The 127,507-nt window shown below is 44.6% G+C and overlaps 1 protein-coding gene and 1 long non-coding RNA gene across 2 annotated transcripts; one reads left to right on the plus strand and one right to left on the minus strand.

The window, feature by feature from the left end:
* Positions 1-32,292: 32,292 nt before the first annotated feature.
* On the plus strand, positions 32,293-35,254 carry FZD2 (frizzled class receptor 2). Its single transcript, XM_069953837.1, has one exon. It carries the CDS (start codon positions 32,663-32,665, stop codon positions 34,316-34,318), a length of 1,656 nt encoding a protein of 551 aa, XP_069809938.1. The 5' UTR covers positions 32,293-32,662; the 3' UTR covers positions 34,319-35,254.
* A 23,628-nt stretch (positions 35,255-58,882) lies between these two features.
* LOC138773068 (uncharacterized) lies at positions 58,883-121,114 on the minus strand. The gene is made up of 4 exons (XR_011359873.1): positions 120,918-121,114; positions 73,212-73,292; positions 70,586-70,643; positions 58,883-58,963 (listed from the first exon to the last, which is right to left on the minus strand). It is a non-coding gene; the product is annotated as an uncharacterized lncRNA (long non-coding RNA).
* Between the last annotated feature and the right edge of the window lie 6,393 nt (positions 121,115-127,507).

Below are 127,507 nucleotides of genomic sequence, written 5' to 3' on the forward strand. Positions count from 1 at the left end.
AGTTCTCTGTCACAGTTGTGGCCCTCTGTCAGTCTCTGCCTTCTCCTCACGGTTCTCTGTCACAGTTGTGTCCCTCTGTCAGTCTCTGCCTTCTCCTCACAGTTCTCTGTCACAGCTGTGGCCCTCTGTCAGTCTCTGCCTACCCCTCACTGCACCCTGGCACAGCTACAGCATTTAGACTTTCATTCCATTTTACATTTTTGGCACTTGACCAACAATAACCCCGTTAGACAGGAGCTCAGTCTTTAACCAAGTCCTATGTCTCACATCACCACAAGCTTCCTAGTCAGATGCCTTTGTCACCAAGCCCCAACAGCATGGAGTCCAGGGACACACTCCCCACCGCCATGTTGTAGAGTGGTAACTCGTAAACATATAGAAATCAACAAATAGAATAACAAATAGGGGCGTAGCTAAAGGCTGATGGGCCCTGGTGCAAAATTTTTTTATATCCAATTACTCTAAGGTGACACCCCCTAAAGTGCCACCGTGTCCAAATGAACTGTCACTACCCCCTTCAAGTACTGCCACTGCCTCCCCTCCTGTATTGTGCCACTGCCTTCACCTCTTGTACTGTGCCGCTGTGTCCCCTCATGTACTATGGTTCTGTGTCCCCTCATAAACTGTGCCGCTGTGTCCCCTCATGTATTATGCCGCTGTGTCCCCTTATGTACTGTGCTGCTGTGTCCCCTCATGTACTGTGCCACTGTGTCCCCTATAATTAATGTACTGTACTGTGTCATTCTGTAATAACTTTCCCAATCTTTGACTCTCCAGCTGAAAAACTACAACTTCCATCAAGAAATGTCAGCAGTACATGATGGGTGTTGTAGTTCAGCAACCTGGAGCTCCACATGCTGCAGACCTACAACTCCCATCATGAACTGTCAAGAGAACAGGAAACGTCTGCGACCCCTATTGCTATGCCACCGATTAGCCATACACAGATCGACCCATCCATAAATGGATCATCCCATTCATACACAGATCACCCATACACAGATCACCCATACACAAATCACCCACACACAGATCAGTCACAATACACTCACCTGTATCCCCTCATGGATGGTGCGGCCCGGGGCACATGGAAGGTAACAGTACTGCACTGTGACCCAGCCTGGGGGAGGGACCTTGGTCCTGCAGACGGCGGCTGGAGTGTCCCGGCATTGAAGTGAGCAGTACAATGTGGCCCCTCCTGGCTCCCTCATTTACAGTTAATCCGCAGCCTACATCCACAGGTCCTGTGTGACCCATGGATGCAAGCAGTTAGGCAACACAAAATAGGGACACAGTTAAGTGGCAAGGGGGGCCAGGTCGGGCTGGCTGTGACCGCTGTAGCTACGCCACTAATAACAGATTAAGCCACTAAATATATACAGTATATACATAATGGACATATTATTAACTATTATTATGCCAGGTTTACACTATGTATGACACCGGCTGTTTTGCAGTACCGGCCAGATGAACTTATTTTCTTTTTAATTGGGATGCGGACACATTTTGGGCGCACTTTACATTGTCTGCTCTGAGTTTTTTGTGGCCGCTATTCAATGAATAGCGGCTGCACAAAACTGACATGTCAGTTTTTGGTGCAGCTGTAAGGAATCCCAACCGGAGTGTATACACTCCGGCCAGGATTCCATAGTAATGAATGTGATAGGTAAATTCATTACATAACGGCCGTGGCTGCAAACCTACAGCTACGGCCGTTGTTTAATTAATTTATACGTAGTGTGAACTTAGCCTTAGGGATGAGGTTAATATTTTGCAGATCAAGACCATGCTTACACACCATTTTTTCAGCTGTTTTTGTAAAAATCCATTTTAATCTAATTGGTTTACAAAATCTACAAATTTTCTAACATTTCTTAAAGGATTTTTTTCTACTTTTTTACAGCTGATTCTTGTACTTAGTTTTTTTTTTTTTTTTATGGGTGTTTTACAGCTACAGAATAGACATTGCTATCATTCCTGGTTACACTTGGCTCCAGAAGGACATGTGATCTCATATAACGCATTTTATTGGCAAAGGAATCGTCAAGGTCAGTCAATACTGTCCATAAGATAGAGCAATGGCTAATCAATAGTATCCAACTAATCAGAAAATGAGGTCAAGGTGAAGGTCAAATTCTGAAAGATTGAGGGCTGCTGTACTCCTAGTATGAAACCACATAGCCGGTGTATTCTGTCTTTCAGACTATATACTGTACCTCTGCCACATATCATATGAAGATAGAAAGATGGAAAATAGACGATGAAAAAATTGCAATTTGATTTATCATCTAGCCGTAAAGTATTAGGTTTTTTTTAATACACTCAAAAAAGTTGTTCTTAATAGATCAGATTTTGAATCTTGTAGAGATGTCTTTTACATAATTAGGAGTGCCATTTTTTATTTGGGATATTTTCCTTTAATTCATTTATTTATTTATTTGTTGTTTATTCTGGTTTTGTTTTTTATATCTTTAGGTCCATCATTTTTTGTTTGTTTTTGTAATGGTTATTTGTTCTTTTCTCAGTTTTTGAACATTTTGCTTTCTCTGGGGTGGACAAATCCTTGTTGGTAGTCAGAAGTTCAGTTTATGAACCTCGCACTATCAATATATTGCCTCCCCTTGTATCTCTCGATTGCACTAATGAAGATCTCACTACTAGGGTCTTTAGTTGCCAGACCTCCACTATCCTTTTATAATGCCATAAATGTCAATGGTAGGAGACCCCTTGAATTAGCCATAAAGGGGATTTTCCCAATTTACCAACTTAAAGGGGTACTCCATAGAATAAAAATATTTTCAAATCAACTGGTGTCAGAAATTTATACAGATTTGTAAATTATTATTTCTATATAAACATCTTGAGCCTTTCAGGTTTTCTATGGGGATTTGCTAACGCTATAAACAGTTCTTGACATGAAAGAGGTGGCAGCAGAGAGCACTGTGTCAGACTGGAAAGAATGCACCTCTACCTGCAGGACATACAGCAGCTGATAAGTCCTGGAAGTTTTTTTTTTTTGTTTTTTTTTAAATAGAAGTAATTTACAAATCTCTATTTACATTTCTGACATCAGTTGATTTGAAAACAAAGGTGGACATTTACTATTGTTGCGTCCCTGGCGTACACCGGGGAGAAAGTGCAGATTCGCCCCTTCTCCCTTGCATACACCTGCCATATTCCCCGCTCACTCGATGGTCACGCCACATCGGATACACCATGATTATGATTTATGGCAGAAATCTATGCCTGCTGAGGAGCAGCAGTATAATTCTATGCCCACTGTACAACAGGCACAGGTCAGGCCGGATTCACACTTGAAGTGTGCGCCTTTTAGTGAATCCGCTGGTCTTCATAAATGTCTCCCAATGATTTTCTCCAGAGTCCCCCTTCAACACCTATCCAAAAAGAGTATTCCTGCTCCGGAGGACCCAGCATATTTCTGGATTACACAAACAGAATAACCCTATCTGTAGGTACATGTAATACCTAATTACTCCTGTGGAGGTGCTACAGGGATATAAAACACTTCAGGTTCATCCATAGATTACACACATATAATGTGCTTTGATCTGCTATGGTTATGTGATCATTCTAACAAAAGGGTAGCCTAACCAGACAAAACTTTTAAAGGGAACCAATCGCGAAAAAAAACATCCATAAAGCTAAGGAAACGTGCTGGTACATCAGCCAGCACGCTTCCTAAACATCCCCCTGTACCCCCCGTGATCCCCTCTATTAGTCAGTATTCGTAATTTGATTAAGTCCCGCGCTGTATGTAAAACTCCATCAAGTAGTCACGGTGGGCAGATTTAGTCATTGTCCTGGGCGGCAGGAAGCGCTTTAATCACGCCCACAATGCTACAGTGTAATATAGCTTCCATATCTTAAGCAATTTCTTATAGTGAAATTTGGTAAATTACAAATAATTTTTCATATTTGCCTCTATCCCTATGAGGACCAGGAATCTGGCCAGTAGTAGGCCAGTAGGTCTATGGCCAGTAGTAGGCCAGTAGGTCTATGAGGACCAGGAATCTGGCCAGTAGTAGGCCAGTAGGTCTATGGCCAGTAGTAGGCCAGTAGGTCTATGGCCAGTAGTAGGCCAGTAGGTCTATGGCCAGTAGTAGAATGTGTCTTTGTATGTAGGAACATATCTGAGTCCATTCATGAGAGACTTTGCTTGCATTTGCCTAGGATGTCATGATGAAATCTCTTTTTTTTATTTAAGTTGCTGTACATGGTAGGTGTGTAAACTGCGTGACAACATGTGATGAGAAATGCTGCTGGCATGTATCCTTTAGTTCTAACTTTATCTGTAAATCAATTGTAAGGGGGTATTCCATTTTTATTTTTTTTTTTTATACAGTGAATTGCAGCGGTAAGGGGTGACATGGCCCTTCTGCTGCTATCTGTGGGTGTGTTGGGAACTATAGGGCTGCTTAAGCCATAGTCTCAGCACAGGTACATATTGCTAGCACTGCTGAATATAATGCTAACAATAATGTGTCTCCCTTGTGTGTGTTCTAATGTACGTTAGCATTAGAATAGACATTACATTAGGGAAAGCTGTGTCAGGAGCACTGCAGCCATGGCACAATGTAGCAGAGTCAGCAGTGATTGACAGTTATTTCTAATTGATCCGTTACAGGATGCTGTCAGACAGCTTCCCCAAGTGTAATGTCTATTCTAATGATAACATGTTAGATAGATAGATAGGAGAGGCTATGTATTGTATAGAGCTGCACGCAGCAGCGATATGTAACTGTGCTGGGATCAGGGCTTGAGCAGCCCTGCAGTTCCTGACAAAGCCATTGGTGTCAGCAGAAGGGCCGTGTAACAGCTTACTGCTGCTGCTCAATGTAAAAAAAAAAATTGTTCTTCAATAACATTATATTGCAAATCCACCCCTTTGAATTGATTTCACAGCATTTCTGTTTTCGGCATGGAATCAACACTGCAGATTTTCAAGGCAAAATAGACAAAACAATAAAATTTTACTAAAGATTTGTTGCAGAATTTGCCTTCACAATTGAGGTCTGACGTAAATTGACATGTTGCAAATCGACACCACATTCTTTTGCAGAGTATTAAAAAGATATATTAAATCTCATTCACATGGCTGGCACTGTAATGCACTGCAGATTCTTCCCACTACAAATTTCTAGCATATCTGATCATCTAATTCTATAATGGAGCAACCAACCAATACACGTTTGAAAAATTGAAAGGCGAGACTTATGCAAAAGAACTTCTGTAAAGAAAACTATAAAAAACAAAGGTTCTTTAGTTTAGATGTTTATTGTAGAAGCCTGGATGGGCTTTTTAGCCTATCGCGGGCTTCACGTTTCAGTGTGGACCTTTGTCAAAATAACATCATGGTCCCTATCAGGGGTTGTGGAAAAAAATGGGGATTTGGGATTTTTGTGTGTTTATACTTGGAAGCTGTGATTTAGGTTCTTGCATAAATACATTCAATAGGAAATCTCTCTTTGAAGTTTAGTTTAATGAATAATCCAATAACACTAACTTATCATATATCATCTCCTATAGAAAAGTTTACTTCAAAGTTGTTGTTTTTTTTTCTTCCTTCCCCAATACTACTTGGTGATAAAAGCTTTTTCTTACTGTGAGGGCACCTTGGCTAATCCCCCTTGTCCCCACCATTCTGCCCCCCTGACAGATGTCTAAGGATCTAAGCGGAGAGGAACAATCACACTTCTTTCAAGTCTAAGTGTCCCCATCTCTGGTTGACAGAGGCCGCGGCAGAGTCGAAATGATTCCCTGTGCTGGCAGCTGAGATCTGCATGCTGTGCCCGGCTCTGGTAAAAGAACCTCATTAACTTGCAATTACCGATTCACTATACGTAATAGGGGGCCCAGTACTCCCACTGCCAAGCAATTCTAAAAAATAAAAACCAGGTCGCCTGCCCTCATCTTTCAGGATAAAAAAAAACCCTTCCCCCCTTTTTCTACCATGGAGGATTTGGGATTAACCTCTTAGCAACTTGAGAATAATATCATTATTGTTGCACGAGTTGAAGCAACATGTTTTGTGGGGACATTTGAAGGGGGTAACGGAGATGGGAAATGTTATAGGGGAAAGTTTTATGGAGTTAGGACACATTTTTAATTTATAGCAGCTTTATATGGGGAGGCCCTAATTACAATTTGGCATCTGCTACCTAAGAAGTGGGCAAATTATTGCTGAAATGCCTTGTATTAATTAGTGCTTTTTTAGTGATATTTTAGTGTGTAGGGCCAGAGGACAACATGTGCGCACCATCCTGCAACATTGAGTCATGCCCATAGCTGAGGCACTGCATGTGTGACCGTATGGGACTGTAGCCTGTAACTCCACACGGTAAGGCTGCATTCACACGTTCCGTGTTCCTCACAGAACACAGACGTGGAATGCATGTAACAGACTCCCCCCCTCTGCCCACCCAGAATCTGTGATCAGATGCTGGGAGTGGGGGAACTGTACAGATATGCGCCGTGCTGTAATGAATCAGCCGCTCAGCGCTTTCATTACAGCACGGCGCATATCTGTACAGTTCCCCCGCTCCCAGCTTCTTATTACAGATGCTGCCCGGGCAGGGAGGAGTCCGTTACAGGCATTCCCTGTCCGTGTTCTGTGCGGAACACGGAACGTGTGAATGTAGCCTAAGAGTTGTTCACACTGAGGAATAGGTGAGGAATTGAAGAGGAATCCACTCTTATTTCAGCTTGAAATTCCTCCCGTAAAATATGTACAGAGGAATGTCCCATTGTGTTCAATGGGATTTCCACTCTGCTGTTCACACTGCAGAATTCCAAAGCAGAATTTTCTGCCACAGATCTGCTTTCCGCACTTGCCAATTCTTTGGGCCGATTCTGCTGGAGAAATCTGCTAATTCTGCTATAGAAATCAATGGGGCTTAAATTCTGCTTGCATTTTGCTTAAATTCCACTTGAATTCTGCTTGCAATCTGCTCAAATTCTGCTCCTATTCTGCCAGAGCTGAACAGACGAGGAATTTCAAGCAGAAAACTTTCCTATTCAATTTGCCTATTCCTCAGTGTGAACCCACCCTATGGCCCCGTTCACACTCCGCCGCGGAATTCCATTGTTCTTGCTCAGCGTGAACGGGGCCTAAGGATGTATTCAGCCCCACACCATGCAACCTCCAAAGCTGTCTCTGCTGTTTACCCCATAGACATGAAAATTTCAGGAAAAAATTAGGAAGCCTTATTTCTATATTTGGTGAAGTAGGTGAACTACAACAATATTTGATGGCTAAGGGCCCTTTTACACAGAAAGATTATCTGACAGATTATTTGCCAGAGATTTGAAGCCAAAACCAGAAACAGACTATAAACATAGATCATGTCATAAAGGAAAGCCTGAGATTTCTCCTCTTTTCAAATCCAGTCCTGGCTTTGGCTTCAAATCTTTGGCAGATAATCTTTCTGTCTAAAAAGGGCCCTAAGGGTCCATTTACACACACATATTATTTGACACATATCTGGCAGATTTTTGCAACCAAAACCAGGAATGGATTTGAAAAGAATGGAAATCTCAGTCTTTCCCTTACAACCTGTTTATAGTCTGTTCCTGGCCTTGGTTGCAAAAATCTGCCAGATAATCTTTGTGTGTAAATAAACCCTAATGGTGCATTTACACAGACAGATTTATCTGACAGATTTTTTAAGCCAAAGCCAGGAATGGATTTGACAAGAGGAGAAATCTCAGTCTCTCCTTTATGACCTGTTGCCTGTTTATAGTCTGGCTTTGGCTTCAAAGATGCGTCAGATAAATCTGTCTGTGTAAACGCACCATTAGTCACTGGGATTGATGGAATTCATTTAACTAATCGATTGCTTGATGTCATATATAGAAGGTCTTGTGGATTACTGGAAAGCCATGGATTGCCTCAACTCCTGGATGTTATAGGGCCATTCCTGTGGATTGGTGGAACTTGTGGATCATATCAGCTGTTCCCTTTTTTATGACATTTCAATACCAAATGAAATGGGAGCCTGGTAGCTGGGTGGTTTGTTCTCCTACCTTGCCACACTGGGGCATAGGTTTGTAGGCATACACACCACCTACTTCCATGTTTACAAGGGTTTCTGTGTAATGTGGTTTCCTCCCCCTGGTTTGAGCTTCATCTGCCACTGGATTTCTATGGATTTTTTGTCACCACTTGCTGCAGTATTTTCTCAATCAGTTGGTGCGGTGTCCTCTGTAAATACTGCTGCCACCCACCTGCTTCTAAGCCACAGCTGAATGCACAGACCTCTCCAATCTCCTTCTCTGATTACCCGACCATCCTAACCCTATCACAACTGACTCCTGCAATGGCTTATTTCTGTATTTCTCTATATTTGTTTATCAGCTTTCCTCTAGCAAAAGTCTTTTTTTTTTCTTTCTCTTTAACAGAGAAAATGAAGAATTGTCAGTTTGCGCTTTTCTTTCTTCATCCCCTTTTTTAATCGCATCCCTCCTCTTCTCATTCCCCAGGCTTTAATCCATCTCTCTCAGTGGGAAGAATTAGCACAGCCATTCTCTGAACTTCCTTAGCATGCTGAACCGCGCAGTGTTCAATGGCCGAGCTTGGCAGGGGTCTTGTCCGACATGCAGACCAACCCTTCTCCCCTGCAGAGAAGGTCAAGGTGCATTGAGAAGCAGAACTCACCCTCTCGGAGGAATAAACCACTTTACAGTGCATAGAAATCCTTCTGTTTCTCCGCAAGGCCTTTGTGTATCTTTATATTGCTCTGAGGAGTATGTCCTTATGATAAATGAGTAGCCATGACATCTTTTACAATATAGACAGTAGCTGCTATTGTGCTGTGATGTGAATGCTTACAGTCTACACCTTCTGCTGTAATTCTTTGTCGGAAGATGTAGAAACCCCTTCCCCCTATGGTCAAATATTTCTGCATAGTATAATATTAGTGCAGAATAGGAGCTGCCTATAGAATGAGATTACTTGTCTCACCAGACTTGCCTATAAACAGGCTCAGATCAGCAAGAGAGCATCTTACTTTTAATATGAAAAGAGGGATAAGCTTGTGATTAAAACATGGCGATTAAAGTAGAAGAAATCAGATCATGTCCTGGATCGGTCTTGTTTTGTTATGTGAGGCTGCCCTTCTATCTGGGAAAAAGCTCCTGCTGGAAATCAGGATGCAGCAAATACAAGATTCCATAAGGTGGGAGAATTTTAGTGTGTGATTTATAAACCACATTGGCATAGCTTTTATAGTGAGGACCGCAAGATTTGCTCTTTATATTATCAGGAGACTGAGCTAATGTTTCCAACATGTTCATGATCACTGGAAGTGTTCATTATACCCCACCCCCTACACCGCCAGAATCTCAGACCTACTATTATATTAGCCGTGTAATGAATAAAGTTAAACTGGTTACCCCAAGATGCAAAGTTATCCCTCTATTTATACTGATTAGTGGGAACTGACACCGATCTCAAGAGTTGGGGAGCTGTGCAATGTTCAGAAGACCCTAAAGAGTAAATTGAGTGCTGGGTGCTCATGAGCGCTGTTGCTGCATTCATTCAGGAACAATTGTCCTCCATTCTTGACATGAGTGGGGGTTCAAGTGGTCGGACCTCCACCTATCAGATAGTTATCCGCATCCTGTGGAAAGTAAATAATTTTGTATCTTGGGATATCACCTTTAATCTTTAAAGCAGGCATAGATTTTAACTACAATTTAGGCTTGTATGCTCCCTTCGAGCAATGGTGCGCCCCCTTCCTGCCAGCAGGGAGCAGACCAGCAGTCACAACATTTTTGCTCTGATCATCTCATTGTTTATGTGATACATTCATGGCCTCCAGTCCTGAAGGCAGAACAGCAGCCCCACAATATTATAGATCCCCCCACCATGTGTCATTCAAGGTAGGGTGCACTTTTCTTTATAGGCTTCATTTCATTGTCTATAAACATAATGTTGGTATACATTTCCAGAGAACTCTAGTTTAGTTTCATATATACATAGAACTTTAACAGTTGTTTCAAACTATTTTTGTAAATCACCTAATTTACCAAAAATGACTCCTTACCCCAGAAGAACAGCTCTAAAGACTTGGTCACTAGATGGGTCACTTCCCTACATTCTGCTGTTCACTGTTGTTAGGAAAAATCTTCCTCTAGTAACAGCTTGATCAGGACAGAACACAGGAAGTAGAAGCAGGGCTAAGGATGTGCTCTGGCTATGTACCTGCCAGCTGAGCCAGGCTGCCTGATAAAGATGATATAATCCACACTGTTCCTTAAAGTGTCACTGTTGTTATAACTTTCCAAATCTAAATCCTTTTCTGTGAGCGTTCAGATGGCCTGGGAAACACGGGGCTTCCTGTTTTATGACTCTGAGGGGAAAAAAAGAGTCAGAAAACAAGAAGTGCCATGTTTTCCATAATAACTTTAAAAAAATGTAAATTGCAAACTTGCTTTATATCACATCTACTGTTGATTTAGAGTTTGAAATTTATAACGACAGTGACACTTTAAAGGTAAATTAAGGCTTCCCCCTCATCTCCCTCCACCAATAAATCTCAGGGCGACTGTCCTCTGTCTAAATACTATTTTATCTACTGCTGTATGTCTACAGCACCTCATTGCAATCTCCCCTTCACTTTAGCTTAACACAGTGCTTTCTACCCATGCTATGTAGAGCTATACTATGTAAATCATAATCTCAAACCTGTTCAGTCCAGTCCACTTTCTCCAGCACTATGTCACAGCATAGCAGAGAGGAGTATGTTCTTTGAACAGAGAAGTGAAAAGAACTTTATGTTTGTGTACAACTAGCAAAAAATCCAGCTTTTTTCCTGCTCGCTCCAACTGAGAGAATGAAAAATAGCTCGATAACCGCAGTGAGCATACGAATATCACCTTGTCACCACTCTAAAGGGTTAATGTAACAAAACCATACAGATTTTTGGAAATCTTTTGAAATGACAGGTACTCTAAAAGAGATCCAGAGTCTCCTCCTGTGTAAACACTGACAAGACTCGAAAACAAGACTTTATTTCTTGTCGGTTTTGACGGTAGGCTAGAGAGGAATCTCGGCAAGAAAAAAAAGCTGCTTTTGCACTATGTTAAATGTATTGTCCCACTATTGTCCCTCTATTTTCAAAACTTTAAAGACTAAAAAGCATGGTGGACAATGTATACCCCTGACATATACCGAAAACATAATGTAAATGGGTAAGTGGACTACACATTAATTTAAGTACACTACCAAAAAAAACCCTAGGAATTCAATGTTTTGTTAGATGTGTGGCAACACAGACAAGTCCAATATCCTGGAGGAATGGTGGCGTGAGAGACACTATCACCCTGACATTTGGGTGACTGGCTGTAAGCCTGGAAACAGCTGCCTGCCTCCACTTGATAAATGCGGCCAAGGGTTGATCTGAGCATCCCCTTCTCCCTATGGGGGTCACTGAAGGTCAAAATACATCAGTGACTTTAACCTTTGCTTTTAACTCTGTCCCAGCTATATGAGTCAGGGACAGCGTGAATTTAATAACACACAGCAGGGGCCAATTCATCATCAGCAGTACAGGTGACAGTCATGTGATGGGACAGAGACTTAACATGGGCTTCACGTGTCTGTAACCTTAACCGGTCGAGGGACGACCAAATGTTAATCACTTTCCCAGAATGGCTGCCTATCTGTATCCTACATAATGATTTCTAAGTCAGTAGTGTTTGTTACTGTTTCTATGGCCACCTTCATCTGTGCTGCCGAGCTGCCACATTCTCTATGAAGTCCTGTTTGTTTTATCACATATAAAGGTGCATACCCAAATCCCAGGCTGTAAGATCGGTCTGCAGCGTTTGCCAGAGAGCTGGATAATATGGATGCTGGATATAAGGAAAATGTCACATCAAAGGCCGATATGATGACTTCTGGGCCACCTCCTGCATTATCAGCCAGAGCCAGCACCACACACTGGAGGCTGATAAGGGGGCCGCAGCGACACGACTACCCGCACTGGATTGGACTGCCTCAAAAGCATTTATAAAGATGACACCCCTGTCTGACAATCCTGCATATCATAAGTCTAGAATTAAAGAATTTAATAATCTACTACTGCCAGTATATATGATCAGGATACATTAACCCATTAGTGACCACCCACATGTATTTTTATATGGCAGTCACTAAGGGGCCTTTATTCGAGGCTGCCACTTTGAACACTAGTGCAGATCTCCAGTGGTGGGGAGAGTGCACGGGGGCTCACACACTCGGGCCCCGTACTTACTGCCAGGACTGGTGAAACCTTTAATCCTAGCTGTTTAACTCATCACATTCTGTGTATAGTGATGATTATCTGCAAAATAATCCACATGTAATTCATGAGCTTTTTGTTGAGTATTTGTGACAGATCTGTATAAAACAAATTGTGATGCGAGTGTCTAGGGCGGCACGAGCTGTAAATACGGCCCTGGCTGAAGGTACACTCAGCCCATATCGCCTTTGCAGGGTCCTCACTGACCAGTGTCACTAAGGGCTGTATTACACAGCCCAACATTTAAAGGAGAAGTCTGGCCTCCGGCGTGGGAAGGGGGGGGGGATAAAAAAAAAAAAAAGGCAGGGACACGGGGAAAAGTAATAAAAAGAGTATTAACTAGCCTCTCCCTGTGCCTCTTCAGTCCCAGATCGCCATTCCTGGACCCCCGCTGGACTCCGGGATCTCCGATGCTGCACAAGTCATGACTCTGCTGATGGACTGGCCACTCAGCCAGTCAGTGACTGGAGCGGGATGCTGCTCCAGTTACTGATTGGCTGAGCAGGCTGTCCATCAGCCGGGACAGGCATTTTCCCTATTACAACTTAGGGGAAAATGACTTCCAGAGGGTGGTCCTCCACTCATCGCGAGGTAAGTTAGGACTGGTTATTACATTTCCTCCTGCCCATTGTTGAAAATGGCTGGACTACTCCTTTAATGTAAGCAAGCGCCGATCTGTTAGATCAGCTCTCGCTTACCAAGCCTATTTGACGACTCGATAATTGTGAAGCAAGGGCTGTATATATATTTTTAGTGATGTCCGTCCAGCCCTTGCTGTATATAGTAAATAATAAAGTATATATTTTACATCTGTACACTCCCTGGTGTACTTTTACCTTCTCCCTGCTGGCACTTCCGAAGCAGTCTCTGAAGTGACAGGCTGCTGAGCAAAACACTGGCCATGACAAGACAACTCCATGGCCAGTGATTGGCTGAGCGGCCTGTCATTGTGCAGATGGCTTCAGATGTGCCAGTGGCAGCTGCGGTGAGCAGGAAGAAGCTGTATAGGTAAGTATAAAGGTTTTTAAAGCAGAAGCTGCAGGGAGCGTGGAGAGGTAAGTATAAAATTTATTATTTTACTTTAACAATTCCTCAGCCAATAAAAGACAACCTTTAAACGATGATCGTTTCTTTGGCTGACAATTGTCTTTATTACACAGAGCAACATCTATCCGAATTGGCCTAATATGGCGGATTATCACTCTGTGTAATATGGTCCCTATTCCACAATCTGCCCTTCAATAAAAAACACACCAGGCCCTATTACACAATGCGATTATAGGCTGTGTTCGGCTGATATCTGCTGCTGCGGCCAATAATCGTTTCGTGTAATAGAAGACAATGATCCGCCGAGATGCACAATGTCGGCTGATCGTTATCATACAACAGGCTGAAATGGCAACGATCAGCCTGGCAACTATCTGCTGCCATAGCTCTGTGTTATAGGAGCAGTGGCAGCAGACCGCCGCTGTCTCCTATGGGCTGCCCGGACGATCAGACAATTCCCGCGATACACCCCCCCCCCCCCCCCCCCACACACACACACGCACACGGCTCCTACCCACTCCTCGTATAATATCCCCGGCAGTGGGCAGGGGAACAGGTGAGTGCTCGCTTGCTCTCCACATCACCCTGTGTAATTGGGGCTTCACACACTCCAGCCCACAGACACCCTCACCATGGAAAAGCCTGGGTTTAGGCACCTAATGTAGTGAGGCTATACATTTGTCTTTATAACACCACCTTTTCCAGACTGTACCACAGCACTCCAGAACCACAATGTACAAACCTTCTTATTTTACTGGCTCTTCCTTATACTAACCTTTGATACATCCTCAGATGTCAAAAGGTTCTGGTCATAGCAGGGATCGCTGCTGAGACCTGCTGTGATCCTGACAAACAGCCAGGGGGAGTGTGTGTCAGTCCTCAGCTGTCAATCAAATCCGAATCTTTCGCTTCATTACAGTCTAAGGCCGGGTTCACGCTATGTAAAAAAACACGTCCGTATTTCATAACAACGGCCATATTTGCGCAAACAACGGACTTTATTTGCAAAATAACGGGCGTTGTTTGCGCAAACACGGCCGTTGTTATGAAATACGGACGTGTTTTTTTATGTAGTGTGAACATAGCTTAAGGCTGCATTCACACGTCCCCTAAAATTGGAAGATTTTAGGAACCATTAAAGTGAATGCAGCCATTTACACTATCCATGCCGCAACCCCCACTTCGATCCACTGACCTCATGCACTCTTGTCATCGCATCTGACTACTTCTTCTCCCAGCAGTGTAGTCCAAGCCACTTCCGGTGAGTGCGTGAAGCCGGCCAGCGCAGGGGAGTAGGTAAGTAGTCAGATGCGATGACAGGAGAGCATATTATGCACTCCTGTCATCTCTGCTGCCGGGCGGCGGGGGGATCCGTGCTGGTCAGCAGAGGGGGCTGCACTGCTAGGGGATGTGTGCTGCGATCCTCCTTCGAATTGCAGCACGGATCATGTGAATGAGGCCTAAGAAGCAAAAGAGTTACATCTTCAGCTGGCCGGGGAGTTCAGCACACTGCTCTACACTCCCCCCAGGATTGCAGCAAGTCTCAGCTATGACACCCAGTGTGATCAGTGACATTGGACATGTCTGATGTTAGTACAAATGACAGCAACTCTTTAAGGAGCCAAAAGTACAATATAACACACACGCATCAACATTAGGCTGGATTCACACTACGTAAGTTTCCGGCCGTAGCGCGTTCCGTGAATAAGCGGCCGGAGACTTACGTAGTTTGCGTACTATGTAAAGTATACGATCTACGGCCGCACAGTTCACACTACGTACGAACTTACGCCTGGATCGTATGCGGCGCCGTAAAAAATTAACCAGACCATTATTTCGGGACGGAAATGCCGTAACTTACGCCCGTAGCGTTACATGCGGTCCCGTACGTAGTGGTGATTTCTTCATTTTGAAAGCTTTTTGTGCCGATCCAAAAGGTTCTGTGGGGTGTCCGGGGCTAGGCGAAGATTTCCAAGTAAAAGACCGCTGTCAGATTGCTACGAAGAGCGCTCAGGAAGTGTAAGTACACTACGGGCGTAAGTTTGTGTTCCGTACGTATCCGGCCGCAACTTGCGTAAAGTCCCGGCCGGAGTTTCATACGTATATGTCCAGCCGCGGAAAATATGCGGCCGGACATATACGTAGTGTGAACATAGCCTTATAGTGTATTCTAAGGCCCCTATTACACGGGGCAATTATTGTGTGAATTATCATTATATTGTTTGTATTTAAGAAATTGTTCATCGTTCATTTGGTGCTGACACCTTAATGGTTCGTTGTAATTCTACATTCATTCGCTGTAATTCCACATCTACATTTGCTGGGATCAAATGGAGTAAACGATCATAACTAACGACTATCATTTTGTGTAATATGTTGACCGATTTCAGGTTCACGATAAACGATCTCGTTTGCAATTGTTTATCGTTGAAAATCTCTTTGTCTCATTCTGCGTTTACACGAACGATTATCGTTCAAATTTTCACCGTAACGATCGCATTTCAAGCATTTCAATGATCAAGCGACGAGCGATAAATCGTTCATTTCGATCTGTCAACATGTTCTCAAATCGTTGTTCGTCATTCGCTAAAAATTCACAGATCGCTTCATGTAAACAGTCTTTCAAAGATTCAACCTATGTTCAAGATGGGCTTAAGCGATCTTAAAAACGATCGCAATAACGATTTTTCTTAACGATTTATTTGTCTAACCGCTGATCGTTATGAAAACCAAATCAACTTCAAAATCTGTAAACGATCGACTGGGCAAATTATCCCTTTGTTTAAACACAGCATTATAGGATCCTAAGGGTATAAACCCACACACCGTATATGCAGCGTATTTACTGCTGCGATACGCAGCAAACTCGCAGCAGATTAGATCTAAATAACTGAACACAGCATCAAATCTGTACCAACAAATCTGCTGCGTATTTGTTGCATATCTGCTGCGTATACAGTGTGTGGGTTTATACCCTAAAAGAATATCAGCGTCTCAAAGTCACAACACAGTCACAGTCTCTAACCAAAGGGGATTATATCAGTCACCCTTATTTAATAATAGAGAAGGAAAACCACCATAACTGCACATAGGAACAACTAAAGCAGCTACACAGTATGAAGACCTATCACACAACTCCTCTTAGCTAGTTTGGCTATCAGGCTTGATTATCTTCTGAATTTTTCAGGATTTCGGTGGTTTAGGTTGTCATTATTCACGTTTAATATACAGTCAGTGTTTTATTCGCCATGATGCTATAGGTATATTTCTTATCCTAAACCTGATGGCACGGCCTTGCAACGGGTCCTTGTAAAGGTCTGTAAATAAGATCCTATGTTTGTATTTCGAATGCTTGTAATTCCAAACTCAGCAGGCTGAGCCTCCCCTGAGAGAGGAGGTAAATGTAGACAGAGGGGGAGGAAGGAAAACAGAGAAAAAGAGAGGCCGAACAGAGATAAACAGGAGGGAAAGGAGGGATCCTAGGCCCTATTCAATATGAGGAGTAAAGTTTTGGCAGTTTCCTCATTCCTGTCAATGCAACCGGAAAAAAGAGACAGATCGCTCTTTCTTTTCACATAATAATAAGTCTCTGTGTGAGAAGGAGACAGAATGACAGGTGACATTACAATCAGTGTCTTTGTGATTGTATCTAGATAATAGTCAGAAGGTGACGCTATAATATCTAGAAAATACTTATACCAGCTTTTTGTTAGCTTGTCCTCAGTCGGGGAGAGTTCACTGCATGGCGTATAAATATACAGTCACAACCAAAGAGATTGGTTTATCGATCTGACCACTACTTGGGATTAGAGGAATCATTTCTTACATCTCCCGATTATACAATGTTCCTCCCTGCTTAGATATAACACTTATCACTATAACATTTAGGTTTGGAGGAAAGGCAAAACTGGTAGAATTTTTGTTATTTTTCCTGGTATCACAATAGAATATCAAGTTGTAAGTATGTTCAATGGTAATTTATTTTTATTTTTTTTACACAGAAACCATGCAGATTTCCACATCAAAAGTCACAATTTTTAGGTAAGCTGTAGTGATGCAGCTTGTAGCAGATAAAGCATTAGTGATATGAAACTGAGACTGGCCAGGACCAGGGCTTGTCAACACAGCCATTGGTGGCAGCAGAGAGGCCGTGTCACCCCTTACTGCTGCCAATCAATGTATATATGTTAACGTGTCCCTGTCATTCCAGCCTATTGGCGGATCAGCAGCGATTTCCTCAATTAAAACAGAAGTTCAGGTCTCTTTGGATACCAACACGCGATGAGACTGCATTTATTGCGACCCCATTGGGGTAAGAAGATATTTTAAAAAGTCCAGACGATCACCAGCACTACAAGTCCCAGCATACAGCTATTGGCTTCCCAATGACACTGCTCTCAGTCATGCGTTGTAGGCAGTGCTCAGCTGTCTTTAAGTCCATATATTCCACGATAAAGAAAAATCTTCAGCGGCCCTCTTCTATGTTCCTGCACACGTGTTTGTGCTTCAATAAAGGTGTAATTTATGGTGAGTGCCGCTGAAGATTTTTCTTTATCATGAGATATAAAAAAAAATGTGGCAGAATACACCTTTAGGGTACAAACCCACACACCGTATACGCAGCAAATACGCAACAAATACGCAACAAATACGCAGCAAATACGCAGCAGTTTGATGGTGAAGATTTAATGCTGAGTTCAGTTATTTAGATCTAATCTGCTGCGTTTTTGTTGCGTATTTGTTGCGTTTTTGCTGCGTATCGCAGCAGTAAATACGCTGTGTATACGGTGTGTGGGTTTATACCCTTAAAGCTTCCGTCCATCTTATGACAGCTACTTTTTACTCCAGGGGAACCTTTTGCCCTCTAGCTCTCGCAAAACTACAATTCCCATTATGCCTGGAAAGAAAAACCTTTGGCTTTATTTGTCGTTGAGTAGGGTTTGTCCCCATTAGATTATTTTATAAACCAGGACAATATTCCCCCATTTGACCAGTTGTGTCCCAGTAGTTTCCACCTTAGGGGGAACTGGTTTGTTAAGGGGGCTTACCCCATAAAACCCTATGATTTAATCAGTAACAACCAAGAACAGGCCCTGTAGCTGAACAAATATCATTGGTGGGGGCTGATTGTTTTAGTGGTCATTATCATTAATAGTCACCTTTACAGTCACATTGTTAGCAATTATCACTGAGTCTACAGCCAGCCCTGAGGTTTCTGAAGGAGGTAATGCTCCACAAACTTTTACAACAGATCTGAGAGATAGGGATCTAACAATGGGATGATCTCTGACCTGGAGCACATATTAACAATAACATTGTCATTTAGATAAAAATCACCATCTGATTGGATCCCTTTAAACCTTTGCTGGAATGATAATATTCTAATAATAATTTTATTTATATAGTGCCTACCTATACCTCAGCACTTCACAATACTGGGGGCACATACACAGACGAAATCAAACATTACAGAGATCAGGTCAAAAATGAGATGTGAGGGCCCTGCTTCCAAGAGCTTACAATCTGAGTCTGAAAACGATAGCCGGCAATTGGCAGGTTATGGCTGCTGAAAAGATATCCGTTCATGGTGAAATTTTACACCTGAATTGTATGAAGAGGTTTGTCAGTCACATCAGATTAATCGTCACCATAACATCTGCTCTTCCCGTCCCAACCTGTATATGTAATGATACATTCATGTTCTGTCCAGATAACCACTGATGTCTATCCATTTCGGGCCCCTCTATAGAAATTATAAGCAAATGACAGAAGATATTACTAGAATTTTATTAAAGTCTTTATAGATCGATAGATTTTGCTCTAATTCTTGGAATACTTGGAAAACATAAAAATAAAATAGCACACAATAGCAAAAAGAACAGACAGCACACTTTTCTATTCAGGACCAATCGCAAGGTATAAATGCACCATTAAGCCATGTTCACATGGCGTATAATACCGGCCGTTCTGTGACCCGGCCGGGGTTACTAAAGATCATCCCGGCCGGTACTGCAGTACCAGCCAGATGATCTTCATTTCTGGTGAATTCGGATACAGAGGCACCCGTGTGTAAAAATAAAATAAAAAAATAAAGGGAGTCATGAGTAACAGCAAATAGGAAACGGACAGGACAGGATGGAACTATGAACGCAATAAGAGGCATAGCGTTAAAGTAAAGTGTGGGGACATGGGAGCAAGGTCTCCCTCCAGCATTAATGCTTAGTGCCCCATGGGAGCATTCATTCTCAGCCAACAGGTGTATATCTCTACCCCCCCTACCTTCTGGAGCAGTAAATCAGGCTGCAGGCCTGCATCCCCGCTCCAAAACTGTCTTTGATTTTTGGAGCTAATGCACACCTTCCTCCCCCCTTCCACCCAACCCTATGGTTTCAATTACCTCCTGAAGTCACAGGGGCCTCACTGCAGAAAGCGCCCTCATTCTTACCTCAGCCTCTGAGACAAGCTAGAGTTACAGGAAGGAGGGAGAGGAGACGGAGGGGGCAGGGAGGTATAGCACAGGCAAGGCAAGAAATCAGAGAAATGGAAAACAAAAACTAGTTAGGGGGTGGAATAAAAGCCAAACAAAAAGAGGAATGAAGTGGCCTCCACAAAGGGTAATGCCATGCTCTGAAGCCACCAGTCTTTTAAGGGGCCATATTATCTCACTTTTACTATGTGCAATAAGCAGCTGTTGTCTATGAAGAAGCAATGATTGGCAGCTTGTCTGTCGCCGACCAAAACTGCGAGCATCTTGCAGTTCAGCATTGTGCACCAGCCAAGCTGTATTTACCAGACGTCACGGCCACACACAGGCACATCCGCTTGTTTGATCCGTTCACAAATTACCAAATATTTGGCCACCCATGTGATGAGCCAAACTGCTCCAGACTTATCATTTCATGGTTTGGACCCATGCCTACATTACAGGCTTTTCCGACATAACGCATTGTGATTGAGGAGTGGTTGGCTGATTGTGTATTCCCATAAAAATTCAATCGCATCAACATAATTGTGTTTCGCCTCACAAGCAGCACAGTGATGGCTACATGATGATTAGACACCACTACGCACATTGTGAGGGCAGGTTTATCAATGCAATTGGTTGCCTTTAACTAAATTATATTCTACTACTGCTCTTGTGGTGACCCTACCAAAGCTAAACTACAACTATGTCAGGGGTGACTCACTTGCGTAATAACAATGTATATCATTGTATGAAGACAAAGGGGTCACCATTATAAGTGGTGGGTTCTGATAGCAATATATTACCATGATCAAGCACAGTGCAAAACTCAAAATCCCAGCAATCCCTGACAACTGGCAACCTTACGATAGCTGGCGAACCATAGATTGAACTGTTCCCTCTTCCCATCTTGGATATTTCTGTCTCCTCTATTTATAGAATAAGCAATAACAATATAATCAATAGGGGTTCGATTACTGAACCTCCACTAATTCTGAGAATAGAGATGCAATAGTCCCTGCAATGAATAGAACACTTGCCTCTCCTTATAGTATATACTCTATATAAGTTGTGTTTGACAATGTGTAGCAATTATGCTGCTCACTGTAAAGATTATACAGAAGGACAGCGCTCCATAGTGCGGATCAAAGGTATAGCAGACAGGGAGGAGACAACGTGTAAGGAGACCCTCACCTGGTGGGGTTGTGCTATAGGTAGAGGCACAACACTCGTCAAAGCATGTATAAGGGACCTTTATTAATTACTAAATATAAAAGATACTCACACCAAAATGTGCGCAACAACAACCTCCACCATTATAGTTTCGGACCCGAAGTCCACACGCCTATATATATATAATAGCAGCCTATATAGACGTCGGTCAACTCAATATAGTCAGTTCCTAGAAGATATATAAATAAATTGATAAAAATGTCATGTAAACCATCTTACTAAAGTGCATGCGTCCATACATAGGCTGTCTAACATCAGGAGCAGATCCTTATATATGGATAGGTGGTGGGAGTAACAGTCCCTATAGCTCCCTATAGGTGCACCACACTATCCCTGTTTGCTCAGGGTGTAGCGGGGTGATCGCCCTAGAAAGGGCGGCCCCTGCCCCGTACTACCCCTAACGCCACTCACCCTATAGTATCCCTTCCTAGATACACTCCCGACACCAGTGTTTCGTAATGATACTCATCAGGGGGGTCTTCAGTATTCGGACAGGGTGGGCAAAAAAACAAAGTAATGTGGCTAACGCAGTTAATCCAAATAGGTTAGGATCACTGCACTCACGTGGCCCAATGGCCTCAGGTAACGGGCGGCGATAAATGTGCGGCTCCTGTCCTGGGGAGTGTATCTAGGAAGGGATACTATAGGGTGAGTGGCGTTAGGGGTAGTACGGGGCAGGGGCCGCCCTTTCTAGGGCGATCACCCCGCTACACCCTGAGCGAGCAGGGATAGTGTGGTGCACCTATAGGGAGCTATAGGGACTGTTACTCCCACCACCTATCCATATATAAGGATCTGCTCCTGATGTTAGACAGCCTATGTATGGACGCATGCACTTTAGTAAGATGGTTTACATGACATTTTTATCAATTTATTTATATATCGTCTAGGAACTGACTATATTGAGTTGACCGACGTCTATATAGGCTGCTATTATATATATATAGGCGTGTGGACTTCGGGTCCGAAACTATAATGGTGGAGGTTGTTGTTGCGCACATTTTGGTGTGAGTATCTTTTATATTTAGTAATTAATAAAGGTTAAATTTTAATAGGATCCTAACTGTGATTAGTATTGATCTTTGAGGGTTCTTGATACAGTCAGATCATACTGTCTGAACTATTCTGTGATTATATGTATAAGGGACCGCAGCCACTCCCGCTATCCCAAAGGAATGATATGCATAAAAACCTCCAACACCAACGAAGCACGGATCGAAGGGCGCAGGTCCGGGAAGAATGGAATAAATATTGACGTATAAAATATTTATTGAGACTCAACGCGTTTCGGAACCACACCGCTTCCTTTCTCAAGAGTTATGACTCTTGAGAAAGGAACCGATGCGGTTCCGAAACGCGTCGAGTCTCAATAAATATTTTATACGTCAATATTTATTCCATTCTTCCCGGACCTGCGCCCTTTGATCCGTGCTTCGTTGGTGTTGGAGGTTTTTATGCACTGTAAAGATTGGCAGTTTACATCTGGTTAGCAAAATGGCGGTGGGAACTACCGCCCTCATGCAACTTGCTGCTGGGTAGGTGACAAAAAGACTAGCATGGCCTGTAGAGGACTGGTTGTTGGTTGCTGACTAAAGAATTGTGAACTGCAGAACTTCTGAGACATCTTATGCAGCTGACCTATGGGGGCTCAAAGAGTCACTGTCATTAAAAATAACTTTTGACATGTCATCATGCATGTCCAAAGTTATTGATCAAAGCGGGTCTCACTGCTGCAAGTAGGAGAGAGCCCGGCGGTCCACTCCCCAGCTGTATCCTCTGATCATCTAATTCTGACAATCTGTGTGCACTATCCAAATAAAAGCATTAAAAAAGAATTAAATGTAAGTCTATGAGGCTACATTAGTGAAATTAGCGAGCGGCTGGAGAGTGGATGGCCTCTCTCCCAAGCTATATCTCCTCATCAAAGCAGGCCTCAGCAGTGAGACCCACTCCGATCAATAACTTGTGATATGCCTGATGACATGTCAAAAGTTATTTTCAATGACAGGTAAGCTGTATTGCTGGGCTGCAACCACACAAAGAGTGCAACAAGTTCCCAGGCCAGAAGTTGACTCTAGGACGACCCCCATGAAAAAGGGAAACAGCGTAAAAGGAGAGAAGGGAGCAAGTTGAGGGGGGCCTCCCCACTTGACAAGTGGTATCAAGAGCCCAAGGGCCTGGGAGTGTCAGTGATCAGCCAAAGAGCCAAAAAACGCCCGCCCAACAGCTGATCACATCTTTTGTGCGCATGGTAAAATCTATCCCTCACACACGTTCCTGTGTGGCCGGAAGCAAAACATTTCTAGAACTGCACAAGCGTTGAAGTTTTTATTTGTGTGGCCTGGCCAATTGATTCATTGTGCCTTCTAAAGGCACTGTAATAGAGTGCCGATCTTGCTGATCGGTTCTCGCTTGTGTCCTTGCGCGGCCACATATCGGGCATTGAAGTAGATAGATAAGGAACATAAGCAACTGATAAAAATTACCCTAAAGCCCCTATTACACGGAGCGATCTCCAGGAGCAAGTGAGCGCCGACCTGTCAGATAAGCGAGAGCTCCCCAAATGATCTAAAGATCGTGCATGTCGGCTGTTTGTTGCCTTCTATTACACAAAGCGATTATCGGCCATAATAGCCGATAATCCACCAAATAGGGCTGATTATCGCTTTGTGTAATAGGGCCTTAAAAGGCTCTAATCTATAGGAAAGGTTATATGGAGTAATAGGAGGAGATATAGGGGAGGTTATATGGAGTAATAGGAGGAGATATAGGGGAGGTTATATGGAGTAATAGGAGGAGATATAGGGAAGAGTATATGGAGTAATAGGAGGAAATATAGGGGAGGGTATATGGAGTAATAGGGGGAGATATAGGGAGGTTATATGGAGTAATAGGAGGAGATATAGGGGAGGTTATATGGAGTAATAGGAGGAGATATAGGGGAGGTTATATGGAGTAATAGGAGGAGATATAGGGGAGGGTATATGGAGTAATAGGGGGAGATATAGGGGGGTATATGGAGTAATATGAGGAGATACAGGGAGGGTATATGGAGTAATAGGAGGAGATATAGAGGAGGTTATATGGAGTAATAGGAGGAGATATAGGGGAGGGTATATGGAGTAATAGGAGGGGATATAGGGGGGTATATGGAGTAATAGGAGGGGATATAGGGGGGTATATGGAGTAATAGGAGGAGATATAGGGAGATTATATGGAGTAATAAGAGGAGATATAGGGGAGGTTATATGGAGTAATAGGGGGAGATACAGGGGAGGTTATATGGAGTAATAGGAAGAGATATAGGGGAGGGTATATGGAGTAATAGGAGGAGATATAGGAGGGTATATGGAGTAATAGGAGGAGATATAGGGGAGGTTATATGGAGTAATAGGAGGAGATATAGGGGAGGTTATATGGAGTAATAGGAGGAGATATAGGGGGTTATATGGAGTAATAGGAGGAGATATAGGGGAGGGTATATGGAGTAATAGGAGGAGATATAGGGGAGGGTATATGGAGTAATAGGAGGATATATAGGGGAGGTTATATGGAGTAATAGGAGGAGATATAGGGGGGGTATATGGAGTAAGAGGGGGAGATATAGGGGAGGGTATATGGAGTAATAGGGGGAGATATAGGGGAGGTTATATGGAGTAAGAGGAGGAGATATAGGGGAGGTTATATGGAGTAATAGGAGGAGATATAGGGGGGGTATATGAAGTAAGAGGGGGAGATATAGGGGAGGTTAGATGGAGTAATAGGAGGAGATATATGGGAGGTTATATGGAGTAAGAGGAGGAGATATATGGGGTTATATGGAGTAATAGGAGGAGATATATGGGGTTATATGGAGTAATAGAAGGAGATATAGGGGAGGGTATATGGAGTAATAGGAGGAGATATAGGGGAGGTTATATGGAGTAATAGGAGGAGATATAGGGGGGGTATATGAAGTAAGAGGGGGAGATATAGGGGAGGATAGATGGAGTAATAGGAGGAGATATATGGGAGGTTATATGGAGTAATAGGAGGAGATATATGGGAGGTTATATGGAGTAATAGGAGGAGATATATGGGAGGTTATATAAAGAAATAAGAGGCGATATAGGGGAGGTTATATAGAGTGATATAACATATTATAAGCCTACAGAGCATTGTGTATGATAGATAAAGCTGAACTGTAGGCAGACTGTACAGGGGACCTGAGTGATTGGAGATAACACTATGTTGTACAGCTCAGCAGGTCTAGAAAACATCAGATAAAACCTTTAATGAAATCTTTAACAAAAGAAGCAGAATTATATGTGTAATGCAGAAATTAAAGGCAGAGATTTATCTTGGGAGTGATCTCTCCTCTCCCTATCAGCCCCTCAGGCACCCTTTCCACAACATCCTAAAAAGGAGGAGGAGGATATGAGGAAATCTTTGTACACTGCCTGAGGGTCTGCAAATCAGAAACAGGACGCTAGCTGCCTATATATAAACACCAGCCACGTCTCACCCCATACATCACCCCAAGGAGCCTGGGGGATAGAGAAAGGTGACAGACTGCTTAAAAAAAAGCCAGACAAACACTCTAAACTTTTAGCCACAGCAAGGGATGAGGAATATATTTGTTTTTCTGTTTATTTTCATCTGGGGTGAATCTTGAAACATTTCTGAAAATCATCCGTGTGTCTAGAACATTGCGGCCATGTACGTCTTTATTATGGATACTTGCTGTCATAAAGCCACAACGCAGAAGCCATGTTTTGCTGACACATGTATTTTGTGTTCAGGTGTAGTTTTATAGGGGAAAAGTCACATATATAGGAGTTAGGTAAGGACCCTGGCACAGCTGGAACTACAATGACGGGGCATTAGGTTGGTGAGTATACTGAAATAAAATTGACATCCCCATGTCTCCATTGCAGTCAGTGGTGGTCTGCTGCTGCCGCTCCTGTTGTACAGGGGAACACACTGCAGACCGTTGCTTTTAACATGTTGAAAGACCACGATCAGCCGACATTGTGCATGTTGAGTTATCGTGAGTTTAACATGTCCTATTACATGAAACGATTATCGACCTGAATGGCCAGTATTTCGGCCAAGTAAGGCCTTAATGGGGTTATCCAGCAATAGAAAACCACGGCCACTTTCTTCCAGAGACAGCACCACTCTTGTCTCTAGTTCAGGTGTGGTTTGCAAGCTCCATTCACTTCAATGGAACTGAAATGCAAAATCTGCACCCAAACTGGAGACAAAAGTGGTGCCTTCTCTAGAAGAAAGTGGCCATGTTTTTCTAACGTTGGATAACCCCTTTAAGACAGCTTCTATATCCTCTATTTCCACCATTGAGGTACTTACCCGACTCATCCAAAATCTATTCCTGACTTCCCCCTGTTCAGCCAAAAATGTCTTTAATAGGAGGAGAGAGAGAATATCTGCAGGCGGACTACATTAACTTGAGGAGACCTCCATAGATACTAATTGGACAGATAACCACTATACTATGTCGATTTCACACAACCATAATACAAACATTTTATGGTCTAGATTATGGCTGAAATAACCACAGTGCTGCTAAACAGAACCTAAGTCTCCATGAAACGCTATGGTGATCCAAGTTTCGGTCAAAAAGTTGTTAGGAGCCTCAATATGGCGGTATAATAGTTCGCATGGTTTGTAAAACCCACCTTAGGGACAGAAAGCCCACAGGAGGTATGTTACACAGCTCAGACATGCACAGTACTGTCTACAGTCATCTCTTTTTATAATATCGTTGAGACCCCTTTAAAAATGGGGTCTCCTAACTAAAATGTGTACTATGTGACCTTGGACACGTTCATTCTTTGGGCGGACGGCGCAATCTGCCTAACCATAGAATGGAGTAGCGGCAGTGGAAGCAGAGTTCACGAGAATTCCTTTGTGTGCCCATACACTAATCCTGGTATAGAGGACACCTTTCCTTACCCATAAAGACTTTCCAATGTTCCACTACAGTATGGTAACATGACAATGAATGATTGATGCAGTATATAGAGAGGAATAGTTAGGATATGGTGAGGGGTGGAAACAACTTGCCAATGATTATTTCCATTGCTGTTTTTTATACCAAACTGAAGGCCAAATACTTGTCCTTTAAAAAGTGAAATGGAAGAAGAAAAAGAAGCCCGCTCCTATAAAACTAAGAAGGTTTCACTTGAGTGTAATACTGGCTCATTCTTGTGTCCGTATTACGACTGCAAGTCCCAGCCTGACCGCAGGTCTACAGACCCAACCTACCAGCAGTATAGATCATCAAAGACTGTCAGGGTATGATGGGAACACCTGGAGACACACAGATTGTGGGGGTACGGTTGTTCTTTTTTTCATCTTGAACCAGGAGTAACTAAAACATGATAGGATTAATATAATACTGTCCATACAATAGCCCCTAACTCCCCATACATGCAGCTTCCCCTGCTAGCCAGAGGGTCTTTATTTAGTAATAGGGTTGGGATGAACACAGGAAAACCATGTAATACAGACTGGTCGGTGCTCCCTATGATGTGGTACTATACCTCTGTCATGTACCATATTCTACCCTAAAGGCAATGCTTCCAGGGGAGAATACCTTTGTAATACGACACGTGTTGCAACATGCTTCCATTTTTTGTTTTCTCGAGGGTACAGTATGAATCTGTGAGAAAAAGCCGTACTATATAAACATGGCCTTAGCTCTAGCCTAAGGCCAACTATAGAAGACAACTTCTGTAGCCTCAGAACTACCAAGCCTTTGTACATTTCGTTCACTTTTCCAATAAAAAAAAGAAAATCTGCACGTCCATTTTATAGATTACTAAGGATCCATTGCTCCATTTGACAATATGCAATGGAAACTTTTCAGACAGCCTCTAAAACAGATGTGAACAGAGCCTTAGAGGGGCTATCCAGCGAAAATCTCTTCCTTTCACTGGTTTCAGAAAGTAACAAAGATTTGTATTTTACTTCTATTTAAAAATATCAAGTCTTCCCATACTTATCAGCTGTTGTATGTCCTGCAGGAAGTGGTGTTTTCTTTTCAGTCTGACACAGTGCTCTCTGCTGCCACCTCTGTCCAAGACAGGAACTGTCCAGAGCTGTAGCAAATTCCCATAGAAAACCTCACTTGCTTTGGACAGTTCCTGACATGGACAGAGGTGGCAGCAGAGAGCATTGTGTCTGACTGAAAAAAAAACAACATTTCCTGCAGGTCATACTGCGGTTGATAAGTATGGGAAGACTTGAGATTTTTAAATAGAAGTAAATTACAAATCTATGTAACTTTCTGACACCAGTTGGAGACATTCAGTGTATATTCTTATACGTGTGAGTGATTGCCTATGTAAGCAATGCTACTGTCACACAACAAAAAGGGAAAAAAACACATCTTTAGCTCCAGCCTCGAAAGATATTTGGTAACCTCAGAAATGATGAAACTTTTTATAGATACCAGACACCCACATGGTAAAGTATTTATAATGTAGGGAGGGCAGATAAGGTCACTGATGAATGACACAATCTGAGGGCTGGTGGTCATTTAGTCTTCATAATAGTACAATTATTCCAATAGTTTGATTTGTGTCACTATTAGGCTATGTTCCCACTAAATAGTATAAACATAGACTAAGAGTGGTCATACCGTGTTCCTCCAAAAAATAAGGCAGGGCCTTAAATTACCTTTTTTCCTCAGAAAAAAAGGCTAGGGCTTATTTTCAGGGTAGGTCTTATTTTGTTCCTATAAACAACATTCCCTTTCTCATACTTTACAAAGTAACTTTTTTTTATTTTTAAACTTGTGTTGTCTGGGGGTAAAAATGTACTAGTGGGACTTGGAAGTGGGTGAGAGGATTGTGCCTTGCTGGGAGATGGCAGGGCACTTGTCCAGGACATTGGCGAGCTACGGTATACATACTCTCTTTCAAGCCTACTCTGAAAACTCTACTTATGATAGGGCTTTTTTTCATGGGTAGGGCTTTTTTTTTGGGGGGGGGGGGGGGGGGGGGGGGGAAGGGGGAAGGGGGGGTAGTAAGAGACACAGACAAAATGGCCTCTTTAGAATGTTGGTCTTTGTGTACAGGATCACTTGCTGCACATTACATGAGGTCCTGACATGTTCTGAAGAGCCCATTCTACTAAGATCTGGGGATAGAAAAGACCAGGGAAGCATCATCATACTGACAGTCCCATTCTACCAAAGAGGAAACAGCTACCATGATGGTTGCCACAATGCTTACCTACTACTGTCCAAGCATCCATTGACATATATCAGAAAAGCCAGGGTGCGCTAAGAGAGTATTCCCTACACCATTGTACCTCCTCCGCCAGTCTGAACTGTTCACACCTGTCAGGAAGGGATCATTGACTCCCATGTGGCTTGTACCCAGTCCTATCCCTCCCACCAGTATGGTGCCACAGAGATCTGGATCTATCTGACCAGGCTATGTTTTTCCATCACTTGGTGATTCCAGAGGTCACATCTCCTCATTCAGTAATGGCATCACATCAAAATAGGAATACTGGGGGAGATTTATCAAACATGGTGTAAAGTGAAACTGGCTCAGTTGCCCCTAGCAACCAATCAGATTCCACCTTTCATTTTCCAAAGAGCCTGTGATGAATGAAAAGTGGAATCTGATTGGTTGCTAGGGGCAGCTGAGCTGTTTCACTTTACACCATGTTTGATAAATCTCCCCCACTGTTCATAGAGGTTATCCTGGGACAATTTTTCTTTAGACAGGATGTAAAAAACCTATACTCATCTCCCTCACAGCCCGTGCTCTGTTACATGAAGCAATGGTAATGGAACCAGCACTTCTGGAATCAGGGTCAGCACGAGGAACCAATCAATGGCCGCAGCAGTGTCCTGCATCACTCAGTAATTGGCTGAGCAGGGAGGCTCCTGAACATGTTCTCAAATTTGCAGATCGTTCCTTGTAAACAGTCGTTCACCAATTTAACCTATGTGCGAGATAGGCTTAAGCGATCGCAAAACGATTTTTCCGTACGATATATCATTCCATCTAAACGCTGATCGTTATAAAAAGAAAAAATTTTACTTCGAAATCGTTAATCGTACGATCGGGCCAATTATCGCCACGTGTAAACCCAGCATTAGTCATTGTTTTTTCATCACCTCCAGACATGCAGAATTTTTTTTCCCCTATCCCTGGACAACCCTTTATAAAAGAAAGCTATCATCATTGTCATGCTGCCTGAACCAGTAGATATCAGGGCCATCCCTTGAGGCTTCTCCCTGCTCACCAGTCTTGACCGATAGATCTCTTTCTGTTTGGGTATAGGAAAAGATCTATCAAAGTTTTTCGAGCTACCTTGTTTTACCCTGATGACCATGGTTCAGGCAGTGAAAGTGATGACGTATTCCTTTCAAAGAAATCTTTTTACAAGACAGACATGTAAAAAGTTTTGATTACTCGGGGTCTGAGTATTCACTGGCCATGGTCAGATTTGTAATGGAGCCTGGTTTTTGCATGTTTCTCCCGGTGAGACCCTGACCAATCAAAAAATTTTTATACACTACTGGTGCCAGAAAGTGCCAAAGATTTGTAATTTACTTCTTAAAAAAAAAAAGTAAAGTCTTCCAGTACTTATCAGCTGCTGTATGTCCTGCAGGAAGAGACCTAAGGAGCAGCAGCAGCAGCGACCTGAGGAGCAGCAGCAGAGACCTGAGGAGCAGCAGCAGCAGAGACCTGAGGAGCAGCAGCAGAGGCATGAGGAGCAGCAGCAGCAGAGGTCTGAGGAGCAGCAGCAGAGACATGAGGAGCAGCATAGACATGAGGAGCAGCAGAGACATGAGGAGGAGCAGCAGCAGCAGAGACCTGAGGAGGAGCAGCAGAGACCTGAGGAGCAGCAGCAGAGACCTGAGGAGCAGCAGCAGAGACATAAGGAGCAGCAGACCTGAGGAGCAGCAGAGACATGAGGAGCAGCAGCAGAGACATGAGGAGCAGCAGTGACCTGAGGAGCAGCAGCAGAGACCTGAGGAGCAGCTGCAGAGACCTGAGGAGCAGCAGCAGACACCTGAGGAGGAGCAGCAGACACCTGAGGAGGAGCAGCAGAGACCTGAGGAGCAGCAGCAGAGACCTGAGGAGCAGCAGAGACCTGAGGAGCAGCAGAGACCTGAGGAGCAGCAGCAGAGACATGAGAAGCAGCAGAGACCTGAGGAGCAGCAACAGAGACATGAGGAGCAGCAGCAGAGACATGAGAAGCAGCAGAGACCTGAGGAGCAGCAGCAGAGACCTGAGGAGCAGCAGCAGAGACTTGAGGAGCAGCAGAGACCTGAGGAGCAGCAGCAGAGACATGAGAAGCAGCAGAGACCTGAGGAGCAGCAACAGAGACATGAGGAGCAGCAGAGACCTGAGGAGCAGCAGCAGAGACATGAGGAGCAGCAGCAGAGACCTGAGGAGCAGCAGCAGAGACCTGAGGAGCAGCAGAGACCTGAGGAGCAGCAGCAGAGACATGAGAAGCAGCAGAGACCTGAGGAGCAGCAGCAGAGACCTGAGGAGCAGCAGCAGAGACATGAGGAGCAGCAGAGACCTGAGGAGCAGCAGCAGAGACATGAGGAGCAGCAGAGACCTGAGGAGCAGCAGCAGAGACCTGAGGAGGAGCAGCAGAGACCTGAGGAGCAGCAGCAGAGACCTGAGGAGGAGCAGCAGAGACCTGAGGAGCAGCAGCAGAGACCTGAGGAGCAGCAGCAGAGACCTGAGGAGCAGCAGCAGAGACATGAGGAGCAGCAGCAGAGACCTGAGGAGGAGCAGCAGAGACCTGAGGAGCAGCAGCAGAGACATGAGGAGCAGCAGAGACCTGAGGAGCAGCAGCAGCCCCCCTGTGAGCTGTGGACATAGGCAGCGCCAGGCAGAGTTGTTCATGAAGTGAGTGTGAAATCGGATGAGATTAGGGCTGAGGGGATGAAGCGCTATGATGGCGGCTGAGGAGCGGGCAGGGGGCCTTATGATGCGTTTACGTGATGGGGCCGCTCATTGTGCATGGCAGCACGAGAAATCGGATCCTCGGTGACTCGCACTTTATGGGATGGGGGTAGGGTTGGAGCCGAAGTTCCCTGATCCTATATAGACATGCTCCTGATTATCCAGGAGGGGTGCGCTGTCTCCCCCCTCTCTGCACTAAGTGCTCACATCCCATTGGCCGAGGGAGATTTTTTGGGAAGGGTTGTGGGACCTAGGGAGGGGGGAAGAGGGGCGGTTTCAAGGCGGCCCCTAAGTTTTGGCTTGGAGGAGAGGATCCGGTCCCGGGACAGAGGGCGCCTTGAAACGGATTGTTCAGAAGTGACTGGAGAAGCGGAGCACAAAGGGAAAGTGATCCGAATCAGAACCGGAGAGAGAGAAGAGGGAGCAGAGAGCGGGGCAGAGCCGACCGGAGCGCAGCGACCTGAGGCCGGCCATAGGTGACTGCCGCCTGCAGAGGGCACAGCCCGGGGAGATCGGGTGACACCGGAGGGGGAGGCTGAAGAGGCACAAGCACAACTCTGTGTGATCGCAGCAGATCTCCAGGAGACACGTGTGACTGCAGCTCTGGAGCCTGCTCCCTGACTCTACTACTACTGTGATCAGGTCTGTCTGCCTCCTATCCCCCAGCCATGCAGGGTGTGCCCGCAGCCACCCTTCTCTATGCATTACTTGCCCTGACTTTCCTGGCCGATGCCCAACTCCATGGTGAGAAGGGCATCTCAGTGCCAGAGCATGGCTTCTGCCAGCCCATCTCCATCCCCCTGTGCACAGACATCGCCTACAACCAGACAATCATGCCCAACCTATTGGGGCACACCAACCAAGAAGATGCTGGGCTGGAGGTCCACCAGTTCTACCCATTGGTGAAGGTGCAGTGTTCTTCCGAGCTGCGCTTCTTCCTCTGCTCCATGTACGCCCCGGTGTGCACAGTGCTGGAGCAGGCCATTCCTCCCTGCCGCTCTATATGTGAACGGGCCAGACAAGGTTGTGAAGCCCTCATGAATAAGTTTGGCTTCCAATGGCCGGAGAGGTTGAGGTGTGAGAACTTTCCCCGCCATGGTGCCGAGCAGATCTGCGTTGGGCAGAACCACTCAGAAGATGGGGGTCCACCATTGTTGACCACTAGTCCGCCGCTGCATGGAACTGTTGTACCTGCGGTCTTTGCCACACCTGATCATCCCTTCCACTGCCCTCGAGTGTTGAAAGTACCTTCCTATCTCAACTACAGATTCTTAGGAGAGAAGGACTGTGCGGCTCCATGTGAGCCTTCAAAGAGTGATGGCTTCATGTTCTTCAGCCAAGAAGAGATCCGCTTTGCCAGAGTTTGGATTCTTATTTGGTCAGTACTTTGCTGTGCATCCACCTTCTTCACAGTGACCACTTACTTGGTAGATATGCAAAGGTTTCGATACCCTGAAAGACCCATCATATTCTTGTCTGGATGCTACACCATGGTGTCAGTGGCTTACATCGCTGGCTTCGTGCTTGGTGATAAAGTTGTGTGCAATGAGGGCTTCTCGGAGGATGGGTATAAAACTGTTGTACAAGGTACCAAGAAGGAAGGGTGCACCATTCTCTTCATGATGCTTTACTTTTTCAGCATGGCTAGCTCCATCTGGTGGGTCATCCTTTCATTAACATGGTTTCTGGCCGCTGGCATGAAGTGGGGACATGAAGCCATAGAAGCCAATTCCCAGTACTTCCATTTGGCAGCATGGGCAGTACCTGCTGTGAAGACCATAACCATTCTAGCCATGGGGCAAATTGATGGAGACCTTCTGAGTGGAGTTTGCTTTGTTGGACTAAATAGCATTGACCCACTGAGGGGATTCGTCCTGGCTCCCCTCTTTGTCTACCTCTTCATCGGAACCTCATTTCTCCTTGCTGGTTTTGTATCCCTCTTCAGAATCAGGACAATCATGAAACACGATGGCACCAAGACAGAGAAGCTGGAGCGGTTGATGGTTCGGATTGGGGTCTTCAGTGTTCTTTACACCGTACCTGCCACCATTGTCATTGCATGCTACTTCTATGAGCAGGCCTTTAGGGAGCACTGGGAGCGGAGTTGGGTGAGCCACAACTGCAAAAGCCTAGCCATCCCCTGCCCTATGCAGTATACCCCGCGCATGACTCCAGACTTCACAGTCTATATGATAAAGTATCTCATGACCCTCATTGTTGGCATCACGTCTGGGTTCTGGATCTGGTCAGGCAAAACTCTTCATTCATGGAGAAAGTTTTACACCAGGCTTACCAACAGCAAACACGGCGAGACAACTGTGTAAGGACTGAGCCGCTCAAAACGGGGCCTGGAACCAACTTAGAACTATACATTCTCCAGACTTTCCTCCCAGTTTTTTGTCACTCCATGCTGTGTATGTAGACCTCCGTACCATACCTTCAGGCACATCTCTCTGGAGTTGTAATTAAGACTGTAAATAGAATTTTTTTTTGTAAATTATATATTTCTATTTAAAATATAGGGTAAAAATTGGAGAAGTATAGAAAAGATTCCATGGAATAAAAGACCCTTCTCCTTCGCTTCTCAATCCTTTTTATTGACTTGACTGTGCCTTGTGAGAAACGGAGACATTTAGACTGCAGTCGGTTTGATTTTTGGCTCTTCCTGGATATTATATACAGTATTTTTATTATTTTTTTTTTTATATGTTGCCCTGCTAAACCGTGGAATTCGTACTAGTTTTCATATAAGCCAACCAAAGAACTTTAGAGATCATCTTAGTATATGTGTGTGTGTGTGTGCGTCTGATGGTACATCATCACCTTTACACAGATCACTGTGCTGCTGCTGTAGTTTGTCGCTATGACACAACTGGATTATTGAAGGGGGTTTCTAATACTTTAATTCCCCGAACTTTGCCCGAGTTACAACATTTCTTTCCTTTTTACTTTAATTTTTTTTGTTTTTTGTTTGTATAGTGGATTTTGTAAGAGGACAGACAGTCCAGCACACCTCTAGATGAAACCAGTTGGCTGGAGACAATTTCTTGATATGCAGGTGTTTTCATGGTACAGATTTGACTTTTTACGTGTGTGTCGTACATTGAGAGGGACGTGTCACTTGTAAACCTTGCTTACTATCTTGGGTTTTAATATGAACCAGCATTCCCTCTACCCTGAATACATATGGATTTGTTATTGAATATGTTGATTTTTATTAATTTTGAAATTAAAAATGACAAAAAAATATTTTTGTTAAGAACCACAAAAAAAAAGTCTTTTCATGCTTTTCTCTTTTATTCTGGAGCTAGATAAAATTAATCAGATAGACACAAAAACACAGAAAAACTACATTCACACACCTTTGAAATTTAGCGAATGGCTGCCATTTAATGGCAAATAATTGCCATCAACAGTGTGTGAACATAGCCCTTCTGTAATTTCAATCCACTCCTAGTTTTGGTTAAAAAATTCAGACCAAAATACTGTTTGTGAACATAGCCCAATACTGAGTGTCAGTAGTTCTGCAGGTTGTTCATCCTGTTAGGCTGGATGCACATGTGTAGTGTTTGATGCATTGTTTTTTTTTTTTTTTTACCTAAGCACAGAAGTGGATACATATTATATGACATATTCGTCTTACTGTTATACTTTTGGATATACCCAAAGCTGCACTAAAAACTGCATTAGTGAATTCAGCCTGAAGCTGGTAATGCACATTAGCTGGCCATACTCAAAGATATTGGGGGGGTTGGCAGCTCATTCAGGGGTGTAAAACCTGCAGCCACCAAACTGTTGTACAACTACAATTCACATCATGCTTGGGCACCCTAGTATGTAAAATTTAGTTTTGTAACAGCTAGAAGGCCGCAGGATGTGCACCTCTAATCTAATATTTATCAAACATGGTGTAAAGTGAAACTGGCTCAGTTGCCCCTAGCAACCAATCAGATTCCACCTTTATTTTCCAAAGAGTCTGTGAGGAATGAGAGGTGGAATCTGATTGGTTGCTAGGGGCAACTGAGCCAGTTTCACACCATGTTTGATAAATCTCCCCCATGGTCTTCTAACAAATGATTTTGGGGAACACAACCCTGAGCATGGTAGTTTTCATCATGACTGATCGTCCTGTCCCAGAGATGTCTGGCAGTGGTTCTCTTTCTCCTCCCATTTAGAACACATGCCCAGCTTGAAGGTGTATGGCAGGATTGGGAGAGATGACACAAAATGTATGGCTAGCTCTAGGCTATCCTTGCACCACTGGGGTAATAGGATACATTTAGCATGTACATCAGGAGCATTCCTGACATACAAACTAAACATATCCATAGGCCCCCATAAGTGAAAGCAGTGGCCATCAGATTGTCTTTTCAGCCAGTATACATCAGTAGTCTGAAGTAGTGGTGGAGACGGCACTGCTGCGGTGGTGGTGCTTGTGGTGGGATGGCGTCCCAGACGTAATGTAGAAGAAGATCCCGGCACTTCACCAATTCAAATATATGCTTATTTATTATGTGCAAAGCATCACACAGTACAGGAGGACGCGTTTCGGCATATTGCCTTCATCGGCAATATGCCGAAACGCGTCCTCCTGTACTGTGTGATGCTTTGCACATAATAAATAAGCATATATTTGAATTGGTGAAGTGCCGGGACTTTCTTCTACATTAGTATACATCAGTATACTGGAAGGAATATGGAATTGTTCTACAACATACAATGGTAGCCAGTACAGAAACACATATGTTAAACCTTTATGTTTTTGTATAGCTGGTCATTATGGCTTCTGTTTAACTTGTATTTTGTGTGTATATATGTTAAACGAAAGCCATAAATGTGACGTGAACAGAGGTTTTGGGTATGATGTTTGGGTATTTGTTACAAGGTACCCAAAGAGCCTTTGCTGTGCCTTATCTCTTCCGAAACAAGGGGGTTGGGCATTGATTTTGCATTACACCCGACCCCTATCTTCATTAACATAATCGGTGGACGGTTAGGAGAGACCTATACACCCTAGACTGGGGGTGGGTACAGCCGATCAAAGTCTAAAGGCCCTATTACACAAAACAATTATCGTCCGATACCGACCGTTACGGCCGATAATCGTCTTGTGTAATAGAAGGCAACAAATTAGCAGACATGAACGATGTTGGCTGATCGTTGCAGCCGTTTGTCTTTCAACAATATACTGTACAGCCATTTATCACCAATGTAAGCTAGTTCCGAAGGGAGTCTGGGTAATACAAAATGCATCCACATTACAGCCAACTAAATATGGCCTTGGAAAGTACAACTTTCCATCAAAAAAGCCCTAATATAGCTAAATCAATGTAAATAAAAAAAGTAATAAATACAGAAGACAGAACATAACATTAGTGAGGTGCTTAAAGGGGTAGTTCACCCCCAAAAATTTTTTTCAAATCAACTGATGCCAGAAAAGGCCAGATATTTGTAAATTACTTCTATAAAAAAAAATCGTCTTCCAGGATGTATCAGCTGCTGTATGTCCTGCAGGAAGTGGTATATTCTATCAAGTCTAACACAGTGCTCTCTGATGCCACCTCTATCAATGACAGGAATTGTCCAGAGCAGTAGTAAATGCCCTTAGAAAACCACTTCTGTTCTCCAGTCTGGAAAGAATACACCATTTCCTGCAGGACATACTGCAACTGATAAGTACTAGAAGACTTGACAAATTTTATTAGAAGTAAATTACAAATCTCTGGTACTTTCTAGCACCAATTGATTTGATGATGTTTAAATCATATATTTAATTAAATATCTGGTAAACCACAGCATTTTTGATATGTTTGGCAAATATTCCTTATTATTACATTATTATTAAATATAAGCCAATGTTTTGGCCCCTCTGGGCCTCGGTCACAGCACTAGGTCTAAGGCGACAGCGAATGCATCACCAAAAAAAGCAATGGACCCTCTTTCAGCACGGAAAGTATTGCACACCTCATGTCCAAACTCTCCCTCTCACTCCATTATGAAAGAGGCTCCTCTAAGTGTGGTGGACGAGGTTTGCTGAATTCCCAGCTAGAGTGCATAGCACGAACAGGAAGTCAGTTGCAGAAGGTAGACTATAGACAGGAAGTGAAGCAATAAAGACTATAGAGGAGACATTTGAATCAGGAGAAGATGATAAGCACGAATGAACACTGAAAGGCAGTAACTTTATTCACCAATATGAATTGATTACACAGCTGAAAATGAGTTTCACTTAAGGGGTTATCCAGCGCTACAAAAACATGGCCACTTTTCCCCCTCTCTTGTCTCCAGTTTGGGTGGGGTTTCAAACTCCGTTCCATTGAAGTAAATGGAGCTTAATTGCAAACCGCACCTGAACTGGAGACAACAGTAGGGGGAAAAGTAGCCATGTTTTTGTAGCGCTGAAAAACCCCTTTAATGGACTTCCCCTTTAAAGATCTTATTGATTTCAAATAGAGCTTCCATTTAGAAATGGCTAGGAAAGCAAGGTCAGTTCTTTTTCCATGCTGCCCCCCCCCCCCCCCCCATTTTTTAGCATTTCCCATCTCAATACAAGATGGCTTATAAGTCAAAACTGCATGGATTTTAATGGAGAATCCCCCTTGTGTTTTTTTTCTCTTGTGTGAACAAGTCGCAACAAGCTGTTAGAGTTGTGCTTTAACAATATACAGGATATATTCTTTTCTGTTTCATCTCTTTGGGGTAGTCACATCTCTCATTTCTAATATGTTGCAAGTATTTGTGTTCTATATCTCAGATTACCAGAGTTCTGCACATCAATAATCTTTCCTTTTGTGCTGATTGTAAAGACTTAATTCATGAAGCTGAATCACCTAATACCCACCTTCTGGCCCCATGTTGGCCCTGCCCCCACCCGAGTCATTGAGCCTTGAAATTAAGCTGTGTTTTTGCAGCTGTGCTCAATTAAAAGAACTAAGCATGCAAGTTCCATGTGCGGGAATGCAGAGTGTGCACTGGGCGCTCAGCGTCTCTATTTTCAGGTCTTTGCCTGTGCACAGGTATATTGAGCCTTTAATTAAAAAAAAAAAAAATACAGCTGAGCGGATAGCGCACATGTTGCAGCCGCACAACTGCGCAGTAAAATGGGTTTTGTTGCAATGCTGGCTGATGCTATAGAATCAGTTGTAGGATTTTTTTTTTTTTAGACTCTTTTTTGGCCATTGGTCGGGGTCTGAACACTATGGGAGAGATTTATCAAACAGTGTAAAATTTTGACTGGTGCAAACTGTCCACAGCAACCAATCACAGCTCAGCTTTCAGCTCAGCTAAAAGAACCAACAAAACACAATAATCACTGAACTTAAGGAGAACAGCGAAAAAAACTCCAATGAAGTACTCAATGAAGAGTCTCCACTGATGCCCCCAAAAATTTAAATATGCAAAACAAGAGTCCGTGGAGCTTCAGTTATGAGTCTCAAAACACGGGATAGCCAGATATCTCTAGCCTGTTGCCAACGGGGTGCCTCCATGATGGGGAGAGCACCACACCACCCTTATAAATAACCCCTTAAGTCCCACTCGGTTGCGAGTATTGGAACATAGACAGGGAAACAACAGGGTGGCCCCTTTTGTCAATGTCTAACTCAAGGTGCGAGTATTGCGAGAATCCTACCCCACACTGATGAGGGGCAAATACCCCGAAACGGCTGTCTGTGGGTGGAAGCCTGCCTTTGTAAGCCCTTGTCATGATCGCAATACTCGCACCTTGAGTTAGACATTGACAAAAGGGGCCACCCTGTTGTTTCCCTGTCTATGTTCCAATACTCGCAACCGAGTGGGACTTAAGGGGTTATTTATAAGGGTGGTGTGGTGCTCTCCCCATCATGGAGGCACCCCGTTGGCAACAGGCTAGAGATATCTGGCTATCCCGTGTTTTGAGACTCGTAACTGAGGCTCGACGGACTCTTGTTTTGCATAGCTCAGCTAAAAGGAAAGAGGAGCTGTGATTGGTTGCTGTGGGCAGTTTGCACCAGTCTATACCCTTTGATAAATCTCCCCCTCTGACTACAACTAATAAAAACTTTTGAAATGTCCGTATGCTTAAAGGAGAAGTCTGGTGAAAATTTTTATTAAAGTATTGTATTGCCCTATAAAAATTATACAAATCACTAATATACACTTATTACAAGACATCCTTATAAAGTGCTGTTTTCCCTGCACTTACTACTGCGTCAAGGCTTCACTTCCTGGATAAAATGATGATGTGACAACCCGACTCCCAGAGCTGTTCGGGCTGTGGCTGCTAGAGAGGATGATGGCGGGGGGATGCTCAGTGTCCCCAGTGCCCTGTTTTACTTAGTGTCCCTCTGCCATCATCCTCTCCAGCAGCCACAGCCCGCACAGCTCTGGGAGTCAGGTCGTGACATCACCATTTTATCCAGGAAGTGAAGTCTTGATGGAGTAGTAAGTGCAGGGGAAAAAAGCAGTTTATAAGCATTTCCCATAATAAGTGTATATTGGTAATTTGTATAACTTTTGGGGGGCAATACAATACTTTTACAAAAATTTTAGCCGGACTTCTCCTTTAAAGCATTCCCATCGTTAAAACAAACTTTTGATTGGTGGGGGACTTACCGCTGAGACCCCTGCCGATCAGTTGAACGAGCAGGAAGGCACACTTACTTCACTTCCCCGCAGTCCGTTATCTCAGTCCAGCGGCCCCATAGACTTAAAGTGAATCTACCATCGGCCCCAGTGGGAGATAACCCCCACCCCTCTATGATGTGGCTCCATTGATTCTAATGGAGCAGCTTCATAGAGGGGCAGAGGTTTCCTACCACTGAGGGCGGGCCGGCTCCTGTGCTTCACCCCCAGCCGCTGTCCAGGAATAAAACGGCGCTGTATGCGGGAACCGAGACACAGTTAAAAAAAAAAAAAAAAAAAAAAGGACTGCGGCATCAGCTGCCCTACGCCAACGCTGTTTTTTGCATGTACAAAACTTAAAGCGAATGCACTGATGGTACATTCGCTTTAAAGTTAAGTCTGGATGGCAATCACCAAGAGCAGGGGAGTGGATCACTACATCTTCTGATCCCAAATGATCAAAACTTCTGACATGTCCCTTTTAACATTTTTTTTTATAACATTGCCCATTAAAGGTGCCCTTATATTTAATAACTGTCAGAGGAAAGATCATTTGGCCAACAGTTATCTCTTCTAGCTTCTCCATACACATGAATGTTTGTGTGTTCCCTATGGGGTGGGGTAATCTGCTGCCAGATAGCTTTGCCACTGGCTTATCCCTCTGAGAACAAAACGGTTAGGCTGTAAAATTCCAGCAAGCTAACCTGTGGCTGAACCCCCAGCTGGTGAGAGTATAAGGTGTATAAGGCCTCCTGATTCTTCACTAATGATGTCAGTGGAGAATCAGGAGGCCCCCATACACCTTATACTGCTACCAGTTGTGGGTTCAGCCAGCTTTTATTGTATGGAGACTTTAAAGGGGTTATCCAGCGCTACAAAAACATGGCCACTTTCCCCCTACTGTTGTCTCCAGTTTGGGTGGGGTTTTGAAATTCAGTTCCATTGAAGTAAATGGAGCTTAATTGCAAACTGCACCTGAACTGGAGACAAGAGTAGGGGGAAAAGTGGCCATGTTTTTGTAGCGCTGGATAACCCCTTTAAGGATTCCCAATTTCACATGGCTGCTCCATCCTATTACAATTCCCATTCTTTTAATGTGTGTTTACTATGTATAGGACATCATAGAGAGCACAATATGAATGATAAGGTTTATAGGGCCTTTAGGCTGGACTTACAAAACCCACGTTACTAGATTGATTGTACAATACTAATTTATTCATGTTGCTCTAAGGTTTATAGGCAAAATAAAACATTGTAAAACAATAAATAAAAAAAAGACAGAACAAAAGTTTCATTTAGAATATGAAAATGACCTCATTGTGGCCAGTAAGTTCCCCTGCCTTGACCCCTTTGTATTGTTTGGCTGAATTGCATTACAATGAACTCCTTGGACAATCTCATGTCTAGATGCATAATAAACACAAGCAACTCAATAGGTAGTTTGAGAATTGTAATGATCTGTTTGCATGGCAAGGCCCTTATCAATAAGTCCGTAATCTAAGTTTTATTATTGCATAAATCAATGCTTAATGATAGTTTTATAGCTCCGCAACAGCTAGAGTACGGTGGGATGGGGATCACTGGCATATATAGTATTAGTAGGTACATCTATTTGTTGGACCTCTACTAAGAAACACATAGGGATAAGCGATGTCTTTTTCGACATGGTGTGGAAAATGATCACTACCAGGGCTGTATTAACAGCTGCTGCTGCCCTAGGCACTAAACCTGAAGACGCCCCATTTACACGCACCTATTGGCTATACCAGACCTGACCAATACCACCATACACCCCACCCCCCTGGAAAAGACACCAGATTTACTGGCAAGTCTGAACGGAAGGAGGGAAACTAAAAAAATAAAAACAAAAAAATTTGTTTTTTCTGTCCCCCTGCAAGGTGCTGCCCTAGGCACCGGACCACGGGTGCCTAGTGGTAAATACAGCCCTGATCACTATGTGTATGAACTCATTTTACATGGACAGATACCTTTAGCTTTCACTGCCCCCCCCCCCCCCCTAAATCCCTGCTGGGCTGCTATGTTGTCCCATTGACATGCCTCCTACACTAGTGACAAGACCTATTTAGGTTTAGGAGCCAAATGGCATTCCTCTACCCTGCAGGGGTCCATCCTATCTATCTGGAGGGGCTCATTCTTAACACTCTCACTGGTTTCTCACACACATATTGTTGCTAAGCAGAGTCAGCCCTATCAGCATGTGTTAAGGCTAATGTGTCATTGAAATTAACATCACAGTATGAGCTCAGCTTGTGGTTTAACTTTTATTTATTTCCCTGAACAGAGAATTTCCAATCGAAAAACACAAGAGCTTCTCTAAACAGATGCAAGTATTGTGTTCTATGTAACTTGTAGTCACCAGTGCATCACCAATGCATGTATATGTAGCGGATGTCCACCATCATATTTTCCAGGTGCCTAATAAGAATGCCAGCCACAATGCATAAGGCTCCTGTCTAAGACATTACGGATACAAGATATTCAGCCGATCGTCCGTTCTCCCTACACACAGGAACATTCGGCACAGCCAAGCGTTCCTGTGTTCTGTATGCAGAGGGGTTAACCACAGTAGGAGTGCTTTCGCTGCGACTTATCTCTCTCTGAAAAAAGGAGTTGGCCGAGGTTTTTCATCACACCCAAACCCTATCTCCACCAACATCATCTGTCAGTAGTGGTTCTAGATGGCACCATTCATGCTAGGCTGATGTCCAAATCTGCCACGCAAAGTCTAAAGCCCCTATCACACTGGACTGGAGAAGTAAATGAGCGCTGGTAGCTATTACACACGGTGGCAGCAAGCGGGTGCAGAGGGGGCTGCAAGGAGGTCTGTGTGTGGGGGGGGGGGGTTGCCCAGGTAATCGCTTTATCGTTCCATGTAACAGGGCCTTAAGGTGTTTGGGGACCCAATCTAATGCTGTTTATTTACAGTCACAAAGTGGCTTAAGGCCCTATTATACCAAGGCGTTACGGACAATAATTGCAAAGTGCAATAGCTCCTGTTAAAAAGGCAACATATTGAGAAAAAAAATAGAATAGCAACAGTCTTCTGGGCGTCGCTCAGTGTAACAGGAACAGCCGCAGCAGAGTGCCGCTATCTCCTATGGCCCACCCTGACAATCTAAAGATCCTCCCGCAGCTCCCCCTGCTCACTGTCAGCTCATGTAATAGCGCCGGCAGCGAGTGGGGAACGACGAGCAAGCAAGCGCTGATCTGACAGGTTGGCGCTTGCTTGCTCCTAAACATTGGACTGTGTAGCAAGGGTTTTGGAGTACTTATCTTCACTCCTGTGGATAATCCCTTCAAGCCTTTAGTGGAAATCCTCTTTAAGGTGTCCCCTTCACTTCCAAAAACATTTGAACTGAAAAGTTTTTAATTGCTTGGGGTCTGATTTTTAACTAGAAATTGAACACTTCTTTGCCAAGTTCACTGCCTTTTCCTTCTCACATTGCAAGTCTATAAAGTTCCTCTCTTGCAACAAGACAGCGAACCGAGGAGAGAGGCACTTGGCCGATCGCTTCTCTCAGATCTATCTATCGATCCGTACCTGACCCATCAAAACTTTTGACGTCTATTAATAAAATGTCAAAAGTTTGTTTTTTTAAAGTGACAGGGCCAAATATACACTAGCAGTTAAGGGGTTAACAATAATGTCCGTCTGGTTGCTAGAGGTTACAACATATTTATGTCGGACACAACTTGATCCTGACTGTGTTTTGGCAGCGCAGGGGAAAAGATAAACAGCTGTCCTTAGAGACAAATGGGCTGAATGGGTGATGAGGTTACAGTTGTCTTCTTGTTTTTTTGCTCTATATTTTCCCAGGCCTTTTTCACAAGTCGGGAAGAAAGTCTCCACCTCCTAGATGAATGCTGCCTGTCTGTACTGCGTATCATTCACACTGTCCTACTGGCAAACACTTTCTCTCAGGCTCTCACTCTCTCCCCCCCCCCCCCCCCCTACTGTCCAACGCCACTGTAGTGTCTGTAAAGTCCTATGGGAGTGTGCTGTTCTCTGTTATGTCTGTGTTAACCACCTCCGCAAATACTGTATGTGTGCAGAGGAGACAGCCATGGCTTCAGACTTCTGAGGCACCAAGCCGTGCAGGGATCATACCTGATTGTATGCTCAAACAATACAACAAAATGATGTTAGGAACATATACCACAATGCTTTCATATGGAACTTCATACTTGCATGGCGGTATTCTTAGTGCTCTTTATTTTAGCCTTTTTGGTATGTGTTTGCTCAGGGACATTTTTTTCTAAATAGTTTTTTTTCCTTCTTGGTTGCCATACCATTGTATTTGCAAGATTCAGTTTCAAGAAGTAACAAGAGCGTCTACAACATTCATGGTTGAGAAGACATCTGCCTTCAAGGGGGTTATCCAAGATTTGAAAAAAAACATGGCGGCTGCTTCTTCCAAAAACAGCGCCTGTCCTTAGGTTGTGTGTGGTATTGAACTCCGTTCCATCTTCAATTCCATGGAACTAAGCTGCAATTCCACACAGAGAGGACAAAAGTGGCGCTGTTTATGGAAGAAAGCAGCTATGTGTCTTGAATCCTGGATAAGCCCTGTCTGTTTGATAGAGAATGTTATTTTACATAACTTCAGACATGTCATAAAAAGCCGCTTTACACAGGGTCTGGATGCTGAGAAGCCCACCGATGACTAGAAATGAAAAAAAAGGGTATTCTATTGAGCCAGAAGGGTACTATTACACGGGCCGATGGGAGCCCGATCATAACTGTAAAGGAGTTTTATTGGGCCGTGGAGGCCCAATAATCGTTTACCAAAGGGCTGCACGGACATTGTTACCAGTGTCCTTGCAGCCCTGGCTTAAACTGTATACATCACCTGTCCATGCTCCAGGGATCCTTTTGCGGTTTGCTTCTCCCCGAGTCCCACACGCTGTAGCGTCAGAGCGGCTGTCTCAGCTCAGACAGGCCACTCTAAAGCTGCAGCGCGCGGGACATAGGAAGAAGCAGACCGCAAAAGGAGCCCTGGAGCATGGATAGGTAATATACACTGTTTGCAAGTCGTCAGCTGCCAGCCACACATCGCTATTACATGTAGCGATGCGCAGTCGATGCTTGACGATTACAGGTCCAAACCTAAATCAACAATTAGCCGATGATCATTGTCATTGGCTGATTGTTGTGTCTATTACACGGAGCGATAATAGTCTGTATCGGGCCGATATGGACAATTATCATTTCGTGTATGCCCAAGTAAGCTTTTCTAGAAGAGCTGTAAACAGATCGCGGATAACATGCCGTGGATTCCGTAGGGCCTTTAGGCCAATGCAGCCACCTTGTTCTAGCAGTCAGACGGGGCCCACCATCAAGATCACAGACTTCTTATTTTTCCATTGACGATCACAATATTGATTCTTATGTACTTTTTACCTATATATCAAACCCAGTGCGGTAATTCAAGCTGTTGTGGCTTTGTTCTTTGTGCTCAGTATTCGGCAGGCATGTGACTATGGAATGGAATTAGGATATTCCGAGACACTAAACACAGGGGCCCGGCTTCTGCAATGAGTCATGTTACCTGAAGCAGAAAAGTATCGCCACCTACTGATTCCGCAGACACAAATGTACAGGGAAGGGAAAACTACAGTAACTTATACACCATTGTAACTTTGCTCACTGTAGAGCTCATCAGACAATGATCGATTCACCACGTTGGGCTCATAATGAAAGCCCCTTGTGTATTATGACATGGGAACAGTATTCAGGAAAGAATTAGCACATCAGTGTTCCAATGTGCAAAGCTTCTTGGAGATGCAGGTGCTGAATGGTAGATCAGGGATCCTCATCAAATGAAAGAGTTTTAGTGCATAAAATGCAAGATCTGTTTATTACAGATCATCTATAGTAAACACGTCTTGCACCTAAGATAAGCCGATTCTTTCCTGATCTCTACACCTAATCGGTTTGGATCCTTGGAAGGGCAGCAGACGGCGATCCATTGATACTACTAAAGGGAATGGTGGTGTCAGACTGGAAGCACGACCACCCAAGGTAAGCGACACTGACATCTACCTTTCTCTACGTTTGCCTTACAGTTTTACACTATGGGGGAGATTTATCAAAGGGTGTAAAATTTAGACTGGTGCAAATTGCCCACAGCAACCTCTTTCCTCTTACCAGAGCTGGAGGCTGAGCTGTGATTGGTTGCTGTGGGCAGTTTGCACCAGTCTAAATTTTACACCCTTTGATAAATCTCCCCCAATGTGCGCCGCACACAGTCTTCTTTCTAGTGCATGAGCACAGTACTATGAGAGAAATCAGTAAAATCCAGGGCAACAAATATGCCAAGTAGAAGTGGGCTGAGGTTAGCTACACGCCAAATCTGGGGTCAATATTTGTCATGTCATGTCATCCCCAAGGTAAAGCCTAAACATGAAGTGAACACAAAATCCGTCAACTAACAATAAAATAGCATCAGACAAATGTAAGAAATCCCAGTGTTTGACAGTCATAACTATATATACTTATATAATGATGGCAACCAGCAGCTCTTCCTATGTCTGTGTGATTGCATCTGATTTTAACTTGTCATCAACTTGTCATCACATGAAGGGCTGAACCCCTGTGTTGTAAAATGACAGGCAACTATATAGCCCATAAGTGAAAGGGTGCGACTTGTTACACTCCCTTTCTCCTGTGGGTAAGTGTTTTCTATTGTTCTACCCAGATGGATGTTACCAGCAAAACACAGTCACCTGGATCGATTAAAGACACAAATGTACGATTTAGGTGACACTGACTCTATGGTGACCTGAGGGTAAAGGTATAGTCTGCCGCTATGTGAGACATCTGTTGTCAGTGATCGTAAATCTAATGGCTCTGTTCATGTCTCCTTAGGCTCTGTTCACATTATGCTGAAGCCTACCGGAATATGTGGGGCATTACGCCTGATTGACGCTATGTAAAAGGAGAATAACGTAACACTCCTTTCTACAAAGCTTAAATAGACACTGTCACTTTTAAGAAATGTTATTGCAGAGATGTCAAAAGCTCTGATCTATTAGGGTCCACAACAACCGATCACTAGAATGAGACAAGAGGAGTGTGCACTAAGCATGTTCTCTCCCAGCTCTGTGCCATGTGATCAAGACTAGCTCCTAGTGTCTATGAGGCTATTTAGGTGGCACACAGAGAGTGGGGGAAGAAGCGCACAGTAATGCGCTTCTCTCCTTGATCATTCTACTACTATAACCACTTCTCTACAATATTTCAAATGTTTTAAAAGTACACTTATAAAAACAAAGGGGGAGGTTTATGAAAGGGTGTAAATAAACACCTGGTGTAAACTGCCCGCAGCAACCAATCGCAGCTCAGCTTTCAGCTTGGTAAAATATAAGAGGAGCAGTTTTCACCAGGTGTTTATTTACAAAACCAACACAGACCAAATAGACTCTGTGACTATGAATACCACAAAATAAAAGTAAATCAATCAAAAGTATACACTAGTAGACTATGTTTGGTCATTTAATTACATGATATATATATATATATATATTCCAGAATACCAGCTTCCTGGTATATATTTTATAAAAAATTGGGCTCTGGCTCCTGTAAATAGAACAACTTCTACCAACTTTCCCTGTTGTTGTCCTCGCTCAGCTATTGAATGGTTGAGCAAGCAGGTCCTTGTGAAGACATCAACATAAGGAGACCAACATTGTAATAACTGCAGCAGCGGAAGCAGGGAAGGTGAGTATATGTTTTTGACAGGGGCCCAATTCTTTATTAAAAAAAATACTTTCCAGAATAAGGCTAGGTTCACACACACAGCTATGTTCACACACAGTATTTTTGCAACCAAAACTAGGAGTGGATTGAAAACACAGAAAGGCTATGTTCACACACTGTTGAAATGGCGGCCATCAACTCAATTTCAACAGTGTGTGAGCCTTTCTGTGTTTTCAATCCACTCCTGGTTTTGGTTGCAAATACTGAGTAAAAATACTGTGTGGGAACATAGAGGGAGATTTATCAAACATGGGGTAAAGTGAAACTGGCTCAGTTGCCCCTAGCAACCAGATTCCACCTTTCATTTTCCAAAGAGTCTGTGAGGAATGAAAGGTGGAATCTGATTGGTTGCTAGGGGCAATTGAGCCAGTTTCACTTTACACCATGTTTGATAAATCTCTACACTTAGGGGAATGACAGCGATTTCACGCTGCGATTCCTCTCCTGTCAGTTTCAATGGGATTACATAATCTTAGCGGAATTGTCATCCCACTTTGAATATGTCAGCGGGAGCCCCCTTAAAGGAGAAGTCCGGTGAAAATTTTTATTAAAGTATTGTATTGCCCCCCAGAAGTTATACAAATTACTAACATACACTTATTACAGTAAATGCTTATAAAGTACTTTTTTCAAATTTTTTACTTAAGTATTGTATTGCGCCCAAAAAGCTATACAAATTTCCAATATACACTTATCACAGGAAATGCACATGAAGTGCTTTTTTCCCTGCACTTACTACTGCATCAAGGCTTCACTTCCTGGATAAAATGGTGATGTCACGACCCAACTCCCAGAGCTGTGCGGGCTGTGGCTGCTGGAGAATATGATGGTCGAGGGATGCTCAGTGTCCCTCCAGTGCCCTGTGTCCCCCTGCCATCATCCTCTCCAGCAGCCACAGCCCGCACAGCTCTGGGAGTCGGGTCGTGACATCACCATGTTATCCAGGAAGTGAAGCCTTGATGCAGTAGTAAGTACAGGGAAAAAAGCACTTCATGTGCATTTCCTGTGATAAGTGTATATTGGAAATTTGTATAGCTTTTTGGGGGCAATACAATACTTTAATAAAAAATTTGACTGGAATTCTCGTTTAACTGCCCGTGGCCCGATGCATACATTACCCGGTATGAGCTCTGGCTTGTTCTGTGGCTCCCGGCATCCTGACATCCCAATCAGTGCGCTGCCCCTGACTTGTTAAATGGGACGTCCAGACACCGGGAGCCACAGAACAAGCATGTACAGTATGCACTGGGCCATAGGGGATTATTTCACAAAATTACATGTGAACCCACGCTAACCGGGTATTTTGAACACATTTTCAGCCTTTGAAACAGTTAATTGGCAAATTTTTGCCCTTTTTTGAGTCGTAAAAAATTATTTAAATGGCCCAGAAATACACAACCTATGAGTTGTGTGGATTTGGTACTGGGTTTTAAAAATGAAGAAGAAAATGATGAGATTTGACCTACTTTGTTGATTTCAATAAGGAAAATCTACATACTGTACATCCTGCGGTCTATAAAATCCACAACACAGTTCAATTTCATACTAGAAAATTTCTGTAACTACGGTAGATGAGATTCAAAAAATGACACAACATCACTGAAACTATAAGCCACTGTGAATTTCCCACGCACATGGAAAATCCTCAGCAAATACTGTATGTCTGGTGTACATTTACCCCAAAACCTTACAGGGTGGCCAATGGATGACGAATGCCAGTGTGTAGCTAAACAGTGGCATAGATCAGAGCCTTGTTTAAATATGTTGGGATTAAAACAAAAGGGAGGGTAGGAAAGAATAAGCAACAAGCAAAACAGATGTAACTGGTGTGAGTTGGTGACATGCATGTATCCTGATGACTGAACTAGTCTGTTGTCTTCTTCTTTGTGGCCAGTGGCATAACTAATTCATGGTGAACACGGCATGAACAGCTGTTCCTTACAGTAGACACACACTGGCAGTTTTTCAGATTGTTGACAGAGCAAAAATAGAACAAGTCGCATTCAGGGCTGGACATGCTCTTATAGCAAGGCTGGTGGGATGCTGCTGGCAAAGTGTTCGCAGCATTGCACTAGACATTACTAGCTGCATTTGTGCTGCACTCTGCTCATTATGGATTAATTTTGTTATATAAAGAATTCCTTTAAAGTGACTCTGTACCCACAATCTGACCCTCCCAAACCACTTGTACCTTCGGATAGCTGCTTTTAATCCAAGATCTGTCCTGGTGTCCGTTCAGCAGGTGATGCAGCCCAGCAGTTGATGCAGGTGATGTTTAAAAAAACAACTTTTCAACTTGCAGCCCCGTGCCCAACGGCCGGGGCTTAAAGTATCTGTGCCCTAACTTTGCACCACCCCTCCCCACCCTCTTCATCATTAGGAATGCCACTGGAACATTTTCTCCATGCTGAACAGTGCACAGGTGCCTTAACGATCCAGCCCATTTTCAGTATTCACACAGCTGAGGAATAGAAGACAATCTGCCTGGAGCAATCCTAATAATTTAAGCCCTGGCCATTGGGCATGGGGCTGCCAGTTTAAAAGTTGTTTTTTTACGACAATAACTGCATCACCTGCTGAATGGACCCCAGGACAGATCCTGGATTAAAAGCAGCTTTCCAAAGGTGCAAGTGGTTTGGGGGGGGGGGGGGGGGGGTCAGATTGTGGGTACAGAGTCGCTTTAAGTGACCTGCTCACATACCTAGGAAAAGATGCAGCTGAAACCGGGTTTCCTAATAGCCGTGCAACATTGACGATAAGCCCCTTCAAAGTGCAAACGAATGCCAATCTTGCTGTACTGCATTAGGACAGTATCTCAGCGGATTTAAATGTGAAACTTGCAGTGTGAAATCTGCTGTGTGTGAACGTACCCTAAAGGTTCTTTTACAGCTGTGAACACAACCGCCATGTTTTTTTGTAACTGCACTTCATTTTATGAACATTGAATAAAGAAAACTGCAGCAGATAGACTCCTATTTTCTACTATTGTTCAGATACTCCTTTAAGTTACTTGCTTTATGGCAAGCCTCATGGGCAAAGGGGGAGATTTATCAAAGGGTGTAAAATTTAGACTGGTGCAAACTTGCCACAGCAACAAATCACAGCTCCTCTTTCCTTTAACCAGAGCTGGAGGCTGAGCTGTGATTGGTTGCTGTGGCCAGTTTGCACCAGTCTAAATTTTATACCCTTTGATAAATCTCCCCCAAAATGGACATCTCCAGACCCTATTCTTTGTGTGGGGCTCATTTGTAAGCATGCTCTGTGGCCTCTGTGACCTGTTTAAAGGTCAATCTACAGGGACAGGGAAGCTGAGCTGTGAGCTTCATCTACGGTTTTCTTTATCTAATGGTGTAACTTTTTTTTTGCTGTAATGCTGTAGACATCACTACAGCAGAATCCTCCTTATCATCACAGACAGAACTGGAAGTGTCAGCTTAATTTTATGTTTAGGGGCAAGAATTAATACAGCAAGGTTTCAGGATTATTTTACAATATATATAGTAAAATGGAAAATTAGAAAAAACAATCACCAACAATTTCTTTAAAATACGTTTACCTTAACCCCTTAAGGACCGGGCCTAAAATGGCCTTAAGGACCGGAGCAAATTTTATGAATATGACCTGTGTCACTTTATTCATTAATAACTTCGGGATGCTTTTACCTATCCGGCTGATTCTGAGACTGTTTTCTCGTGACATATTGTACTTCACATTTCTTGTAAATTGGAGTCGATACTTATAACGAATCTTTATGAAAAAACCCCAAATAACGTGAAAAATTGTAAAAAAAAAATGCATTTTTCCAACTTTAAACCTTTTCTGCTTATACAGAAAATGGTTATGCCACATAAAATATATATTTAATAGCATTAGCAACATGTCTACTTTATGTTGGCAGCATTTATTAAACTATATTTCATTTTTTTTAGACAATAGAAAGCGTAAAACATTAGCAGCAAATTTCCAAATTTTCAGTAAAATTTCAAAATCTGATATTTTTAGGGACCTGTTCAGGTTTAAAGTGTATTTGAGGGGCCTGTATGTTAGAAAGCCCCACAAAGCACCCCATTTCAGAAACTGCACCCCCCAAACTCTGCAAAAGCACATCCAGAAAGTTTTTTAACCCTTTAGGGGAGTCACAGAAATAAAAGCTAAGTGTGTAAGAAATTTGAAAATTTTAATTTTCTGTGCAGAGATTTTATTGTAATCCAATATTTTTCATAATTATAAACTTATTACCAGAGAAATGCACCCCAATATTTATTGCCCCGTTTCTGCAGTTTATAGAAATACCCCATATGTGGCCCTTTTGCGCTATTTGACTCAACCACAAGCCTCAGATATAAGGGAGCGCCTAGTGAATTTCAATGGCTCCGTTATATTTGGTCATTTCTGACTGTACCACTTCAGCTTGGCAGAGGCTCTGGGGTGCCAAAACCTAAAAAACACCACTAAAGGGACACCATTCAGAAAACTACACCCCTCAAGGAATGTAACTAGGGGTGCGGTGAGCATCTGGACCCTACAGGTGCTTCACAGATTTTCCCAACAATATGGCGTGAAAAAAGACGAAAGTATTTTTCACACTAAAACGTTGTTCTAGCCTTCAATTTTTCATTTTCACAAAGGGATAAAAGGAAAAAAAAAAAAAAACATGTAGCGCAGTTTCTCCCGAGTACAGAAATACCCCACATGTGGACATAAAGTGCCAAGCGGGCGCAGGACGAGCCTCCAAAGGGAAGGAACGCCAATTGGCTTTTGGAAGCTGGATTTCACTGGAATGGATTTCAAGGGCCACGTCGCATTTACAGAGCCCTCGTGCTGCCAAGACACTGGAAACCCCCCACAAGTGACCCCATTCTGGAAACTACACCCCTCAAGGAATCTAACAAGGGGTGCAGTGAGCATATGGACCACATGTGGGGTATTTACGGACTCGGGGAAAATTGCTCTAAACATTTTGTTTTTTTTCTCTTTTAACCCCTTGTGAAAATGATAAATTCAAGGCTAGACCAACATTATAGTGTAAAAAATGTAATATTTCATTTTCACACCACATTGTTCCACATTTGTGCCCGTCACCAGTGGGGTCCATATGCTCACTACACCCCTTGTTACATTCCTTGAGGGGTGTAGTTTCCATAATGGGGTCACTTGTGGGGGGTTTCAACTGTCTTGGCAACACAAAGGGCTTTTAAATGCAACATGGCCCCTCGAAATCCATTCCAGCCAAATCCAGCCTCAAAAAACCAAATGGCGCTCCTTCCCTTCTGAGGCTTACCCTGCACCCGCATGGCGCTTTATGTCCACATGTGGGGTATTTCCGTACTCAGGGGAAATTGCTCTACAAATTTTGTGTTTTTTTTTAATTTTTTAGCCCCTTGTGAAAATGAAAAAATCAAGACAAGATTAATGATTTAGAGTAAAAATTTAAAACAAATTACACTAAATGTTGGTCTAGCCTTGATTTTTTTCCATTTCCACAAGGGGTTAAAAAAGAAAATAAACGCAAAGCGTGTAGGGTTATTTCCCCTGCGTACGAAAATACCCCACATGTGGACATAATGTCCCATATGGGCACAGGGCAAGCCACCAAAGGGACAGAGCGCCATTTAGAGGCTGGAATGGAGGATGGAGGCCATGTCGCAATTACAAAGCTCCTGTGCTGCCAGGACAGTAGAAACCCCCCACAAGTGACCCATTCTGGAAACTACACCCCATAAGGAATCTAACAAGGGGTGCAGTGAGGATATGGACCCCACTGGTAACAGGCACATATGTAGAACATGTACCGTGAAAATAAAAAATACTATTTTTTTTCATTTTCACGTCCCAAATGTGGCCGTCACCAGGGGGCCATATCCCCGCTGCCCCCCTTGTTAGATTCCTTATGGGGTGTAGTTTCCAGAATGGGTCACTTGTGGGGGGTTTCTACTGTCCTGGCCGCACAGAGGCTTTGTAATTGCATCATGGTATCTTCTAATGGGAATGGCGGCCATATCTATTTAGCTGGGGAAAAGGGACAATTCTAATTTATTTGGGGGTATTAGGGCAATTATTAGTTTATAAGGTTGAAAATGACAGGTGTCCATCAAATTCAACCTGTGTTGATCCAGAGGAAGGCAAAAAAACCCTTGTAAGGCAGACAACAGTAGCCTCATCACTGGGAAAAATTCCTTCCTGACTCCATAATGGCGATCAGAATAATCCCTGGATCAACGTGACCCGTGAAATAGGAATAAGGGACAGAATTTAGATAATGTAGAGCCCCAGTGACGTGTGGTACGCCTTGAAGCGATCCAGTATGCAGAGGCCGGGGTGATCAGGACAGGTGTCACACTGGAAAATGGTGTCCTTCCTGATCCCCCCGTAATGCCACACTCTGCACTTCTTCTGGGGTCTCCTGTTCTCCAGTGTGGGGGACGTCACCTGGAAAATGTTGTCCTGGTGCGATCCGGGGTCCTTCATATCCAGAAGCGCTGGGTCCGCTCCATGGCTGCTAAATATTAGGGCTCTATTACTGCTTCTGATATTTTCGGATCGTGCCGCAAGCTACAGTAGCTCGGGCAGCGAGGGACCGGAAGAGGGGGTGCTGGTATAAAAGTTATCCCCGTACAGGTGGTGACCTTTATCCAGCAGTGGGAAGATCAGTTCCCTAACGATCTCCCCACTAACTCCGAGGATGGGGGGGGGGGGGGGTTCATCTGGGGGTGGATTCGGGTGTCCCTTCAATCATACACACTAAGTGCACGTGCACACTGCGGAATGGCGAGGGATAACCCTTTGTGCATTCCGCAGCTGCCACCCACCGGCAGACTGATGCGGGCGCGCGTCTCCGTCCGTGTCATAGACTCCATTCTATGCACAAGCGGATTCCGCTCTCCGTCAAATGTGTTCATTCTTTGGACGGACGATGGATGGAGATTGTGGAGGGTCCAACCTTCTCTCTGTATGGGGCCCGGATTCTGTGTTATGAATAGAGCTTCGGGTACAGAGCGTGACCCACAGCTCTATTCATTCCTATGGAGCCGCCAGAAAAAGCAGAGAAAGTCGGAAGAGCAATGTACTCGGCTCTCTCCAGCAACTCCGTAGGAATGAATAGAGCCAAGGGTTACGGGCTGTACCTGTAGCTCTATTTATAACACAGAAGCTGAGGCTCGATACGGAGATTGTAGGGGTACGGATGTCGGACTCCCACAATCTCTTACTTTTCCCCCATCCTGTGAATAGGGGAAAAGTTGATTTTTCCCAGACAACCTCTTTAAGGGTTGTGTTGCTAGAAATGCTCCTTCAGCCAATAATCGGCCTGTGTAAAAGTGATAGCGATCAGATGAGGACCAGGCAAATGCCAGATCCTTGGCTGATTGTGTCTTTAGAGCAGGCTTCGACACATCCCTTGTGTAAATAGGGGATGTGGGGCTGATAAAGATAAATGGAAAATTACATTACATGGTGGTCCAAAACTAAGTGTACAGAAAATAATAACACTTATTTTGATTTATACATAGAATTATATTTACTAACAAAAGCATAACATGGACATTCAACCCCTTAAGGACCGGGCCAATTGTCACTTTTGCGTTTTCGTTTTTTTCCTTCTCGCCTTCTAAGACCCATAACTCTTAATTTTCCAGCTATAGGGCCATGTGAGGGCTTGTATTTTTCAGGAACAGGTGTACTTTGTAATGGCATCTTTCAATCTGCCATAAAATTAATGACAGAACCCCCAAAATATAATTTAATGTATAATTTTTTTATACATAAAATGTAATTTAAAAAAAGCAATCTCTGCGGGGTTTTTTTAACACTTTTTGCTCACGCAGTTCACCGTGTGGGAATAATATTGTTTTATTTTAATAGATCGGACAATTACGCACGCTATACTATATTATATGTAATTAATGTTTTTATTATTATGTGTTTTATGTATAAAATTGGAAGGGGGGATGATTTTCACTTTTATTGGGGGAGGGGCTATGGGACATTTTTTAAAACTTAGATTTTTTTTTTTTAACAACACTTTTTAAGTCCCCTTAGGGGACTTTTACATTAATACATTAGATTGGTCACACTGATCACTGCAATGCCATAGCATAGCAGGGATCAGTGTAATCTGCAATCTTCTGATCAGACTGCACGGAGGAAGGAGCATACCTCTAGCAGTCAGGCAGTGCGATCGGGAGCTGCGGGGGTCCTGATCGGTAAGTGACAGGAGATGTAGAGGATGATGGCAGAGGAATGCTCCCAAAAGAAAAAAAAACATTGGGGTCAAGTCTGGTGAACACGCTGGCCAATCAAGTGGGCTTCGGCCAATCCATTTATTAGGAAATATTTTACCAATGTACTCGCGGACTACTCTTAAATAACGAGGAGGGGCCCCATCTTGTTGGAAATAAAGGTCAGTTGAATTAGGCTGTTGCTGTAACTGGGGAACAACTTGATTCATTAGAATTTCAAGATTATTTTCTGTGACTTTTCCATCAAAAATATTGTTCCTAAGATACCAAAACTTGAAATACCACCCCAAACACAGACACCAGACTCAAATGCATGTTCTTATTATACTAGTAAATACAATTATGTCTGTTAATATGACCAGATAATTTGGAAGAAGCTTCATCACTCCACATAATGTTATCTAAAATTACTGAATTTTCTTCTATTTCATTAAGCATAATCTTACTAAATTGCAGCCGCCTGTCTGGATCATCCTCCAATAAATCATGAATTAGCCGTGGACGATAGAAGCTTGTGAAATTCCCAATTCCCAATTCCAAAGAGGCTAGTCAGGTGGACTTTTTTGGACTCTGAACAAATGTTTCAGCATCAAGTAGTTTACTATTTTCTGTACAGACCGTTTTGAGTTGACCAGTTTTTTGAGCATTAAAGTGGTACTTCATTGAAAAGATTTTTCCCAGTAATTGAAACACATTACAATCTGCCCCCCTTCCATATCTTTTCCCCCCTTAACCCCCACCACAAAAGTGAAGTAAACTCATTCTTACCTAATGACTGTGCTCTGTGGCAGCCATTTTGTGACAATGACAACATCAAGAGGAAAACTGGTCTAAGCCCTGTTAGGCCAGCCTCCCTTTGTCAGATGACACAGCTTGCTCAGCTCTGATTGGCTGAGCAAGCTGTAAGCCATCTAACAGTTCTATAGAGTCTGTTAGACATCACAGGAAACAATGTGCATCATGGGAATGCCCAAACCAGAAAGTAAAGAAAAACTTAAGACACCAACTGGAGCTTCAGGGACCTACCTGCAAACAGCGGCAAATTCAAACGGAGACAGACTCAGGAGGGATGGTAAATGAAAAAACTATGTTTGATTGAGTTTTTTTTTTTTTTTAAATCAGCCCTGGAGTACCCCTTTAAGGATTAAGCGAGTGGCATCAAATTTGTCACAAATGTGATAAATGTTTTGTCTCCTTGGGGCTTGAGTACCAAATGTTTATATGCATATATCCGTGCTGTCAGTTTGCAGATCACACAGCAGTGCAAAATTACCTAATGTGCTGCTGTTGTGACCCAGCATTGCGCTCTTCAATCCAGCCGTTGTATTTATGGCCATCTCATTGATTTGTGGTTTGTGTAAAAGGACACTTACTGTAGTTTTGCTCATCTCCAGTTAATGACTTTCTTCACAGATATTCCATGCAGAAAATCTGCAGTGAACCCTGATGTGTACAGTGGTGCCTTGGATTAGGAGCATAATTCGTTCTGGGGCTGTGCTTGTAATCCAAATCCACTGTTAAACCAAAGCAAATTTTCCCATAAGAAATCACTGATATGCAGACAACTGGTTCCACCCCCCCAAAATAATGATTTTATATTCTCAATAACATGTAAAACAGATGAAACAAACATTTAGAAACAGCTGAATATGTGATATTATAAGTTACTGTACAGTATAACAATCAGCATGTGGAGTATAATGTGTAGTAACTGCAACCCTGATAACACAGCAGCAGTTTGTAGATAGAGGATGGAGCTGCAGATCCCCATAATGCAGTAGTGTAGTACAACAGGCTAGAATAGAGAAGCAGGGCTGCTGTCATAGGTCTGTGTGGTCACATGACAGCAATGGGGAAGGGGTGTGTGTTCAGCATGGAAATATGTGGGCACAGTATAGCAGCACTCTCTGTCCGGGGAGACAGGGGTTACAGCTATAAAGAGTATACCTCCACAGTCCTGTCCCCTGATGCAAGCCCCAGCCTGAAGTGGATCTGCTATGATTTGGAAGGTGAGGGAGACTTCCTGGGTCAGAGTACAGGGCTGTAGACCCCGCTATACAGACCATGCCCCTCCCCAACTCGCGCTCACACCCACTACAGGGAGCATTTAAACCAAGTCACAATTAAACCAAGTTACTCTTAAACCAAGGTACCACTGTATTTGTCTATCTGCTTCATTGCTTATTTTAGGTGCAGTAAAGAAATTTTGCAAATGATATAAATACAGAAACTAGAAAAAGAGGTAAAAAATAAAAGAGTGCAATGTGTCACTTGTCGTATATAGCGCTGATCAGGATGAATGGATTATACGAATACACGCTCTGTAGACTCTGAATATAGGTAAGCAGCATCTACAAACCAGATAACAAATAAAGGATATGAGAATGCTTAGTCCTGCACTTGTAACCGCAAACACATTTCTAGGTCATGTCTCAGGAACACGGCTTTATACACATTCCTGCGTCTGCCCCCCTCGGCTTCTTTGCCTGAACAGAAGATAAATCAGGTTTTTGTGCTTCCTGTAGTGGAATCCCCTGAGGGTGAGGTTTTCTTCCTGGGAATCCCTGTTGACATCACCTCTACAAAGTGTAACAACTCCATAGCTGGGAACTTGCTGCAGCTGTCTGTGTCTGTTATGTGTCACACAGGCAAAGCTACGACAAGTACACAACTGGCAGTATAACCCTGGCCATAATCATCTTTGGCAAAAATATAGGGTTAAGGCCAGGTTCAGACTATGTAACTGTGCTGCTGTATTTGCGGCTGTAATTGTGCGGCGGTATTTTTGGTGGTTCATGCGTACGCTGGAAAGTATAGGATATACGGCTGCACAGTGCACACTATGTATGAATCTACGGCCCGATCGTAAACGGACCCGTAAAAAATGAACAAGACCATTGTTTGCGGCTGGAAACGCGGCCGTGGATTGACAGGCGGTCCGTACGGAGTACTTCAAAAATAGCCGGCAATGATGCCGAATGCCTCTAATAGTTAATATATTAAATTAATAAAACACATTTTCTTTGTAATAAAGTCCCTTTCGTTGGTCAATAATTTAATTCTAACGAATCCATCATTTTGCAATTAAATATACTGTTAAAATAAATATATATATAAATAAATGTATATTTATATATATATTTATTTTTTGACAGTATATTTAATTGCACAATGATGGATTCGTTAGAATTAAATTATTGAACAACGAAACTGAATTTATTTCATCGAAAATGTGTTTTATTAATTAAATATTAATTAGTACAGGAAGCTCCATAAGCCGTTAATTCATATTGCCGGCAATAGAGCTTTCTGTACTAATCATCACTTTACTTTAATGAAAACATCAAATGTTTCTTCTAATTATGTTATCACAATAGCATTATTAGAAGAAACATTTTGAATTATATGTGTGCTCAGCTGATTGGCTGATCGCACATATAATTAGCGGGTCCGCAGCACAGTGACTTCATTGTGCTGCGGACCAGCGAAGAGACAACATCGGGGTGAGTATAGAGCTCTCCCCACCCCCTCCCCAGCACTGCACCCCTCCCAGCAAGGAAGGGGGGGTCAGTTAACTCCTTCCTTGCTGGGATGGGTGCAGTCTGACATCAGTCTGGCCCCCAAGGGGTTAAGGGGGATGCAATACATCCTCCCTTAACCCCTTGGGGGCCAGACTGTAAGCAGTGATCTGTAAAGATGCTGCATACTGTAAGGTGCACAACACCGCTCACAATGATGGGTGTTGTGCTCCTGTTTGTGTGTTTCTCCCTTTTTGTTTTTCAGATATCGGTATCCTGGGGATTACGTTGGATTCCGTGGACTACGTCGATGACCAGCGTTTTGTTTTTTTTTTAATAAAATGGTCAATGGGGGGTGTGGGGGTGTTTTTATTTGAATAAAAAAAATTTTTTAACTTGTGTCTTGTCTTTATTTCTTTACTTTATAGACTTAGTAGTGGAAGCTGTCTAATAGACGGAATCCATTACTAAGTTGGGGCCTAGTGTTAGCCGGTATAAAATGGCTAACACTAACCCCCCATTATTACCCCAGTACCCAATGCCACCAGGGGTACTGGGAAGAGCCGGGTGCCAGTGGTCCCGGAGCGTCAAAATTGGCGCTCCTGGACCGGGCGGCAGCAGGCTGGTAAGATTTAGGCTGGGGGGGGCCTAAACCAATGGCTCTTCCCACCCTGGTGTTACCAGGCTGCTGTCGTTTGGTTTTTAACCCGGCTGGTTATAAAAATAGGGGGGACCCTATGCGTTTTTTTTTTAATTATTTATTTATTTAAAAAAAACAACGCATAGGGTCCCCCCTATTTTTATAACCAGCCGGGTTAAAAACCAAACAACAGCAGCCTGGTAAGACCAGGGTGGGAAGAGCCATTGGTTTAGGCCCTCCCCAGCCTAAATCTTACCAGCCTGCTGCCGCCCGGTCCAGGAGCGCCAATTTTGACGCTCCGGGACCACTGGCACCCGACTCTTCCCAGTACCCCTGGTGGCATTGGGTACTGGGGTAATAATAGGGGGTTAGTGTTAGCCATTTTATACCGGCTAACACTAGGCCCCAACTTAGTAATGGATTCCGTCTATTAGACGGCTTCCACTACTAAGTCTATAAAGTAAAGAAATAAAGACAAGACACAAGTTAAATTTTTTTTTTATTCAAATAAAAACACCCCCACACCCCTCATTGACCATTTTATTAAAAAAAAATAATAATAAAAAAACGCTGGTCATCGACGTAGTCCACGGAATCCGACGTAATCCCCAGGATACCGATATCTGAAAAACAAAAAGGGAGAAACACACAAAAAAACACACAAACAGGAGCACAACACCCATCATTGTGAGCGGTGTTGTGCTCCTTACAGTATGCAGCATCTTTACAGATCGCTGCTTACAGTCTGGCCCCCAAGGGGTTAAGGGAGGATGTATTGCATCCCCCTTAACCCCTTGGGGGCCAGACTGATGTCAGACTGCACCCATCCCAGCAAGGAAGGGGTTAACTGACCCCCCCTTCCTTGCTGGGAGGGGTGCAGTGCTGGGGAGGGGGTGGGGAGAGCTCTATACTCACCCCGATGTGTCCTCTTCGCTGGTCCGCAGCACAATGAAGTCACTGTACTGCGGACCGGCTCTTTATATGTGCGCTCAGCCGATCAGCCAATCAGCTGAGCGCACATATAATTCTAAATGTTTCTTCTAATAATGCTATTGTGATAACATAATTAGAAGAAACATTTGATGTTTTCATTAAAGTAAAGTGATGATTAGTACAGAATGCTCTATTGCCGGCAATATGAATTAACGGCTTATGGAGCTTCCTGTACTAATTAATATTTAATTAATAAAACACATTTTCGATTAAATAAATTCAGTTTCGTTGTTCAATAATTTAATTCTAACGAATCCATCATTGTGCAATTAAATATACTGTCAAAAAATATATATATAAATATACATTTATTTATATATATATAAATTTATTTTAACAGTATATTTAATTGCAAAATGATGGATTAGTTTAATTTTAATTATTGAACAACGAAAGGCACTTTATTACAACGAAAATATGTTTTATTATTTTAATAGATTAACCATGAGAGACATCGGCATTAGTGCAGAGGATCGCAAACCCCGGTAATAGCAATTCATGTAAACTGTGTTCCCTGCTTTCCCAGATGCATCCAGAGGTGTTTGCATCACTTTAAGATTTTATTTGTTATATTTAGTTGAACCAGATTTCCAAGTAAATGACCGTATGTTTTGAGCCGCATGTCTATTTTTTTCCCACGGCCGTAGTTTCATCCGCACATTTACAGCCGCATAAAAAATACAGCCGCACAGTTACATAGTGTAAACCTAGCCTTATATTGTTGAGGTTAAAAGGGACAGTAAATGTACAGATCGGCCATTGTTGGCAGGAGAAGGGCTGTGTTGCCCCTTACTTTTCTTCTTCTTCTTCTCCTCCTCTTACTTACTAATTATTTAAAAAAATCTATATATTTTATTTAATAAAAATACAGAGGTGATGTAAGAGAAATTTTTCTTTTTCTTGCCAGAATACCCCTTTAAATTGTTATGCAGCTGAATACCACTGATTGGATTGCCTTTTTAGGGTATGTTCACACTACAAAATCTAGTGGAGATTTCAAGCAGATTCTGCCACACGGTGTCCACCTGAAGTTCCGCCCACCCGACATGTCAATTCTTTGGGCAGACGGCGGAATTTGCAGGCGGACGGTCTATGGGACGGCCAGAACTCAAGCGAAGGATGTGTGTCTTCGTGTGGATTCAATATTGTTAACATACCCCTAGTCTGGGGAGAGGCTGACTGAAGTATATAGATTCAGCAATCTACATGAAAGCATTCACTACTTAGAATGCAGACCATGTACCGCTCAGCACAGCACAAATGAAGATCTGTAGGCAAGTTGTGGTTTAGCAATATCTTAACTTTAGTAACTCTAGTAATCTACTATATTTCTATTTACTGTAGGCCTTTTCTTTTCCGCTCTTTGTCCATCAATCAGCAACACGGGACGATTATCGTTCGCATTAACGGCCTGCAATCGTTCACCCATTTACATGGAACGATAATAGTTTCTTATGATCGTTCTTGCGGTCGTCTTGTCCTCGCTATTGTGTTCGTTGTTACTGCGAACGACCGAACAACCTCTTATTTAATGCGAACGATTTGCAAACGAGCAGCGATAAAAGCAGGTCCAGGTCTTATTAAGCGATCAACGTTTTCTCGTTCGTCGCTTAATCGTTAACTGCTATTCAACCGAACAATTGTCATTCAGATCCGAACAATGTAACGATAATTCGAATGATAATCGTCCCGTGGAATAGGGCCCTTAAAAATCTTATTCAGTATTCTACCTTGTTTTGTTTCTTGTCTAGCACTGAATTGATGTATTGTTCTGCAAGAGAGTGGACCTGGCAGCTTGACCTATGACCTCCTTGACATACATACAGTTGTCATCCGTTGTTCTGTACATACCTATTGTACTTACTTCCCCTTGTATAGAGAGGCAGTATTAATGTTTAGAAATCTTATAGCCGGTTAGGGAAAAATCTAATGTATATAGAGTTCCAAACTAAGTTTGAACCGAACCATAGGACCTATAAACATGGGGTATTAAGGCCCCCCCTACACATAAGTCAATACTTGCTCATTTTGGCAGGACCAACCAAATATGTAATGTGTTTGAATGCCTTCCTTCTCCTCCAGGAATGTCAGATTTCAGCTTCCTGATACTTTTGTTTTCTGGGAGATATGCTACCGCCAAAAGAGTCTGGCAGTGGCTTACTTTCTCTAGAAAAGACTGGGGCAGGGTAAGAAAGGGAAACAATCAAAACTACCCTAGAACTACTGACTGCTGTTAGCATAGCCGACTTGGAAGAGGAACCATGTTACAAAATGCTAGGACTGTCCCTCCATTAAAAACTATTGGGGTAAAGTTTTGGACATAATCCAAAAAATAACTGACCCTACCGGATGATCCTACTACTGTCAATATTACCAGGATCCCTAAAACACCTCTTTTAGCCACACACATTGGCTAAACACACATGTGCTCTCTATGTGGAGGGGAAGGGCAACCAGACAGCTAGCACTGGCTAAAGCCCCTATTACACGGGGCAATATAGAGGAGCAAACAAACACCGACCTGTCAGGTCACCACTTGCTTGCTCCTCGTTCCCCGCTCACTGCCTCCGCTATTACACGCCGATAGTAGCCTCGTGTAATAGGGCCTTTATTCTTCCCAGAAAAACAGGTTTGGTCAGGGAAAACACACCTGATCCTTCTCTCCACCAAATGGCTGCCTTTTAAGGTCCTTTTACATGTCCCAATATGGGGCCATGCAAAAACACAGGCAAGCACCTATCACCAAGATTGGCGCTCATGTGTAGTGCCTTTAGAAGGCCTTAAGTAGTCGCGTGACTGGGGCTACACAATCAATCACTGTATTGTTAATGCAGCTATTTAACCCCTTAATGACGCATGACGATTATACTCGTCATGCGGCCGTTCAGGGTAAACAGAGAGGGCTCCCGGCGTGAGCAATCTTTGCAGCCCACGGGCCCCGATAGCTATGTGCAGCTGGGGACCGGGGGTATAAGCCGGTGTGTCCAATCGCTGCTCCCGGCTAATTAAATATTTAAATGCAGCTGTCAAAGCTGACAGCTGCATTTAAATAGTATCTGTGCCCCTCTCTCTGGTGTCTGGTGGGGGATCTACCCCCGCAATGCGATCGCGGAGGGGAGATCCCTTGTACTGAGCCGGCCCGGGCTCAGCGTCTGAATGACGCTGATCCTGGCTCGGCAATCAGTGTATCTGGTCTGCTGCAGACCAGAGTAATAGAACACTGATTTGATGGATCATTGCTCTATTATATACAGTATTGATCTCAATGGGACATCAGTGCTGTGTATATAGAAGTCCCCCAAGGGGACTTCTAATTGCTGTATGTAAAAAAAAAAACAAAGGCTATATTCACACATCCGTTGTTCTGTCCGCAATTGCGGATAGAACATAGGACCTATGGTATTCAATAGCCTCGTTCACGTGTCCGTAAAACAGGACATGCTGTAATGCGGACCGCATTTTGTGGCACGGATCACTATGCTAATGAAGCGTTAATATAGTGCTCCGTGAGGCATGGAGCACTACAGATGCACATTAGTAATGCGGGCCGCGGTCACGGGTTGCACTACAGAAGTGTGAATGTAGCCTGAGTGTTTTTATTAATAAAAAATCCCCTCCCCAATAAAAGCTTAAATCACCTAGGGATGGTCCGAATCCGAACGCTCGGCATCAGATTCCCGCTGTCTGCCCGCTCCGTGGAGCGGGTGGATACAGCGGGAGGACCGCCTGGAAAACTGGGATACAGCCTATGGCTATGGCTGTATCCCAGTTTTCCAGGCAGTCCTCCCGCTGGATCCGCCCGCTGCACGGAGCGGGCAGACAGCGGGAATCATTACCGAGAGTTCGGGTTCGTACGAACCCGAACCGAACTCGGTTCGGACCATCCCTAAAATCACCCCCCTTTTCCCATTTTATAAATAAAAATACATAAACAAAAAAATAACATATTTGGTATCGCCGCGTGCGTAATCGCCTGAACTATTAAATTATCACATTCCTGATCTCGCATGGTGAACGGTGTAAGCGCAAAAACCTGCCAAAGTGCAAGATTGCGCATTTTTGTTTACATCAAATCCAGAAAAAAAGTAATAAAAAGTGATTGAAAAGTTGCATATACGCAACAAAAGAAAGAACAGATCATGGCGCAAAAAACGACACCTCACACAGCCCCATAGACCAAACAATAAAGGCGCTATAAGGATGGGAATAGAGCAATTTTAAACACATTTAAGTTTTGGTTTTTTTAAATGTTTAAATTTTTTAAAAGCCATCAAATAAAATAAAAATCATGCAAGTTACATATCGTTGTAATCATACTGACGTGAGGAACATACCTAACATGTTGGTTTTAACATAGGGCAAATGGCGTAAACGCGAAACCCCTCAAAATAAAAGGAATTGCACCTTTTTTTTCAATTTCACTGCACATATAATTTTTCCTGGTTTTGCAGCATATTTTATAGAAAAATCAAGTGTGTATTTGCAAAGTATAATTGATATCGCAAAAAATAAGGGCTCATGTGGATCTGTAGGGGAAAATATGCAAGCGCAGTGGCCTTTTAAACATGAGGAGGAAAAAAGAAAAGCACAAAAATTAAAAAAACTGGCTCCATCCTTAAAGGGAACCAGTCACACAAAAATTGGCTATAAAGCTAAGGAAACGTGCTAGTAGATCAGCCAGCACGCTTCCTAACCATCCCCCTGTACCCTCCGTCCCATGAACATAGAGCCCGCAAAGTTAGTTTATTAGTCTCCCAGGATCTATGCAAATTACCATCTAAGTAGTCACAGTGGGCGGGTGGCTTCTTCAAGTAGTCACTGTCCTGGGCCTGTTATCACGCCCCTCGGGGCGTGTGTAGAAAGCGCCGCATAGTGACGTCATTAGGGGGGGGCGACACTGCACGTCGGCCTTGCCGACGTCTTTACTAAGCTGCGCATGCGCAGTGCAGCCGGAGAAGACGCTGCGGTACTGCGCCTGTGCGGCGTAGTACAGCAGCGGCTCCACCCACAGTACTGCGCATGCCCAGAGGGGCGTGATAACAGGCCCGGGACAGTGACTACTTGAAGACACCCGCCCACCGTGACTACTTAGATGGTAATTTGCATAGAGACGGGGAGACTAATAAACTAACTTTGCGGGCTCTATGTTCATGGGACGGAGGGGACAGGAAGATGGTTAGGAAGCGTGCTGGCTAATCTACCAGCACGTTTCCTTAGCTTTATAGCCAATTTTTGTGTGATTGGTTCCCTTTAAAAGGGTTAAAGGGGTTATCCAGCGCTACAAAAACATGGCCACTTTCCCCCTACTGTTGTCTCCAGTTTGGGTGGGGTTTTGAAACTCAGTTCCAGTGAAGTAAATGGAGCTTAATTGCAAACCACACCTGAACTGGAGACAACAGTAGGGGGGAAGGTGGCCAAGTTTTTGTAGCGCTGGATAACCCCTTTAAACATATTACTATTTACACAAGGAGATATGTGGTTGATAGCGATAAATTTAAAGCCCGCACAAAAGATCTGAACACGCGAGGATCAGGCTTAGGCTACGTTCACATCAGCGTTTGACCATCCGGCAGCATTCCGTCTACCTTTTCCGTTTTGGAGTAAACAAGTCCCCATAGATTCCCATGATATATTAGTGTGCTCCGTTTGCACGCAATCCGTTCAATATCGTTTTTTTTTTTTAACGGAGAGAAAAAAATAGTGTTTGCAGTTTAAAAAAAATGGATCATGGACGGAAAGTGCACTTCTGTTTTTTTTTTTATTGTAGTCAATGAGGACGGATCTAAACGGAAGGTATTTCCGTTCACAACCGTTTGTTTTCATCTGTTTTTGTACTGAGCATGCGCAGAAGCAAAAAAACAAAGAAGAAAATTAAACTGATAGAAAAACAGATGCTGACTGATAACGGATGCTGACTAATGCAAACTGATGTACAAAAGTCAGTTTTTTTAAGCCAAAATACAAACAGACCATTAAAAAAAGATAAACATTTTGCAATCAGTTTGAATCAGTCTGCTCATCGGTTTATGCTCATCCGTTAAATTAATATGCACAGGTTTCTATGGATAGAAAAAAAGAAAAACGTTAGTGTGGCCGAGCCCTTACTGCAAAGTGAACAGTGTAAAAAAGAACTCTCAAAAGCTGCTGGTTTTTTTCCCCAATTTCAGCTAGAAAATTATTTATATATATATATTTTTTTTTTGTTTTGAAGTACATTTATGGTAAAATAAAGGAGGTTTTTGAAAAGCACTGCAATAAAGAAGCCCTCATTTGGCTCTGCATATGGAACAATATCAGTATATGAGTGGCACTATTTTAGGGAACTAATAGCAGACCTTGCTTTTCAATCTTGGACAAGCTCTTTAGATTTGAAAAAAAAAAACAAAACAAAAAAAAAAAACATGGCCCAGTGTCATTGTCTGTATGATGAAATATGTATTCAGAAAGGAGGAAACCTGAAGAAGGACATTAATAAAATGTATATGTATATATATATATATATATATATATATATATATATATATATATATATATATATATACACACACACACATACACATGCACCCAGGAATTTGTTCAGATACTAAACTCTTCTTCAGTAATGCGATCAGTTCTCAGCTGTCCTGTGGCTGTAACGTATCCATGTTCCTACACACATCTAGCTGTAAAATGACGGATTGGATGTTTGCTGTTAGTTTTCCTTGGATATGCTGAGTGACCTTGTGTGAAGGCTTTCCGGAAAAGCACAGTGAAAATGTCTCTTTGGATTTGACTCAGGGTCTGGGCTCTGAAAGCCGTCTGCTATGGACTGAGTCAGAGATGTGCTCACTGATTGGAAGATATGAATGGACGTACAAAATCATTAACCCTCAGAATACATATACCTCCACAACCAAGCATTAGCTCTACTAGATAAAGGAACTAGTAATGCATGCCCATTCAGCATGTGGAGCTAAATCCAGGTCAGTGTTACAAAGACCAGATTCACCTCACTACCTTAGGGCCCTATTACACCAACAGATTAGCTGACAGATTTTTTTGAGCCAAAGCCAGGAATGGACTATAAACAGTGAACAGGTAATAAAGGAAAGACTGAGAGTTCTCCTCTTTTCAAATCCATTTCTGGCATTGGCTTTAAAAAATCTGTCAGATAATCTCTTGGTGAAATAGGGCCCTTACTTTCATAACTGTAATTTTCTAATGGATCTCATTACATTTTATAGCAAGGGATTCAAAAATCATGCAAAAATCGTATCTACCTATATTATATATCTCTATTAGGGTTAAGAAAACATCGAGCACGCTCAGATTCGCCATATGCTGGATCCATGTTTTCCAGGACTCCCAAGGGCTGCATCCAACTTCTCCTATATCTATCTCATACACGTCACCTATGATCTAATCTCTTATGTGTCTGCTATATCCATCTCTATTGCATATGAATTTATTGTCTATAATCTATCTATTTATCTGTCTGCGATCTCTCATATCTATCTAAAGCCCCTATTACATGGGGCGATCTCTGGGAGCAAGTGAGCGCCAACCTGTTAGGGTGTCCGATGGGGGCCCAATAATAACTGTTTACTGGGCCTATTACACAGCTCAATAATCATTTAACAAGGGCTGCATGGACATCATTACCGATGTCCTTGCAGTCCTTGCTAAACTGGCATACATTACCTATCCATGCTCCTCTTGCAGTCCGCTTCTCCCTGAGTCCCGTGCGTTGCAGCTTCAGAGCGGCCTGTCTTAACTGACAGGTCTCTCAGCCAATCACTGGCTGCAGCGGTCCCAGCCAGTGATTGGCTGAGTGGCCTGTCAGCTAAGACACTGAAGCGATCTGAAGCTGTACCGCGCAGAACCCGGAAAGAAGCAGAGCGCAGGAAGAGCCCTGGACCATGGATAGGTAATGTATTTACTTTGCAAATCGTTATCCGCCAGCAGCGCACCGCTATTACATGTAGCGGTGGGCGGTCGGTGGCCGACAATTATATGTCCAAGTCTATATCAACGATCAGATGATGACAACCATCATCGGCTGATCGTTGTGTTTATTCCACGGAACGATAATTGGCCGGGTAGGGCCGATTCGGCCAATTATCGTTCTGTGTTATAGTAACCTTAGGTGAACGCTCACTTGCTTCTCGTTCCCTGCTTGCTGGCAGGGAACGAGACAATGAAAGACAACGATCAGCCAATATCATTCTTGTTGGCCGATCGTTGCCTTTCATTACTCAAAGTGATTATCGGCCGTAATAGCCGTTGATAGTTGCTTCATGTAATAGGGCCTTAACTCTCATCTATCTATCCACCCACCTAATGGTGGTTTTACACGGAGCGATAATTCGCCTGATAGCACGATTAACGATTTTGAATGAACAATGTTTTTTTTATAACGATCAGTGTTTAGACAGAACGATACATTGTACGGAAAAATCGTTATGCGATCGTTTTGCGATCGCTTAAGCCTATCTCACACATAGGTGAAATCGTTGAAAAAAATCTTTATACGGAACGATCTGCGAATTTTTTGCGAACGATCAACGACGATTTGAGAACATGTTGAAAGATCAAAATAAACGATTTCTCGCACGTCGATTGATTGTTCGCTGCGTTTACACGTACGATTATCGTTCAAATTCGAACGATAAATCGTTCCTTGTAAAACCCCCATAATGCTTATCTATCTCATATCTATCATCTATCTCTTTCATGTCTATCTCATATGTATTTTTATACAGATATTTACATTGACTAAAGAATTGATGCAGAAATGTTTGCCCAAGTGCTCACACTTTACCACACCCTAAAGTCTGACTTACCCCAGGGATTTTAGATGGCAGTTTTCTTAAACACACTTGGTCTCTGGAGGTTGGCAATCTGGAGGACAGTACCATATGTTAAAGGGATAAACTGCAGACAATTGACATATTGATCTTTGCCTTGCTCTGTGACCTGGGCTGCCATTCCATTGATGAGGTGAGAGCTGTTTGCAGACCTATTGCAGGCAGTATTTGCTCGGTTATGCACATCTGTCCTTTGTCATGAAGAACTTTACAAACAAACCAATAACTACACCTGATGATGACTGAAAAAACTATCCAGAACAGCAAGCCGATGTTTCTGCACATATGAGCAGAAAAAAAAAACTGTTTGCATTTAGTCTACAGATAAGGTACATTTATGATGGGGGAGTGGAAGGGACAACTTTGTGTGTGTGTGTGTGTGTGTGTGTGTATGTGTGTATGTATGTATGTATATATATATATAAAAAAAATTTATTTTTATGTGTAACATGTCTCATGACATTGACCAGGCGCTCTCCGGTCTGACACACCTGGTTTGGATATTGAGCAGATTTTGCTTTACAGCCTTGCTCTATCATGAGCCTAGCACATCCTTTGTTGCAATCATTGTTTTTAATCTAGAAACAACAAATGCACTTCCACAACCCTACCAAGTTAAACAAGAGTTAACCGGAGCCTGCCTTGAATTCCCTACCCCCTCAAAGCCCCCTCTCTCCCATCCCCCAGCTCATTTAGGACACCTGCTTTTTGTTAGGCTCTCAGCCTCTGGATAGCTTTCAGGAAGCCAGGGGGGTTGTGGGGGGTCCAAATTAGATGGGCCAACTCCCTCTCCATTGCCCCCCTTAACCAACTATGACCTCTGGGACAGGCAAGGCAGAAAGACTAAAAGGGAAAGCAAATTTTTATTGCTGTATTTTATATTTCAATGGTTTTCATAAAAAAAAAAAAAAAAAAAGATACAAAGCATAGTTTGACAGCAATTAAAGGAAATTGTCAAAATCTAGGGGATTACATAGCTCCAGAACAAACAACAAATTGGAACGTACAGCAGTGAGTGAAATCAACATTAGATATCTCCGCATAACAATACAAAGACCATCAAGGCGCCTCAGAGAAAACAAAATGTAATCAAAACGAAAGAAACAATGAAGATTAAAAAGGTAAATAAAAGAGAGAGAGGGCAAAAAGGGGAATAGAGAAGGGGTCAAGCCCCTTTTACACAAGCCAATTAAGTTGAAGCACTAGTTTTGGACAGTCGGCCCCTGATGAAATCATAATTATTGCTACGCATCGCCATGTCTGAATCCACACGATCAATCCAGCTGTACAGTTTATTAGGCCTTGTAAATCTCTCTGCTCCTTATAGCATGGAAGGGTCATGGAGAAACTTTTTGAGGTGAACTATAGTGAATGTGAATGTTGTGCAAAAACTTTCAACTTCTTTTTACACCAATACTAGGAATAAAAATCTTTTTATTTACCATACTAGGAAAAATGAATTTCATGAAGGGGTGTCACCCACCAATGCCCATCAATGAGAAACTAACAAATATAGGATCCTAGTCTGGTGGATGCCACCCATCTATGTACTACAATAAAAAAGTCAGCTGTGCTGTTCACCCTTATTTCCTGGAATAACTGGTTTGTAATGTAACCTTGCAATTACCTTACAGCTGCCTGTGAGTGCAGAAAACTTCACGTGTTTCCTTCTAATGTAAAAGACAATATATATAGTGCTTTGAGAAATGTCTATTGTTCTACTATTGTTGACCTATGTATACAGTGCATTATGTATATGCTGTATGTACTGTATTGTAAAGCATTGTATTGTGTACCACGCTGTTTGTATTTAATCTACTGTTGCACAATTCACTCTGAAGAGTCATTGTTACAACTTTAGGCTTGGTTCACACTACGTATATTTCAGTCAGTATTGTGGTCCTCATATTGCAACCAAAACCAGGAGTGGATTAAAAACACAGAAAGGCTCTGTTCACACAATGTTGAAATTGAGTGGATGGCCGCCATATAACAGTAAAGAAATGCCATTATTTCAATATAACAGCCGTTGTTTTAAAATAACAGCAAATATTTGTCATTAAATGGCGGCCATCCACTCAAATTCAACATTGTGTGAACAGAGCCTTTCTGTGATGGCCGCCATTTAATGGCAAATATTTGCTGTTATTTTAAAACAACGGCTGTTGTACTGAAATAATGGCCGTTATTTACTGTTATATGGCGGCCATCCACTCATGCCTGTATCAAAGTGGGTAAATGGGAGAGTATGAGTGATTTTCTCAAAAAGGCGTCCTCAGGAATAGGGCACCTTATATGATATCAGGGGTCATGCCAAGAATGAGGTCTTTGTGGAAATAACACTTACCTGCTTGGAGCTAAAGTTTATTTGTTAAATACATTTTTATAGTTCTTTTCTGTGCCACCGGGACTGACAAATATATAGCAGCCATGAAAGTATACTGTAACTTGCAAGCTGACAGTGCTCTTTAAGCAAACTGTAACCATTAAGTGTATGGTGTCATTGTGTGTGAGAACAAGAAAGCTTTTTGTTTTTCTTGCATGTTAAAGCTGCAGAAAATTTCCTATATACATTAGTCATTGTGTCCTCAAAAGAGAATACCTTGGTTTTCTGGCCAAACGTCAGCAACTTATTTCTTACGCAGTGTGAAAATACTGGAGGTTTTTCTGTGCTGTTGTATTCCTGGAACAGTGAAAAAAAGGGAATCAGGTAAAACAACAAGCATAATTTATGTTTACAATGCCACTATCATAAGTCTGCTTGGCAACAGTGACTGGAGGGGAGATGCATTTTTTTTCACATTAAGGGCCTGTTCACACTGTAGAAGCGGAAATTCTGGGTGGAATCCCCGCTGCGGACTGCCTGCTTCACTGCCTCAGTGGAGAGAGACAGAGAGCGGAGGCCCCCGATACTTAACATTGAGGCACTGAGGCAGGCGGAATTCTAAGCGTAGTACACGGCGGGGATTCCACTCAGAATTTCCGCCTGTTTTCCGCAGTGTGAACAGGCCCTAATTCTACTTGTCTCTCATAGGCTGTATCAATGTTTTGCTGAATACGACAGGAGATTTCCTGATGTATAAAGTAAGCGGATATCACGGACGTGGTCTAAAAAAAAAAAAGCCTCAGTGGCATCCGCCATACACAGAGTCCGAGATTTAAAAATAAAATAATTATATATATATATATATATATATATATATTGCACATTATTGTATTTTGACAGGATTCATATCAATGGAACAGTGCAGAAGTCTATGGATATGTTTAACCTAGACCCCAGACCATCACTTATGTTAATCTGTCAGATATAATAATATCTTTTTGTATAGCACCAACAGATTCCACAGCATGAAGTTCATGTTACACCGCTGACACTGTTAGATATCACCCATGAACCTTGAAAATCACTGAACGTGTGCATAAGGCCTTAGGTAGAGATGAACAAATCATAGGCTGTATCCATGTTTTCTAGGCAGCCCTGGGGCTGCCTCCACCTTCTCCAGACACTGGGAGACAAATGCAGAGCATTTGGCAAAGCGGCACTTACTGTAGATTTGTACATTTCTACTGTTCGGTCAAGACGACACACAGTACCTTTAGATAAATGCTTTCATTCCCCAGCGAAAAGTGTCAGAAAAACATTCCCAAGTTCCTGATCTTCTGAGGGCTGTAATACCCCCGCCCCCTTCCATCATTGACCCTGTATGCAGCTAATTGTCAATCAAGCAGAGTCAAGAATGGAAGGGGTAGTTAGATGTTAGTACTGCTTTCAGCTGATCAGGGGCTTGGAAAAGCCTCCCTGAAACTTTTTACTGTAGAAGAAAAGCATTTATGTACGTTCTGGAAGCCCAGAAGGATATTTGTAAGTTACTGTGTGTCTCCTTGATCTAACAGTGTCAGCATGTCAATTATAATGTCAATTATATAGGACAGATTTCCTTTAAGTATAGACTGCTTATTCAGGGTTAATACAGCCTTACATACTTTCTCTAATGTTCCTTTTGTGACATCACATGCCTATTAATCTATCATCTCATATCTATCTAAGGATCCTTCTGCAGCTATCACGTACCCATATATCTATCAATCTACATATCATCTATTTATCATAACTGAATGTAAATGTGTTCTTGATTATAGAATCATGCATAGATTGTAAGCATGGAAATCTCACATGTGTTATATGCATAGAGCTGTAACATGTGCCAGGCTTCTCTCCCGCCTCCTAAATCCTGCCGTTAGTCTTGAACACATAACTCTTTGTAGGTTTTCCAGAGTTTTCAGAGCAAAAGCACCTCATCTATCAAGCGAAAAATGTTCCCTAGTGGGGGCTGGTAAATCTGCTGCACAGAAACCTAACAATCTGCAGTTGACTGCACACAGGCCTGTAGATCCCCCACCCCTTTAATGTAAAAACTTTGCTATCTTGAGGAGGCCAAATCTAGCAGCATTATCAGTACTACAATTATTTCTGATTGCCGGCCCATTCCTTTTTTTTTTTTAGCTGTTTAGGAATCTGGCTCTAGGATAGGGGGTAACTAGGTTACTTCATGGCATATATGCAAGATATTCGTAAAAGAATCAATACGGCTGGCAACGAGTGGTGTAAAGGGCATAGTTACTGCTGACCTAAAGACAATACTGTTTAAAGGCCTTAAAGGTCAGCAGCCCATTTGGTTTAAAAAGTTACAACTGGTCGTAAAACCTTACTGGATGAGGTGTGCGTTCATTGTCCACAAAGAGGAATATTCCCCCCTCCCCAGTGACTCATGGGATGAGTGAGTCTCCCGGACGGCGGCTGTTGCTGCTCAGGGCAGGTAGGAGCAGTTCTGTGGTTTTTGGAGACTGACAAATTCTGCACATTCCTACTTTCATCAGAACAGAAGTTACCCCTCTCATTGTCGCCCTTCCTATTATACTTTCTGGATAATTTAACCCTTATGCATGGCTCATGGATGTATAGATTCGTCCGAGACACATAATCTAGTTTTATTTTATAACTTCATTAATATGAACTGAGCCCTGTGCCACAAATCTGCTTTTACTAAAAGCGGATCGTGTAAATCCTGTAAAAGTTGCAATGATTGTTAATCTGTCATCCAGCATTCTGTGAAAGGGATAAGGCTGTGTTCACACTTGTATCATGGAATGCACAATAGATATGATGATCGGCACACAACAAACCCCAATGTTCTATGCGGTGACCTTCATTTTACAAGGAAAAATAGTGCTGTTTGTGAGGCGGTGTTCAAACCTTCCTGATGAGTTGTGTAGGCCAAAAATGTATAAGGCACCTCACCATAATACAGGTACAGTTTTGTAAGTATCACAAGACTTCGAGAATGTTAAAAAAAAACCTTACAGCTGCTCTCTCCCAGAAACAGCAACACCCTCATCCTCCTTGTTTGTGTAAGGTATTGCAGCTCAGTTCCATTGAAGTGTAAATAGAGTTAAGTTGTAAAACCACACACAACCTGAAGACAAGGGTGGCGCTGTTTTTGGAAGAAAGCAACTAAATATTATAAAATCCTGGATAACCCAGAACTTTGTATTTGTCAAAACGGGATGCTGATGTTTACCACAGCATACTGTCAGCAGGTCCATTAAGTTTATTGGACCAAGGAGGACGCGTTTGCTCTGAGCTCTGATCGGGATTTTTTCCCACACTACCGCAACTCCGTTATGCCCACCGGGTCACGGAAGACCCCCTGCACGCCACAGGTGACACCACAAACCTTTCTGGCCCGCTTCGCCCGTCCGGTCCGGCAGACCCCGCCGACGTCCCAGCAACGCACCAAGATGGCCGCGGCGCCTGTGACAAGGAGCACCGCACAGAAAGCGACTCCCGCCTTCCCTGAACTGAGTCAGACGACCCCGGAGATCCTCCGGACACCGCTAGAGCTGGATGCAGTCTCCCCGTCCATGACTGATCAGGATCCGCGCTCCCTGCTGACCCCGGCCATGCTGCTGACTGAGGTGAGGTCTCTCCTTCATGCCCTCCCGACACGTGAGGACCTCACGGCTCAGCTAGCCCGCATGGAAGAACGCCATGCTGGCGACATGGCAGACCTTAAGTCCGGCATCACGGCAGTCGCAGCAGCTGTAACCGGACTGGAGACACGGCAGGCGGCACTAGACCAGGCCGTCACCACTCTGACCCCCCGAGTAGACACACAGGAGGCCATTTTACGGGATCTGATCTTCCATGTGGACGACCTAGAGAACCGGGGCCGACGTAACAACGTCAAGATTCGCGGTCTCCCGGAGGAGATTGGCCCGGATCGTCTCACGGGTACAGTGCGGTACATTTTTAATAAGTATTTGGGGGACCCCGGGGATACCCATATTGAGATGGACCGGACACACAGAGTGGCAGGCCCGCGCCCACAGGAGAAAAACCGCCCCAGAGATGTGCTGTGTCGCGTCCATTATTACCAGCAGAAAGAGGCGCTGCTCCAGAGAGCATGGGAACTGGGCCCTATGGACTTCGAAGGAGCCGAGATCACCCTTCTGCCTGACCTATCTAGGCGCACCCTAGCCATGCGCAGGATGCTGCGGCCTCTCCTGGACGCTATCCGTGATTCTGGGGCATCCTACAGGTGGGGATATCCCTTCCATCTGATTATACGGCAGGCGAACACCACCTATATACTCCGCACACCCGCAGATCTCCCGGGCGCACTTCAGCTGCTGGGCCTTGCCTCGCTGCACCTGCCAGACTGGACACTCCCGGCCCTTCCGCCCTCGGCCTTTGGCCCTCCACCAGGTAGTCGCTCCCCACGGGCGGAGACACGCAGGTCGCGATCACCGATGAGGAGGGGACCCCGTTCCCCACGCCAACGCGACCCTCACTCTCCCGCGCACCCCCCGGTTGGAATCTGCTGAAGAGGGGCCCCGCTATGCTTCGTGCCTCTGACACAGCTGGCCACGAGACTGACTGCCCCACGCTATTCCATGGACTCGCCAGCTAACAGGGGGTTAGCAGGTTGCTTACCCAGTGTTGGTGCATGACCACCTCAAGAAGTCGATAAGGGAGAGATGCCTTTTCTACCCTGTTACTAGCCCCAAAGGGGGCCCTGTTGGATTGCTGTTGCTATTACTGAGCCTCCCTCCCACCCCATCTCTGCATCGAGCGATGGCCACGCTGGGGATACCAAAGACTCTTGTATCATAGGGACAACGGCAACATGGTGATATCCGGTGCTATGACTCTCACCCCCCTTTACGTATAGGGTATCCATGTATCCCACCGTCGGATGATTATTTGTATGCTGCTGTATCCTTCCCACCCCCCGCCCCCCCTCCCCCCCTCCTCCCCCAATCCCCCCTCTCCCCGCCTCCCCCTGCCCTCTCCTTAAGCTGTTCTCCCCCAACCTCCCCCCTCCACGACCCGCCCCTCCCTGGCTCCTACTCCCCCCCTTCCTATCCCTGGTACTTTGTTCCCTGGTTAACTGTTGATTTTTTGCAGGACTCGCCGAGGATATGACGACTTTCCTCCTCCCTCAGTGGTTGGCTCGGTGTACAGGCATGCGCAGACCCCGAGTCGATGCCGCTCATATGAGTGTGTGCCCTCTCTGGGGTGTATCTGTACCCCCACTCTTCCTTCTCCCTTTTTCCACTCCCTGGCATTCTCCTGGGGTTTCCTGGCTCCCTCCTCTCTCTCCCCTCTGAACCCTCGACTTCACCATACCGGCTGGTTACAGTCTGGATCCCTTAGTTACCTCATTTTCGGGAGCGTTCTGCCCGAGCTCCCCCACCTGGCCTGCTCCTCCTCGTTCCTCGCCAGTTCTCTCCACTGGTTTCTGACTGGTGACCGCATCGGCCCCTGCCAGATCTAGTGTTTGGGTCTTTGATACCCGTAGTTGTTTTCTCTTTCCCCTCTTGTGTGGGCCCCTGCCCTTCTGCCTCGGTTCCCCCTCCCTCCCCGTTCCCTACTTCTCTCCCTTCTCTCTCCCACCTCCCTTCCCTTCTCTCTCTTTTCTTTTTATTTTTCTCCCTCCTCGGCTGCCCCTCACTGAGCCATGTCGTCGGTTCTGTGTGTTTCTCTCAATGCACAGGGCCTGAATATTCCGGAGAAGCGCTCATCGCTGCTGCGCCTTCTGTGGGCCAAACGAGCCTCGGTGGCGTGCATCCAAGAAACGCACTTTCGTGCGGACCAAATACAGAAATTGACGGACCGCAATTTCCCTGATGTCTTCCATAGTTGCTCACCCGATTCCAAAACGAAAGGGGTTTCCATCTTATTCTCTCGCACTGCCCCATGGGAATTCATTGATCAGGTGTCGGATCCGGAGGGGAGATTTCTCTTCGTGAAAGGTAAAATGGCAGGTACGTTATGCACTTTTGGCACAGCCTATCTCCCTAACTCAGGCCAGCCAGCCTTCTTAGAACGCTGTCTTGCCGGAGTTGAGGATTTTCTGGAGGGTATGGTTGTTCTCGGTGGCGACTTCAACATGGCAATAGACCCGACTCTAGACTCCTCCTCAGGCCGCTCCTCACTTTCTTTCTCGTCCCTTCGCCACACTAAACTAACTCTACATTCCTACCAACTGATGGACGTGTGGAGGCTTCATCACCCCCGGGATAGGGACTACACCTTCTTCTCCAACCCCCACAACCTCTACTCGCGCATTGACTATTTCTTTCTCTCTCACTCTTACCTTGATTACGTGACAGCTACCACTATTGATCCCATTTCCTTTTCCGATCACGCTTTGATCTCCATCTCCCTGGCCTTCAACCCACCGCAACCCCGAACGTGGCGTTGGCGACTTAACGATACTCTACTCAGAGATCCCGGGATCCTCGCTAACATCCGCACAGACTTGACCAATTATTTTGCCACCAACACCACTGCAGACTCCTCTCCCCTGATGGTATGGGAGGCCCATAAGTGCTTCATCCGGGGCACATTTATTAAGTTAGCTACCCGCCTTAAGAAGGACCGTTCTGCCAAGATAAAGGCCCTGTTGTCCAAAATCGGGGAACTAGATAAACAACACAAGAGGTCACTTGCCGCAGATACTGGGATGGAACTCGCCACTTTAAGGGGTAAGCTGCGGGATCTGACCTTTGCGAACGCAAAGGCTTCACTGGCGCGCTGCCGTCGTCACTATTTTGAGTTCGGCAGCAAGCCAGGCAAGACTCTAGCTCGGGCCTTGCGGTCGCAAAGAGCCCGATCTTTTATTCCCCAGGTGGCCTCGGCCTCCGGCTCTAAACTTTCTTTAACCCCCCAAATTGCTGAAGCTTTCCGCGCCTACTACGTGAATCTATACGGCCTTGCTCCCACCCAAACGCGTGCCGATCTTGAGACACTCAACTCCTCGATATCCGCATACCTCCGGGACTCTGGCCTTCCCCCCCTTCCCGAGGACAGCATCTCCTCCATTGAAACCCCCATCACAGACGCGGAATGGGAATGGGCTCTTAAGACCTCCCCTTCCGGAAAGGCTCCTGGCCCGGATGGTCTCACCCTACCCTACTATAAGTGCTTTGGCCCCCTCTTAAAAGATCATTTCCTGGCCGCATACAACTCCATTTCCACCGGTTCCATCCTGCCTGCCGACTCTCTCCGTGCCCACATTTCTGTAATTCCCAAAGAAGGCAAAGACCCCTCCCATTGCCAAAACTATCGGCCTATTTCCCTCCTAAACCTGGACCTCAAGTTCTTCTCCAAGATCCTCGCGGCTCGCTTGACCCCCCTCCTCCAACCCATTATACATCCAGACCAAGTTGGTTTCATGCCCATGAGAGAGGCCCGAGATAACACTACTAGGGCAATAAACATCATTCACTACGCCCGCTCCTCACCCCTGCCTTCCATTCTATTATCTACTGACGCGGAGAAGGCCTTTGACCGAGTCAGCTGGCCTTTTCTCTTCTCCACCCTCCGACATATCGGCATCGGTCCGCATATGATGGAGTGGATTAGCTCTTTATACTCTCACCCTACTGCCCAGGTCTCGGTCAACGGCCTTCTCTCAACCTCCTTCCCTATTTCAAATGGCACGCGGCAGGGATGCCCTCTCTCCCCTCTCATCTTCATCCTGACACTGGAACCTTTTCTCCGACACGTTAGGAATAATACGGACATCTCTGGAATATCTGTGGGTCAGAGGGTACACAAAGTAGCGGCGTATGCGGATGATCTTCTCTTTTTCCTTACACAGCCCTCGGTGTCCCTCCCCAACCTCCTCTCAGAACTCTCGCGATACCAGGCCCTATCTCATTATAAGATCAATCTGCAGAAATCTGAGGCGCTCAACCTCACCCTTCCCGCTGCCGGGGTCTCCGTGCTGGAATCTTCTTTCCCCTTCCGCTGGGCTCGCTCATCTCTCACGTATCTAGGGATCCACCTGACGCCGTCAGTATCGGACATCTTTAAGACAAACTTTCCACCTATGCTTCGGCGCATTGAGGCAGACTTGCTGCGGTGGCACAAGGGCACCTTCACATGGTTCGGGCGTTGTTCGATCTTCAAGATGAACGTCTTGCCTCGCCTATTATACCTCTTCCAGGCCCTACCTGTGGCGGTGCCTATGTCCTACTTCCGGCAACTCTCGTCCATTCTCACCAGGTTCATATGGGCACATAAGCAGCCCAGACTGGCAAAGCTAGTCTTAAACCGGCCTAAATTAAGGGGGGGATTGGGACTTCCTAACCTCTACCACTATTACGTTGCGGCCCACCTCTCTCGAGTGGTTGACTGGCACCGCCATGCACCCACGAAAGCATGGGTGTGCCTGGAAATGGCGTTGTCCCCTCTTTCCCTGTTGGCAGCCCCGTGGCTACCTGGCGCCTCCAGCCTAGTGAGCTCACACCCTACCATCGCTCCGACCCTAAAAGTCTGCCAGAAACACCTGTCCTCGGGCTACTTGGGCCCACATCCCTCCCCTCTGTTTCCCGTCTTAGGTAATCCCTCCTTTCCGACTAGTGTTGAGGACCCGGTCTTCCGCACGTGGCTCCGAACGGGCAACTTTCGGGCTTCCTCCTTCATTACGGGTCAGACCTGGCTTTCCATTTCTGCGCTCAATGACCTGACTGATCCTTTACCTCTTGGATTCTGGAGAGCACTCCAGCTTCACCACTTTCTCCGGTCTCTCCCTAACCCCTCATGCTTTACACGGCCACTTACTCAGTTTGAGTCTCTTTGCTTGGGCTCCGACCCTCTACGCCACACTCTTTCTCTCATTTATGCCATGTTGGGCTCTCCACCAGAACAGCCACCACTCCCATACCTCACTGCTTGGGAGGAAGACCTCAATATTACCTTCACGGCGACACAGGTTGAGCGGGTTCTCACCTGTACGCACTCTTCATCCATCTCCTCTCGTCTCCAGGAGGCGGGTTATAAGCTTCTCTCCAGATGGTACCGGGTTCCTACCCGGCTGCATAGGATCTTCCCGGACGTATCTCCCCTGTGCTGGCGAAACTGTGGTGGAGAGGGCTCCCTATTACATATTTTCTGGAGCTGTCCTAGGGTGGTGCCTTTTTGGAAGGAAGTGTGGCGCATCATCTCCACCTTCACCGACCGTCGGCTCCCCTTTTCTCCATCGTTCTTTCTCCTGCATTTATCGGAGATCCCCCTCAAATCCTACCGTCGTTCTGTGCTCCGACACCTGGTCAATGCGGCCCGGGCCTGCGTTCCGGCTCTCTGGCGCCAAGTAAATCCCCCCACCACCTCTATGTGGGTACATAAAGTGGAAGAGATCAAACGAATGGAGGACCTTACGGCACAGTTGTATGGCCGCGACTCTCAGTTCTACAAAACATGGTATTATTGGGATCAATTCACTGAATCGGCTGAATTCCGGAGTCTCATGGCACAGTGAGGGACTGCCCCCTCCTCTCCCCTTCTTTCCCCCCTCCCCCCCTATTCTCCCCCTCTGACATGGGGGCCCGCCTGCTTTCCCCCCCGTTTTTTCCTCCTCCCCCTCTTCTCTTTTTTCTTCACTCTTTGCCCTCTCTACCCCCCCCCCCGGTTTCTTTTAGGAATCTTTTTGATTGAGCGCTAGCTCACTCCCTTATTTTTAAGTAAGTGCCGACACTACCACCCACTGGGAGCGGCGGACGCTCTGTGTTCTGTTGACATATGATTGTTCTTTGATTCATCTGTATTTGCATGTCCAATTTATGGGCCTGCGCCTCTTTGTAAAGGTGGTGCTGTTGCCCCTGCTTGTTTGTTTGTTTTATAAAATGGAAAAAGGAATAAAATTGAGAATTAAAAAAAAAAAAAAAAAAAAGTTTATTGGACCAAATATAGTGAACTAGCGATTGTTTGATCTAAGCAGGCCCCATAAAACCACACTGTTGTCCAGTGGCCGAGCCACGGTGATTTAGGGTGCCTTCACACATACCGTATCGCTGTGTATTTATCGCTGTGAGTTTCTCGCACATAAATCCACAGTAATACTGATTGCTATCAAGTCAACGTACGTGTATTCTCACTGCGTGTTTGGTGCGATTTTTACATGCGAGTTTTGATTTTCATATGATTTTTACAGGCGAGTTCAACGCTACAAAAAACGCAGCTACTTTCATGCAAGTTTGATGTGAGTTTTGTGCGAGAAATAAGCAGCGATATGGTACATGTGAAGGCACCCTTAAGAGTTTTCCTGCTGCCAGCATGATATTGATACATCATGGCGGGAGAGGAACGAATCCATTACTTGCCTTCCTGATCTGTTAGGTCCGCAAAACTGCAGTAGTGTGCATGCAGCCTAAAGCCCCTATTATATGGGCAATGCAGAGGAGCAAACGAGCGTTGACCTGTCAGGTCAGCGCTTGCTTGTTCCTCGTTCCCCAATCGCTGCCGGCACTATTACACGCGTCGACAGCGAGCAGGTAAGAGCCGGGGGAGAGGCAGGGGGCTGTCCAGGTGATCGCTAGATCGTCCAGACAGCCCATAGCAGACAGCGGCGGTCTGCTGCTGCCGCTCCTATTCCACCAAGCGACGGCAGACGATCGTTGCTATAGTGATCGTTTACGTTTCAACATGTTGAAAGACAACGATCAGCCGACATTGTGCATGCTATTTGTCTTCTATTACACAAAGCGATTAACAACTGTAACGGTCAGTATCGGCCAATAATCGCTTCATGCAATAGGGCCTTAAGAGGGCACTTCCCCTGTGAGGCTCCCAGCAATCAGACCCCTACCAATCAGCTAGTTATTCCCTAACCTGTGGATAGATGATTACATTTAGGGTTTATTCCCACGTTGCATATTTTACGGATGCTATGGAAGGGGAGGCCCTGTAGTGGAGTGTTAATATCATGCCGGGAACAGGGAAACTGCTTGAATCTCTGCAGCACTGTAATGACATAGCCACATGGCTGTGTTAGTACAATAGCGCAAACACGTACCGGATCCACAGCGGATTTCACGCTGCGAGTTTGCAGCGAAATCCAATGCGGATCCTGGTAGTGTAAAGGTTTATGGGTTTACATATCCGCAGCGAAATTTTCATTTCACTGCGGATATGTGACCCCCCGCCCACAGCATACATAACCTGCTCAGTGCCACGGCTGTGTGGGAGGCTCCCTGCGGTCCCCATCAGTCAATCAGTGCTGCCGGGCCAGGGGCTGAGGGCGGATAAAGGCGGCGGGGGGAGTTAAAGGAGCCGGGTCACATACTGGCAGCAGAATGAAACTTCCACTGCTGGTATGTTACCCATTTTTTTTTTATAAATTCTTTATTTAACAAACACCATTGGCAGGCCAGTGTAGGGGACGCAGCCCCGGACAAAGTGCAGTAAGTCAAAACATTGGACTAACAGCTCGGATATCCACTAAGAATAGGAGGGAAGATAGTGTACGAGCAAACAACTTATAACTGACATTATAAGAAAATGAGAATACCGGGGCATCCAGTCACCGGCCCCCACATCCATTTTCACACTCATTATAATTGAGGAAAGGAGGAGTAAGTCCACTCCAAGGCCCCGCGGGGCAACATGGAGTGGTTGGGGTAGGAAAAAGAAGGGGGCAGGACAGGAGAGGGGAGGGGGGGGGGGACACACGGGAGGCCCAGAGTTTGCTACGGTCGAACCCCTCATTCCGCAGGGAGTGTGGGCTCTCTGAGGAGCGTAGCGTAATCTGCGGACTGTTGGAAGTCCGTCCAAGGACGGTAAAACCGAGTATTGGAGTTTTGGAGGGAAGCAGTCAGATCCTCCATTCTCATTACCTCATTCACTTTCCGTATCCAGAGAGAGATAGGGGGAGCCTCCACCCGTTTCCAATATAGGGGAATACAGGCCCTTGCCGTCATCACAAGAAAGCGTAGGATGGACCGGCGGTATTTTTTGGAAGACATGTCGCTGTGATGAAGAAGGAAGAGTGCAGGCGAAAAGTCCACAGTGGCCCCGGACACCTTTCGGGCCACTTCCTGGACTGTGGTCCAGAACTGGGTTAAGGCGGGACAGGACCAAAAAATATGTAGGAACGTGCCCTCCGCGGTTCCGCATCTCCAGCAGGTAGGGTCGGCCTCCGGCCAGATCGCGTGCAGTTTAACGGGGACCCTGTACCAGCGCGAGACTATTTTATATCCAGCTTCCTGGAAGCGGGAACTGATAGAGCATTTATGAGCCATAGTGAGGATGTCAGAGCGCTGGGCCGGGGTCAGCGTCAACTGCAGCTCCTCTTCCCACTTGACCAAGAAGGGAGGGGGCTCAGAGTCCGGTGGTACCAACAGTTCCCTATAAATCAGGGATAGGGAGTGCCGGAGAGGGCCCTCTCCATCATACAGTGTCTCGAAGTACGTCCTCGAGGAGGGAATCTGGTCAGGGGACGGTAACGTGCGGAGATAATGGGAAAGCTGATTAACTCGCCAGAACCCCAGAGGGACTGGGTCAGTCCTGGCAGCAAGGTCCGCAACAGGAGCCCAGGCCGCGCCAACCCTAAATTCCGAGGCTGTGCCCCTCCCCTCCCGGGCCCAGACACGGAATACTGGATCCGAAAGGCCAGGTGCAAAGCCGGGATGGCCCAGCACGGGTAGCATTGGGGAAAGGAATGGAACGAGGCGAGCACGAGTCTCAGCCTCGTTGCATGCCGCGATCAGAGGGCCAATAGACGGATGGGGCACTAGGTCGGTTAGATAGCGGCGCGGCAGCCAAGGGATGTGTCGCAGGGGGATGCTAGTGAAGGACTGCTCGATGCCCACCCACTGTTTGACAGGCCCATGGCGAAACCAGTCAATCACCCTCACCAAGTAGGACGCCAGATGGTAGCTCTGGATATCAGGTAAAGCCACTCCGCCATATGCCTTAGCCCTGCACAGCAGTGATCTCTTCAATCTCGCCGGTTTGGAGCCCCAGATGAATTTGATTTGTATGGAGGAGAGGGCCTTAAAGAAGGCCTTCGGGATCTTTGCTGGCACACACTGGAATGCATAGAGGAGCTTGGGTAAGAGAGACATTTTAAAAATGGAGCACCTGCCACACCAAGTGAAGGTACCTGAACCCCATGACTGGCAGCAGGCCTGGATGTGGGCCAGTATGGGGGGGAAGTTAAGCCGATACAGATCAGTAAGGTTAGATGGAAGGGAGATGCCCAAGTATTTTATGGATCCAACTGCCCACCTGAGCCTGAACGAGGACCGGAGGAGGGAGACCACGCCAGACGGCAGGGAGACGTTGAGGGCCTCCGACTTAGAGTAATTTACTTTGAAATTGGAAAGAGAGGCAAATGTCTCCAACTCACGCATTAAGACAGGCAAGGATGTGGCGGGATTGGACACAAAGAACAGCAGGTCGTCTGCGTACGCCGCCACCTTGTGCACGGTCTCCCCCACCCGGATCCCCCCCAGGTCCCGTAAGGCCCGGATTCTGCATAAGAAGGGCTCCAGTGACAGAACGAAGATGAGCGGGGAGAGGGGACACCCCTGACAGGTACCGTTGGCAATGCAAAAGCTCTCAGATAGGACTCCATTCACCCGGACCACCGCAGACGGGTTAGAGTAAAGGGCCAGGACCCAAGACAGGAAGTTAGTACCGAGGCCCAAAGCCCGGAGAGTCTCCTCCATGAACACCCAGTTGCCTTGTGGATCAAGTCAACTGCGCGTATCGTATTGTCCCGGGCTTCCCGTCCAGGTAAGAAGCCGGTTTGGTCCAGGTGAATGGAGCCCCCCAGTGGATGAGCCAGCCGCGAGGCCAGGATCTTTGCGAAGAGTTTTAGGTCTACATTCAGGAGCGAGATGGGCCTATAGTTAGCGCACTGCGCTGGGTCTTTCCCCTCCTTGGGAATTACGGCAATGATCGCCCTGGTCGTATCCGCGGGGGGGGGGGGGGGGGGGGGTGGCGGCACCGGAGGACAAGGAGTTGAAGGCTTCTAAGAAGTGGGGGGCTAATAGAGATTCTAGCGCTTTATAGTAATTGAGAGTAAGGCCGTCCGGCCCCGGCGCTTTCCCCGTTTGGGTAGCCTTCAGAGCCTCCTGCCACTCAGTGGAGGAGATAGGGGCCTCAAGGTCCGACAAGACCTCCTCGGATAGGCAAGGCATGCTGGACTCCGCCACGTAGGCTTGGATCCTGGATCTGAAATCAGCACTGAGAGTCAGGGGGTTAGTACGGTCACAGGTATAGAGGGAAGCGTAGAAATCCCGAAACACCCGGGCAATCTACACAGGCAGGTGCTCCTTGCCATTTTGAGGTGTTGAGATATGGGGCACATATGTGCGAGACCGCTGGGCCCACAAAGCCCTGGCCAACGTTCGGCCGCATTTATTCCCGAACTCATAAAAATGTCTCCTGCATTTGGTGAGTGTAGCTTTAGCCTTATCATTCAAGTGTGTGCGCAGCTCCTCCCTGGCCCGCGTTAACTCTCCACGCACCTCACTGGAGGATGTCTGTTTGTGAACTGCCTCCAGCTCACCGAGACGGCGTAGAAGTTTAGATGTCTTAGCAGACTTCTCCCGCTTCAGGCGGGCCCCATGCCTCACCAGCACCCCTCTGGCGACACATTTGTGGGCCTCCCATAGGGTCATAGGGGAAATGTCAGCAGTGCCATTGAGGCGGAAGTATTCCGCGAGTTCCTTCTTTAGGTCAGCCAAAACCGCTATGTCCTGAATCAAGGAAGGGTTGAGTTGCCACTGCCATTGTGTCGGGTAGGGTGAGGGGAGGGCAATTTGTAAGAGGATCATAGCGTGATCTGAAAAGGTGATGTTATCAATTGAGGAGTCCAGGAGGAGTGCCAGATCCCTGTGTCTCAGAAGGAAGTAGTCCAGCCTGGAGTATGAGTCATGAGGCGTGGAGTAGAAAGAGTAGTCTCGGTCGCTGGGATGGCACAGCCTCCAGGAGTCTATCAACTGTTAATCTCTTAGGAGCGCGGATATTTTCTTAAGAGTGGCCCGGTTCATATGGGAGAAGCCTCTAGAGGTGTCGAGAGTAGGGTCTAGGGCAACATTAATGTCACCACCCAGGACCACCACCCCCTCTGCAAATTCATCAAGGGCCTCAAGGTAGCGTTCCAGAGCACTGGCCTGGCCGGAGTTTGGGAGATATAGAGAAGCGAAAGTGAATACCTGCGTGGAGATGCGACCTTTGACAAATAGGAAGCGGCCTTCATCATCACAGCGAGACTCCATCAGTTCCCAAAGAAGGGAACGCGAGATCAGAATGGAGGTGCCCCTAGCCTTCTGTATCGGAGAAAAACTATGGTAAACAAATGGAAACCAGGAATTAGACAATGAGAATTTGTGGGAGGACATCATATGGGTTTCTTGCACAAAAGCAACTTGCAGGTTGCGTTTTTTGAAAAGGTTCAACATAATTGAGCGTTTCCCGCAGTCGTGCAACCCCTTTACATTAAGGGAGCCGACCCTCAGCACTGTCTGGGACTGCCGCGACATGGGGGCGACAACTAACAGGCACAAGAGGGAATGTAGACGGACAGGCACAACTGGGGTGAACAGGGGAAAAAGGGGGGGGAGGGAAACAAGGGGGCAGAAACGAGGGAGGGGAGGAAGAGGGGACAAGGAAAGACAGAGAAGGGAGAAGAAGAAAAAGCGAAAGGCGGACCAGCCCAAAGAGGCGGACGGCTAACGCCTGGGAAGAAAGGGCACCAAGGTGCAAATCACAGAGGAAGGCCAGAGAGAGGCCCCCAGAGAAGAAAGGTGGAAAAGGACAGAACGGGGATGTAGAAAACCATAAGAGCCGGCTCCGGGCCAGCAGCACAGTAGAACAATCTCCGGAACCGCCACGTCTGGGAACCGCCCCCCGTAATGTTCGGGGTGGAGGCCCCGACCGCGCGGAACCAGGGCACAACTTAGTTCCCCCTCCCTCCGGACCAATAAATGTACAGATTGAAACATATATGGACAATATAAACGAGTAAAACAGTGATGGACCCCCCCTAGAGGTCTAAGGCCAGAAGGTAGGTGAGAGATGACCAGAGGGCAACCAAGAAACAAAGAGAAAAAAAAAAAAGAGAAAAATATTCAACCAAACACTTTAACGGTTGTAGGTGGCGTGACATGGGAGGGCAAGGCACCCCAGGTGGGGGCACGTAGGTGGTGTAAGCCCCGGGGGGTAAGATGAGTTAGAAAGCGTCACTGTTCCAAGTCACACCAAGAGTATGCAGTAGGGAGTGAAGTGAGATCCATGACAGCGTTCAAGCCTCCTGTGGCATTCTCTGCGACAGGTCCATGTTATCCGACCCGAAGGGACCTGGGGATGGCGGGGCACCTCTCGAGGAAGAAAGCCGGCGGCGCCGGGGAGGCTGGTGGGAAGGCTTCGGTCTGTCAATTGCCAGCCAGTCAGGGACCGACACCGGTGGAATGGCCAGGAATTCAAACAGCTGTGGGAGGTCCGCGTGGCGACGCAGGGTGAAGGAGGCCGAGCCCTGTCGGACTAACACCTGTATGGGGTGACCCCAGCGGTAGGTGGCTCCGGACTCTCTGATGGCCGTCAGCACAGGTTGTAGCAGACGCCTCATGTACAGGGTGCGAGGGGAGACGTCCGGAAAGAGCCTAATCTGAGCCCCCTCGTATTGAACCGTTCCAGAGTGCCGCACAGCCTGTATGATGCGCTCTTTATCGGAGTAATAATGTAGGCGGCACAGCACATCTCTGGGTATGGACCCGTCACCCAGGTGGGGCCTGGCTACTCTGTAGACTCGGTCTATGATGAAAGTGGAGTCCAGGGGGTGCGCAGCAACCATGTTGAAGATTTCGGTTACCCACTGGACCAGATCATCCTCCTGGGCCCGTTCCGGGAGACCTTTCAGGCGAATGTTATTCCGTCTCCCTCTGTTCTCCTGGTCATCCAGGAGTAGGGAGAGCTGCTGGGTGTACGCCCGGGAGCGCGCCATGTCGCGCTCTAGGGAGGTCATCCGGTCAGACATGGCCGCCACAGCGTCCTCAGTGGAGGAGGTGCGTTGCGCCAATTGTTTCACCTCAGCACGGACTGAGGCAATGGCGTGCTGCTGGGCCTGCTCTATGCGCTGGACCACAGAGTCTAAGTCATTGCGGGTCGGGAGCGCCTGTATTAGCTCTCTCAGGAGCTGAAATTCCGAGTGGGCGAGAGTACCTTGCTGGCGGTCCACCACCTGTGGGTCGGAGCCTCGGAGTCTGGGAGAGAGGCGGCCGGGCGTCGAGGTCCCTAGGGCCCTGCGGGGCAGACTGACCGGCTTGTGGCATGGTGCTGGAGGCTGAGGCGGAACGGGACTCCCGCGCGGCCTGCTGGGAGCGGCGGCGCCATGATGGATCTCTCGGCTTCTGCAGCGTCGGGCCGGGTGATCTGTAAAAAGCGGTCAATCCGCGTAACGGAGCTTGCGGAGCGGGTCACCGGGTGGCTGGTGGGGTCCACACTCTTGTCCTTCTTGTTAGGCATGTGTGTGGCGGCCAGACAGGAGGGGGAAAACGGCAAGAACTGCACTGCTGGACCCGGAGCTCTGCACGCTGCTTCCTCACAGCTCCATGGCTAAGCCACGCCCCAACGTATGTTACCCATTTAACTTCACACTACCAGGATCTGCAGCGGATTTAGCTTCAAACTTGCAGCGTGAAATCCACTGCGGATTCATTACGTGTGAAGCTACCCTTAAACTGTTTAGGAGCTCCTAACATTATAATTAATCATGATGCTGAGAGCTCCCAGGTCCAGGCTGCAGAACACTACCCATGTACGGATGGAATTCTACAGACATGTGAATGACCCCCTAAGTCTTGAGTAAAGTCCCTTAAGCATTACTCCTGTAAATCTTTACCTATTTACAACAGGTGTGATGTAGTGTTGAACAGGCTCTATTATTATTTATTCTCCACGGCTGAACACCACATATATAATTCCTACATAGATGTTGCTGATGCACCTACTTATCTCTGCATTTTCACATTTAGGGAATAAAAAGTAACTCTGCTATAAAAGAGTTATTGGTACCGTACTGCATTGGATTGGTAATAAAACGCTATCGTCTCTTCTTCCTGTTCTGGATCGGTCCAGCCTAGTCAGACCTGCCAAAATATTCCTCTGATTTCACTCCAAGCAGAAAGGAGTAACCAGAGCTGAGCTGGCAGGGGGAAGGAGAGGAGGAGGAGGGGGAGGAATAGAATGGGGAGTCACAAAACATATTTGGGGGGGTATTAATAGAGGGGCCAACAAAGTTAGAAGTTGCAATACTTAAAATGAATGTATGGTGTTGGGAATTTTACAAGAAGCAGAAATGATTAGTTCAGCCCAACTAGCATTACTTGAAGAAATTACATCTATTACAGCAATAACAATGCGAACCAAACCCTTTCATTAGCTGTGTACCTGTGGGAAATGTACTGCTGAATAAGCATACTTTCTATAATGATATTAATACCTGTTTACCTACATAGCTATAATTCTAGATGTCCAGGATATCTGTATCTACAGCCAATTCCAAAGTAATAGATTGGCTTTGCAGTAAAAGCTCTATAACACCAAGCGATTATTGGGCGTATTTGATCGATTATCGGCCTTCGCTTGGTGTAATAGCTCCTGTTAAAAGGCAACGATATGCATGATGTCAGCTGATCCTGGTCTTTCAAAGATCAGCCTGCTGGGCAATGCTCTGCGTAATAAATCCCTGCCTCCCCTCCCGGCTCTTACCCACTCGCTGTTGGGGCGTGTAACAGTGTCGGCAGTAAGAGGATCGCTGATCTGACAGGTCAGCATTGGCTTGCTCCTCTAGATTGGCCCGTGTAATAGGGCCTTAAAGGGGTACTCTGGGCCAGGGACATTTTTATTGTACGGCTGGGGAGGGTGGTGGTTATAGAAGCCGCCGGTCACTTACCTCCCCCGTTCTAGTACCGGGTCCCGGATCGCGCCGCCCCGTTCGGCTTCCGCTTCCTGGTCTGAGCAGCGGCTTGAGACATGACATCTCAAGGCAGTTCAGCCATTCAGTGGTCGTAGTGAATCCCGGCTCCGCCGCTAAATTACGTCACATCTCAAGCCACAGCTCAGACCAGGAAGCGGCTGCCGGATGGGAGAACGGGGCATCGCAATCCAGGACCCGGCACTGGAACTGGAGAGGTAAGTGACCGGTGGCTTCTATATCCACCCCCTCTCCGGCCATGACCCCAGCCCAGAGTACCTCTTTAAGTCTTAGTATGTATCTGTGCAGTATTTAGGAATATGATGAGACGGATTTACTATTTTAAGTGTGCCAGAATTATCAAACTTGTGCACGCACCATCACAAATTTGGCACAGACGAGTAGCTGCACCATTTCACCTGTTAAAGTGTGTTATCTTCACATCTGTACCATTTTTAAGGCATCATTTTCATTCACACGACCCCACCTCACTCACTACAATACATCAGGATGGGGAAACACTGTGAGAAGAAGGGGCAGAAAAGCTCTGCTGTTTCTCTAGACCCTATGGCCAGGTTCACACTATGTAAAAACAGCTATTTCATAACAACAGCCATAGTTGTGAAATAACAGTCGTTGTTTGCACAACTACGGTCATTGTTATGAAATACGTCCGTTGTCTTTACATAGTGTGAACCTGGTCTATGAGTGAAATGTTTGCCCGATATATCCATAAAAAACTTTGAAGATGATTATCCAGCGACGCATACTGGGAAATTACTTAAATGGCGAATGCAGCTCTGAATTTCAGCAGAATTTTAAATGCAGCTGTGGATTCCAGAATAATTGTGAGTACAGCTCTGGCTTTTGTAAGCAGCATGATCTGACGTGAATATGTAAGTGTGGACCGGACTGGAGTGGCTTGGCACCTTTTTTGCACCATCCTTAAAAAGCATCTTTAAATTATAAAGTGGCACTGAAAACACGTATCAATAGAACAATTCTGAGGACAGACATGCTGAGCGTAAACGACTCGTAAAGTCGTTAATTTTTGTGCAATGAAGCAATTGCGCAAAAATGTGCAACTTTTCTAGGTCAAAAGACATTAGTAAAACAACGATAAATTCAACCCTTTAATTGCACGAAAAAGTCTGGCACTCATGCCTTGTACCATATTTATGATGTGTTTAGTGCAACATCAGACTGACTACTCTAAAAGGTACGCTTACACAGAGATTTATCTGAAGATTTTGGAAGCCAAAGCCAGGAATGGATTTGGAAAATGGATAAATCTCAGTCTTTCCTTTATGACCTGATTTCTGTTTATAGTCTCTTCCTGGCTTTGGCTTCAAAAATCTGTCAGATAAATCTCTGTGTAAATGCTCTCTGCTGCCACCTCTGTCCATGTCAGTAACTGTCCAGAGAAGTAGCAAATCCCTATAGAAAACTAATCCTGCTTTGGACAGTTCCTGACACCAACAGCACTGTGTCAGACTGGAAAAAACATCAGCTGCTGTAAACCGCATGGGAAATAAGTACTGGAAGGCTTTTTAAATAGAGGTAATTTACAAATCTAAAACTTTCTGCCACCATTTAACCTGAGAATTGTTATTTTTCTTGGAGTACCCCTTAACTTAAAACACTTGAAGGGGTTATCAAAGTACGTACAACAACAAAAACTTTGTGCGTAGAGGAAGGGATTTAGGTAAGACCAGCGTACAGATATGCCCGTCATGATACATCCCCCCCCCCTTTTGTGTAAACGTGGCCTGGTAACTTTCTTCATGAAATTCATAACCTTCTTGCTGTGCAAGTTAAACAAAAGAAACTGCTTGATGTCCCATTAGTAGTGGAGTCCTGAAGACTAGGGGTCACATATTTCATAAAGCTCAGTATTTGGACGCTCTACAAAAGTGAAGGAGGAGTGCACATTGGGTGGGTCCCACATAAAAAATAGAAGATAGGAGTTATAACATCGATGGTTGGTGATAAAGTAGTAAAACTGAACTGCTTTGTAATGATGCACACCATCTGTGTGCTGTGCTGAATAGATTATCTGCAATGAACAGAGAACGTTATCCCTGTGGAAAAAAAATGGTATAAGTAAATAAATAATAGAATAAAGGCCCTATTCCACGGAACGATTATCGGCCGTATTCGGCTGATAATCGTCCTGTGGAATAGAAGGCAACGATCAGACGACATCGTTCATGTCGGCTGATCGTTGGGTTGTTTGTCTTTCCAACATGTTGAAAGACAAACTAGGAGACCGCCGCTATCCTCTTTGGGCTGCCCGGACGATCCAGCGATCACCCGGGCAGCTCCCCACGGCCACCCCCAGACTCACCCACTCGCTGCTGCCGCGTGTAATAGCGGTGGCAGCGAGCGCGGAGTAAGGAGCAAACGAGCGTTAATAGCGCTCGTTTACTCCTCATTATTGGCCCGTGTAATAGGGTCTTAAGTAAAAAATAAATAATCTTATCTATTGTGTGTTAGTTTAGACTTGTGTATTACGGTATATATCTACTGTTTATACATAGGCTATATTGATACTACATATGGCCAATACATAACTGCATACCAATGTATGTATAACATCCTTATGAATGTCTGTGACTAAGACTTCAAAATGTATGTATCTACATTGCTTTTTCGTCTGTACAAGCACAAAACTCATTTGATGGACCAAATGTGTTTTGGCCAGTGATTTTTATATAAACTAAGGCAGGGGTGTCAAACTCAGGCCCTCCAGCTGTACAATATTACAGTTTCCATCATGGCTGGAGAGCCAAAGCTGTAGTTTTGGATGTTAAGGCATGATGGGAATTGTAGTTTTGTAACAGCTGAAGGGCTGGAGTTTGACATCTGTGAACTAAGGCAATGGAATCTGGTGTTTACGCTGTAAAAGATATGATTCATTGTTTAAAAAGTGACCAAAAACATCCATTCTTGAAGTGCTATTCCAGCAGTTTTTTCAGTAGCATCAGTAAGGGCAACATGGCCCCATATGCTGCCACCAATGGCTGTGTCAAGAACTTTAGAAGTGCTCAAGCTTTGGTCCTGCAAAAGTCACATATCATGCACAGCAGTACTGCGCCTCCCCTGATGTCTAATATAATGCACATAAGCATTGGAATAGACATTATTAAAGTCTTGGTTATTGTTCTCACTGTGCTACACAGTTCTCTGAACACAGACTGCCCCAAGTGTAATGTCTGTTCTAAGACTAACATCAGGGGAGTCTCCGCAGCCTTAGCGCTGCTGTTTATGTAACTGTACCTGGAGCAGAGCTGCTCAGTTCTTAACACAGCCATTGGTGGCAAAAGAGGAGCTATGTCACCCCTAAAGGTGGCCGCACACCTTAGGTTGCATTTACACAGAGAGATAGTTACCTGGCAGATTTTTGAAGCCAAAGCCGGGAACAGACTATAAGCAGAAAACAGGTTATAAAGGAAAGACTGAGATTTCTCCTCTTTTCAAATCCATTCCTGGCTCTGGCTTAAAAAAATCTGTCAGATAAATCTCTCTGTGTAAAGGCACCCTTAACCTTATGTCAGCCAAACTCTCTGCTCGCGACAGAGAAAGTCACTCAGAGGTGATAGGGGCCTTTGTTCGAAAACAGATAAGCCGCAGCAAGAGCACTTCCGCTGCTGCTCACCCCTCCCCATACACAATATAAGAGTGCTAAGCCATGCCAAATGCACCTGTGTGTGGGAAGGATGGACTGCAGCTGGTAGATTTACAGCAGATGTACCACCGGTCCCAGGCACCGGCCGGGGGTGGAACACTGGAGGCTGTCTGGCCCGCCCCCAGTGGGGGGAAAGACACTCCCCTCTATGACGTGGCTCCATTAGAATCAATCAGTGGGGATATTGTCACACTGGGGGTGCCAGGCCAGTCTCTTTAGTTTAAAACATTTTCTATCATCGTAGCAAAACATCTCAGTGTATATATGGTCATAACACAAATGTGAACAGTGTCTTTGCAACATGAATGTACAGTATGTAGCACAGTAGTGAGCTATATTGCATACAGATGAGAAATGAATTGATATGGAGCTTGCAGGAATCTGTATGGGTATGTATTGTTAACAGCACCAAAAACTGAACAGAAATCTGATGATCTTAAAAATACATTTGTCTCGTACTTTCCTAAGCTGTGTTCTCATTTCCCCCTACTTCACCTAAATATAAACCTTGGATATGCCTATCGGCAAAACCCTAAGTGTACTTTCTTTCATCACAATTCTTTAAGAGGACTTGTAGCCAATCTGAAAAAATTAGGTGTTACCAATACTAAACAGGTTAGGGTGCCCTAATTGTACCTTTTAAGGGTACGTTCACACTTACCGGATCCGCAGCGTATTTTCTGCCGGATTCCGCAGCAGATTTCATTAAAATAACTGAACACAGCATCAAATCTGCACCATCAAATCTGCTGCGGATCCTGTAGGTGTGAACGTACCCTAAAGGAGAAGTCCCACGAATACTCAAATCGACAGGCAGATAGGGGGTGTGGGAAGCGAAATAATAAACAAGTAAACTCACCCATCCTTGTTCCTTGTAGCGCCGCTCCCAGGTCCTGTTCACAGCAGCCGGCGTCCTGCAGCTCTGCTAGCTGCAACGTCATGAACCCAGCTGAGCGGATGCCTGCTCAGCCAATCATTCACTAGGGCGGATGGGCTTGAACTTAATTTTAATAGGGGTGTGAAGATCAGGTGATATAAAGTCAGGGATTGTATATCAAGAATACTTGCCCCTCAATGTAAAACATTCACACCGCAAGTGTATGATCACACCCATCACCACAGTTATGCTCAGCCAATCGCGGCTGAGCAGCGGATGACGCAGCAGGGGGGGGGGGGGCGGCACGAGGGACGGATGGAGCCCGAAGATGACATCATTGTCACAAGATGGCGGAAGGGGGTCGACACGAATCAGGTGAGTATAGTGCTACACGCTTCCAGGTCTGGCGTGGGTGGGGGGAAACACGGGGAAGGGGGCCATTCACATACATAACATACATTACAAAGTTGTATAACTTTGTAATGTGTGTTATTTTGTGAATAATTGTTTAGCGCTGCACTACCCCTTTAACTCCCTGCTGTTCAGCCGCTTCCGGGACCTGGTGTTGTGACTTGCAGGCCAGCCCAGCCAATCAGCGGATGCAGCGAAGTCCAGCCTCCTCTGCTGATTGGCTGGGCAGGCCTGCAACTTCACAGCCCCAGGACCCAGTAGTGGCTGAACAGTGGGACAGGGAGGGTGAGGTACTGGTGCAGTGTGAGCCAGGGAGCAGTGGCGTAGCTACCATAGAGGCAGGGTAGGCAGCTGCTATAGGGCCTGTGCAGCAGGGGGCCCGGGGGAGAAGTAAGGAGCCGTCCCGTGTCCTTCTGCTTAACCTCCTATGTACTGTAGTGTGTAAGTGACCCAATGTTTACTTACATGCTGCAACACAAAAAAAGGGTTAATAAGTAGAAGACAAATCTCTGCTTTGCTGCACTGATAACCCCTAAACTCTGTTCTAGCTGCCTGCCAAGTTGGAAAATGTGCAGAGCTCTGGGGTTATTAGTGCACCAGCAGTAAAGCAGATATCTCCTTGTCTTCTGAACTTTGGGTCACTTACACACTGCAGTAAATAAGGGGTTAAGCAAAAGGTAGTTCGCTTCAGCACCTATGTATTTAACCATAAGGGCTACTGCTCTGCCAGTCACTCTTGTAGCTGCAGTAAGGATTCTGCCTCTGGCCACAAGGGATTTTATTTTTTGGCCACATTACAGAGTATAATATATATATATATATATATATATATATATATATATATATATATATATATATATATATATATATATAATATATACGGTGCTTTGTGTTGTGTGTAGGGGAGAGGGGACCTTACAATTTTGTGCTATTGGGCCCCGTGAATTCTAACTACGCCCCATGCCAGGGAGGCAATTGTATTATTTTTAAACAAACCATCCCTGATCTTACAGAAAGAGGCTCCCACCCGGACTACCCCTTTATAGCATGAAAATGGTGCAGAGGATGGAGGTAAGAAACTTCCCCTCATCCTCTGCGTTCTGTGTGCAATAGAAATTACCAAAGAAATTAGGCTCCGTTCCCACTGAGGAAAGGTAGCGGAATTCCGCGACGGAATTGTCTGCCGCGGAATGCCGTTAGCCTCCCGCTCATAATGGGAGTCTATGGGAGGCGCGCGCTCCTGCCCTGTCCGCGCTGAAGAATGAACATGTTCATTCTTCAGCGCGGACAGGGCAGGAGCGCGCGCCTCCCATAGACTCCCATTATGAGCGGGAGGCTAACGGCATTCCGCGGCAGACAATTCCGTCGCGGAATTCCGCTACCTTTCCTCAGTGGGAACGGAGCCTTACTCTGAGGGTTTTGCTGATACACGTATCAAAGCTTTATATTTAGCTGAAAAAGGGGGAAATGAGAACAGAGCTTAGGAAAATGCAAGAAGAATGTGGGGAAGAGAAGAAATGTGAAAGAAGAAGTGGGGGTAGGACTGGATTCAAGTGTTGGGGGAGTAACATATTTCTGATAAGGCACGCACAGAGGAAAGAGGGTTTGCAGAGTGCAGACTAAACCTACAGTAACATAATCCACCCAATTACAGTGTCTTAAGTGAGAAAACACAGAGCCTTGTTTTGCATCAATGTGGATGGGAGGGGGTTTATAAACTATGAAGAAAGCCAGGTAGGTGAGGGGTTAATGAAAGACGTGCTGCTTTCTAGACTCAAGAATTTTATCTATTTTAGGTCAAGTGTAATGTGATGAGTTTACAGGAAAATCACAAAGACATTTCATAACTGCGCATATTAATGTGAGGTTTATGCTTCTCCCCTATAAGGACACAAATTGCCTCCGCTCACTTCCTGGACTGCGTGCATTTCCCTGTCCAGATATAACATCCTGCAGCATTATTATTGGATATAGTATCTACAGCAGTGTTTCTTAACCTTTTCAAGCCAAGTACCCCTATGCAACAAGATGCTACAGCCGAATACCCCCAAGCATGCAATCAATTACGAGCATTGTCTAAGGGCCCTATTCCACTGGACGATTATCGTTCAGATTATCGTTAAATCGTTCGAATCTAAACGATAATCGTTCGGTTGAAATGCAGTTAACGATTAACGACCGAACGAGAAATCGTTGATCGCTTTATAAGACCTGGACCTATTTTTATCGTTGCTCGTTCGCAAATCGTTCGCGTTGAATAAGACATCGTTCGGTCGTTCGCAATAGATACGAATGCAATAGCGAATAAATAGCGAAGAAAAAACGATCGCAATTACGATCATAAGTAACGATTATCGTTCAATGGAAATGAGTGAACGTTTTCAGGTCTTTCGCAATAGTGGTCGTTTGCGATCGTTAATCGTTAATGATATGCAAACGATAATCGTCCAGTGGAATAGGGCCCTTAGGGTTGATTCACTTGTATGTTTCACAGCTAAATCCACTGCAATACTCTGTGCTGTTATGGCCTCTGGCTCTGCGCTGCGAGAATGTAGCCACTGCCTATTCTCACAGCATAATGAAAATCCGCTGCGAGAGTGCAGAACCATAGGCCATAACAGTACGGAGTATAGCAGCGGATTCCACTACAATCTCTGTACATGTGAATCTACCCTTAATTAGCACAAGATCACACTGCTGCCATAGGGTCTGAATAAAATATCTGTCAACAATTGATTCTCAGATCAGATTCCCCCCCCCCCATAACAATGTGACTGATTTGTAGGACCCAGTAATAATGCTCAAGTAATGTCATATAATAATGCCATCTTCTACAATAATGCCCCCTGTGGCTAGCAGTAATGGCTACCCTGTAGCTTGATGTGATGCCTCCTGTAACCTGATATGTCCCCTGCAGCCAGATAAACCACTTACAGTTACATTTGCCCCTTTCAGCTACAGATACCTCCCCATGTAGTCAAATTCCTCCATGTAGTCAGATACCTCCCCCATGTACCCAGATGCCTCCTCAAATACCTCGCCATGTAGTCAGATACCTCCATGTAGCCAGACGCCTCCTCAGATACCTCCATGTAGTCAGATACCTCCCCCATGTAGCCAGATGCCTACTCAGATACCTCCATGTAGTCAGATACCTCCCCCATGTAGCCAGATGCTTCCTCAGATACCAAATAATGTTCTACAAAATACAAAAAAAAAACATAATTCAGTGGCTCATAGGTGACGTCTTCTTTGATCTGATGCATCACTTCCCCTTTTCCTCTCCATCTGGCCCAGACCACCATGATGATTTCTTCCAGCTACAATTCATCTCTTTAGAACCTGCCAGACAAACATCTTAAGGCTCCGCACTTTTCCAGCAACTTGCTTCCCTTATTTCCTCCTATAAGCTTCCATACAGTAGTAATTCTGCTGCTTGGTGTCATGCCCAGTAAAGTAAGCAGAAATGTGGGTTACCCCCTGTATGTAGGACATAGTAATGCCCCCATAGTAATATCCCCATATTAATGCCTCGTGCCTAACCATAAAAAATTTTTTTATACTCACCTGTCTACTCCAGTCAATCAGCCCAGCATCGAGGTCCAAGGGGGTGGAGGATTTACAGCTCTGGAGGGGTGCCTCTGTGGCTGCCAGATCCCTCTGTTGGCACAGGTTCAGGAGGGTCCTTGTAACTAGGGGAGCTGGGGTCCACCCGGGCCGTGTGGGGCTGTATCTGCCGTCTTGGGTCCACACAGGTGTGTTAGCAGTGTCCCGGCACCTAAAGCAAAAGTTTATCCCCCCCCCCCCCCGGTGTATCCCCTTAACCTGCGGCACCTGGGGTGCGTGTACCGGAGGTTGAGAAACCAAGATGTTCGGTTTAGGTGTGATCTCAGATGCTTTCTGTTTTGTATCAGGTTAGACGAATCTAATCTATTAATATGTCCCTATTGCGCAGTAGGTACCAAGGCTGAAGGTATGCCTCTTACCTTCATCCTTGGTGGCGTTCTAGTGCACTTAGTCGTTCACTCCATGGTCGGTAAGACTGTTAGGAGCATAGACCCCACCCCTTCTAATGATTATCAATAGAGCGGACCGGGGATGGGCCAGATCATATCTAGGTCGGCGGGGCAGTGCTCCTAATGGTTTTACTGGACGGAGGAGGAAACGACTAAGCGCAGGGGAGCGGCACCGAGGATGAAGGTAAGAGACATACCTTCATCCTTGATGCCTCCTGTGTAATAGAGGGCTATCAGCTAGTTAGATTTGTCTAAATTGCTGATAGTTCCCCTTTAAGTGCCTGGATCTAAAGTAGACACTTAACATTGCCTGAAAATACCCTGAAATACCTGTGTGTGACACAAAATAAAATTTTAAGGTCAGCTCGTTTTCTCCGGTTGGACTGTGAGCAGTGTTATACAGAAGCTTGTACATGGATTTTAAACAAGGCCCCGTTGCTGCAAATAGGCTTTGGAAGGCTTTAAAAAGTTATAAACAACTTCTTCAAGTCCGCAAGTGTCTTGAAGGCGTGGATTAGCTTCTGTTGTGCTGCAGCATTGCCCGTCACCCACCCTACTGCTTTCATGCTTAATTGACACATTGGGCTCGGCTTTAAGTGCCAAGCTCTGTTTCTAAATCCTACACATGTGCCGTGTGTCCCGGCTGTGGGAAAAGGCTTCAGTGCATATGCCACTTCTGACTGGAATCAGACTGCCACAGAAATACTGACATAATACTGCTTGATAAAGAAAGGTGGGGGAGCGAGGAGACGAGAAATGCAGCAAGTTGGCCACACCTCCTGGACACTTGCGGCTATAATTAAAAGATGATTCTTTAAATCATCCAATGGTGATCTTCAACAACATTGCTATGTAAAATATATCTGCCAGCATCTATGCAATACTGCTTAGCATGCAAAGGGGCATTTAAAGGGAACCAATTACCAGGATGGCATTGACTAGTGGCTATTCACGGCTCTCTGCCTGTGGATGTGCTCTTCGGTGGTTATTAACAGGCAAAGAGGCTTCCATGTCCTGGCAGCCTCTCTGCCTGTCAATCACCCTCAAAGCATGCTCACAGGCTGTGACTAGTCATGTCCCACTCTCCGCCCCAATGCCTAGATAGTGGGGATTAGCATACCATGTGCATCCAATTTGAAGTAATTTTAAAGTTGTCAGATTGCAGAAGAAAGATCTGGTAGGAAAGATTACAACTAGAGATGAGCGAATCTCGAGCACGAAAGCATTTAATTACTAGTGGCTAAAGAAGTTGGATGCAGCCCTAGTAAGTCCTGGAAAACATGAATACGGCCTATGGAAATGGTAATTTCCTTCCAGGGATTGGTTCTCTCTCTTTGTGATTAGCCACACATTTCCCCTACAGTGGCTATTTATTGTATGCATATGCCAGGTTTGCTAGCATGAAAGCTGCTCTTACATAATGGCTCTCTATAATTCTGGCAGATAGAACTGGACACTTTTTAAAAACCTCTTCTTTATTGTGATGTATAACATATTATAAGGCAATTTGATAGTTTATCAGCATAAATGTTAATGGCATATTGATAAGGCATGACACTGTGCCATTTGGCTTATTTGGTTCTACACACCTTTAGGCAAAATCAAGGGTGCCCATACACAGTTAGACTAAAGTTGGCTGAACTGTTTAAACGACTATTTAAAGTGTATGGTGGTCTCCCAATAGAAAGAAGGGTCAAATATTAGATTTTTACCACACAACCTAATTGTTCTTGGAGATATAAGTCAGCGCCAGAGCTGCCTTTGGCTGCAGCTTCTCTCTCTAAACAGTTGAGTCAAACTTAAAGGGACTCTGTACACACAATCTGACCCCCCCCCCCCCCCCCAACCACTTGTACCTTCGGATAGCTGCTTTTAATCAAAGATCTGTCCTGGGATCTGTTCGGCAGGTGATGCAGTTGTCCTAAAAAACAACTTTTAAACTTGCAGCCCGTGCCAAACAGGAGTTTCTGTGCCCTAACTTTGCACCAGCCCTCCGTCCCTCCTCCCCACCCTCTTCATCATTAGGAATGCCACTGGAACATTTTCTCCATGCTGAACACTGCAAGGTGCTTAACGATCCAGCCCATGTTCAATATTTACACAGCTGACGAATAGGAGACAATCTGCCTGGAGCATTCCTAATGATGAGGAGGGTGGGGCGGAGGGACAGAGAGGTTGTGCCAGCCTAATGCATACACAATCTAAGCCCCGACCATTTGGCACAGGGCTGCCAGTTTAAAAGTTGTTTTTTAGGACAATAACTGCATCACCTGCCGAGCGGACCCCAGGAGAGATCTTGGATTAAAAGCAGCTATCCGAAGGTAAAAGCGGTTTGGCGGTGTCGAATTGTGGGTACAGAGTCGCTTTAAAGTGAACCAATAAGCCCAATTGGGCTGATATGGTTCCCAGGATCGATGTATAAAGCTCCTGCAGCAACCGCAGCATGTACCGGACGCAGCTGCAGCAGCTTTATACCAGAGAAAAAAAAAAAAAAAAGTTTTATTCTGGGTGCGTGACAGACATGGGGGGGGGGGAGTAGTCATCTAGGGGCTCCCCGCCCATGTCAAGTCACCGCGGTCTGAGAGGATGATTGACAGAGACGTTCGTTACTGGCCTCTCAGCCTGTCAATCATCCTGCAGAGCGCGCTGACAGGCAGAGCGCGGTGACTATATATGGACGGGAAGTTGCACAGATGACTACTTCCCAGTCTGTGTGTCACGCACCCGGAGAAAAAAACTTTTTTTTTTCTCTGGTATAAAGCTCCTGCTGCAGCCGCTGTCGGTACGTGCCACGGCTGCTACAGGAGCTTTATACAGCGCTCCTGGGAACCATATCAGTCCAACTGGGCTGATTGGTTCCCTTTAAGGTCCTCCAGTTTTTGCAACACTATCATTCCCATCATGCCTGGAAAGCCAAAACTTTGGCTGCCTAGGCATGATGAGAATTGTAGTGTTGCAACAATTGGAGGACCTCAAACATGGAAACATGAACAGTCAGCTGTGAGAGGTAAGTTAGCTGGAAAAACTATTGAAAGTGTGTGGCCACTGTAAAAGGAAGATGCATGAAAACATATCCTATGTGTTATGTTCAGTCACATTTAGGCCACAATCATTTCCGTGGATCCGCACTGCAATTCAGCAGCAACCTGCAGTACAAAACATATATGGGTTTTTCAAAAACATTTTGGTACAGAAAGCGTGCAGATTTTACCCTTTTACTCCAGTATGGACTCATTAGGACTCTGCAAAACTATGTGCAAAAAAGGTTATTGCTTTAAACTGAAAATGTAAGGGCTAAAAAGAAAAGAAATGCTTTCATGGCACTTCCTTCTGCTGTAGGTTATAGTAAAATGAACACGGAAAACGATTGTGTTTTGTCTTTATGGCATAACATGTGCTAACAGGCATTACCATGCAATGTCACAGACATCCAGAACTATGACAGGGCATGTACATACCTGCCCCTCCGACATTAGACAGCTCTGTGGTAGAGATGACTGGCTTCTTGCGAGATATTTTCATTTCTGGCATTTACCACAATTAGACTTTGAGATGTTATTAGGAATTAGATTAAGCTCCACTCACAGAATGTACTATCTACAGATAACATCTAGACACATATTGTATAATATTCAATACACGTCTATGGGACAAAAGTGCCTTTAAAAAAAAAATTTTAAAAAAAAAAAGACGCCACCAAAAGTTATCCAGGGCTCATGTACACATCTAAATTACATCTCTGTACTGGTACTTCTAATAATACACTACCGTTCAAAAGTTTGGGGTCACATGGAAATGTCCTTATTTTTTAAGGAAAAGCACTGTACTTTTCAATGAAGATTAAACTATAAACTAGTCCTAACTTTAAACAAATACACTCTATACATTACTAATGTGAAACACAAAAACCAAAAAAGAATTTTATAGCGGATGCAAGACCAGTATATACAAATTTACTTTATTGATTACACATCAGAAAATTTTAAAAAAATTTTTGATTAATTTTTACATCACAAGGGGGCTAGAGCAAATACAAATCCCCATAAGGACGGTGGATTGACAAGGTTCTTTCATGTAAAATATACCATCACAGAACAAATAACAATACAAAATAATGAACCTATACATATACTGGGCACTGGGCTGGTACTGCATACAATAGATAGATATACCTCACAGTGAGTATAAAATGATAAATAGATACCATCCTCCTATAATAAAACATTACCCATACGTGTCCTTAGTTCATGTATCCACCTCACCGTACACCCGACGCACGTTTCGCTTGTTGCTTTATCGAGGGTGATGTCCCAAGTACTGAGCTCAGATCTTATAAACCCCTTACAACCAATCAAACACATACCCATCATGTGTATCGCATAGCACAATCAGTGACGCCGGAGAACCGGAAATGATGTCACTTGGTCACATGACCAAAACTTTATCACATGATGAGTAATTGTTCATATGGCCAAATTGTTGCTATAAACTCATACATATAATCATTGTACCCCCTTCTACTTCCCTCCTTCATTACCCGTTTCATGATCCTCTCATTTTAAAATGACCTTAAATACCTTGGTTCCTGCATTCATAGTCCGCATCGTAAAACCGGAAGTGACGCGTGCCACGTGACCACATCACATGACCGCGTCACCACCGGAACCCGGCGCCGGAGCTGCCACTCAACGAGCGTCATCCGGGGCAAGGTTATATATGCGGTCATGTGACATCCCGCACGATCAGCTGACCAGCCGGGAGTCACATGACCGCATACAATGTAAACATGGTCCAATACCAAACGGAAGCATATCAATTCCGAATACGCATGTTGCATCAAATGTATAATATAGAGACAAACAAATATATATACCCAAAAGGAGCCCTAAAGTGATAAAGAGATTAAATAGATAGAATAGCAATGTGATTGTGCCAAAAGTGTCATAGTGCAAAGTGTAAGAAAAGGGGGGGGGGGGGGGGGGGGGGGGGGGGGGGGGGGGGAAGTGTAATCAAACGTGTCAAATAAAAAAGTGACCACATAATACTTACCTATTTTACAAAAATATATATATATGTAGTAAAAATTGCACATATAATTAATTATACATAATCAAAACCTATGCATCATTATAAATATGAATATTTATACTAGAAAAATAACAGTCATCTTACAGAAATATATACATATATATATATGTGCCCATATATATATATGCCCATATATATATATTTTTGTAAAATAGGTAAGTATTATGTGGTCACTTTTTATTTGACACGTTTGATTACACTCCCCCCCCCCCCCCCCCCCCCCCCCCTTTTCTTACACTTTGCACTATGACACTTTTGGCACAATCACATTGCTATTCTATCTATTTAATCTCTTTATCACTTTAGGGCTCCTTTTGGGTATATATATTTGTTTGTCTCTATATTATACATTTGATGCAACATGCGTATTCGGAATTGATATGCTTCCGTTTGGTATTGGACCATGTTTACATTGTATGCGGTCATGTGACTCCCGGCTGGTCAGCTGATCGTGCGGGATGTCACATGACCGCATATATAACCTTGCCCCGGATGACGCTCGTTGAGTGGCAGCTCCGGCGCCGGGTTCCGGTGGTGACGCGGTCATGTGATGTGGTCACGTGGCACGCGTCACTTCCGGTTTTACGATGCGGACTATGAATGCAGGAACCAAGGTATTTAAGGTCATTTTAAAATGAGAGGATCATGAAACGGGTAATGAAGGAGGGAAGTAGAAGGGGGTACAATGATTATATGTATGAGTTTATAGCAACAATTTGGCCATATGAACAATTACTCATCATGTGATAAAGTTTGGTCATGTGACCAAGTGACATCATTTCCGGTTCTCCGGCGTCACTGATTGTGCTATGCGATACACATGATGGGTATGTGTTTGATTGGTTGTAAGGGGTTTATAAGATCTGAGCTCAGTACTTGGGACATCACCCTCGATAAAGCAACAAGCGAAACGTGCGTCGGGTGTACGGTGAGGTGGATACATGAACTAAGGACACGTATGGGTAATGTTTTATTATAGGAGGATGGTATCTATTTATCATTTTATACTCACTGTGAGGTATATCTATCTATTGTATGCAGTACCAGCCCAGTGCCCAGTATATGTATAGGTTCATTATTTTGTATTGTTATTTGTTCTGTGATGGTATATTTTACATGAAAGAACCTTGTCAATCCACCGTCCTTATGGGGATTTGTATTTGCTCTAGCCCCCTTGTGATGTAAAAATTAATCAAAAATTTTTTTAAAATTTTCTGATGTGTAATCAATAAAGTAAATTTGTATATACTGGTCTTGCATCCGCTATAAAATTCTTTTTTGGTTTTTGTGTTGAACAGTGTTGGGTGCGCATGGACCGCACTATTTGAGCCGTGTATAGGAGTACATTACTAATGTGGTAAATGACTATTCTAGCTGCAAATGTCTGGTTTTTGGTGCAATATCTACATAGGTGTATAGAGGCCCCTTTCCAGCAACTATCACTCCAGTGTTCTAATGGTACAATGTGTTTGCTCATTGGCTCAGAAGGCTAATTGATGATTAGAAAACCCTTGTGCAATCATGTTCACACATCTGAAAACAGTCTAGCTCAATACAGAAGCTACAAAACGGACCTTCCTTTGAGCAGATTGAGTTTCTGGAGCATCACATTTGTGGGGTCAATTAAATGCTCAAAATGGCCAGAAAAAGAGAACTTTCATCCGAAACTCGACAATCTATTCTTGTTCTTAGAAATGAAGGCTATTCCATGCAAGAAATTGCTAAGAAATTGAAGATTTCCTACAACGGTGTGTACTACTCCCTTCAGAGGACAGCACAAACAGGCTCTAACCAGAGTAGAAAAAAAAAATGGGAGGCCGCGTTGCACAACTAAGCAAGAAGACAAGCACATTAGAGTCTCTAGTTTGAGAAACAGACGCCTCACAGGTCCCCAACTGGCATCTTCATTAAATAGTACCCGCAAAACACCAGTGTCAACATCTACAGTGAAGAGGCGGCTGCAGGATTTTGGGCTTCAGGGCAGAGTGGCAAAGAAAAAGCCATATCTGAGACTGGCCAATAAAAGAAAAAAAAGATTAAGATGGGTAAAAGAACACAGACATTGGACAGAGGAAGACTGGAAAAAAGTGTTGTGGACGGATGAATCCAAGTTTGAGGTGTTTGGATCACAAAGAAGAACGTTTGTGAGACGCAGAACAAATGAAAAGATGCTGGAAGAATGCCTGACGCCATCTGTTAAGCATGGTGGAGGTAATGTGATGGTCTGGGGTTGCTTTGGTGCTGGTAAGGTGGGAGATTTGTACAGGGTAAAAGGGATTCTGAATAAGGAAGACTATCACTCTGCAACGCCATGCCATACCCAGTGGACAGCGCTTGATTGGAGCCAATTTCATCCTACAACAGGACAATGACCCTAAACACACCTCCAAATTGTGCAAGAACTATTTACAGCAGAAGCAGCAGCTGGTATTCTATCATAGGTAATGGGGTGGCCAGCACAGTCACCAGATCTGAACCCCATTGAGCTGTTGTGGGAGCAGCTTGACCGTATGGTACGCCAGAAGTGCCCATCCAACCAATCCAACTTGTGGCAGCTGCTTCTAGAAGCGTGGGGGGCAATTTCTCCAGCTTACCTCAACAGATTAATAGCTAGAATGCCAAAGGTGTGCAATGCTGGAATTGCTGCAAAAGGTGGATTCTTTGACGAAAGCAAAGTGTGATGTAAAAACAATGTTATTTCAAATACAAATCATTATTTCTAACCTTGTCAATGTCTTGACTCTATTTTCTATTCATTTCACAACGTATGGTGGTGAATAAGTGTGACTTTTCATGGAAAACACAAAATTGTTTCCAAACTTTTCAACGGTAGTGTATGTGCCATAGGTTTCTGTATATACACAGGTATTCTCTCCTGGAAGCATCCAACTGACCGCCTCTTTGAGACGAACATCCCTTTATACAATTTAGGATATGTGCACACTACAGAATTTGGGCGCAAATTTCAAGTGGAGTGGGTGAAAGACAGATTGAGCTTTAGAATATCATTGAGTCTATGGGAGAGGAGGAACTTCAAGCGGAGACCACTCCGCTTGAAATTTCCACCCAAATTCTGTAGTGCTCATATACCCTGAGGATGATTTTCATGTATCATGCACACTGGCCACCTTACTTTTCGATGGGTGCCTCAGACAGATCTTACTGTACACTTTTACCAGATCCACTTGACGGACATGAGGCTGAAGATGCACTATAAGGGTATAAACCCACACACCGTATATGCAGCGTATTTGCTGCTGCGATACGCAGCAAACTCGCAGCAAACTCGCAGCAGATTAGATCTAAATAACTGAACACAGCATCAAATCTGTACCAACAAATCCTCTGCGTTTTTGTTGCATATCTGCTGCATATACGGTGTGTGGGTTTATACCCTAACAAAATAAAATAAATAAATGAATATATGTATTGCCTGTGTTCTGACCCCCTGCCATTACGGACGATAATCACTACGTGTAATAAAGGGCAACAATAACTGTTGTCTTTTAACATGTAGTTCAGCAGCAATCTTTTTTAGGATCTTCATAGATTGCTGCTGAACTACATCCAATATTCCAGAGGGACAACAGACTGAAAGAGATTTTCCCAGAATTACCTCTTCTTTCATTCAAACAACCCCCGAATTTAAGAAACCTCCTTGTAAAAAGTGCTCTGACATCAACAACAGAGACTGGCACCTTCCCTTGCAACAACAGAAAATGCAGCACATGTCCCCACATATTGCAAACAAACACAATCCGCATCCCCAATACACAGCGGGACTACACAATCACCAATGCTTTCTCATGTACATCCTCCAATGTGGTCTACATGATAAAGTGTACACGATGCCCCACAGGGATTTACATTGGGGAAACAAAACAGAAACTACAAACTAGAATGAACTTACATAGACATACAATAAAAAGAAGTCTCAACACCCCTGTAGGCCAACATTTCTCTGGACTGGACCATAGAATAAAAGATTTAAAGGTTATGGTCCTCAAAGGTCACTTCCAGAGTTAAGTCATTCATTTGTGAACTTGTCTGACGAAGGGATCTTGTGAATCCCGAAAGCTCACAGCTCTAACAATTTTTTGTTGGCCAATAAAGGTATCACTCCTAAAATACTTTGATTTCAAGTATTTACCACGATATATACTCTTGTAATGAATGCTTCTCGCTACCTACAGCACATACTTCCATGGCGTGTATCTAAAAAACGAGAGCTAATTAAACAATTCTGTGGGTATATTTGAGTTTCTCGACCCAAAATTAGTAATATTTGCATATTTTCATGAAAGAAACATAAAAAAAGTTGTTTTTTGTTGGCCTGTGTAATTAGGATAGCAACAATCTGCTGCCGTCGTTCTGTGTAATAGGAGCTGATCTGACAGGTCGGCGTTTGCTTGCTCCCGCTGATCGCCCCGTGCAATAGGGGTTTAACAATAAAGCACAATCAATGTCTCCAAGCCCCTCCTGGTAGTCTGTAAGTTCTTGCAAGATGGAACCTCACTCCTCATGTACGGCTTGATTACTACATGTGTATCTCTGAAAAGTCTGTTTTTTGTCTATGTATGTACCCCCAGAATTGTAAAGTGCTGCAGAATTTTTTTTTTTAACTCGTTTTTATTAGGAGATACAAAAATGTATACATCAAGGAGATTAACTGCAAAATTACATGGTGTATATCAGTCTAAAACATAACTTTTAATACTACTTTTAAAATACATGGACTTACAAAACAACATAAATTAGAAAACTCTGCCACATCACAATCAATGGCCACAATGGCAGCTGCCTTCCATCCAGGGTGCCAGGTCCCGCTGTGGATTGCTATCTGTATCCTTATCCCAGGGACGTTTATATCCTTTTGATTAGCCTCCTGATGAACTCCTTGAGATTTAATTGCTGAGGAGGGAAACACGTAGAGGTATAAGACGGGCTCTGGATAGGGTCACATCTGATCGCAACATGGTGATGTGATTTCTGTCTGTATGAGCCCTAATAGGAATTTTTCAATGGCCTTGCGTCTTGGGACAGGGACAGACTAGGGAGAGCCTGGTCTAAGGGCATTTTCCCAGCTATCAAGGTTCTTTTAATTTTTGAGGTACAGTAATCAATGTGACTCACTGTGGGATTTTTTGTTTCCCAGACCATCACGGAGTTTGGGGTCGGCTGACCTTAAAAACTTCAGAACCGTAAGTTATACCGTCTCTATCCCTACTCTGCATTATCAAATATTTGTGGCCATTGATTGTGATGTGGCAGAGTTTTCTAATTTATGTTGTTTTGTAAGTCCATGTATTTTAAAAGTAGTATTAAAAATTATGTTTTAGACTTATATACACCATGTAATTTTGCAGTTAATCTTTTGGACTAATAGGTGGTGAGACCTGACCATTATTGTTTTGCTGGGACTTTTTTTTTATCATCAAGGAGGGCACACAATTAAAAGCATAAGGAGGAGAGTGCTTCCACACGCAACGTCGGGCCTTACTCAAGTCCATAAATTTCGGACTCTGAAATGAGAGTCAAGGGAGATAGACACCAGGCATCCCATACTTTCCCAAATTTAGCTGGCAACCCCTATGCTTATATACTATCCTTTCAAAGGACACTACTGAGTTAACCATGGTAATCCACATAGCCACCGTAGGAGGCCGTTTATCTATCCACCTCATAGCTATAGCCTTGCGGGCAAGAAATAGGGTTTCTCGAAGGAATACAACATTGTAGTGTGTCCACACCTCCTCACTCAATGAACCAAAAAGACATACTGTGGGGTCCAGTGGGACCTGCATGGGACACATAGATGTAAGAGTATTTCCCACCTCCCTCCAGAAAGATTGAAGTCGAGAGCAAGCCCATATCATGTGCCAAAAATCAGCCGGCTCCATTTGGCACTTGGTACAAGTCGGTGCGGGAATCCTACCCATACGATGTAACCTAATAGGAGTTAAGTAACTTTGATGAATAATATAAAGTTGCGTAAGTTTATTATTTACAGAAGGTGACACATGAAGGTGGGATTCTAGAAGAACTTATGTTTCTTCGGACATCGCAGGGATATGATCCCGCCATCTATCCACAGCTGGAAGAGGTGTTGAAGTCGCTTTCAGGCGTATGAGGTGGGAATATATGGACGATACCAGTCCGCCAAGGCCTTGTGATCTAATAACGCCTATCAGGGGGTAACTAGAGATTGGTGGTTCAGTAGGGCCAAACTGAGTCTGCAATGAGTGTCGCAGTTGCAAGTATTAGAAATGACGATTAGAAAGGAAATATGTTGTCTTAAGGGTATCAAATGAAACAATAGCACCATTCTTATAAACTTGTTCCACATATCGGACTCCCACTTCCTCCCAGTAGGCCACATCATGAAACGCTAGTAGGTGGACTAAACTACCATTATGCCATAAGGGGGACTCAATTGGGGTATCTGTGTAGGCAGAAATATCAGCCGCAGCTCGCCACACCGGTCGGGCAGTGCGATGAATAGGGAGAAGTCGTGCAATGGGAATTCTGTCCGCCACCAGGACTGACCACAATGAAGGGAAATGTGAGTAATCAATCAGATGCATCTCCGAACTAACACAAGGTTCTGCCTCCATCCAGCACTGCAAGTATTTCAACTGACCAGCCAGATAGTAAAGGTAAAGATCAGGGACCGCAAAGCCTGCCAGGTCTTTTGGTCTTTGTAACTTAGCCAGCTGTAATTTAGATCTAGAGGCTCCCCAAATGAAACAGATTATGGCTGAATCCAATGACCTAAAGAAAACTTTAGGAATCGGTACAAATACATGTTGGAGAACATAAAGGCACTTCGGGAGCACCACCATTTTGACCAAATTGATTCTCCCCGCTACAGAAAGAGGGAGCGCACTCCACACCTTAAATTTGTCTTTGAAGTGACCAATAATGGGATCTATGTTAGCAGTACGCATATCTGTAGGTGTGGCACGGAGTTTGGTTTGATCTCGAGGGGCCGACATATAGAAGAAAGGACTTAGTCCAGTTCATCATTAGACCAGAGTATTCACCAAATCTATCTATGAGCTGTATGGCTCTGGGTAGGGAAATATCGGGTTCAGAAAGGAAAAGTAGTAGATCATCAACGTGAGCTCAAGTCTGTCCTCTCCACCAGTGTACCAGAGTCCCTTATAGATGGGGTCAGCCCGAAGAATAGCCGCCAGCGGCTCCATGGCCAGGATGAAAAGAAGGGGGGACAGAGGACATCCTTGGCGGGTGCCTCTGCCCAGGAGAAAGGAGGGGGAAACAAGTCCATTTAGAGATAAAGCAGCTGTTGGACATTTATATAGTATGGTTATCCACCTAATAAAGTTAGGCCCAAATTTAAATTTATGTAGTACGGCCAGGAGGAATGGCCATTCAATAGAATCAAATGCCGCCAAGGCCCAATCTTTCCTCTGTTCATGCCCCCTCTGGATCGCAATCTGTGCTCTGCGTATGTTGTCAGATGTACTCCTCCCTAAGACAAAACCCGATTGGTTGGGGTGAATGAGTGAAGGAATTACTCTACACAGGCGACTAGCAATTATCTTTGTGAGTAATTTGTAGTCTGAATTAAGGAGGGATATAGGCCTATACGAGCCGCAATCCAGTGGGTTTTTATCAGGTTTAAGTATAAGTACAATCGTGGCTCTATAAAAGGACTCGGGCAAAGTCTGGGGTTCATACGAGGAGTGGAGCACAGAGAGGAGAGCAGGGAGTAATATATCCTTATATTGGAGATAGGCTTCCAATGGGAGGCCATCAGGCCTGATGCCTTTCCCCTCGCAGAGTCATGCAGAGCTATGTCCAATTCATCTAAAGTTATAGGGGCGTCTAATACGGTGCATAGGTCAGCGTTCAGTTCTGGTAGAGGTATGTCCGCTAAATATGCCTGCATATCCTGCGGGGTGCATTGTAGTTTAGATTCATAGATATCTTAATAAAATTCAGAAAATCTCTGCAGAATATCATTACTGGTGGTAAGAACATCTCCATTTCTTGCAGATATCTTCAAAATTGCGGGGGAGGAACTATTCTGATGAATAAGATAGGCCAGGAGACTGCTAGATTGGTTACCCATCTCAAAGCCCTTCTGGGCGCAGAAGAATAGTTTACGTTTATTCTTTTCTTGCAGATATTGCAAGTATTCCCGTCCCGCCTGCAGCCAGAGACATCTACTACCATCGGATGGGTCAGATACATATATGGCTTCCAATAATTGCACTTAGTCGCCAGTTCTTCCTCCCGTTGGGCCGACTCGCGCTTAACAAAGGAAGTGGAAGACTGTAGACAACCTCTCCAGTATGTCTTAAGGGCATCCCAGAACATGGAGTGCGACTCATAGGGCGAGTTGTACTGCAAAAAAGTTTTTAGTTGGTCAGGAACCCGATCTGATTCATGAATAAGAGTGAGCCAGAAAGGGTGTATTTTCCGGACTCCACTATTCAGCGCTAGGGTTCTGACATTCTGTTCCAATAGGATAGGGGAGTTGTCTGAGATGGCAAGTGGCAAATGCTGGATGGCGGTCAGAAGCATACTAGTTTTGGCATTATCTATAGCGTAGTCTATTCGAGACAAAGCATGGTGAGCAGCAGGTATATTCAATAGTAGTGGGGAACCGCAACCTCCACAAATCTATCCAACCCAACTCTGATAGCAATTGGTCAAAAGGAGATGTGTTGGGAACAGCAGGACCTGGCGATGTCCCCCAAAATCTATCCATCAAAGGGTTAATAGTTAAATTAAAGTCCCCCAAAACTATCAGTACTGCCTGAGGGTATGTGGCCGCGAAACGTGCCGCTTAAAGTGCTGCAGAATTATTAATATCATCAGAGTGATTTCTGATGTTGATCATTACCAACTGGTGTCTTCTGCATATAGTAGCCAGAACCAGCTGGGTACAATGTGGGCCCAAACATCCAGCCAATGTCATTAAGATCTATCTTCAGCCTAAAGAACAAAGTCCTAGAAGAGTTGATATGGCCCCCACAGATCCCTCATCTCACATCATCCAGTCTGTCTGGGATACATGAAGAAACAGAAGGATCCGAGCTGCGAATTCCACAGAAAACCTGAGGTTATTTCTCCAAAGATGATGGAACAACCTTCCTGCCTAATTCCTTCATATACTGTGTGGAAGCACTGAGAAGAAGTGATGGCGAAGGTGAAGGGCGATCACACTAAATACTGATGGGATTTACATTTCTCTTTTGTTCATTCACTTTGCATTTTTGTATTTAATAAACTAATATCGCTACTATTTTTTGAAGCCTTCTTGTGTCCAGAACTGCTAAAACTATTTTATAGAAAAGTATGTTCTTTTGTTTCAATTAAGTTTTTACAACTTTTTGGACATTAAAATACAAGCGAGGTTGAAGACTTTCCTTTTATTTTCTCAAAAAAAAAGCAAAAAAAGGAAAAAGAAAACTTTGTCTGACTGCAAAAATATGTGTGTAATGTGTGTCTATTGTCATCAATGGGAACACACGACATGGGTCACTTTTTTGGAGAATGCATTTCAAATACACTCTTTGCAGCATTCTGAAGTGGGGGGCGTCCCTATGTTATATGCATATACCCTAAAAGGACATATAGCTAGGAGGGTGGGTTGTCTAAGAAGTCGACCTCTTCAACGTTGCTTATAAAGATCATATTATAACTTCAACTGAGTTATCTCTTCAGTGATACCAAATTGTTATTGCCTCAACAGCAAGCTTAGAAGGCTGGAGTTACATTTCTCCTTTTAAGCTTGATCTTCATGGACTGGATTTTCAAGCATATTCCTAAATTAAGTTTTCTCTTGTAACATGAGATATTTAGGATGAAGTTGCCACCGCCTTACTGCAGTGTGCTTACTCCCTCTACTGGCAACCTGTAGAAGAATAAATGTGTTTAGAGGTGCTAATATCCTCTAAAGAACTGCCTGTTATGTTATATGAAGACCATATATATAATACAATATATTTGTGAGAGGAAATCACAGGTAGAAAGGTCTTTCTTTCTACCTGTGATTTTAAACGCTATCTTGTCTCCCTGGGAGCACCCCGCCGCATCAGTTGATTCAGGTTGGATCACATTCAGTCTCACACGCTACGAATACCGGCAGTGCCGACCGTACTCTACATCCATAATATTTGTGAGAGGATTGTGTGTTTTTCTTCAGTGTGCTATGGCTGCAGCAGGCTGCGTGTGTGCGCTGTCACTGCAGCAGGCTATATATATGTGTGTGTGCGCTATGGCTGCATGTTTGTTTGAGAGAGATAAAAATTAAAGGGTTATTCTGGAATATAGCGAAAAATCCAGGTGGGACAGGGGGTGGTGGGATCATAATAAAGAAGTCCTATCTACCCATCCCCCTACAGTGCAGTGTTACAGATCACGATCCGGTGGTGTCTTGGCCCTACTCAGAAATGCCCACTCTGCCAATCAGTGAGGGCAGTGGGGCACAGCCCTGACCCACTGACTGGATGAGCAGGTAGTTCCTGTGGGGCAGCAAAGACTCAGGAGTGCAGACGCTGACAGAGAGCTGATAAATCTGGGCCTATCTCTGACCTCTATATCCCAGGTATCTGGCGTTGTCAGCGGTTTTTCTTTATGTATGGTGACTAGTTAGAAACATAGATTGTCAGCAGAAAAAAAACACCTGGTCCAATTAGTCTAGTTTTGAGTTCTTGAGGACATGATGGCTGCATCCACTGTACACACACACAGGAGAATCTACTTTATATATTTTCCTTATTCACTCAGACGTCGACCCAGGATGATGTAGGGCATAAGGAAGAATCCGCTCAGCCAGATCTACTTTACATTAGTGAGATAACTGCCATGGTGTCTGACTGGCCATTTACTAAGGATCTGGAGTAAAGGCTCTATTCCACGGAACGATTATCGTCCATATTTGGCCGATAATCGCCCCGTGGAATAGAAGGCAAGGATCAGCAGACATCGTTCATGTCGGCTGATCGTTGCATTGTTTGTCTTTCAAATATGTTAAAAGACAAACGACTCATACAGCAACGATCTGCTGCCGTCGCTCAGTGGAAAAGGAGTGGCGGCAGCAGACCGTTGCTGAATGCCATGGGCTGCCCGGAAGATCTAGCGATCACCCGGACAGCCCCCCCCCACCCCGCACCTCCCCGCGACCCCCTCCGGACTCGCTTGCTGCCGTCGCGTGTAATAACGGCAGCAGCGAGCGGGGAACAAGGAGCAAACGATTGCTAATAGCGCTCGTTTGCTCCTCTCAGTCGGCCCATGGAATAGGGCCTCAAGACTCGGTCCCTGATAAAGTTCAGGAGTCGGAGCTGCGACTTACCAATTCCACAGCCCTGTTTATCTGTATAGCGCCAACAGATTTCGCATTATTATTGTGCTCTACAAACAAAGATTTAGAGATGTGCCTTGCCTATATTAAGATTAAAAAATACAAAACTACTTTTAATAAAAAAATATATATACATACAGTATATGGTTTTACCTATACAACCTCTTTCCAACATAAGTTGAGCATAATGTCAGATAGGGAGTATGTATTTGGCTAAGGAGTTGAATTCTTTAAATTAAAATTTTTACAAGTATATGTAAGTCAGATGTGCTTTTTCCATTTCACCCCACAAATATTTTTATATAGTAAAGTAAAATAAAAAAAATACAAACTAGTAACAAACGGTAAGGCTACATTAACATGTCCACAGTGCAGACGAAGTCCGCAGACTGCACTACGAATGTGCATCAGCATAGCAATCACTGCCGCAAATTGTAGTTCGCGTTACACTACAGCAGGTCCTATTATTTTTTTATTGGTTATCCAAATACATTGTTTTGATAAGGGTACATTATAAAGCCATACAAAACACTAATCCTTTCAACAGATAACATTTGGCTAAACAAGCATATATTGCTTACAACTGAACAGCCTATACATCTAGCAGGTATTTTTTTTGCGGCACAGTACACGTACAGACGTGTAAACTGGGCCATTGAATAACATTGGTCCTATGTTCTGTTTTTTTTCCAGGATGTCAGAGTGTTACACTATTATTTCTTGTAGACAGTTTGGGGGGGATTTATCAAGATGATGGGGTAGATTTATGAAAGGGTGTAAATATACACCTGGTGTAAACTGCCCACAGCAGCCAATCACAGCTCCTCTTATATTTTACCAGAGCTGAAAGCTGAGCTGTGATTGGTTGCTGTGGGCAGTTTGCACCAGGTGTATATTTACACCCTTTCATAAATCTCCCTCGATGAGCTTAAATTAGGGCCCGCCCCCTTTTCCACTGCCGGATTCCCTAAGAGGTACGAATCCGGCCGGCCAGGCGCCGGAACCATATGCACCCGGCGTACCAAATCTACACCTGCTTCCAGCAGGTATAGATTTGGATCATGATTAACACCTGCGAGCAGGCTTAAATCATGATAAATGAGGCCACGCCTCCTCCCCATCCGCCCATCGGGAGAGCGGGGGATACGGCAGGCGTACGCCAGGGAGAAGGGGCGAATCTGCGCCTTCTTTCTGGCATACCTTTCATAAATGTCCCCCTTTATGTTCACTCTTATTATTACGAGCTACTGCATACGCCCAGTATAACTTGTGCCAGTATATTATTTTGCCACTAGATGGCTCTCAGAAACTACAAGCTGAAGACATTTCTTATGTGTCTATTTATCTCCATTATTGTTGCATTAGCACTAGACTATTTGGTCACTTCCAAAACCCCTCTTAAGTACAGTAATCAGTAAATCGCTCAAGCAATGGTAATTTACAATCTGCAATTTTTAGCTTGATGCTCATCTGAATTCCCTGCTGTCAACCTGCAAACATAGTAGTCTATTACACGGGGCGACGGAAAGGCACAAACGATCGCTGTCAGTGCTCGTTTGCTCCTTGTTCCCCGCTCACTGCCAGCGCAATTACATGCGTCTGCAGCGAGCGGGTGAGCTGACGCGATGATTGCTAGATCGTCCGGGAAGCCCATAGCAAATTGCAGCGTTCTGCTGCCACCGCTCCTATTTCACAAAGCGAGAGCAGCATATCGCTGCTATCTAAGTCATTGAAAGACAAACGACTGCAACACAAAGGAAAACTGCTGACAATGCCAGGTACCTGTGATATTGAGGTCATACATAGGTCCACTGGTAATCGTTTTAGGTCATAGAAGACAACGATCAGCCGAAATGAACGATGTCGGCTGATCGTTGTCTTCTATTACATAAGACTATTATCGGCTGATAATAGTTTCGTGTAATAGGGCCTTAAGTTGTCCCATCCATTATATCACTGAACTGACTGGTCCTTTCTGTGCATCATCTGTGATTAAAAAGTTCTAATGGAAACAACAACTCATCTTGCAAAAACAAGCGCGCCCCCCCCCCCCCTTTTTTTTTCATATTACTAGCTCATGCAGCCATGTCAATGAACAGAAATGTATGGCTCTTAGAATGCAACAATGATACAAAACTTTCACAAACAACAAACTATTCTTCGATTGTCGCTTGCAATTACATGGAGAGATTATAGTTTAAACGATTTCGAACAATATAACAATTTTTGCTGCACGATAATTGTCCCGTGTAAGGCCCCCTTCACACGTCCGGAAAATCCACCCGGATTTCTCATCAGGAAATCCGGACGGATTTCCGGACCCATAAGATTACATTAGACACGGACACCCTTCCGGATTTTTCCGGAAGGGTGTCCGTTCCGGAAAATAGGTCAGGATTTTTTAGGTCCTGTCCTATTTTCATCTGGAAACCCGGAACGGACGCCCCCATAGAGGTCTATGGGAGCGCCGGAGCTCCGGACGCTTTCCTGATGCTCATCAGGAAAGCGTCCGCACCTCCGGATGGCCTGGGAGAGCGCCCCCCACCGTACCCGTGATGCAGGTGCCCCCCGTGAAGCAGGTGTCCGCCGGGACTCTGCACCCCGCGCAACCTCCCCCCGCCCCCGAGACCCATCCCCCCCCCCCCCCCCCCCGTGGAGCAGTCTGATGTTTGATAAATCTCCTCCATAGTATACACTCCGGCCGGGATCCCTAGCGGACGCAGGAAAAACTGACATGTCAGTTTTGTGCGGCCGCACAACACTGACAGCTCACACAATGGAAAGTGCGGCTGCAGCCGCACTTTCCATTGTGTGCTATGGTGAATTAAGATGCGGGTGCATATAGATGCGCCCACATCCCAATTCAGCACAAATGAAGTTCATCTGACTTCACTGACACCAGCCGTTCTGTGACACATTCTGGAAGTCTATTGTGCACTGGAAGCAGGCCCAGCAGAAGCATTTTAAAGATCTCTTGACATGTGCCTCCTGTTCTCATTCACACATGCCTCCAGTCATAGACCATGATTATTGATCATTTAATTGGAGAGATGATGACTGTAGTGTGAACACAGCCCAATACAGAAAATAAAAATAAGAAAACCTAGAGGAATGGCAAGGATTATGCTTATATGGCTGGGTTTACACTGTAGTGGGCTCCCTGATCCATAGAGCCCATACACCTGACAAAGGCCAAATGTCTGTCATTCTAGCCTGTGTTCAGGTTGTATCAATTGGGTTTCCTTGATGGAATAACACAGACCTCCCTACTTATCCACTAAGTGGTAAAACAACATATACAATTTATATATACCCCTGTATCAGCCCCCCGCCTCCCCTGCATAGTACAGACCCTCGGCATATTACAGATGACAGAATTAGCTGCTTGATAGCAACAACATAAAGAGGATAAACTCTGGATGCTGTAAGTAATAATCAGTCATATGGACAGAGAAGATCACTGTTCTTACACCCTTCTCTATGCCACTGCAGGCAAGCAGAGTTATCCTCTCCCTCCACATAACAGATTATAAGGAAGAAAGAAGAAAAAGAGGGCCCGGCACCTCTTGGAAAACCCAAAGGGACAGGAATAAAGAATGGTGTAGTGGATCTGCTCACCTTGGTGCCCCTTGGGCTTGGTTCATATCACCCCTCAATCAAGTTGGGGGTACCAGTGTCGGTATACTGTGCAGGAAATTGGAGGTAGGTTGGGCTATGGACAACTATGGACTGCTGAAGCTAGTCATACATATAAACGGGATACTCCCTTAGGGGGCCTTCACACGTACGGTATCGCTGCTTATTTCTCGCACAAAACTGGCATCAAACTCGCATGAAAGTAGCTGTGTTTTTGTGGTGTTGAACTCGCCTGTGAAAATCATATGAAAATCAAAACTCGCATGTAAAAATCGCACCAAACACACAGTGAGAATACACATACATTGACTTGATAGCAATCAGTATCAATGTGGATTTATGTGCGAAAAACTCGCAGCGATAAATACACAGCGATATGGTAAAGGAGCCCATGCAAGACAATGAAAAAAAACCCCATATACTAATCACTAGCGCTGTCCAGATGAATGTCCACAAAGGCCAAGGTACATTAAAGCTGGATGTTTATTGTTAAGCACAAATATCACGTGTTTCAAGAGGTATACTCCCTTTATCAGATAACAGTCAATGTCATACAGCAGTAATGTACAGGTTAAAAACGGTAAAAGGGTGCCAACTAAAGATGAGCAAACCTCGAGCATGCTCGAGTCCATCCGAACCCGATCGTTTGGCATTTGATTAGCGGTGGCTGCTGAAGTTGCATAAAGCCCTAAGGCTATGTGGAAAACATGGATATAGTCATTGGCTGTATTCATGTTTTCCAGACAACCTTGGAGCTTTATCCAACTTCAGCAGCCGCCACTAATCAAATGCCGAACGATCAGGTTCAGATGGACTCGAGCATGCTCGAGGTTCGCTCATCTATAGTGCCAACAAATAGGCTCCTCCCCCAAGAGGCTCAGGCCCCTGTGTGGTTACAGGCGGCCCCTAGTTAGAATACAGATTTTTTGGGCCCAAAGCCACAGCTGCAGCAGGCAGTGTGCCCCCTGCTGGATCCAGCATTGCCGTGTCTGATTACCCCCCACCACACACACAGAAGATCCTCCAGCAGTAGCTGCAGCTGGGCCCTGAGCAGTCTCAATCAAAGGAGGATCTGTCGGAGAAGCAGGAGAGTGACCCCAAATGCCAAGTCTGGAGAGGTGAGGACCCGGCAGCGCCCCTCCCCCACCATGACACCCTGTAACTCTGACTTCCAGCTTTCAATAGCCCTGTACAAAGAAGAGGGTCAGAAGAATTGTGACATCACCGCCAGAGGGATCCGAACGGCGCTGTAGGACTGGAATGATGCCGTGCCACAGGACACTGATCATCAATGGTAAGTATGTGCCAGCCTGCAGCGGTGGTAGAAATAAATTTTAAAAAAAAGTGGAATTCTTCTTTAGGGTACAAACCCACACACCGTATACGCAGCGTATTTACTGCTGCGATACGCAGGAAATACGCAACAAATACGCAGCAGATTAGATCTAAATAACTTAACACAGCATCAAATCTGCACCTGCAGATCTGCTGCGTATACGGTGTGTGTATTTGTACCCTTAGGGTACATTCACACTTACCTGATCCGCAGATTTCATTTAAATAACTAAACACAGCATCAAATCTGCACCATCAAATCTTAGATGAAATCTGCTGCGGATTCGGTACGTGTGAACGTACCCTTAGGGTAGCTTCACACGTGCCGTATCCAGGGCCGGTTTTAGACTAAATGTGGCCCTGGGCAAAGTTGAGCAAAGTGGGGCCCCAAATGCTGAAATATTGTAGCAGCAATTTAAGGTTCCCATACACTTGTTGGTGGTACCTGCTGCTCGTGGTGGGTTCGGCCATCAGTGTAAGGTGAATGGGGCACTTTGTACAGTCCTCTGACATGATATCAGTGGACATATGGGGTTGGGCTTGATGGAAAATCAACATCCAACCTCTTTGTTCTCAGAGAGACAAGCCGTCATCAGATCTGTCTGGCTATGGCTTACCCCTCCTATAGAGAACACAGAAACGCTCAGCTGTGCCGAACATTCCTGTGTATGGGGAGGATGGGGCCAGATGAGATTTTATATATATATAATATATATATATATATATATATATATATATATATATATATATATATATATATCATTAGTGATGTGTGTGCAGCCCTTGCTGTATATAGTGAACAATGAAGATATATACTAGCTGATCACGTTCCCCGGTGTCCTCAGGCCTTGTCTGTGGGATCCCCCAGTCCCAGCTCTCACTTCTAGTCCCCTCTCTGAGGTGACAGGCCGTTCAGCCAATCACTGGCCGTAACAAACAGACAAGGCCTGAGGACACCGGGGAACGTGATCAGGTAACAGCTTTATTATGTTATACGCACAATCATCAGACAATGATTTTTACACTTGCCAAAAGACAATGATCAGCTGATTACAGTTGTCTCTATATACACAGAGCGATATCGGCCAGGTTAGGACAATTTTTGCTCTTAGTTACATTGAGTCAATTCAGAAGGTTACATGCCGGGACTGCCGCCACATGCCGGGACTGCCGCCACATGCCGGGACTGCCGCCACATGCCGGGACTGCCGCCACATGCGGGGACTGCCGCCACATGCGGAGACTGCCGCTACTTGCGAGGACTGCCGCTACATGTCAGGACTGCCGCTACATGTCAGGACCGCTGCTAGTGGTGTAAACACAAAAACTATTTATATGCATTGTTTTAAAAAATAAAATAAAAAATCACTCTATCAGGACCAAATATTACCTCCATACCTTTATTGAAGAAAACTTTTCTTATATATAGGCCAATATTACCACCATAAAGTGACTGCCCCATAATGACACTATATACACACCAATATTAGCACCACACCATGACCGCCACATGATTCTATATACACTATATACAGACCAATATTACTACTATAGACTGACCACCGCATAATGACTCTGTATACACTATATACAGACCAATATTACTGCCATAGAGTGACCACCACATAATAACTCTATATACACTATATACAGACCAATATTACCGCCATAGAGTGACCATCAGATAATGACCCTATATACACTATATACAGACCAATATTACTGCCATAGACTGACCACTGCATAATGACTCTGAATACACTATATACAAATCAATATTACTGCCATAGAGTGACCACTGCATAATGACTCTGTATACACTATATACAGAGCAATATTACCGCTATAGACTGACCGCCACATAATGACACTATATACAGACCAGCACACACCATGACCACCACATAATGACTCCATATATACACCATATACAGACCAATATTACCACCATAGTGTGATCACCACATAATGACTCTATATACACACTATATACAGACCAATATCATGTGGCGGTCACTGTATGGCGGTAATATTGGTCTGTATATAGTGTATATAGAGTCGTTATGCAGCGGTCAGTCTATGGCGGTAATATTGGTCTGTATATAGTGTATATAGAGTCATTATGTGGCGGTCACTCTATGGCGGTAATATTGGTCTGTATATAGTGTATATATAGAGTCATTATGTGGTGGTCACTCTATGGCGGTAATATTGGTCTGTATATAGTGTATATATAGAGTCATTATGTGGCGGTCACTCTATGGCGGTAATATTGGTCTGTATATAGTGTATATATAGAGTCATTATGTGGCGGTCACTCTATGGCGGAAATAACTCTATATACACTATATACAGACCAATTTTACCACCATAGACTGACCACTGCATAATGACACTATACACACTATATACAGACCAATATTACCGCCATAGACTGACCACTGCATAATGACACTATATATACACTATATACAGACCAATATTACTGCCATAGAGTGATCACCACATGACTGTATATACACTATATACAGACCAATATTACTGCCATAGACTGACCACCGCATAATAACTCTGTATACACTATATACAGACCAATATTACTGCCATAGAGTGACCACCACATAATAACTCTATATACACTATATACAGACCAATATTACCGCCATAGAGTGATCACCACATAATGACTGTATATACACTATATACAGACCAATATCATGTGGCGGTCACTCTATGGTGGTAATAATGGTTTGTATATAGTGTGTATATAGAGTCATTATGCATTATGTGGCGGTCCCTCTATGGCGGTAATAACTCTCTATACACACTATATACAGACCAATATTACCACCATAGACTGACCACTGCATAATGACACTATATACGGACCAATATTACCACCATACAGTGACCGCCACCTTGTTTTTTTCTCAATAAAATACACTGTGTTGCCTTAGTGACATCATCATACACTATACATAGGAGCTGCAGCCAATCACCGGCCTCAGTGGTCACCAGGGAATGGCTGCAGCTCCTATATACAGTCTATTCACCTGAACACTTGGAGTCAGCAGTGCTAATACACACACACTAATATATATATATATATATATATATATATATATAAAAACAATCCGAAGACAGCATCTCCTTATAAAGTGCTTATTGCTTTATTGTGCCAGTTTGCAAAGAATCTTTGCAAACTGGCACAATAAAGCAATAAGCACTTTATAAGGAGATGCTGACCTCAGATTGTTTTTCTGGAATACGATTGGGGTGAAGGACCGAACCCCATGAGGACTGTGCATCCTGCACTGTGTAACCGCGGACCCAACCACTACTATATATATATATATATATATATATATATATATATATATATATACACACACACTAACACATCCATGAAAACACATTATACAGATCCAAACCATAGAGTCCATACACTATACACATGACATGTAACACACACTACAGTCATCCATTATACACCTACATTCATACACACACTACATGTACAGTATACTTACCCCCTCTAACAGCATGCTGGGTGTAGTTGTCTTTGTCCATGGCAGCAGCAGCAGGAGGTTCTGCTCCTCACCCTGCAGCCCTCTCCTCTATCGTCCCGACAGCTCCACACCAGGAAGAGAGAGGAAATCACATGGTACAGAAGGGAGGGGGAGGGGGAAGCTACACACTCCGGAGCAGAGCGTCCTGTAGCCTCTGTGTGACCCCTGATAGCAGCCATCAGCTGCAGCCAGAGATCACTGCCAGAGACTGCAGGACGCTGTCCGTGCGGTCCTGCACCTAACACTCACTGTAACTGGGGCAGGGGGCCCCTGGGGGATGGGGGCCCTGGGCAACTGCCCTCTTTGCCCCCCCCTAACGCTGGCCCTGGGCGGGTCACTCATCGCGACGCTCCAGTCCCCGGCCGCTTCCTGGTGTCTGACGCCGCCCGAGACGCTACGTCTCAGGGCCGCTCAGCCACTCAGTGAAGGAGGCGGGATCCGTTTGAAATCCGCTCGGATCCCGCCTCCTTCACTGAGTGGCTGAGCGGCCCTGAGACGTAGCGTCTCGGGCAGCGTCAGACACCAGGAAGCGTCCAGGAACCGGGGACCGGAGCACTGCGATGAGTGACCTGCCGCTGGAACCGGGGAGGTCCCCCCAAAAAAGTGCCCCCACGCTGGAGCACCCCTTTAACTGAATTGATCACCATCCTTCCCAAACTCCTCCATTACTGTGCATATTCCGATGACATATGAAGTCCACCATAGGCCCAGCCTGTTCCCCGCATTTGGTTTACCCTCTTTTCCCACAGACCAGGAGAGGACTTTTTTTTTTTAATCTTATACTCAATGAGGTGTTTGATATGTACAATTATAGACCAAATATATTCACTTCCGGTGTCTCGCTGGATTAGAGAAATTCTGCTCCATCTACAAAGTTTTCAGAGCACTCTATGGTGTTAGTTGGGGGAAAGATCGGAAGCAATATGAGAAAACACTACTTTACTGAAAGAGTAGTAGATACATGGAAAAATGTCCAGTAGAAGTGGTTGGTAAATGTAAAGTAACTGAATGTAAATCTGCCTGAGATAAATATATGTCCATCCTAATAGAAATAATAGTGATACTAATACCAGTAATAATAAAGGAAATAATATAAGGGGGGAACTAGAAAGACCAGGTGGTCTTTTTACAGTTTTCTGTTTCTACGTTTGCATAGGGTCAAAGACTTTTGTGTAAGTGAGCGGCGATGTATAGGAAAGTTCATAGAACAGTGCAAGTTCTGGCCCTAAGATGCCACACCACTACGATAATACTAACCCAGGCTATATCTTTAGGTTTGTCCCCCAGCTTAGTATAGGGATCCACTGAACACCATGTGGTCTCAGCCACAATCCTTCTGTAAATCCTTCTGCTTCCTCCTGTAAAACAGCTCTGTATACATTTACTACAACAGTGACATCTAGTGACAAGAGACAATACTACGCTACTAATCCTAACACACTGAACTATATTCAAATAGTGGAAACACAGCACAATACAGTAGAGACAGCATGCATTTATGAAAGGGGGCATATTAAGTCCATATAACAACCTGCCACTGCCTATTTGCCTTGAACACACATGATGTTTTATTCTGTGCAGGAAAATCCAAATAACGGAAATACAGGTGCCGTTACACCATAGTAGCGTAAGGTCCAGTGGTCAAGACAAACTAGAAAAATCACCGGC

The sequence above is a fragment of the Dendropsophus ebraccatus genome, chromosome 14, assembly GCF_027789765.1.
Source record: "Dendropsophus ebraccatus isolate aDenEbr1 chromosome 14, aDenEbr1.pat, whole genome shotgun sequence".
Taxonomy (NCBI): Eukaryota; Metazoa; Chordata; class Amphibia; order Anura; family Hylidae; genus Dendropsophus; species Dendropsophus ebraccatus.

What these genes read in the sequence shown, in the direction of transcription:
- FZD2 (XM_069953837.1), top strand. Translation starts at nt 32,663, where the DNA reads ATGCAGGGTGTGCCCGCAGCCACCCTTCTCTATGCATTACTTGCCCTG.